Source organism: Perognathus longimembris, chromosome 7 (assembly GCF_023159225.1).
Source record: "Perognathus longimembris pacificus isolate PPM17 chromosome 7, ASM2315922v1, whole genome shotgun sequence".
In the NCBI taxonomy this organism is placed as follows: Eukaryota; Metazoa; Chordata; class Mammalia; order Rodentia; family Heteromyidae; genus Perognathus; species Perognathus longimembris.
In genome coordinates this window covers 28,228,666-28,368,792 of record NC_063167.1, presented here as the reverse complement: position 1 = coordinate 28,368,792, position 140,127 = coordinate 28,228,666, and the positions used below count along the sequence as shown (strand labels likewise).

Genomic DNA, 140,127 nt, shown 5'->3' with positions numbered 1-140,127 from the left:
CCTACACAAGCAAGATCCTAACCTGCCCCTACCTCAAAAACACCTTCCCTGATCAAACTTCCTTCCAGATGGTCCCCATCCAGTGTCTAAGGTGCTGGACTCTATGTAGGTATACTCAAGATGCATCTCTGTCTCACCTAGACCACACCCAACAGGCCTAGCCATGCCTTAGACTACTCAGCTGTGTCTATTTTATGCCTGAGTGATGTGTGTGGGTCAATGCCTCCTGCCCCTTCCCACCCCCACACTCACACATCACTCTTGGTGGTGTAGACACTGTAGTTCAGAGACTCAATGGCCATCCAGCGCACAGGGAGACGGCCCTGGGAGAGAACAGGGCTGGGGTCAGGTGTAGACAAAGGGTCTGACAGGTCTGAGGAAGGGCCAGGCAGGGGCTCCGAGGGGAAAGGTTGAATGAAACTTGCCATAGTCTTCTTCACATACACCTCCTCCCCTCGAGAAAGCCCAAAGTCTGCGATCTTGGAAGCCAGATTCTCTCCAACCAGCACATTGCGGGCAGCCAGGTCTCTGTGGATGAACTGCAGGTAAAGTCCAAAATCAGGGAAGGGAGGAAGAAGGGTACTACTCAAGGCGATCAGTCTGCAGTGGATTTTGTGCAGGGGCAGCTGTGGTGCCTTTAGGAAACTCCTGCCTTTGCTTTCCGTCCACATAGGTCTCCCAGACTGCTTTCTCTTGCCTAGGCCTCTCTCCTGGCCTCTCACCCACAGTTGTCCACTCAACAAAGCAGCTACGCCTTCTCCAGCCTGCCTCTCATGCTCTGTTCCTTCCTCCCCGCACTCACATGGCCCTTCAGTGGTCTAGAACCTGGAGTCATGCCCCTTTCACTGTTCCTCAGCTCTCCTACCCAGTAAAAGCCATTCATTTTGCCTCTTGAGATGGGTCCAGCCCCCCTGCCCCCCTCTCCCGCACTCACACACACCTGCTTCTCACTCAGGTACTGCATGCCATTGGCAGCATCGCTGGCAAAGCGCAGCAGCTGCCTGGAGCTAAGGGTGGAGGCTGTGCCATGCTCTCGGGCAAAAGCTGGGTCTGTCTCCAGGACCCGGCTCTTCCGTAGAAAATCTAGCAGGTTCCCATAGGGGGCATATTCGATAGCAATGTACAAGTAGCCTGGAAAGTGGGGAGACAGGGGTGGTGATTCAGAAAAAGACCATGTGAACAGCACCTGACGGTATGATATGGGGAATGTGAAGCATGCAGGAGAAGAGAGTGATGTGCAGCTGAGCAGCTCTTTTCATGCCACGGATGTAGGAGTAATGGCCGGTGATGGGGCTTTAGAAGAAAGGGGTAGGTGATGGGTGGAGGGTTCACCTCGGTTCTCACAGGCCCCCAAGAGGTTGATGATATTAGGGTGATGCCCCAATTTGCACAGAACTTCCAGTTCTCCTGCAAAGTCCCGATGGTCATTTTCCGAGGCATACTCTGTGTAAAGAGTCCAGTGTCACTCTTGGCACAAATAAGTGCCCTCCACATGGGCTGTGGAGGGGTAAAGGCAATTGCTGGTGGAAGCTAGGTGGGCCTGGGATTGTTGGGGGCACAGAGGGTCAGACTGGCAGTCAGGAATCACTCCCAGGTACCTTTGAGCATTTTGATGGCTGCGTTCATCTTGAGGCCATCCTTCTTGATCATGGCCCGGATGACTTGCCCAAAGTTCCCCTCCCCGATGAGATCCTCAAAGGTAATGTCTTCCCACTCAAGCACAGGGTAACTGAGGGGCTCTGGCTGAGGTTTTGGCCTTCGGGTCAGGGTCAAGGTCCCTGAGCTGAACTGCAGAATGGTCTCCTCTCCCTTCATGGGATGAGACAAATGAGTAGACATAAGAAACACAGGGACAGGAGGAGGCACAGATAGGCATGCACAGACAAATGGACAGAGGGCACCCTGGTGCTCAGTCTGGGACATGGAGACTTAAACTGACACAGAATCAGAGGTGAGAGAACCACAGGTGAGTGGTTGGCTGAGCAGGTATCTAAGAAGAGAAATGCTGAGGCCACAACCTGGAGGCCTAGAGTATGGAGCTCTGGAAGGTAGAACCAGGTCTAACTGCTGCTATGTGAGTCAATAGAAAGAAAGATTTCTTTTTTTTTTTTTTTACATTTAAAACAGAAAAGTACTGGAATGAGTTTTACTAGAAAGTAGTGAACTTCCCAATATTGTGCTAATCCTACAAGCCAGGCCCCCACCCAATTAGAAGAGGTGACAGCTTTGAGTACATTATTTAAGCATCTCCTATCTACTAAGCCCTGAGCTACTCAGAGCCAGTGGAGTTTTCTTCCCCATCACAGTAGAAGCAGAGATTACTTTTGTTCACCCACTTGGTATCTAGCCATAGCTCTAAAGTCAGGACCTGAAGACAGTGGGACTCTAACAAAGAGGAATGTCCAATGCCCTGGATGAAGTTGGAGGTCTGCCCGGGGCCAGGTTGCTGGCAGGACAGAGGCTAGCTGAACAGGACCAAGGAGCTGCAATATGAGAACCAGAAGGAGAATCAACATGAACCTTGTGGTGAGATGAAATCAACTGAAGCCCAGCTTGAGGGGCAAAGCTGGGGACATGAGTCCCGTGGATGTATACAAAACATGGACAGTGGAAGGCATACATCAGAATGCACCAGCACATTCTGTGGCCTCACCATAAATAGGTGCATGCAGACAGAGCTACGTATGTACACTTATGAGGATTCTGAGGATGCACAAAGACACATTTATTATACATGGAGTACCCACCTTGGGATGAACATATGCACTGGCACACACACACACACACACACACACACATACACACTCCTGTCTACACATAGCTGTATGCAGGCACATATACCAGGGATGTATCTTGATATGCATTATGATAGTATGTGCATTAAAGGCTGCTTTCTTACCGCCTTCCCCCAGTGCTTATACCCATTACCCTCCCCCTAGTTCCCCTGTCAGTGGTGGCTTTCTGTGTGTGCTGACCTCAGATGCAGGGCCAACATAGTCTGAACAAAGAAGCCAATTGAAACTCTGGATGGATTTTTAAAGGCATGGCAGAGTCACTAGAGTTGTTGTTTGTTGTTGTTGTCGTTTGTTTGCTTTCTTTTTAATGCCAAAGCTTGGCTCCAAACATCAAGAACTAGACCTATGGGGCCAAGGGTAAAGTTCAGATCCTAAGTGACAACAGTAGGATCTGTTTAAAGGAGACAAGACCTGTATGATGAGCTGATATTGGGAGATGCTAGCCTCCCCCCCCTTCCTTCACCTTACATAAATATCTGACCCAAGAGCTAGAGGATTGAATTATAGGAGGACAGAAAACTCAGGCAAGTTAGCAGGGAATCCTGGACAAGAAAGCACATGCTTTTCTTCTCAGGAGTGAAGGCTGAGGTTTGGCACAATTCTACAGGGGCAACGCCAGCTGTATTTGGGGTCACAGCCCTATGCTGTTGCCCTCTGCAGAGGACAGGCAAGCACAGGGCAGTTTCTAAAGAGGGCTCTGAGATTTGGGGGGACGAAGGCTGGGGTAAGAGCCTGAGTGTCCTGTTGGCAGGAAGCCATATCAGGCACAAATGTGTGCAGGCAAGAGGCTGGCTCCCAAGGGGGGGGGCCTGTGAGATCAGAAGCCAGCGTGGACCCAGTTGCTCCTCTAGGATATTCCACGCGATCTAGGCTGGCAGCACTCCCATGGGAAAATTAAAGAATGGGGAGGAGAATCTCAAATTAACCACATCCAAGCCTGAACTTGGCCGTGGTTGCAATACAGGCAAAACTGAGTTCTTTTGAACTGGAAATATTAAATAATTCACCACTAATGTAAATGGGCTCAAGTTGAGTTCCATTCTAGAGGAAGAAAGAAAATGGTATTTTTTCACTGTTGGGTGCAATCTTACACATGTAACATTAACACCTATGTTAGTGTACTATGTACAAGTACTTGTATATACATGGGCAGACACACACACACACACACACACACACACACACACACACACGCACGAAGGGCAGAGCCTAGGGTACTCACTGATCCTGACTGGTAGGTGAAGGTACGTCTCCGATGTAGGCAAGTTCTACGGATGCACACCAGGGCCAAAAGAGCAGCCAGGATGGTGAGGCAGGTGGCAGAGACAGAGCCTACCACAGCCAGGATTAGCTGCTGATCTAGGCCTTCTTCAGCTGCCCGGCTCTCTTGGACTGGGCCCTCACTCTGCAGTCCTGGACACAATGAGGAACAGTTTGAGGGATGCCTACGTTAAGGAATTCTAAGGCCACTCACAGAGGAAAAGATGAAAGATCTCAGCACTAGAACATGGGGAGGCCACTTGTATGAAGAGGCTAGGGGTGTCATGGGGAGCCATATGATTGTTCCAGCTAGCTCAGAGCTTGTGCCACTTGTTGGTTGGGGCCTGGGATGCCATAGCTCTAAGATAGGGAGTGAGGCAGAACTCGACCCATCCCAGGGCCCAGGAGTCCTTTGAACACTGCCCTCTCACCATTGCCCAGGGTGGACTCTTCTACTGTGTTGCTCCAATCTCCAAGACCCTGCACACTGGCTCGCACACGGAAGAGGTAGCGTGTGCTGGCATTGAGGCCACGGACAATGGTACTTGTCTCCTCTGGCCTGTCCACATCCATCCATAGAGGGTCTCCTGAGCCTCCGGCCACTTGAACTTCCACAATATACTTGGATATTGGCCCAGAGAGGGCCTCTGGTCGCTGCCATGTCAGCTGGATCTCCGAGTCAGAGAGGGCTTGGGCCTGGAGGTGCCGGGGGACTGGAGATCCTAGGGAGAGGGGAGTGAGAAGGCAGGGCTAGACTGGGCCAGCTATGTAGCTGAGAGGTCATTCGCGTTCATTCCACCATGCCAGGGCCACTATGCCCCCTGCCCCTGTGAACCCCAGAATGGAAGCCACACTGGTACCTTCTTCCATCTTTTTTTTTCTTTTTGCCAGTCCTGGGGCTTGGACTCAGGGCCAGAGCCCTGTCCCTGGCTTCTTTTTGTTCAAGGCTAGCACTCTACCACTTGAGTACCACTTCCAGCCTTTTCTGGTTATGTGGTGCTGAGGAATTGAACCCAGGGCTTCATGCATGCTAGGCAAGCACTCTACTGCTAAGCCACATTCCCAGCCCTAAAGAAGATTTTTGTTTTTTGCCAGTTATGGGGCTTGAACTCGGGGCCTGGGTGCTGTTCCTGAGCTTCTTTTTGCTCAAGTCTATTGATCTACCACTTGAGCCATAGCTCCATTTCCTGGATGAAATCTTTATCGCTAGGCTACATTCAACCTCATGATGCTTCTTCCTTGAATTCCTGTATCTCTGTTCTTCCCTATGTCCCCCCAAGCCCTACCACCCATTCATTACTCTTGGGCTCACATAAACCATGACTTTCCCATCTCATATGCTCTGGTGATGGATTCATCCTCCCCATGTTCCATGCCCTCTCTGACCCCTGCATTGTCTCCATGTCCACCTGGTCTGGAACCTCCAGTCTCTCTTGGGTCTCCTGTGTCTTTGTGTTCCCTGTCCTCATCCCCAGCCCATTACCTCACCCGGAGCATACCAGTGGGGGGCAGAAGCACGTGTGCAGGGGGTGAGGCAGGACCCAGGAGGGTGCAGTGGTAGAGTCGCACATCCAGCTGGTAGTGGGTGCCAGGTGTGAGTCCAGTCAGCAGCGCAGTACGGGCTTGGGGGGACGAGACATTCTCCCGCCGCTCCTGCCCCCGTGCTCCATCCCACAGACGCAACAGGAAACCATCGCCCACCAGTGGCCCCGGTACCGAGGGTAAGGACCAGCTCACTCGTAGCCGGTCAGGGCCCTCCACCTGCCAGCCCTCCAGCCATGGCTGCAACGAGGGCTCTGGGGCCAGAGGTCAGGGGTCAGAGCTGTCAAATGCGTTCTTGGGGCTGGATGGGCCAATGATTCCCAGTGGGCAGGGTAGGACAAGCTCTAATAGGGTAAGGAGGGGTCCCCATGATGGATACCATATGACAACTGTAAGTGGACAGGGCAGTCGCCCCTGAGGGAGCTAAGGAGGGATGAATCTTGGCCTCTCACCAGGACAATCTGTGGTCATGAGGGTAGGAGGCCCCCAGGCCCCCTCTCCCCCTTCTCCTGGCCGGCTTAGCTGTACACGGACACTGTATCCTGTCTTCGGCCTCAGATTCATTAATGTGACATTCTCACTGGGGTCCACTGTGGGTAGAGTGTGCCACACATGTTTAGTCCCAGCTGCTTTCTGATGCCACCATTCCCCACCCCCTACTCCATCCTCCCTCCCTTTCCATTCTCACCTTATCCTCCCACTTCCCCCAAGCTCCATACTTCCCCAGCATTCTCCCCACTCACCCACAATGGCAGACCAGGCCATTGTGCTGTCCTGGGGTCGGTAGTGCAGGCGGACAGAGGAGATGGGTCCATCGCCAGAGAATGAGACCAGTGGAGAGACCACGAGCTGGCGGCTCTGCTTGGCCAGGAGCCGAGGTGCTGTCAAGGGCACTGGAGGTACTGCCAGGAGACTCAGGGTAAGACTCACTGTGATTTGGGTTTTGGACAACTCTCTACCTTGGTTTGGATCTGGAGCTCCTCTGGACTAGATGGGAAGAGACCAAGTTCAAGAGATGCTGGGAGTGACTAGGGCTCAAGGACATAGTCCTCATGCCTACACAGCCAGGTGAGCACAGGACACAGCCTTAAGGATGCAGGTAACTCAAAAGATGTTAAGTGAGAGTGTGACACAGTCAGACAGGAGTTATGGAAGAGCACTGTGTCCACACAGTAGGATAGATGGAGGGTCTGGAATGCAAGGCAAGGGTGCTATCTGCTCTTACCCCACCGGCTGTGAAAGGTGCCGGAGTTGAACCATCTGTTTCATTCCTGATGCTCTGTCAGCCTGACCTCTAATTATCACAGATAGCATTTAGCTGGGGCTCACAGCTTCAGTGACGTAAATGGAAAACAGACTCAGAGACACTGAATAACTAAGGGCACACAGGAAGGTCTGAACAAAGTCCACCTGACCTGGACTCCTCAAATCAATTCTACCCCAGAACAGCTTTTGTATTCCTGGTGGGTTTCCTCCTTCCATGGTCACTGCCTCTATTCTGTCCTCAGCTTTTCTCTCCATATTATTGTATGAATGCCTTTGGTGTTCTTGCCTCTTGTAAAAATTTTCCATGCAGGGTATGAAGGAGCAAAGGCAGGCAGGCAGGTAGGCAGCAGGGAAGGAGGCAGGCAGGCCTGCCAAGGAGAACTGGAGATGCAGAGTAGTGAGCTGAAGGAACATCAGGCAATCACAAGTGTGCTGGGAGCAGGTACAGATTTATCTGGGGAAATGAAGTACGGTTTGGATCCCGAGGAGCCCTGTAGTTCATGTTGTTAATGCAGGATCAGATGAATGGAGGTAGCTGGATTTAAGATGGGTCTCTGCATCGTATGCCACTAAACAACCATGCTGACTTTAGAAACAGACTTCCACAGAAAGAAAATACCTAACTTCATGGGGGTCCCACCAAACAGCTCTGGGGTCAGGAGAGGGGTCCTGACTGTAAAACACAAGTGGGCATTCCAAGGGTAGATGCCATTTTTAAATGACAATAACTATCAGTATACACTGAGCACATACCCTGTGTCAGATAGACATTATGTTAATTACTTAAATGTGTTATCTAGTTTAGTCCTAGACCAGGCCCTACCTAATGAGCCCTTTTAACAGTAAGTGAAATTAACTGAAAGTGACAAGGCTAGGAGTTCACGCTCAAACCCACCTCCAGTACTAGAGATTTAGAAACTCAAAGCTTGCTTGGAAAAATACTCTTTTCACTTGAGCCACATGCCCACTTCAGGAGCTAGGAATGTTTACAGAGAGAATCCCAGTCAAATGAAGGTGTGGGTCCAAAGCCTGGGATGACGAGTAGAAGAAAAAGACAAAGGCCCCTGATGGTGGAGCAGGGGGTAGGGTGGGGATGGTGAGATCTAAAAAGCCGAGTATGGGGGTGAGAAAGAAGTCAGTCCTTATAGAGAGGAGGTAGGGGCTGGCCGAGGGCAAGTAGAGGCTGATGGTGGTCAGGGGTGTGAGCTGCCCAGGGATTATGGTACTGAGGTGAAACAATGCATAGGTCTAGGAAGGGGTGCTCTATTCAGAGAGCAACCCTGGGTATTAGCAGTACCTTCCTTATTCATCTGGCTGACTGCACTGCAGGTACTTGCTCTGGAGAGCTAAGCACATGCTTATGTGGGATGATTCAGATAAGGAACAGTACGTTAGAGGCAGAGTTAAAAGTATACTGTGTGTGGTGGTGGGAAAAACATGGCTAGGCAGGAGGCAAGGCAAGTCTAGAGATATCCTCAGCTTCTGAGCCATGAGATATCCTTTCTAGATGGGACCAAGCTGGATTCCAGCCTTGACACTGCCCAGCCCAGATCTCTTGTCTTTGCCTAATGCTGGGTGGTGACCTGGATGCCCTTGACCTTTGGCGAGGATCCCTGATCTGACCAGCATCAAGTAGTGCCTGCTTTGCCCACTTTTCATCCTCCACGACCCTAGGATATCACTGACCTTTGACATTGACCTTGAATCGCCGGCTGTCTTGGCCACCAGATGTAGACACACGGCATTCCCACAACCCGCTGTCCCCAAGAGCCAAGCGGGGTACCTCAAACTCAGCTGTGGTCCTGTCTGGCTCCACAATGGATTTGGTAGGCTAAGAAAGACAAAGGTGTGGGGGGGGGGGGAGAACAGAAAATGTGCACCCATGAGGCAGACCTCAAGTCTTTCTGGACTATTGGTGAGATAGGAGCCCAGACACATCCTCTCACTGACCAGCCAGATCACATTTGAGCCGTGGCCAGGCCAGTAGGTAGAGCCTACAGAAAGTTCTGGAAGATTAGGGGACCGAGGAATCACTTATAAAACTGGTGGGATATGAGGCCGGGGGATGGGGTAGGGGGCATGAGGGCTGACCAGGAACACGGTGCCATCTGGCTTGCGTAGCTCTATGCTGCCCCGCACTGGGAAGGGGTTTCCTGCAGCTGCGCAGTTGATCTGTGGCATTGTCTCTAAGTTGAACTCCAGTTCTGAGGCCATGTTGAGGATCTGGGGGATCCGGTCTGGCATGAGAGAGAGGACACTCACTCTGGTGCTCCCATAAAGCAGACACCTGACTATGGAAGTGTACCTCCTTCTTTGCTCTGCATCTCAGTGAAGGCTGCAGCATCTGCCTAGGCACTTAAGCCTAGAAACCAGCAAGTCCTGTCCAATTGTAGCAGGTCTCAGGCCCAGATTGAATCAACCTCAGGATCCACCTCCCACTCCTCTCCTAACACACATCCTACAATCCCCTAATACTCACACACAGGCCTGCCACCCTGCTCATAGCCAAAGCAGTTCATGACTTGTACCTTTCTGGTCCCTGGCCACAGATTCTTGCTTCTGTACTTGGCCCAGGCATGAAAGGTTCTTTCTAACACAAGTCTGACCACCTTGTGTCCCTTCAACAGTTTTCATTTTCTCTTGTCATATTGAATGTGTAAATTCTTCGGCCACATAGTCAAAGCCAGTTCCTTAGTCTCTACTTCACTGTCCTGGGACCCAAACCTAAGTGTCAATGCCTGGGCTTTCTCTACATTCTTTCCTGGCCGTTTCTCTCTTGTCTTCCGCATCCAATCTCAGCTCTTCTTTCCTCCCAGAAGCCTTCCCTGACGCTTACATTGCTCTGGGTTTCCTTTGGCTCCGTACTCAGGGCTGCTATCTTCTGTGATGTGGGTGGCTGAATGGCTGCCAGACTATTTACTGCCTGAGGGCAAGACTTGGATAAATAACAAGGAAAGGAGGGGGAAGCCAGATCCAGGGAGGTAATTGGTGGAGGCTGCCTAGACTTGAGGGGTCTCAGAGACCCAGATGCTCATACCTGACTTCTCACAGTGAACTCCATGCCACCCGGAGGGGCAAACACAGCCACTGAAACGGTCACAAGTGCCACCATTCTGACACTGGCACTGGAGGCGGCAATCAGCCCCAAAATGACCAGGAGCACAGGCTGGGGAGAGATGAGCTGAGGTTAGAAGGAAGTTGCTGGGGGTGGGGGTGGGGAGGGCTGCGGCCAGGAGAGCACAGATGGGGCCTGGTTTGCATAATAGTCTGAGTGTAGAGAGAAAGTCAGTCAGGTGACTGGTGTGCTTGGTGTGTAAATCAGAGTCACAGTGAAGAGTCTGGGCCAAGCTAGTGGCTGTAGAGGCTAGGAGTGAGTCCATACCTTCCTGGCACTGGCTTCCTCTCCAGCCAGATCCACAAGAACAGCCATAGGGGTCCGGGAGGCAGAAAGTGAGGCCCCGGCAGCCTGCTGTACCTGGACATTGCTCCTGGCAGCTCTGCCCAAAACGGCCCTCTCTGCAGGCTAGAAAGAAGGCATGTGGGTATGCGGAACCCTGTTTAGCATCTAGCAGGCACCTTCACCCTCTAAACACCAATGCCTTGGTGCTAGGGCTCCCCTCAGTTGGGTATCCTTTCTTGCCTAGGTCTTAGCTGCCCTCCTCCTTACCCTGCTCACAGCGGGTACCGGTGAATCCAGGGGGACACACGCACTCGCCATCATGGTCGTGGCAGATACCTCCATGCAGGCAGCCTGGGCATTCTTTGGCACACCCTGGCCCCCAGCGTCTGGCTCCACAGCCTGGAGGATAATGACTTCAGCCACTGACCTTCACCTACTTGCCCACGTATCTGAAGACTGGGATAGCTCTGAGGACCCCAGGGATCCTTGGGAGCCCACAAGAAGTACCCACGGGGTTCATAGCCTCCCCCACCACCCATGACCTCTGCTCCTGACCCCGCACGATGAGCCGAAAGAAGGCGCTGCCTAGGGGACTAGCTTCCAGGTATGTGGCACTGTAGATGCCGCTTGATGGTGGCTGTACATTTTGGAGCTGCAGCAAGAACCTCCCATTCTGGGCTTCATGCCAGTCCAGGGTATGGAAATAGGATCCTGGTGTGTGTGAGGAGGGTGAGGTACAAATGGGTTAGGGGCCTCAGTACAGCAAGGTTAGGGGCCTCCCTCTGCCCATAGTCACATCTATGTGTCCCATGCATACTGATCAGATCTGAGAATAAAGCACCATGGGATGTTCGTAACCAAGCCAGAAAGCTGGGGAGCAGCCTCTTCTTTGTACTTAGGGAACCACACAGTGAATCACCAAGTTTGATTCAGTCTACTTCTTTCCCATGTTGTAAAACAAGCCAACCTCTCCCTATACCTACTGCCCTTGCCTTGACCTTAGCTTCCAGCTGCTTAGTACACAGACTCTGCTTCTATCCTGGATCTTTCTAAACAACATTCACTTTCTCAGCCCACAAGATTCTTGTATAACATTCCTCTGCACCCTCACCTTTCAAACTCACAGAGCTCTCCACTGCCCTCGGGACAAAATCTCAACGCCCTAGCAGTTATTTTTCTCCAGTTTAGTCCCCCACTCCGCCCTCAGCCCTCCAGACCTACACTCCATATTCTCCATACCCTGCCTGACCCCTAATGTTCCTGGAAGCCTGAATTGCTTGTTCCCTGCATGCAGCATCTGGTATTTCCAACCCTCCAGCCTTTGCTCTGGTCACTTAGGCCTCCTGGAATGACTTTCCTTCTTTCTTGCTTGCCTGGTTTGTCTTCCCACTTCTGAGCACTGTGCAGATGCCCTCTATGCTAGTGTTTTTCTCCCCTCAGGACCCACACTAATGAGCCAAGCGTTCAGTTCCTGCCCTGCCCCTTCTTGCATCTGGGTGGTCAGAAAGAAGCATCCACCTGCCCAACCCAATGCCCTTCTCACCGTTGTTCTTCCAGATGACATCCGTCTGCTTCTCCCGGTGCACCTGGGCAGAGAGCACAGCGGTGTCACCTTTGTTCACTGTGTGCGTGACCTTGTCTGGGAGCAGGTGGGCTGTGGATGGAGGGTGAGGTCAGTGTTTGGGGTAGGGCAGGCATCCTTCCTGGGACACTCCCCTCTGCAGGCCACACTCACCCCCAGGGCTGTTGTGCACATAGAGGACCCGCGTACGTCGGGCCCCCTCCCCGCCCAGGCAGGAGAAGACGCCCACCAGGTCGGAGGGCTTGGAGAAGCCCCGCAGTGTAACCTGGTGGGAGCCGTTGCGCACCACGTCCAGGGGCTGCCCCGGTGGGAAGGTGCGGACGATGCGGTCGTCCTTCTCCAGCAGCAGGGGTGAACTCCAGATGTCCGAGCCCCTACCCGCTCCAGCCTCCCCGGACACACAGGTCAGGAAGAAACGCTGTGGGTCAGTGAGGCGCAGGTTGGCCAGTAGTGTCAGGTCCGCTGCTGCACCTGGGCCAGGACAATGGTGACCACATGGTAGCTTGAGCCAATTCTCTAGCCTGAGAGCTTCCATGCCAGTTCTCTGATCTGCTCTAAAGGGGGATCCTCCCTTCTTCTTCCTGACACCTGCCTTCACCCCTTCCCTGCCAGGCTCACTGCCTCAGGTATATCGATCTCCCTTTTCTCCCCTTCTGGTACACTGGGGCCCTTTGCCCTGGAACAAAACCCAAACCATACAAATCTCTGGCTTCTGCATCAACAGGTGGCTTCTCTGGACAGACCAGCTTCCCCAGGGAATGATCTATAATCCCCATCTCTTCTCCTCCCTGTGAGGCCACCTGGCCAGGTTCCTCTTTAAAACTGCTCTGCCACATTTGCCTGAGAGCCATTTCTAGTTATTCCTACCAAGAGATGCAGGCTAGGACAAGCACGGAGACCACAGTGTTTCCTCCCTTGTCATTGTAGAAATGGAGAACTAGTTGATATGCTGCAGTTTCAGGTGGGCATGGAGCAGAAACAAAGCTGGCCCTGTCCCTCCCAGAGATACAGGGATGTCCTGGGGCCCAGATGGGGCAAGGTCTTTGCTTACACAGAACTCACTGCTTAGCTGGAGGGACAGACATGGACAGAGCTGGGAGCTGGGAGCAGAGAGAGAACTTACCCCAGCCCCAGGGAAGAGGAGGGAATGGGGGGTATATATCTTCAGAGATAAAACTTGAGGGTTTTGGAAACCCAGGCAAGATGCCATGGGTAAGGAGAATGAAGAGGAGAGGGGTACAGGTGGGAACAGGGCATTCTAGACATGGGGAGCAGCCTGGGCAAAGGCATAGCATGAAACTCACAGTATGTGGGGAGGGAGCTGTTCAGGTTTGGGTGACTGAAGCACAGCCTGCAGAGACCTTGAAGCTAGAGGCTGGCTAGTCTGTCTTAGCTTCATGACCCCACAGCTTCCAGCCCCCCCTAGCCTGTTAACTGTCTAGTCATTAATTAATTTAAAGGCCATGTAGCTTATTAGTTGCTATCCTTTCCATAAATATTTACTGGCCACCTACCAGATACCAAAAGCCTTTTCCCATTGTATCTTCATGGCCCTCTGTCAAAGGATGAGTCTTTCTATTTACAGGAATAATGATTATAATCCTACAAGCTTCCTTGAGCAAGTTCTTACACTTCTTGGGCTTTAACTGTCTCCTTGGAGTCAGTACCTGAGATAATCTTTCACCTGAATTACATTTCCACAGCATTTTCCAAATCTGCTGTGTTATCTGATGCAGGACCTGAGAGTGTGACTGCTACCTGAGAGTGTGACTAAAGAGTCCTCTCATACTCTCACTGTGAAACAATGGAAGTTTATTGGATGTCAGCTATGCACCTGGGCGCTTTACTGATGTTCTCTCATTTTACCATCTTGACTATCCTGGAAGGTCGGTGTTATTCAACCTGTTCCGTAGCCAGGAAAGGAAGGATCAGAGAAGTTAAGCAACTTGCCCAAGGCCATACAGTCAGTAGCTAGCACAGCCAAGTTGTCTGAATCTAAAGTCCATGTCATTGAATTTTCTGATGACTGAACCAACCAATCACAAATTTCTCCACTTTTGTTCAACCATCACCTGGATCATCCCAGCAAACACCCTCCTTGCTCCCAGCTCATCCTGAAAAATGATCCATCTGACTCAAAACCACTTGGTGAGTCAGGTGTTGGTGGCTGGCACCTGTGATGCTAGGTACCTAGGAGGCCGAGATCTGGGGATCACAGCTCAAAGCCAGTCCAGGCAGGAAAGTTTGTGAGACTTTTATTTCTAATTAACCACCCCAAAGCCAGAAGTGGAGCTGTGGCTCAAGTGGTAGAGTGCTAGCCTTAAGCAAAAAAGCTACAGCCTTGAGTTTAAGCTCCATGATGAACACAAGGAAGCAAACAAAAACCACTTTGTGACTCTTGCCTATAACATCCCATGGCTCCCCATTGGTCTCAGGAGAATGTGCATGCTCCTGAGCCTTGTGTGTTCACACTCTATCTCTCTGGCCACTTTACCTGCAGGAATCTTTTCTCCTATGTGCTTCCAAGCCTCTGACATTGCATTTATTATTTTGGCTTCCACCTTTTTTTTTTTTTAATTGTTGTTATAATGGTGATGTACAGAGGGGTTATAGTTACATAAGTTAGGTAAAGAGTACATTTCTTTTTGAACAATGTCACCCTTTCCCTTGCTCTCTCTCAGTTTTTCCCTCCCATCTTCACCCATAAGTTGTATATAGTTCATTTTCAATGTAGTGTCCAGTCAGTACCATTGCTGTCTTTTTTCACCCTTGTCGCTCCATTTCTGTGCCTTCTATTATACTCCCAGAGACATATAAACAAACAAACAAATAGAACAAAAAGAAAATAACAAAGAAGAAAAAGACTCTTGCTTTCATTTCCTGGAGTCGTTTCGTAAAAAATTACTTTGTATGATCAGATGCACATCAGCATTGTGCCTTTCTGTTCCTCTCCTAAGAGTATCCTCCTTTGGTCTCACCATGCCCCGCCCCCCATCTCCTCTTGTCTATCTTTGTTTAGCCCTCATCCTTTGGCCTGTGTTCCCCACTAGACCGTAAACCACTCAAAGGCAGCATCTGTGTTTTAGTTCTCCAGCCAGCAGACTGAAGAAATGAGCCCACTTATTCAGAAAGCTTTGTCAAGAGCCAGGTGCCAGACTGAGCATACTGCATACATTCTATTGGTTAAACTCTCTAACAGCCATAGGTCAGCATCACTGAAGGTCTAAAGGCTGCTGGCCTCTCAGCTAATGGAATATTGTTGGTGCTCAGGTTATGTTTTTCTAGCGAATAATTGAGCCCAACACACTCTAAGATGCACTGGAAACATCACAGGACTATTGACTACTCCCACTGACTCTGTTGTCCAGGGCTCAGTGGCTGTCCATACCCCTGCCCTAGGACCAGACTGCAGTGATTTCTAGCATTTGCCTCAGTTCTAACATCCTGACCTCACTTTCTGGCTGATTAAAGTCATGACAATGATGATAGAGTATCTTTTTTTTCTGATTTATTTTTATTGTAGTAAAATACACAAGCCTAGAATTTACCACCTTTGCCATTTGTAAATATATTGTTCAGTGTTATTAAATATATTCCTAACATTGTGCAAACCACTGCCCATCTCTTTAATACTTTTCATCTTGTCAAACAAACTACCCATTAAACAATAATTCCCCGTTTCCCCTCCCTAGCTCACGGCAACTGCCATTAGGTTCTGTGTCTCCATGATAAGACAGGGTTTCTCGAGGGGAAAATAAAGGCCTTGGGGTCTGCAAATAAGGTGGAGGGGGTAGGGGGGTGGGAAAACTTACCAACATGAGAGGCCAAGAAGAGAATGGGGAACAGGAAAAAGTAGCCCAGCCAGACCATACTCCAGAAACTGACCCAGGCCAGCCAGGACCACCTAGGCCTGGGCTCAGTTGCTGTGGTCTGAGTGCTTGGCCTGTGCCGATCAGTGTACCCTGGTGGTGGGGAGGAAAAGGAAATGAGGTGGCTTAGGTGGGAGGGGTGGTGGGAAAAGGGTGGAGGAGATTTGTCTTGCCTCCCAGTCTATAGGCCCCCCCTAGTCCAGCTCACACAAGGCTAGGGATGGGTGTGGCCTAGAAGACTCTAAAAGGAGCCTTTCCTCCACCTAAAACTTGGGGGTCGAGAGAAGGTGTGGTAAATACAGACCTAGAGAGGGTGGGGCAGATTTTCCCCATCCTTTTTCTCCCTTTAGCTGGGAGTCTTGCTGGCACACAGGAGGCAGGAAAGGGAGGAAGCCACTGGCTTCCGCCTATTGAGGAGGTTTGGAGGCAGGACATTGTCCTATGATCCCCCCCTCCTCCCACCACAGACACACAATGCAGGCCACGTGACTTTTCATGGCCTCCCAGGACACAGGCAGGGTCCTATAGTGTTAGGCTCTGGCTGTACCTTTAAGGGGGCAGTCCTGAGAGGCCTGCCTCTTCTCCTGCCCTGGGGCTGCTTGGCTGTTAGCCACTCCTACCTCCTTCCTGGTCCAGAACTGGAAGATAGCAAACCAGCCTGGCCTTCTGCCTCAGCCACGTGTGATATGGTAATGGCACCAAGCCCAGCCCAAGAGGGCGGTTCTGTGGGCCGTGATCTCCGCCCATTGAGGAAGTTTTGTGGCATCACTATGATGGGCAGCTTATCAGCCTATTGATAGTATGCAGTTAGTCCCTCCCCTTCCTGCCACCATTACTGTTATATAAACCCCTCCCCTGGGTAAATCCGGTGGGAGTTCCAGAAGCTCACCTCGAGACAGCCCGCTTGTCCTGCCTTCTTATTCTTGGGGGGGGGGGGGGGGGCAGCGTCTCAGGGCCACACACTCCAAGGCTTGCAGGTAGCCCTCACTCCAGCTTTGCCGTCTGTGGGAAGGGCGGCTTACGCTCCAGGGTGAAAGGGGACTACACAGGAGGTAACAAGGCCCAGCACTATAGGATTTTAGAGAGCAGTTCAAATGCAGCCAAAGGATCTTTAATTTTTTTTATTATCTTTAAATAGTTATGCAAAGGAATTGTCACTCAATCAAGCCATTTATGAATACAATGCATCTTCATCAACATCACCCCTTTCATCAGTCTCCCCTCTATCCCTTCCAACCCCACCCCTAACAAGGATCTTTTGGGTCTGAGGATGTATACACTCAAAGGAGCACAGGGCTCACAAAGATCCTTTCAGTCCATTCTGCAAACTTCTCTTGTTTTACATATGGGAAAACTTAGGCCTGAAGTGCAAGAACACATGGAGGGGCTGGGAATGTGGCTTAGTGGTAGAGTGCTTGTCTAGTATACATGAAGTCCTGGGTTTGATTCCTCAGCACCACATATACAGAAAAAACCAGAAGTGGCGCTGTGGCTCAAGTGGTAGAGTGCTAGCCTTGAGCAAAAAGGAGCTCAGAGACAGTGCCCAGGCCCTGAGTTCAAGCCCCAAGACCCCCCCCCCAAAAAAAAAAAGAAAAAAAAAGAACATACTGAGGTCATGTCAAGGCTGGGACTTGAACTCCTGACTTGGGCCTTGGTACATCAGTGCTGGTGTTCCACAAGGATACACATTAAGCAGACTCAGGGGAGCATACAAGCAGTGAGTTGTGATGTTAGCCGAGCCTGCTGACAAGGCTCTAGTCTATTGTCTTTATTTTGCAGCAAATCCATGACTATTCATCTGGATACTAAGGCAGCAGAAGTCTGCCAAGTAGATGTACCCTGTGTGTGTGTGTATGTGTGTGTGTGTGTGTGTGTGTGTGTGTGTGTGTGTGTGTGTAGGGAGGAGAGGGCGATGATCCTGGACTTGAACTCAGGGCCTGGGCACTGTCCCTGAGCTGCTTTTGCTCAAGGCTACCACTCTACTACTTGAGCCACAACACCATTTTGGGCTTTTTTCTAAGATTTTTGGATATGAGTCTCATGGGCTTTCCTGCTCAGGCTGGCTTCTAACCACGGTCCTGAGATATCAGACTCCTGAGGAGCTAGGATTTTAGGAGTGAGCCAATAGCTCCCGCTCACTTGGCTTTTTGTTCAAGGCTGGTGCTCTACTACTTGAACCACAACTCCAGTTAGGCTTTGTTTTTGCTGGTTAATTGGCGATATGATCTCATGGACTTTTCTGCACAGAGTGGCTTCAAACCGCAGTCCTCAGATCTCAGCCTCCTTAGTAGCTGTGATTATATGTGTGAGTCACTAGTACCTAGCTGAGATCCACTCAAAAGGCTGACCATATCTGGGAACAGCCCTGGTCTTTTAACCTCATCTTCAAACCTCATGGCTCTGACCTCTTCTGCGTTTTCCAGACCCGTTTCTCAGCAAACTGATGTCCATACTCATCTCGAGCCTCAAGTGGTAGCTCCCAGAACAGAACAAGATCTGTAGTGTGAATGCTGTACTGAAGAGAGGCGAGGAAGAGGTGCTCAAGGTTACCTCTGTACCCCCTTTTAAATGCAATGAGTGAGGTGGAGCTGAGACCTAGTATCATCTTAGGTGACTTGGAGGTCCAGACCCTTCTTCTGGGGCTGGGACATCGTCCTGGGCTAGAGTCTCCTCTGGATGTAGACTCAAATTTGCTTTAATGGAGAAGCTGGGTTCCTGCATACAGGTTCAGCTGGTTTAGGCAACTCTTCTAAATGTTCCTGGAAGAATCTCAAAGAAAGCCTTTGACTCCTGCTGTACCATGAGAAAAGATCAGAAGGACCTTCCTAGCCCACAGGTATTCCTTTTCTAGGCCAGAGGCTGAGATGAGCTCTTCCTGAGCAGACTGGTGGAAGTGGGAGTTGTTGATGCCTTGACTATAGCTCAGTTGGTGCCAAGATCTTTTGAATCTGGAATGAGAAAGGAGCTGGAAAATGCTGGGGTCAATTGTGTGGCAGGGTTGCAGGTAGAGTACACTTTTGTGGAACTTGTCCTTGGTTCTGGGAAAACCTGGTAGACCTGATGTTATTTTGTAGATATATGAAACTACAGGGCAGTATTTATTCTTGAAAACAACACAGAGATAGGCACAGGTGTTTTCTTTGAATAGGGAAGTTTGAGACACTAACTCTGGCACATACAAAGACTCTAGGCCCATCTGTTTTCCTTGCTTTCAATTGGGAAACAAATCCTGGTAATTATGATTTGTAGATAAATAAAAGGCAACTGTTGCAGTTTATACACAAGAATTTATATCATACAGCAATGTCCTATAAAGTATAAAAGCACTTTTACATATGTTGAGTTTATGTTACAAGTAATTTAAATAGCATCAGTTTACAAACAGCATGTGCTAAATGAAATATCACTGCACAGACAAATGTTGAGTGGGTTGTGAATACATCAGCTGTTACAATGGGAAATACTTAAACCACAATGCATATCTTTAAGACTCAGTGACTGGAAAATTATAGGCCAAAAATAATGCTAGAGAAAATATGCAGTTCTGTTGATTGTAAGGTTAACTCCACAACCCAAACAAACCAAATTAATCATGCCAAAGACAGTTTATAAAAAGCAAAGTTAGCAGCTTGACCAACTCCTCTGCTAACAAAGCTATCTTCCTCCCTAGATTCTAGCTGTGGGCACCAGGGGACATGCAAAGCTTTTGCTGGGCTACCAGGGGGTCTAGAACAGCCAGACTTCTTGGTACAAAACTGAAGTAAAGCTTTGAGTAAGTTTAGCTGTAAGTTTAGTTTCCAAATGCTAAATTTTACTGACCTGGAGTTAGCAGTGGCAAAATAATATAGTCGGGCCTAGAAGGAGAAGCTAAGCTGGAAGTGGTGAGACACACCTGTAATTCTGGCACTTAGTAGGCTGAAGCAGGAGGATCTTAAGTTTGAGACCAGCCTGGGTTACATAATGTGACTATCTGAGGAAAAAAGGAATAGCTAATGGAATTAGCTGCTATTTTCTCAACTCAGTTGAAAAACCAACTTGTGTTTCAGAACCATCCAAGACTCATTGGAGCAGTGGGCTGTGGACTAAGCAGGACTGCGTTTGCTTCCTGGTGCTGAGTGTTCTGAGTGACAGGGAACATTGTTATGCACTTTTCTTAGTCACTTGATAGATTGAGGACTTCTGCATTTGGAGAAATAGCCCTTCTCTGGGACAAGGCCAATGAAAACCAGGTGGAGGCAGACCATGTATTTACCAAGTCCTTCCATGTGTCAGACCCTGTGACATAGGCTAAAGATACAATATTACACCTTGGAACATAAAGCTTAAGAAGTAAAAGAGATCCTTTCATGGCATATGCTTGAAGACTGTAACAAGATATCGAGACTCTTAAATTAACTCAAGATGGAATTCTAGTTTGCCTGTAGAGTGATTCCAAGATTTCCTGAGTAGTGATGAGGAGAATGGACCTCTGAAATGATGGAGGTGTTAGGGTAGTAGTACTGGGTTTTCTTCTTAGGTATGGCCAATGACCAATATATGGTCCCTTTAATTCCAAAGCTCTAAGAAGGCCCCAGGCTATGGTTGACCAGCCCTTTGCTTGCCTATTTAGGGCTGGGACTTCTTTCCTCAGGTGGGACCATCCTTTTGTCTGATCTCCTCCACTCCTATTCCTCCAGGAATAGAGGTGGAAAGGCAGGCTAGGGAAACAGAACAGCAGGCCATGCTTATAATAGGCAGGAGGCTGTATGGAGCTTCCCCTGGAAGGGCGAGGAATATCTGGCGAAGTCTCACTGAGTGTGGGCTTCAGATAATGATGGCCCTGGGGAAATATTCCTTTATCCCAGGTTTAAGTCAAGGGATTGCCCAACTTTTACCCTGATGCTTGTATAGAAGTCAAGGATGGAGCTGATAGTGCCTGGATGGACTTCAAAGTGTCAGGGCAATGGAGATAAGGCAATGGCGTGCACTGCTGATGGCCACAGCCCACAGACTCCTGTGTATCACATCTCATTCTCCTTTGTTTGTTTATTTATTAATGATACTTTAAAGATATGATCTTGCTATACAGCCTAGGCTGGTTTTTAACTCCTTGGGATAGTGCTTTAAAAAATTAAATAGATGGGCTGGGGATATGGTTTAGTGGTAGAGTGCTTGCCTTGTATACATGAAGCCCTGGGTTCAATTCCTCAGCACCACATATATAGAAGAGGTCAGAAGGGACGCTGTGGCTCAAGTGGCAGAGTGCTAGCCTTGAGCAAAAAGAAGTCAGGGACAGCTACTCAGGCCCGAAATTCAAGCCCCAGAAATGGCAAGAAAATAAAATTGAAATTAAATAGAGCTGGGTTGCTGGTGGCTCACGTCTGTAATCCTAGCTACTCAGAAGACTGAGATCAGAGGATCAAGGTTCAAAGCCAGCCCAGGCAGGAAAGCCTGTGAGCCTCTTATCTCCAATTAACCACCAGAAAACTGGAAGTGTCACTGTGGCTCAAGTGGCAGAATGCTAGCCTTGAGCTGAAGCGCTCAGAGACAGTGCCTAGGCCCGGAGTTCAAGGCTCATGACCAGCCAAAAAAAAAATTAAATAGATATTCTATGTTCCCTCTTATCTAGTCCAAGACCCCATTTGCAGACAGAACATGACATTTCATTGTCATATCTCCTTAGGCTCTTCTTGGCTATGTGAGTGTCTCAGGATTTCCTTGCTTTGATGACTTTGACAATTTTAGAGAATACAAGGCTAATATTTTATGGGATGACCCCCACTGGAATTTTCCTGATGTTTTTCTCATGATAAGACTGATGCTATGGGTTTCTGGGAGGAAGACCACAGAGGTCAACTGCCATCTTCATCACATTGTGTCACAGTTTACCACTGCCCATGCTGGTGCCAATAACCTGGCTGATGTTGTGTTTTTCAGATTTCTCTACTGTAAAATTACTATTTTTCTCTTCCCTTTCCATTCCATACTTTGTGGAAGAAGTCACTATAAATAGCCTGTACTTAAGGAGAGGAGATTTATGTCTTCCTTATTTGAAGGTGAAGTATCTCCACAAATTATTTGAAAGTCTTCTAAAGGCACATTGCTCTCTCTTTTCACTCACTTATATACTTAACCTACCTTTTTATCTCACTATCAACCTACAGATACTTCTTTCATACTTTGTATTATAGTCCAAATACTACTTTGTTCATTTTGTTGCTTGAATTATTCCAGCTTTGGCCATTGGGAACTCCTTCAGTTGGTTCCATGTGCCTTTTGACACACTATCACAAATTAAAGTTTGTTCTTAGTCTATTATTCCCTAGCATTTGTTTACTTTTAAGCACAAACAACATGCTCTAGGTTCTTCTTGTATATTTACTACTGTAGTCTTAGAATCATCCATACCTTCAAGAGGCCCTGGTCTCTTTAATTTGAGAATGGGGACCAGGGGGGCAACTTCGATGTAGAGTAGGTACTAAGCCACCATGAGTCCTGAGTTGAATACTCAGCACCAAGCAAAACCTGAGATCACATATGCTCATCACTACTGGGTTGTTATTGCTTCTAGAATCTTTTAGCTGACAAGGAAATACATGTGTTAACTGTTGCAAATGTCTTTCTATATGTAGTTATTTGTAGATGTGTTAAGCTAAATATGATTCCTTAAGGATGTCTCCAGCTATCAACTGTTACCATATGCATCAGAGGAAGTGATTTTGATCTGAGAACCCCCATCCCCACCCCACCCCCATTTAAAACATTCATGCCAACCATTTGATGTAAAAATTTTTTTCAGAAATGAATCATAAGTGGGGGGCTGGGAATGTAGCTTAGTGGCACGTGTGTGCTTATTTAGCCTGCATAGACCCTGGGTTCAATCGTCAAGGGGGAAAAAGACAGTGGAAATTTATCCTTAGTTAAAGTTAAATAGTATGTGAAGATGATAAAAGGTTGGCATGTGATTATAAGTGAATTTAATTTATATAGCAAGTTTTTGTTTTTGTTTTTTTTGCCAGTACTGGGCCTTAGACTCAGGGCCTGAGCACTGTCCTTGGCTTCTTTTTGCTCACGGATGGCACTCTGCCACTTGAGCCACAGCGCCACTTCTGGCCATTTTCTATATATGTGGTGCTGAGAAATCAAACCCAGGGTTTCATGTATACAAGGTGAGCACCCTTGCTACTAGGCCATATTCCCAGCCAGTCCCTATAGCAAGTTTTTAAAAAGGCTAATTGACAGTAAGAATTTTCTCCTGGTAATAATAGCCAAGAGAACAGAGACCTGTGAAAGATGCCTCATCCCAGTAGAAAGTAAGATATGGCAGACAGTATTTCTCATATTGGCCACTCCCATTCTACATGTTCTTTCATTGTAACTTTGACATTTTTCCTATTGAGAAGTGGAGTCATGAGCCAGGCATTGGTGGCTCACGCCTGTAATTCTACCTTCTCAGGAGGCTGACATCTGAGGATCACAGTGAAGCCAGACCTAGCAGGGAAGTCTTTGAGATTCTTATTTCCAATTAACCACCCAAAAGCCAGAAATTGCATTGTGGCTTAAGCTGTAGAGCACTAGTTTTGAGCAGAAAAGCTTAAGAGCAGTGCCCTGACTTCAAGTCTGAGGACTGATATACATGCACGCGCGCACACACACACACACACACACACACACGAATGAATGTAGGCCATCATAGTGCTTTGTGTCTTCCTAGGAAGACTAAGCTAGAAAAGGTAGGACAGCTTCTACTTTTTTCATAAAAACATTTCCCTGTAACCTGGAGTTGCCACACAGATAGCTGACTTCTCTGAATATGCCATGCTGGGAGGAAGCCCAAAATCTCCTATGTAGAAAAACCACATATAAAAGCCTTGAGGCTACAAGTAGAGAGAGAGAGAAAGAGAGAGACAGAGACAGAAAGAAAGACACAGAGAAAGAGACAGAGACAAAGACATACACACACCCACACATACATACACACACACGTATAAACGCACATATACATGCAGATTGATGATTATTTAGCCATGAGCCGCTTTAGCACTTCCCTTGTCCCTTTCCACACTGTTCCACTTCTTGTTACCCACTGACATTAGTAATCAGATAGTATTGGTTATGAATGTGCCAGAACTGAGCCACCATACTGAGACTTTCCAAATTTCTGACTCATAAACACTTGAGAAATAATAAAGTATTGTTGCTTTAAGTAACTAGGTTATGAGGCAATTCATTTCACCTCAATATTTGCTAGAACATAAAACATATCTAAGGTTATAATAATTAAAGGCAGCCTGGTGAGAAAATCTAGAGATGAGCTTAAGTCATGAAGAAAGTTAACTTCTGAAAAATGTAGCACCTCAAATCAGTGGGAAAAGTTGGGCTTTAAAAAAAATTAGCAAACAATGTTACAACTTGATATCTGAAAGATAACATTGACATCATTTTATCAATATAAACACCAAGTGTATTAAATATTTAAACATTAAAAAACAAAATTTACAAAAAGACTAGGAAACATGGCTATTCCTTTATAACTTTGAGTGGGAGAGACCTTTCTAAGTCAAACTCAAAGGTTACAGATGCTAAAAGAAAATATTAACCCAATGTGCTACAAATTAAAACCCTTAAAGGCAAAAATAGGAGAGAAATGTAAAGCATTTTTAACTTGTATGAAAGATTAGAAATCAAAACGACAGGAAATCCAATAGATAAGTGGGCAAAGATTATGAAAAAGGTAAAAGGTTGCGATTATGACAAGTGTAATAAAAAGTAACGAATGACTTTTTGATATACAAAAACATGCTAGAGCTCACCCATGGTAATAATAATACAAAGTAAAACCTGACCACTGTTTATATCTATCATCATGAGTGTGCTCATACATAATTCATCCTGTTCTGCCTCCCATAGACAGCAATTGGGGAACAGCTGTCAAAATCACGGATGCATTTACCCTTTGACTCACATTTTTGGGAATTCATCCGACAGATACACTTACACCATATACAATGTCACAAATACTATGGCCATGTTATACATAGATTGGTATCCAGACCTTCACCAATAGGGGACTACTAACAAAATTTTTATATAGCTCTACAATGGAATATTACACAATTATAAACATGACTGAAGAGACTCTCCAAGTCAATGGACTTGATTTTTTTTAAGTTCCTCAAGATAAACTAATTAGGAAGTAAAAAAAACAAACAAACTGTGTACATAGTGTTACCTTTTAATCTAAGAAAGGAAAAGATAAGAATCTATATTCATATGGCTTGTGTACAATGAAACTTTGGAACAATAATAAACAAAAAGTAATTACTTAGGATGAAAGGAATAGGCAAATGGGAGCAGAGGGCTGGTACTGAGAAATTTAATCATGTATCTTTCATATAAACAGCTGGCTGTTCTCTGGCCTATATTATCTACTTGTGAATAAAATAATAGTAATTTAAAGATAACTGCATTTCTTTTCTTTTTTGCCAATCCTGGGCTTGAACTCAGGCCCTGGGCACTGTCTCTGAGCTTCTTTTGCTCAAGGCTAGTGCTCTACTTGAACCAAAGTGCCACTTCCAGCCTTTTCTGTTTATGTGTTACTGGGGAAATTGAACCCAGGGCTTCATGCATGCTAGGCAAGCATTCTACCACTAAGCCACATCCCCAGCCAACTCTGCTTTTCATATTTATTTCCTTTATTTGAAAATAAAACAATAAAACAAGTGCAGAGCATGGTAGTGCACACTTGTTGTCCTGGAACTCAGGAGGCTGAGGCAGGAGGACCACTTGTTCAAGTGAGGCCAACATGGGCTCCATTGTGAATTCCAGGCCAGCTTGGGTTACCTAAAAGGCAAGGAATGTAGACGTGTCCCACTGCATGGAAATGGCAATTGTAATATTAAGTTCCACTTTGGAGAGAGTGCTCAGCTAGAAATCAGCCAAACCATTGTTTTCTTGTTTTTGTTTTTTTTTTCAAGTAAAAGTTTATAGGCTGGGCCTACTGTTCTCCATGTGACGTTTAGGTTTTAGAGGGGCAGAAAAGCTTGATAACCCACATCCCACCAGTCTCCCCAAACAGTTGGTTCAGACCACAAACTGCCTTACACTTGCCATGGCATTCGTTTGACTTATTTGTGTATCTTCTTAAACTACTCTTATGGCTGTAGACTGCATGTAAACAAATGATTGTTGGACAGACTCCTGAAAATGTGCATGGATTTGATTTCATTAACTATGTAAACAAGGTCCACCATCTTCTCAGAAAGAGCGATGCAATCGAAATTCAGTGGTTGAAATGGCTGTGCAAGTTACGTACCCCAAAGAAAAAAGCTGGTGACATTTTGGGCTCCATCAAGAGGCTATCAGGGGAAAGAAAGAAATTCTGTACTCAGGGGTGGGAGGTAGCTCAGTTTTAGAGTGCATTGTTTAGCATGGGTGAGGCCCTACTTTGACCACCAGCACCACCAAAAACAAATAACATTGACATCAAAGCCATCTGAAGTAGTATCAAACTGGTCATCTTCTGAAGTGATGGAGACTCCTCCCAAGGAAACCTGCCAGATTGGGGTGGATTACCTGAGCATCCAGGCAATTATGTTTTTCAAAGTTAATGGAGTGAGAGTCATATCTTTGCTTCTTGGGAAAGTTATTTATTGTGTACAGACTATGTGAAGTCACTATGTGAAGCTGAATGCCGCTTTGTCCTGCTCAGTGATGGAGAAATGAGCAGTTCCAAGATGCCTTTTATTCCTGCTCCCAGATTCCATTCCTAGCTTCTCCTAAAGCGTGCCCTTGTATCTTGCCTCCAAGAATATTTTGAAAAGTATTTGAGATATTTCATGTGCAAGTCCAAAGCTGGTGTCTTTGTATTTTCCATCTGTGCCTTCACTTTATTGTTTAACACAGTTGCTTTTTGAAGAACCAAGTAAGTGTTGCCCAAACAACATTATCAAGTTTATTTTGGGTTAAAATTAGTAATACGAGAACAGATTCTTAAGTTCTCTCTTTGTCTGAAATAAAATTTACCAATAAAACACTTTTCGATTTTTCATGTTGACTGACAGAGAGAAGAAAAATATCTTTGCTTTGAGAGAGAGAGAGAGAGAGAGAGAGAGATTTTGTAGTAACAATGGTACTTTCACTTCACTTCAGCAGAAACTAAACATATTGTTGATTTAAAAGCCAGTTTTGCTGTTCTTCCAGGAAACAAGTAGTGAGAGGAAGTTTGTCAGTAAATATTTTTGGAACGTCAGGCGGAGGCAGTGTCCTAAAGTTAGCGTGTGAGCGTGTGTGTGTGTGTGTGTGTGTGTGTGTGTTCACGCTAGTCTGAGAAGAGGGGCCAGATGTTTGCGATAAGCTGTGATGAGGACTGTAGATTACTTGGAATCAGTTGTGGTCTTTCCCTGCTTGAAAAATGAAAGCTAGACCAAGCTTTTATTTAAAGGAAGCTCCAGTTAGTTCAACACAGCCTTGAACGAAGTCCCTTTTATACAAAACGCTTGACAAAGGCCATTTGGCTCTGAGGAGTCTTGTGAGGTCAGAAGCTGAAATGAACCCGATGTGACACACAGGAATCCAATAGAAGCTCAGGACTTACTTCAATTGGAACACACTTTTATTGACCTACAATGGGATTTACCCAGTAATGCAAACAGTCTAATATGAGAATAGCTACCAACGGAGGTTATAATGCTAACAGATATTGAGACTTACAAGTATTAAAAAGGCATTGGCGACTCTTCATCGACTCAGCCTTTTGAGATAGGTTACGTGGTTATCCCCATTTTACAGATGAGCAAACCAGTGCTTCCTCAGGTTAGTTACATGGTGGAATTTAGCTTGGGTCTCTGATAATTTGACTCACAGGCAGAGAGCATGCATTGATGACTTAGGAAAACCAATCCTTGTGTACTCAGGAAGCATCAGATTTTACTCTGAAAAAACAATGAGTTGAGTTCTGTTTGGTGTTACAGTGAAATGAGGCTCTTTACAATGCAAAGGGAAAACAAGGAGAGCAGCAGGCCTGAGCTTTAAGGGCATCTTACCTTAAAGTTATACTGGGTCACTCTGAAATCCTAGAACCAATAGCTTGGGACACAAATGATTCATTGTCTGGCCTCAAACAACAGCAAGCCTACTTAGCATACAAAGCACATTTTACAAGAAAAAAAAAAACTGCCACCATGGTTTGAGTCATATATTCCTCCAGGATCTGCTTGTGGGGAGTGCTTTCTGGTTGCTCAACAATCCTTGAAAGGTTGGATGGAGGACAAGAGGTAGTGACAAACCCACTAGTGTTTACCATGGTAGCATGATCTGAAGGTCATGTTCCAACTCTATGCTTTTCTTTAGCACTTTCCCTTGAAGGCACAGTGGTGTTTGCCAGCTGAGCCCTTGCCTTCATTTGGAGGAAGGAACAGTGTTCCAAACGGGAAGAATGCATGGAGTTGCAAATGCACACAGATGTGAGCGTCCTCTCATGGGGAGACAGTCCCCATCACTGCCTAAGAGGTGCCTGCCACCAGAGGACTTCTTTATGGGGCCTGCTCCAACACTGGCGAGACCTCACGTAGGCACCCATGTTCCTCCTTTTCCCTTCTTAACCAAATCTCCACAAGAGCAAAAAAACATGTCAGATAGGACCATTCTACTACTTGTTCTATTGTGGCATGGTGGGCACCACTTGTCCCACTGGTCTAACACCTCCACCCACTTGCATGGCTGAGGTATCCCTTAGGAGAAGATGTGGTTGTCCCTGCCAGGCTTACTGAGCTCTGCTTTCCCTAGGCCTGGCTACCCTAGAGCTAACTAAAACCATGGAGGTCCATAGACAGCTACATCATTACACTTCACCTGTGCCATGTCTATCTTTATATATCAGATACAACAAGGTAGAGCCAGTGGCTCATGAGCCTGGATGTTGGACTCAATGTAGCAACTCTGTGAGGTCATTTTATTGCAGTGTTAGGGTACTGTGGTTGGGGATACCCAAGGCCTCAGGGCCTCCTGGAATACTATGGTGCTGGATAGGCCCATCAACTTTGAGAAGGTGGGAAAACCCTAGAAGCCATGGCCTTGAAATGTTGATCCCAGCATGCTCCACTGGGGAAGGGTCCTTTAAGCTCTTCACACACTGACTTCTCAGTGAAGGGTTCATTTTCACCAAACTCTGTCTTCAGTGGACTTTAGAGATGCTCTAAATGATGGGGGGCCAGGCAAGGGAACATGTCTAGGAAGTTAATAGTGGGAGATCTAGAATGGAGAAAGGCAAGATTCCTGGGAAAGTGAGGATAGAGAGGAGGACAAGTTGTGTGTCCTCTTAAGGCTGAGAACTAAGTCCAAAGAAGCAGGTGAGTTTTTGGTGAGAGGATAGAAGTGACTGGAAGCATGAGAGATGGGCAGCCTCCCTTTAGAGGCTTGCAAAGGTTGCACATCTGTTTATATAACAGAACATAGGTCCCTGCACACAGAATGGAAAGGGTTAATAACCAGTTCTTTACTGGAGCCCGCAAGTCAAACCCCTGAAATCTTAACCATGCCTCAATCCAATTTTTATTGAGCATCCATTAGTGTGACTCTGTTCACCCCTGTGAGCATATTGCTATGTGTACACATATACTTTCCTGTTCCCATCAGCTTCTCCAACAGGCTGTGTAGCTACTCCAAGACCCCCAGATTAGGAGTCTTGCCTGCTCCAGGGAGGTGGGAGTTGGATCTGATGGGAAAGGGACCCAGTGTGAATCGGTTCTGGGGATCCTCACGCTCTTGCTTCCTTCGTATCCATGCCTTGTTTAGGTAGCAGAACCCTGAGCTATCCTTGAGAAATGCAGTTCTATCTCCAAAGGGAAGTGATTGCTATCAGTCGCTCTCAATTGAACGACCAGAATTGAACACTGTGATGGGAAAGTTGAATCATTAGTGCAGAAAGATCAAGCTGGGTAATAACTGAAAAGGCGCTAGACTGAGAGTCAGGAGCCTGGGGTTATTCATTAATAGAGTTTTAAGAATGTTGTCCTTAGGCTTCTGATCCAGCAGGTTAACCACAAGCTTCAGATAAGAGTAAAACCACCATTGCTCTGAAGGCCCCACTTGAGGACTGTGACGTGATTCTTACACTAGTACCTGTCTTTATCAAGAATTGCACTGCCTGGGTGACCTCATTTCCATTTGCCTACCACCTGCCATCCTGTCCACCTACTCTCTCTAGTATACCAGGAACTATTGCCAAAATCACCAGATCACTCTGCTTGTTTTGTTTCCCCCACACCTTCTACTCCCATTTCTCTATTTACTCTTGCCAGATCTTATATCCATCTTCACAGCCACACCTTACCTATAGCTCAGGGCCTTTGCCTCTCTCTGGCTTTATCATATTTGCCTGGAAAACCCCTAATCCTGGTTATATATCTTTCTCACCATCTTCTCCCCACCTGTACTTGGTGTGATCAGAAAATAAAAACACTCAGCCACCCTAATGGACTCATTTACCCCCCCAAAGGAACTTGATGCAGCCCCACAAACTTATTACACAGCTAGGTCTCTTCTCTCACCTCTGCTCTAGAATGAATTTACACCTTCTCTTCTCTTCTCTTCTCCAGCCTCAGTACCCCCTTCCTACTTGTCCCTCCCAACTGAGGACTTTGCTTCCTACTGCCCTGAAAAAAATAATAAATAAAAGGGCATCAGAGGAAATGGTCCTGAGGTTCCCATCGCAGACCTGTATTTTCCCTGTACAGGCCATCTTCCTCCAGTGATTCAGAGGGACTCTGCGGCTCCTGTCAAAGCCCAAGCCTCTGTATCTGACCCCACCCTCTCCACTGATTCCTCAGGGACTGCACCCTTCCTTCTCCCTTCCCTCTTCATCATCAAGTTCCAGTCCCTCCTGGTTTATTCTGAACAGCCCACGCCTAATCTGGCAGCTCTATGTTCTGCTCCTCCCTTGTCTTCCTTCTCTTCATCGGTCTTCCCTTTCTCTAGCAGAATTTCTTGGAAAAGAGGATTCTACTTTCTCTGCTTGCAAATTCACACACATCCCATCAAGCTTTGGAAACTGCTCTTGTCAAAGACATCCAATTTACAGTTCATACCTTAGCTGACTTATTTGTAGCACTCAACAGTGCTAACCAAGCCCTTGTCTTTGAGATGCTTTCTTCTCTGGCCAGAATCCCTCTGCCTTACCACACTGGCTACACCCTCAGTCTCATTTCCTGCTTCTCTTCCCCTCTCTGACCTCTATTCCTGACATATTCCAGACCTCTTCTCTCACCTTGAGGAATCTCACTCAAACACCTGACAAAAGCAAATCATCCACACATTTTGTAGGCTCCTTGTGGTCCCAGGCTAGTTTATGTCTCACAAGCACCTAGTGTGCCCAAAGCCTTGGTCCTGATTCCCTTCCCTATATCCCTACCACAGTGTTCCTGCACTAGTAAATGGCAGCTCCAATCTCCCTGTTGCTCAGGACCAAATTCTTCATAGCTCTCTTTCTCAAATCCCACATCCAGCAACAAATTTTGTTATCTTCCTCTTGAGAACATAGCTGTAATCTGAGTATTTCTCCCTACCTCCTCCTGACTTCCCTGAAGCTGTAGCTCCTCCCCCTGGATGCTCACAGAAGCTTCCGGGCTGGCCTCCCACTCTGCTCTCCTCCTGGCCTCCTTGGCCCAAACCAGCAAAGCTTTGAGCCTTACAGCAGGGGGCGGGGCTGATGAGCCCCAGAAGCATCAGCCTCACCCATCACCCAATCACCTTCCTGCATTCTTGCTGCTGTTTGAACAAGCCAGACATGCTCTTGCCTCTCCTGTATCCTGACTGTTCTCTCTTCCTGAAATGCTCTTCGCTAGATATTGGCATAGCCTGCTCCCCCACCCCTTTCTGTCTCTCCTCTTTAACAAGTCCCCTCTCTTTCTGGCCATCTAAAGTAACAGCCTCCTTTCATGCTCACATGAAGCTATTATATGAAAATATTTTATTTTGTTCCTAACACTTCCCATTATCTGAAATGGTCTTACTTATGTGTGCCTGTTTACCCTGCCAGAATAAAAGTGTGAAGGCAGCATGAACTCTGTTCCCAACGGCTCGCACAGAGCCTACCACGTGGTTGCCAATGCTGTCTGGAAGGTTGTAAAGGCTATTCTGTGCATCAGAGCTGTTGAAACTCCAGCGGATGTTTTGCTTTCCAGCCTACTCTTGGCTCCATGTGCTGTGGGGTGGGTCATCCCAGCAGGTTGTCACCTGTTGTTTTGCAACGCATGCTGTTTGGGTTGGTTGTGGCACTGTGGTGGGAATTTGATGAGTATCCTTTGTATAAAGGATTGACTTGGGATGGATTTTCTTCTCCAGGATTTCATGACAGTTTACCTTCTTATGGCCTCAGCTTTTTAATCTGTTGAGAGGATAAACACTATCTATCTTATGGTATGGTTATGAAGTTCAACTAAAAGAGCTCATAAAAAAAAAACTAGCACAGAGGCTAGGAATGTGGCTTAGTGGTAGTACCTAGCATGCATGAAGTCCTGGGTTCGATTCTTCAGCACCACATATATAGAAGTGGTGCTGTGGCTCAAGAGGTAGAGTGCTAGCCTTGAGCAAAAAGAAGCCAGGGACAGTGCTCAGGCCCTGAGTCCCAAGGCCCAGGACTGGACAAAAACAAAAACAACAACAAAAAATAAACTAGCACAAAACCAAGTGCTGGTAGCTCATGCCTATAATTCTAGCTTTTCAGAAGACTGAGATCTGAGATCAAGGTTTAAAGCCAGCCCTGGCAGGAAAGTCTATGAGACTTTTTAAAAAAAATCTCCAGTGTAGCCAAAAAAAGCCAGAAGTGAAGGTGTACCTGAAGTGGTAGTGCACCAGCCTTGAGTGAAAAAGCCAAACGAGAGTGCAAAGCCCTGAGTTCAAGCCCCCATACTTTCATACACCTGAAATTCCAGGGTCTGTGTGAACTGGCTTCCACTCTCTTCATTGTTCCACCTGCTCCAGAGAGCAAGAGATCCCCAGAAAGAAAAACCACTGATTAAACCATTACAGGTGCTAGCCAGAAAAGGATTTGTCCTAGAATAAGCTTCTGTATCCCCTAAAACAAGAACAGGTAACAGGTGGAGGGGAAAAAATTCAGTGGGATCTAAAAAGCTAGAGTTCATGATAATGAAAATCTAAGAAAGAAGAGCCTAGGCTTTTTACATTGACCCCTTTGAACCTATTTGCCTATATGAGGGATAGATTACACCAAAGGGCAGGAGGTGCTACATTAGTTAGGAAGGTCACTCAAGGTTTTTAATACATTCAATAAGGTAAAAATAAACCTCTTTTTGTTTTCATGCCAGAACTGGGGCTTGAACTCAAGGCTTCATGTTGTCCCTAAGCTTTTTCACTCAAGGCTGGCACTCTACCACTTGAACCACGTCTCCACTTCTGGCCCTTTGCTGGTGAGTTGGAAATAAGAGTATCTTCGATTTGTCTGCTCAGGCTGGCTTTGAATTGAGATCCTCATATCTCAGTCTCCTGAGTAGCTAGGATTACAAGCCTGAGCCACCAGTGCCAGGCTTTTGCTGCTGTTGCTGCTTCTTCTTGTGTTAAGAATTTTCATTGTGTAACTTGTACCTTGTCACTGATGAACTTCTCCCATTCCTCTGGAATGAAATTGAGTCTTTCTGAAGGTGTTCCTGGTCACTATTGTGTATGCCTCTGGGCAGTCCGGGCTCCAGCGGTGGCATAGACTGTGAGTCCTGACTGGTCCCTGTCTCGGTTACCTTGGTTGCCTTGGCATTGGCAATCTTTCTTCCTTGAGATGTCTACTGAGCCTGCTCTGACCGGGCTCTGTGCTGGGTATTGGGAACCCAGAGATCACTCAGACAGGGTCTCCTATTCTGGGTGAGCTCTCAGGCCACTGGGGAAGGAGGCATAGAGAGGAATTAGTACCAGGTATTGAGAAAAACGCAGCAAGGCATACAGAGGGCACCCAGCACTTGAAACAGGCTTGCCAGGGTAAGGAGCTCAGAGAAGGTGACCTTCTCTGTCTCCTTCTTTCTTCTTCCTCTTCCTCCTCCTCCTCTTCCTCTTCTTTCTGGTTCATTTCCATTATCTTTACATAGTTGTACAAAGGAGTTTCAACTAAACAAAGCAGTTTAGTACAGTGCATTTAGATCAATGTCACCTGAGAAGGTGACTCTTGTGTTGTATCTCGAAGGACAGACAAGAGGCACCGGGCCCAGGGATGAAGAGGCAGGTGAAAGGTAAGCAAGCCCAGAGGGGGAGGTTCAGAGCCTTCGGGCAGGCACCCAGGAAGCTTGAGAACGCAGGGCTTCTCACACACCAGGTTCAGGGGAAATGCCGCCTGGCTTTGCCTGGGCAGAATGCCCTCCCCTTCCCCTGCGGTTCCGGCCCACCGCCCGCCCAGGACTGCAGAACTCTCCCTTCCACGCTGAACTTCGTACCCGCCGCCGGAAATTCACTTGTGTGTCAGGGCAAGCCGCCTGCGCCGCGGCAGGCTAAGGCCGGCCCCTTCTAGGTCCCCACCGCACCTCAGGTGTCCCACCTCTCCAGCTTTGGGGGCAGGGCACGCCTTCACCCGTAAGGATCTGGGAAGATGTAATAAGAGTCCTCCCTTCCGGAGGCGCTGTTGGCCACGCGGGTGCCGGGTCCTCCCTGCACCTGCGCTTCCGCCCCGCCCACTGCGTCCCCAGGTGAGTCAACCCGCAGCGGCCCGCCCACCTGTCCGCGTTCTGCCCGCCCAGCCGGAAGCCACCTCCACCGACTGTGCACAGTTCCTGAAGGTGGGGAGCCGAGGGGGAAGACATTGGGGGGCGTGGAGGGGATTCCCAGGGATCCCCAAGGGCGGCTGGAAATAGCAAAGAAACTGCAGATCTGCGTGGGCCGGTATCTGTGAGAGGGGTGTGTGTGTGTGTGTGTGTGTGTGTGTGTGTGTGTGTGTGTAGGGGGGATGGGCAGGCCAGTGTGGTCTGGGAGTTCAGTCGTTTGGGGGATGCATATAATATGTGTGTACATGTGTGTCTTTTGGAAGAATTTGCAGGGAGAAAAGGAGTAGCCACACAGCTTGAAAAATTCTAATTGAATTTGGTTCAAGGTAATGAACTCTCATCTTTGGAGAACTTGGTGCCTTGCAAGTGAATGGATGACCAATGTCTCTCTCCTTTGTAAAGCACTTCTCCTGTGTTCTTTCACTCTCCTTCCTCCATTAATTTCACTCACCTGTGGGGCCTGGCAGAGGCCCAGCTCCGCCTGCAGCACTGATCACACATCACTCAGCCCCAGTCCTGGCTCTCAGAAAAATGGCAATGACCCATTTTGACTTGTAGCTGACTGGGTAGAACAGGTAGAGGTCACCCAGGGGAATCCTTGGGCAACCAAGTGATTGGGATGGTTTGTTTTGATTTTGAGAGATGGAGATTCAAAAACCAGGTGAAGGTGGTTAGGAGCAAGAGACGAATTAGTCTCCTGGAGAGTGGGTTGGGGCCGGAGAGGAAGACAAGGAAAGAAATAAATGAGCCCGGGTGGGGAGTCTTTAGAGTCCAGGAAGAAGTTTGGCTGTATTACAAGGCTCCAAGGATAGGCTAGGAATCCAAAAAACATCGCTGAGGGCCATGGAGAAGTTCTGAAAGAATTTTTTTTTTTTTAAAGCATGTGTTAGGGTCAGAGTTGGCTCTGGGGAATGGACTAGAGGTCAGGAGATAGTGGCTGGAGGGACAAGAGGACAGTGGCTTGTGGGTGGGGAGGAGGGGTGGCTAGCTGGAGGTATTTACCACAGTTAGGGCTTGGAGACTGGTTGAGTGGGAAGCATGGGTGTCGTTCTGAATCTGTATTATAGCATAGAACAGACAGGGCAATCCTGGCACTGGGTGCTTCGGTGTAGGTGCTTTCCTAGCTTGGCTGCTGTGCTCCAGGATCCCTCTCTAAGTACAGCCCAGCCCTAGTTATCCCTTCTCTGGTATGTTGAGGTGTGTCTCCCCCATTCCTTTGACTCAGGTGCCGCTCCTCTAGGGATGCCCAAGCCGACATGAGCTTTCCCAGCGAGTCACCTAATTCAGGTGCTTCCCTCCAGGGTGCCCAGCCTAGGTCATCCTCAGCCCCATCATTTCCTGTTGAAGGCAGTCCTGACTGGGATAATCTCTGGCTTAAGCTGCCCTCTAGGGTGGAATGTAGGCCTGCTGAAGGTTTAACTATTGAAGGAGCTGCTGGAAGGGCTGAGGGTAGAGGTGTGTAGTAGTACCTTCTCCCTTCTGGGCTGCTCTGGTTGTGTCTAAGATTTCTGTCCTCAGAAGGACTTGCATCCTTCTCCCCAGTGTCTCCAAACAATTTTCTAATCTTGGCAGCTAGGATCTGCCTCGGCCAGATCTCCCGTTAACAAGCAGAATGGCAGATGGGGCTCTCATGTCAGAGGCCTCGGTTCAAGTTTGAGGGCTTTGGTTGGGTCTGTTCACCTTTCTGGTCTTGGTGTCCTCATCTATAAGGTGGGGAGTGTTTATATCCACCTAATTGTGTGCGTGCATGTGTGTGTGTGTGTAGATTGAACTCAGGACCTCGTGCTGTCAGTTGATTTTTTGGCTCAAGGCTGGCACTCTACCACTTGAGCCACATCTTTACTACCAACTTTTTGCTGGCTAACCAGAGATAAGAGTCTCTCAGACATGTCTGTCAGGGCTGGCTTTGATCCTTGATCCTCAGATCACAACTTCCTAAAGTACCTAGGATTAGGATTACAGGCCCAAGCCACTGGCATCAAGCAATGTGTGTGTGTGTGTGTGTGTGTGTGTGTGTGTGTGTGTGTGTGTGTGTGCGTGCATTACATGGTGCCTGAGCCTTAAGGAGTTTTCATTAAGGACATCAGTTTATTGGTTTAGAAGCTTCTAGAACGGAGCCCAGCAACAGAGCCAGTTTCTGTGCACTCAGAGTTTTCTTTTCTGTGAATAAATAGGCAGTGGTCCCGTCATCAGTCATCAGCATCTGTGCAGCACCAGATGTGGCTGTGAGTGTGGCCTGGAACGTGGACCCTCTGGCTGCCCCCAACCCCTACGCTTCTGTGTGTTTTCTAGGACTTGTGCTCTACAACTGCCTGGCATCTGGGGTCTCTCTGGAGCCTGGGCTTTTTCTGGTAGAAGCCAAAGCTCCTTGATGTCATCAGGTCCCTCCATGAGTGAGGCAAACCAAAGTGAGTAGCAAGTTGGGTGGCTAACGAGAGGAGGGGGTCCCCTTAGCTACTGTTGGGGTTGGGAAAAGGGTCCTACCTGCATTTGGGTCAGTTTTCCCTGGCAGCATCACCTGGGGACCACCTATAATGCTGTCCTTTCCTCCGCAGCCCAAGTGGGGCCCTCAGCGCTCCCCACAGCCTCAACTATGACCCCTCCACCCAGCAGCGGGGGTCGGGCATGGCCGGTACTAGTAGGGGTTGTCTTGGGGGCTGTGTTCCTCTCTCTCCTCATCGCACTTGCTGCCAAATGCCATGTCTGCCGCCGATACCGTGCCAGCTACCAGCATCGTCCACTGCCCAGGACTGTGGGTGGGGACCGTCCAGTGGTGGGTGAAGATGAGGATGATGATGGCTTCATCGAAGACAATTACATCCAGCCTGGGGCTGGTGAGCTGGAGACAGAAGGAAGCAGGGACCGCTTCGCTCTCTGATCTTCAATCTTTGGACATTCCCCCTACCTTCCATCTTTGATGTTTTAAGGACAGTGGATGCTATCTGGGAGTCTCAGATCTCAGGGACAAAGGTGGCAAGGGCTTAAAGGCTGACCGGGGTGGAATAATCCTCCTTTTCTGGTCACTATCTACCAAAGTGACAATGACCTGCTCTTGCTCAATAACTCTCAATGGCTCCCTGCTTTTCTCAGGATAAAGCCTAACAACAGAAGAGTAGGGAAGGAAGGCTCTATGATCAGGCCTCTGTTGGCCTGTTGGCTTCTTTTTGTGCCTCCCCTACTGTATTCCCTACTTAACTAAATGTTTATTTACCATGTAGTTGTTGTTTACCTTGTTCCCCCTGCCTGGGCAGCTCTACCCTTCCAAGTTCTCTCTGACAGTGATGGCAACCTGGCCTCCTGACCTCCGGGCCCCTGGGCCTGCCTACCTGTCAGCATTTCAAATGTGCCTGGATGATACTTTCAAGCAGGTATAAACCAGTGCCAAGTTGCTTACTGAAAATTTTCTTATCAATGAAGTGGATAATCTGGTTATAGTATTGTGTTTTGCAGAGGAATTAATAAATTGATTTTCATTTTTAATTAAAAACAAGAAGTCACCACTTGCCTTTTTCTTAAACTAGGGTTTATCACTCAGCTGACAGACACTCCCTAGATCTCCTCTCCTCTCCTATATTAGCTTCTCCCTCAGTCACACCCTGTGAGTTTCTCCATATTGCCCTAGCCACATCTTAGTTTATGACCTCTAAGACCTGCCCTTCACCAGACCTGTCCCCAGAGATAGACTGTGTGCTCTCTGAGGCCCCAAGTTGTATATACCAAGACTATTGCACAAGATGGATGCTAACCACAGTCAACCCTTCCTCTCTGTGGGTTCTGCACCCATGCATTCAGCCCACATGGATCAGAAGTATTTAGGGAAAAGTTAAAGAAAGATTCAAAGAGCAAAACTTTCATTTGCCTTGTGCAAAAACGATGCTGAATCTATGCAGATGAAAGTATGTGGGAGTGCTGCATCCCATGTTATAAGTAATCTACTCACCAATGGTCCAATCAGCTAAGGAAGGGTCCTTAGAATACATGTGGCTTGGAATTCTCATCTGTTCATTCCACATCCTTCTCAGATAAGAAGGTAGAAGATAGCCTCAGAAGCTGGGAAGCTACCCTCTCATTTTTCCTTGGGAAGTAGTATCAGTCTTTGAGGCTGGTAGAGAAGGAAATCCAGAGAGTGGCTGAAGGAAGGGCAGGAAGGGCTTAAGAAAGAGGGAGAAGGTTCAGGGGGACTGGAGTGCAGTATCTGACCTCATGGTAGTGAAGACCAAGTAGACTTGGTTGTTAGGACCTTGGAGACAGGTGAAGAGCTCACACTCCAGCCTGAGAGCAAGTATGGACTTGGATTTTTTGTTCCAAGAGAGAAAAAATCATGATAGAAAAATCATGGTGGTCACTGTGTAGAAGAGAACTAAAGGTAGTAAGATCTGACTGAGGCAGGGCACAATGAACAGAGACTGGAGGCAGGATGGACAGAACTTGACTTTGGATTTGGGGAGCTGGGAAGACATCATGCAACTGCCTTGGTTTCTGGATCCGTAGCTGGGTGCAGTAGAGAAGAGCAAGTTGGGGGGATGGTGCTAGATGCAGGATTTTTGAGGGGGAGATGCCCAGAGTTCACAGGGGATGAAGACATGGGTTTGGAGATGCTTGGCAACGTGGTCACTGAACATAGGAGTAGATGAGATTGCCAGGGAGGGGCAGAGTAAGAGCAGGTGCTGAGGATGGAGTAAGGACCTCATCTCAGAGTTTATCATCAGATGAATCAACCAACCATGTGTTATTAATATCTAGGAGGCTACCCATGGTGTTATACATCTATAATCCCAGCTATTTGGGAGGCAGAAGTAGGAAGATTATAGTTTGATATTGACCCTGAACAAATACACAAGACTATGGTTCAAGTGATGGAGCGTTTGCCCTGCAAGCATAAGGACCTGAGTTCAAACCCCAGTACCATTAAAGAAAAAACCGTTTCTTTTTAAGAAATTCTAGAAAAGTCTAAAGAATAGTATTTGCCATGAGCCAAGTACTATGGCTAAGTCTATGCAAATGGAATGATGTAGGCACCATATTAGGCATGATAAGTAATCTAAGGGATGGTTTAAAGTAGGTGGGAGGATGTGTGTAGATTGTATGCAAATACCATGTCATTTTATATATAAGGGTTTGGGTATCCATGAGGGCTCCTGGATCTGATTCTCTTCTGCCATAACTGGATTTCAAAGGATGGGTGTATTTAGAGAATGACTGTGTACCTCCAGACTTCTGGAATGGATCAAATATATTAATTGCACCTTGCCTGCTTTGCCCAACAATACTGCCAATGTCTAATCTCAACATAGGTATAAAACTAACTCATACAAGGAGTTTCCTGAGGGTTGGTCCTGTGTGGAACCTGGCAGGGGTAACTAGAAGCTAGCGAGGAGAGCCCAGCTCTTGTGGACCAACTCAGCAGTTGTTCCTGTGTTCCGGTGTTGGTTTAATTGTTTGTTTTGTTTTTGTTGCCAGTCCTGGGGCTTGGACTCAGGGCCTGAGCACTGTCCCTGGCTTCTTTTTGCTCAAGGCTAGCACTCTACCACTTGAGTCACAGTGCCACTTGTGGCGTTTATCTATATATGTGGTGCTGAGGAATCCAACCAAGAGCTTCATGTATATGAGGCGAGCACTCTACCACTAGGCCATATTCCCAGCCCCAGTTGGTTTGATTGTTGAAGGCCTTGGAAGAATAGAAGCTGCTTTGCAGCCTGAGATCTTGGAGGAGGACTCTGAGTGGTGGACTTAAAGGGATGAAGGCAGATCTTGGTTTCTGAGGAAACAGCTGCTGTAAACACAGTTGGGCATGTCCCCTGTCCTCTACCTCCTCTGACTCCCACCTAGCGGACGGAGCCTTCTTGTGTTCAAACTGTGCAAGAGTGACTTTGCTGTGCCCATTTTCCCTCTGGGAACTGTATTAGACCCAGGAGAAGGGAAAGGCCAGATCCCAAACTAGCAGGTGTCCATACTCTACAAGGGTCTATAAGCAGGAATTCTTCAGAACCTGCTGGGTGCCAAGCCTGACTGAGCAGGGCCCTGGAGTCACAGAACCTTGGACTCTGCCATTCTAGGCTTCATTGATTCATCAGGGGAATCTGTTCTTGCTGTGTTCAGCATGCCTGGTGCCTGGCACAGGAGGGAACTTGACCTGAGTCCATAGACTCAGTGGATTCAAGAGTACTAGGATTTCTGGGAGGTTTGGCATTCAATTCAACCAGCTGTCTGGTCTGGTCTTTTCTAGCTTTAGATCCAGATCCCAGCTTGGCTCTTAGCAGCTGTCATTGCTCTGCTCTGGGGACCCTAACCAAGACTTCAGAGGACAACCTAGCATCCTAGATGGCATGGCCATATCCCCTGTCCTGTGTGAATGGGTGAGGTATCACAAAAGGCACATAGAGGAAGTTTGAGAAGCTCCAGCAGCATCCAAGCAGAGTAGCGAAGATCTATGAGAACACAGGTAACCCAGACTCAAATCTTAGCAAGGTCATTTATATCATGTTGGGCAAGTTACTTAACTTCTCTGTGCTCTGACTTCTCAATGAAACGGAAATCACAGGAATACTTAAACACCACATGATTGTTAGCAGGACTACTTGAGTTCTGTATGTTTACTTCAAGAGCATAAGCACTCTACAAGCACTCAGCAAATCCTTCTTAATCCACGCTTCCAGACAATGGCTCCCCACAGCAGGTAGCCAGCTTTAATCCTGAGGAAGGAACTTGCCAAATCTCAGTCCTCTTTCACATCAAGCTGGAGATTTGAATTTCTTTATTTCCCAGGACTCAGGTTGGAAGATATGGTCAGTACAGCAAAAGATTTGGGAGGGGGGGGGGAACGAAAGCAAAAAAAACTCTGATGGGCAGGGAATATAGCCTAGTGGTAAAAGTGCTTGCCTCATATACATGAAGCCCTGGGTTTGATTCCTCAGCACCACATATACAGAAAAAGCTGGAAGTGGTGCTGTGGTTCAAGTGGTAGAGTGCTAGCCTTAAGCAAAAAGAAGCCAGGGACAGTGCTCAGGCCCTGAGTTCAGGCCCCAGGACTGGTAAAACAAAACAAAACATAAAACCTCTGATGCTGTGGGAGAAAAAAATAACACCAGCAACAAGGATGTGCCAGCATTTTCTCACAACCAACATCTCAGTAGGCAGACAACCTTGCTTTGTAGTTTGAAACACTGAGGCTCAGATATGTGAACTACAACTGCCCTGGCTGTGCCCAGCAGTACCACCAACAGTGCACCTTGAAGTAAGGATAAAATTGACTCAAACAAGGAACCTTCTGGCGCATTGGGCTGGTCCCCACTTTGCCTGTGTGGACTCCTCCACCCAGTGAATGGGAGCCGAAATTTCAGGGTGTAAAATGCAGGCTTGGGAGGGCAGGTAGGGAAGGCAGAACTGACCAGCCACATCCTAGTCAGGCTTGGCCTTCCAATGTCTGTGTTCTTTCAGGCCTGTGGGGGTGATTGCTAAAGCTATGCCCAGGCCGTCTCACAGGTCCAGGAGGACAGCCACACAGGCATCCCTGTCCTTGTAGTGGGCACAACTTGAGGACGATCCCCTGGGGAGGATTCATATGGTGTAAAGACCACTTGGACTGGATGGGATTTGGGGAGCTCCTAGATCTCATCCCAGCATCCATACCTTCAGGTGATATGTCTGAGGACCTGTGACTGGGAGGCCAAGGAGGGATAATTATCTATCTATATCGTTTGTCACCTGATAGGAGCTTATATGGTCAGACTACCCTACATTGCCTTTCTAGATCCTTCTTTTTGTTTCTCTCAATACAAATTATAGATATTTCAAGGTCCATCATTGCAACCTCCCTTGCCAGTACCCTCGGTTTCCCTGCCCCATTGCTTCACTAGTACTTGCTCCTGGAAAAGCTTCGGCCTAAAGCCAACTGCACCCATCCGTGTCCAGGGCCTCTGCTAATGTCTGTTCTCACTTCACAGGGGCTCTCAAAACTTCAAGGATGCTTGCTGCTTTCTGGGTCAGATCCCTCTCTCTCCTCTGTGACAGCTCTGTGGGGTTCTATTCTCTCTGCTTCCACCTTGCAGAGCAAGACCTGTTGGCTAGTGCCTCCCTCTAAGGTCCTGCCTCAAACCCCACAAAGTTACATGCATCCATGGTCTTCCTTCTCTCTATCAAAATAGCGCTGCAAGCCCAGTCTCTCTGCCCTATGTTTTGGGTCCACCCTTTGCCTCCTGCTCAAGGACTTCAAAACTAACATCTTTTTATTTATTTATTTTTTACAGCTTAAAGACATGTGTGCATATATATTCTAATCATGTGTCCTTATCACAAAGAAATGTGGGTTTGTTTTTTCTTTTCTCCTTTTCTGGCTGGTATGAGGATGCAATGGCAGGTGATGGGCTGCCACTTAGGACCAGTGGCATCTTTACCTTGTATCCACAACCCTTCTGTGATCCGTGCTTAGCCAGTCACCTTTCTCCTATCTGTAAAAGCTTTGCCATCAGTCACAGAGACCTAGGGTTCCCATATCTTGAACTCATTGAATCTGTTCATTCAACTCTATTCCAGTAGCCACCCCTAATCTAAGCTCCAATATCTCATATTGGAGCATATATGCTCCCCAATTAATTTATCCACTTTCACTTTTGTGCCTTCCAATTCACTCTTTATTCTGCAGGGAGTATGATCATTTGAAAACATAATTCTGACCAGACCATTACTCTGCCTCTGTACATCACCTTTATGATAACAATAAAAAAAAAAATCCTCCACTGGCTTCCTGTTGACTATAAGAAGTTAGCCCACCTGCTAGGAGGTCTCTGAAGCCCTGGGACCGGCCTGGTGCGCCTCTCTAGCCTGATGTCTTACCTCTTCCCAGCCTCACCGGCCCTCTGTGGTGTCTCCCAGGAGCCACAGTCCTCTTGTCTCTGGGCCCTGCCCCCTGCTATTCTTTCCTTCTTGGCTCTTCGTATCCTCTCATCCCTCCAGAGCCAGCTAAGATAGCAGTTTTGGTGGCTGTTTGGCCATTTTTTCTCTTAAGATCCAATCCCTAGGCCCACATATCTCTGGCCACTGTACAAGCTTGATTAAAATCTCTCCATGTTTTCCATTGTTCTAGAACAAAGCCTGCATTCCTCAGCTGGGCTGACAAAGCCACTTGACACACAGGAGTAACAGAGGAAGGCTCCCACCGCATACTCTCCTTTTCTCTTGAGGTGGGCCAGCCATCAGATTGTTGGGGATAGAAAGTAAACCCAGTGCTGATCTCTTTATTAACTTCTCACTGGAGGGTGGGGTGGGGGTGCTACAGCAAAAGCAGGTAGTGGATTGATCCCTGGGGAGGTTTGTTTTTTGAATGGAAGAGTAGAACCCAAGGTGCTCAGGGGTTAAGTTGGAGTGATAGAATAAAGAAATCTGTCAAAGAATGGGTGAAATGGTGGACCAAGAATCTTAACCAAATGACAAGGGCAGTGAAGACAGTAGTGGGAGGTATGGTCAGGAGGTGGCAGAGAGAGAGAAAGAGAGAGAGAGAGAGAGACTGATGGACATCCAGACAGAGAGATAGAGTGTGAGACACAGAGAGACAGAGAGATAGAGTGAGAGAGACAGAGTGCAGTGGACCATTGGGCTACAATGTATACCTTACAGGGGTTTAGTGACATGACCTTCAAGCCAGCTGCAAGAGAGGGTAACAGGTCTGCTTTAGCAACAGAGGATGCAGAAGCATTTCTGTCATGCCTCGTATGAGCACAGTGCTCTCCATCTGCCTCATGGCTGGTGGGTTTTTTTTTTTTTTTTGCCAGTCCTGGGGCTTGAACTCAGGGCCTGGGCACTGTCCCTGAGCTTCTTTTGCTCAAGGCTAGTACTCTACCACTTGAGCCACAGCACCACTTCCAGCCTTTTCTGTTTGTGTGGTACTGAGGAATCGAACCCATGCATTCCAGGCAAGCACGTGACCGCTAAGCCACATTCCCAGCCCCTGTGTCATGTATTCCTGAGTGGGCAGATTCCAATCCACTATCCTGTGGAGTAGGCCCACCAGCAGCACCTGCCATGTGCTCCATCCTACATCCTTCTGGGAGAAAGCCTGGCACTGTGGGCCTTGCCCACAGTGGCATCCACTAAGTCAGATGCAGCCTCCTGCCATTCTTAGGGAATGGGCAGAAGGCAGGAAATGTAAGGGAGGTGCAGTCTCCAGGTAAAACAGCTGGCAATACCTCCTGCTTGAGTCCTTTATGAACCAGGGAGGGAGCAAATGTGAAGGATGCAGGTTCCCCACCCTTGTCTCTGGGACCAGAAACCCACTGTTTCCCCAAACCTGTGTATCCACAAGGCCATTTGCCCTTCTGCCCTCCTTGCCCCTTGTTACCTGAGAGGAGAAACCTGAGGCCTAGCTGACGAGACCTTCCAGGCAGCATTGATAAGCTAAGATGGAAGCAAAGAGTTATCCATGGACAGGATAGGGCTGGAGTAGAGAGAAAGAAGGTCTCCAAGGTGAGAGGGTGAGGTGAAGATGGCATGATGACATTAGCAGCTATCATTTTATTGCACATCTTTCAGGAGCCCAGTCCCTCCATTCATGATGACAATCCTCATAATCAACGATGAAGCCACGGAGGCTAAGTCACTTGCCTGAGATCCCAGCTGTAGGCTCTGGAGGGGAATTCCAATTTAGGCCTAGCTCCTTCTGGAGCCTATGTTCCTTTAGCTTTGCCTCCAGTCACCAGCCCCAGTGAACCATCCCTGGCACGGTTCTAGGTGGACAACAGCCATTCCAGTGGAAATCTCTGATGGTGGTATGGGTCAAGGCTGAAGTTTAGGGATGTTGGAAATAAGGCTCAGGAATCTTCAGGAATTTATGATAGGCCCCAGACAGGTGGAATGACAGTCCGCAGACACAAGCCCACAGTTCCAAGAAGACACATTAACCTTGGCTGGTGTGATGGTATGGGTACACAGATGGCTTCCTAGCCACACAGCATGCAATGCTGTGTGCCTGTCACACACATGCACGCACATATGCATGTGCCAGGTGTGACCTGGTGTGGTTCTGGAGACACCGAGGCAGGTTATGGGAAGGGGGAGGGCTCTGTCTTCGTCAGATGAGGCTGGCAATGCTAGAGGTGGTCTCATGTCGCTGGCCAGAGGATAGCCGTCCTGAGATGCTGAAGATGCTGCTCTGGCCTCTGTGGCCAGTGTGGGTAGAGGAGTCCTCTGCACAGAGGGAGGGGCAGTGTCCACTCACACTGACCTGGTACAGCAGCAGACCCAGCAGCAAGAGGGAGCCCAGGGCAGCCAGGGCAATGCCCACCGACAACATGGCAGCCAGTGGCCGAGCCGGGGCAGGAGCAGCAGCCAGTCCAGCCAGAGTCAAGCCAGTGACAAGCAGCACGAGGCCACTGAGCAGTACCACAAGAGCATCGGCCCCTCCCCCACTGCGAAGCAGGGCCACATGGTGGGCCTGGCGTATGCAGTTCATGTCCTGTATGGCCGAGCTCATCAGCTGCTTTACCAGAACCAGCAGGGCCAGGAGGCAGAGCACAGTGCCCACTGCTAGGCGCCATTCTCCAGAGCGGCTGCTGGTGGAGGACAGCAGAGCCACCCCGCCAGCCCCACAGCCAGCCACAAGTCCCACGGCCACAGAGAAGCAGAGCAGTGAGCGCCGGGGGTTCTGGGACCACCACAGCTCCACCTGTTCGGCCAGCACATCGGGGGGCAGGCCTTGGCCCATCGGGGCTTGAGCTTGTTCTGACATGCTCGGTCAGGAAGAGGCAGTGTGGGTCGTCAGAGGGTACAGTTCATGGCTGGGTGCCCCCACCGCCTGCTTTGCAGGGACAGGCCCCAGGTCTTGTTCCTTGCTCAGTCCAGGCTGTGGCTACTATCACCTGCAGGGGGGCAGATCATAGTGTTATCTCCACCCACCCCAGCCCTCATGGCCTCACCCAGGTAACATGGGGGAAGAGCCCTGAGAAGCTTCCCCAGTGTCCTGTGCTCTCCCCAAAGTCCCTAGCACCACCCCCAGGGAAAGCCTTTCTAGGGACCCCAGCAGAGTTCAGTCTCACACAGAGCCACCCCTCTCCCCTCCAAGGCATCCCTTTGCCCAGCCCCTGACCTTTCTGGCTCTGGCTTCCTCAGTCGCCTGTCCCATCCCGGCTGGCCCCGCAGGAGCTGGTGCCGCAGTGGATGATGAGATGAACAGCCAGAGATAAAGCCTCATTCAGGATCAGACTCACATGGCCTCAGCTGTCACCACTGGTTCCTGGGGGGGGGGGGTTGTTGTGGGGAAGGAGGGAGACTGATAAGTTAACCCTTCGGGAACCAGCCTGACCCTGAGCTTGCTTTCTTAGAGCTCTGGCTCCTCCTCTGTTGGTTAGCCTCTGACTCCCAACACTCTCCTCCCCCTAATCCCAAGTAGGACTGGCAATAAAAGATGCCAGTTCCAAATCCTTTGCTGTAGCCCAGAGCCAAATGTCATCTTCACCTGAGATAGTCATCTCTGATGCAACAGGTCCCAGCCCAAACTGTGTCATCTTACCCCAAACCTGCTCCTCTTGTGTGTTCCTCATCCGGGATGGGGCCACCGCCCTCCCAGTCTCCTCATCTCCCTCTACCACCCTGAGGCCTGCCTTTAAACAGGTCTCTACAGCACACACACACACACACCCCTGACCTTTCTGTTCCCTCCTCTCCCTGGCTCCCTTCCTGGGTGCCATCCTCCTCCATTGGTACAGCCACAAAGGGAGGGCTGTGGACTTGAACCCCAGCCCAACCCTGCCCATGAAAGGAAGCTAACAGTGGTTACTCATTTAACCTATCTGCTAATCAACAGTCCATATGATTCACACTGCTCCCACATAAAGCAGGTTTGGGCTCTGCCTTCAAGGAGCCAGCTTGCTTCTGCAGTAGACAGAAGTAAGCTGGGCCTTTTGGTTCACTTAAGGTGCCTGTTTGTGGGTTGGTCAGAACAGGGCCCTAGCAGTCCAGGATAGGCTCTTGGAGCAAGACAGGAAGCCCCAGAAGTTTTCTTCTTAGAGCCTCAGTCTCCTTTATCTCAAAAGTGAGGACAATGGCAATGATCTGGACAGATGGGAGCCAGTCAGCAAGGAGGCAGCAAGGGGGTTCAAAGTCTGCTCCCTGAGTAAGTGAATCGGCTGTTACTCCTGCAACAGGATGGGTCAGAGGACAGAGATACTGGATCCAGGATCCAGGATCCAGGAAAAGGACATCGCTGTGGGTGATTTATACCCTACAGAAGTATTCCTCCTCCTCAGTCCCTAAGGAAGGCACAGAAAGTGGGTGGGGCAGGGGCAGGTACTCCCAGGGAAGATGGGGAGGGGCCGTGGGCAGAGTCAGTCCCAGCATTCTCCTGGGCTCTGGTTTGCAGGTCTGAAAGTGCTGGCACAGGTATACTGGGACAGCGGGCCCAGGCTGGGGGCGGGGTGGAGGTTCTCAGAGGAAGAGCCAGTGGGAGAAAGTAGGGGCCAGTGGGGGGAGGGGGTTGTAGGGCACTTACGAAAAGCCTAGAAGTGCTGGATCCGATTTGAGAAGACTGGGCTGGACAGGTGGGGCACTTTAGCTCCGTTTCCGGGGAGACGCTTCACCTACCTACCCAACCTGCACTCAGGTGAGCCTGGAGGGAGGGGGGGGGATTAACAGGTGTTGTGTCTAGGGCAGGGCTTGAGCCGATTGGCTGACGTGGCGCTGCTGCTCCTCGGGCTGGGCCGAGACATTCCTAGGAAGGGAGGGGCTTCTGTCGGCCGCAGTGAGGGCTGGAACTCAATTCTCACAGACCTGGACAGGTGGCGAGAATGTCTGCCCTAGAGCCTGAGCCCCAGCCCAGTTCCCAGCTGCAGAGCTACTTTTTAGCTTCAGCTCCACCATCAAGACCTCCCCCAGACCCAGATGTCGTCCTAACCCCGACCTGGAAGTCCCCACTCGACTTCCTGGCCAGCTCCAATCTCAAGCCCCACCCCTCCCGCATCTGGCTTGAAATCCCAACTCTACCTCCCAACTCCAACAGTCTCTGGTCTTAGGTGAGATCCCAACCACACAGCCCCCGCAATCCTCAACATGGACTTCCTGCTCCCCAGTCTAGTCCCTCAAATCCAATGGCAGCTTCAAAAACCAGCCTCAGCCCCAAAGCTCACCGTCAGATGATCCCAGTACTTTTTTTTTTTTTGCCAGTCCTGGGCCTTGGACTCAGGGCCTGAGCACTGTCCCTGACTTCTTTTTGCTCAAGGCTAGCACTCTGCCACTTGAGCCACAGCGCCACTTCTGATCCCAGTACTTCTAACCTGAGCCTTGTGCAACCAACCGGCCCTATTGTTTGTGTCTCTTTCCAAGTCTCAAATGCCTGGGCCATGGCAGGCCTGTCCCATGTAACTATGGGGGCTAAAAGGAGGGGGATAGGCCTTTACCAGAACACTTGGGAATACATGCCAACAAATAAACACCCTCCTTCATTCACCAGGCTCCCACAGCCCCTTCCCTCCAGACAGGAAGAGTGTCTGTCCTTCAGTACTGTGGGCTCTGCTCTCCACATGCCCTTCTGGTTTTTGTACTCAAGGAGTTCTCTCTACCAGAGCTATTTATTACTCTCCAGCCTTAGTCTGGCCAACTCACGTTCTTTGACTCTTGGACCTGCAAGCTGGTTTGGTTTGCATTCACAGCCTCTTCACTTTCTCCACAACTGCTCAGACTGTATCGTGTTTAATCTTTATTCCGTTGTGTCATCCCTCTTCCCAGATATGTGATCTCTCAGGGCTAACCACCCTGATCTCAGCAGCCCGCACTCAGTAACCTGTACATGGGGAATAATCAATGTTGCAGAATAAATAAAAGCATAAACGGACAGGTGTGGAGATATCTGCAGTGAGCATACATGGGTTTGGTCCAAGCTACAGGGGACGGTGAATGTTTTGCAGATGCATATGGACTGAGCAGAATAAGCATCAGTTCGCAAAGTAATAGTGCCTGACCTCCATGCTTGTTTTTTTTTTCTTCTTCTTTTTTTCCTGTGGAGATGACAGGGTGGTGGTTATTACTCCACATCAGCAGTGTTGATAAATACACATACAAACTACACACATCATTTAAAACTTCTTTTCATTAGAAGAGAAGTTCTATTATTCTAAATAATAGAAATTAATGCATCAAAATAAATATATCTGAATTCCAAAATACACTTTGATATATGTTTTATTAGTGAACTGTTTGACAGTTTCTCTCTCTCTCTTTCTTTCTCTCTCTCTCTCTCTCTCTGTTTGTGCTGGTACTGGTGCTTGAAGTCAGGGCCTCAGACTCTTGTTTAGCTTTTTCCCTCATGGCTGGAGCTCTACCACTTGAGCCACACCTCCACTTCTTTTTTTTTTTTTTTTCTGGATAATTGGAGAGAAGTCTCACAGACTTTCCTGCCCCGGCTGGCTCGGAACTACAATCCTCGGATCTCAGCCTCCTGAGTTACTAGAATTACAGGCATAAGCCACCAGTGTCTGGCCTATTTGGAAGTCTTTTATTGTGTACAGAGTCTTGAAACATGGAGTGTATTTTAGACAAAGCCCATCTCAATTTAAACTGGCTACATTTCTTTTTTTTCCAGTCCTGGGGCTTGGACTCAGGGCCTGAGCACTGTCCCTGGCTTCTTTTTGCTCAAGGCTAGCACTCTACCACTTGAGCCACAGCGCCACTTCTGGCCATTTTCTATATATATGGTGCTGGGGAATTGAACCCAGGGCTCATGTATATGAAGAGAGCACTCTTGCCACTAGGCCATATCCCCAGCCCATAAACTGTCTACATTTCAAATGTTCCTTCACTACAATTGGCCATGGTTGTGTCTGGGTTCATCTCCTATAGGAAAGGATAAGGAGGGCTGACTGCCGTGGTGCGGCCTTGCTGCGGTGCAGCCTGGATATGGGTGATGGTGGTGTGCTATGTGCAGGCATTCATTTGGCCAGTCTGCAAGGCATTATAAGGGTGTCTCTTTTATAATGAAGAGGCGCAGGTCCGGGCAAGGCTTGTCAGCTGTGGTTTCCTCCTGTGCACGTTAGATATTTATTTATCCTTCTGATCCCAAAGAGGGTTGGATTCCAGGCAGACTTGCTTTCCAGCTGTTCTGGAGATCCACGAACTTTCCCCTCCTTTTCTCCTTCCCATGGGAGTTGAAGTATGTGGTGGTAGTGGGGGAACAATGCCTAAAGAATTCTCAGTTTAAACATTGTCTGGGTAAGTCTTTGTTTTAGCTCTGGGTCCTATCAAGTGACTCCTGAGTGAGCAGGGAGGCTCTGCACACAGCTGTTGGACTCTGTCCCCAAAGCACAGGTTGCAGACCTCTGAGAAGGGTGGTAAAAAGAGGCCTGAAGGAGGAGGAAGGGGGAGGGGAGGAGGAGGAGGAGGAAGGGGGATGGGAGACAGGAGGCTCTAGGCACACAGGGAAAGGTGTGAGTCCAACTTGTCCTCAGGTGCATTGGAAGGCTGTGGATGGGTTGAGGGTGGGGAGAAGCTGGAGGGCTACCTGCCTGCTTCTGCCATGTTCCCATCTTATGCTATGCCCACTCAGGAAGCTGAAGTGATCCCATTATAATGTAAAACAGATGACCCCCCTGCACTTCTTGAGTCCCTCCAGTAACCACATTTATCCTACTATCCTTTTCTTCTCTCTCTCTCTCTCTCTCTCTCTCTCTCTCCTCCTCTCTCCTCTCTCTCTCTCTCTCTCTCTCTCTTTGTTGGTCATAGGGCTTGAACTCAGGGCCTGGGTGCTGTCCTTGAGCTTTTTCACTTATGGCTAGTGCTCTAGCACTCTGAGCTCAGCACTACTTCCCATTTTCTAGTGGTTAATTGGAGGTAAGAGTCTCACTGACTTCCCTGCTTAGGCTGACTCTGAACCATGATCCTCAGATCTCAGCCTCCTGAGTAGCTAGGATTACAGGTGTGAGCCACTGGTGTCTGGCTCCTTTTACCATCTTTAAGGCATTCTCTGACCTCGTGTGCACCACCTCAGAGCTTCTGTGCTGGCTGTTCCCTCTGCCTGGAACACTTTCCTCTCATGTAGCTCCATCTTCTCTTTCCTTCAGAAGTGACTCAAATGTTACCTTCTCAGCGAGGCTTTCCTGGCCACCCTGTCTAAAATTAGTCTGCCCCAATGCTTCCCATCCCCAAGCCTTTATTTATTTCATTTCCTCTATTCCTGTATGATTTCCTCTAGCACACAGTCCTCTGTAATATGATATACAGTTTTATTATCTACCTAGATTACTGTCTATCTCCCTCTTGCAATGGAGAGTTTGTGAAGGAAAAGATTTGGCTCTGTTTGTTCACTGTTTTGGTCCTAGCTCCTAGAATAGGCCTGACATTCAGTGTCAAAACGTGCAATAAATGTTTGTTGAATGAGTAAGCAAACTGTAGAAACAATTGGTGGTTGCTCATGTCTGTAATCCTAGCTACTCAGGAGGCTGAGATCTGAGTATCACAGTTCAAAGCCAACCTAGGGAGGTAAGTCTGTGAGACTATTATCCCCAATTAACCAGCAAAAAGCTGGAAGTGGAAGTGTGGCTTGAGTGGTAGAGCACTAGCCTTGAGTGAAAAAGATTTTAAGGGACAGTGCCTAGGCTCTGAGTTCAAGTCCCTGTACTGGCCACATGTGCTAGCGCACACGCATGCACGCACACACACACATACACACACATACACACTACACATAATAGTAGAAATGACACTGGTTTTGGAGTTAAAGGAAGCTAGAGGGATTTTCAGGTTTTAATTTTCAGCTCTATTTGTATAACTTTGGAAACACTGTATATCCTCTGTGGGCCTCATTCTTTTTGTTTGTAAAACTGGAATGTCAGTATTTAGTCTGTGTGTTTAGTTGTGAGAGAGGTTATGCACTCATTCAGCAAACATTTCCTCTGTTACTTCTCTGGGCCAGGTATTGCTCAGGCGTGGGAGATGTAGGGGCACATAGAACAGGGCAGCTGCAGACCTTCAGTGTTCCAAGCAGCTCCCTACCCTCCCTGCTTGGTGGAGCATTGGTCCCACTCACAATGACCATCCTTTGTGCCAGGATTACATTTGGGACTCACCTCTATGGCAACAGTTGGTTGGATTGAAGGGAGCTCCAGACTGAGACTCTGTTTTGGCCATTTAAGATTAAGTTGGATGTTTCATTTCAGCTTCAGAGATTCTACTAAGGGGAGGTGCTCAGGTAGCCTCTGCCAGCTGGGCTGGCAACGACAGACTGGTCTCTACAGAGCGGCAAGGACAAGAGGGGGCAGGCCTCCAGCAATGTTTCAGGCTACTCTGCCAAAGACAGTACATGAGACTGTCCACCTGAGCCATCTGGAATCCAGCCTAAGAAGAGCACCCATAGCTTCTGTGATCAGAACTAGAATGTGTCAATTCTAATACATGGAATACATGAAGTGTATCTTTAATAAGTTCTAGTCCACTGTCACTGCCCCTTCCAAGCCCTGTCATATGACACATAGTAGATCTGCAAGAAAAGGAAAAATTCAGTACACTGCTGACTACAATAAGTGTTGGGAATGCTGTAGAAAGGCTTTGCTCCTGTTTGGCACACAGCTGGGTTTATGTAATCATAAATCCGGTGCTTAGTTGAGCTCAGCTCAGAGGAGCCTGGCTGTATCCCAGACATGCTGAAAGCTTGTGCAGGTCCCTGGACTTCCAACGGACTTGGGGAGCTCTGGGGTAAAAAAAAACAAAACAAAACAACTCACTCCTGGTCTTAGATGCCTTCTCCCTCACTTCCTACTCCAAATTCACAGCAATGGCTTGCAGGTAGATTTGCCTAGGTGCAACCTAGGTGCACAGATAAATATCCCAGATACACCATACCCCTCTGGCACCTCATGGGAACAGCTGGTTGAGCATCTAGGTGGGTAATGGCTGGTGATGCTTTGCATAAGAAACTGAGGAAAAGGAGACACAATGTCAGACCCTGAGTGTAAGGCAGGATCTCTGGTGCTGAGAGAATAGCATGGCAGAGGAGGCTTAATGGATGTCTGAGGCCCAGAGAGAAAGGATTCTGGAGGCTCCTCAGAACGGCACAGCAGCCTCCAGAGGTAGCAGCTCTCATACCAGAATTGTACGAATCTCCAGCGCTCACTGATGGAGGCAACCAGAGGGTTAAGAGTGGGATCCAGGGGCTGGGGATATGGCCTAGTGGCAAGAGTGCTTGCCTCATATACATGAAGCCCTGGGTTCAATTCCCCAGCACCACGTATACAGAAAACAGCCAGAAGTGGCCCTGTGGCTCGAGTGGCAGAGTGCTAGCCTTGAGCAGGAAAAAAAAAGCTAGGAACAGTGCTCAGGCCCTGAGTCCAAGCCCCAGGAGTGGCAAAAAACAAACAAACAAAAAAAAGAGTGGGATCCATGAACTAGTGTCTAGTCACCCGGGGAGCAGGGGGCACCCATCAGCTGCTGTGGGCCTACTCCATTAACAAATGGTTAACCAACCAGAAACCCTTTGTAGGAGGAAGTGGCTCTAGTGGGTGCTTCCAACCTGCCCATGGAGTCCAGTTAGGCAAAGTGAAGGGAGGTCTGAGATGCAGTCGCTAGAAAACCAGGTAGATGGAGAAGTACTCAAACCAGAATGTAGAGAGCTAAACAAGATTGTGCTCCTGGCTCCAGTTCCCTAAGAAGAAGTTATATTGACACCCATGTAGCCAAGAACACACAGTGCTGAGCTGCTGGTCAAAGTACCAAGTTCTGCAGGGGGAGGCTGTCCCTTGGCCTGGATTTACTCCCTCCTCATTCTCCCCACCAGCTGTATAGCAGCCAGTCAGGTGTAATTAATGCTCAGGTTAGCTCAGCTTGGGAGTCCTCTGCTCCTTTTCCTTCTGGGAGTCACATTCATGTAACTCTCACCATCTGGCCTATAGTGTTGCATGGCACCTCTCCAGTACAGTGTATAGGAGCATGGACTTTGGAGTCCATTGGACAATGAGGCTGCAACTCTGGTCCTTTCTGTGTGGCCATGGACCTTTTACTCCTCATGGTTTTATTTTCCTCATCTGTAAACTGAGGTCCACCTGGAATCAAAGACATTTTTTTTTTCAGTTGAAACACCCATTATCTGACTATTGAGGTATCCTAGCCACTGTGAATTTCTGAATTCCCAGAGCTTTATTTTCCTTTATATTTGTCTTCTTTCCAGGTTGTACTCCCTCTCCTTTGGCTTGGACAACTCCTACTAGTCTGCACTCAGAGGAGTTCACGCCTCTTCCTCTCCTCTGCTTTCATCTTAGTCTAAACTACAGCCTTCAACACCAGGACATCCATAACTTCTTCCTAACTGGTTCCCTGTCTCTGATATTGGATCTCCTCAATCACTGCCATGCTCAGACACTCAACTGAGCTTGAGACTCAGCTTGCCCACATGGAGCTCTTCTAGTAGGAGAAGCAGATATTAAACTAAACAAGCATAGTATGGTGAGGGCTACTGAGGAAAACAATATGTGATGTAGATGGGGTGCTGACAAGCGTTGACTTTCTGAGGAAGTGACATTTAGGCTAAGATTTGAGGGAGGTGCAGGGTAAGAGCACTCTATGTAGAGGAAGCAGGATGTGGAAAGACACATGGGCAGGGAGTCTGTGGCCTATCATGGGAGCTGAAAGGAGGCCAGTGTGGCAAAGGAGAGGAAAGCAGGTACAGTGACTCATAGCCACTTAGGACTGGCCTCTGGAGTCTCACCTATAACTTCCAGGTGTCTTCAGGGCTCTGCACAATCTGGGCCCTCTGACTCCTATTCTCCCACTGCACCCACAGTCTCATTTCAAGCCAGTTTTATCTGCAAAGGTAAAGTCCGGATGCTAGTTAGGAATGGAAATGTTTGATGCCCACTAGAGATCAACTACCCAGCATGATAATGGATTGGGTAATCATTTTTGTGGATGAACCTCTCAAGGTTGTTTGAGTTGTTTCCTACTCCTGGAACATGCTAAGGTGCACGCTGGTGTGGAGAGGGTGAGCTGGCTGCTGATAGGGTGCAGGCTGGGTGGCGTGGTCCTTAATGAGGAACCCATGCAACCGCTGGCAGGCATTCTGCTTGATGGTCTCTGCCTTGTATTTTCAGGAGAGCCTTGCTGAACAAGACAGCTGAAACCCAGTTCTTCTGTGAATACTAATCCAAGAGCAGTGCTCAGAGCTGGTAAAGCAGCAGGAAAAGGTAGGAAGCCAGAGATGCCAGCTGGAGAGGACTAGCAGAGACAAGGAGGGACTGGAGGCATACGTAGGGAACTCTAAAGGTAGAAGCCAGAGACATTTGGCTTGTACTTTTTTGCTCTTTAGTGCATAAGAGTGTCTCTTTTCTGGTACTTACATGTGGTCAGGTCTCCTAGAGTGGGGCTCAGAGGAGAAAAAGTGGCACCCAGAAGTGAAGCAGTTGGGGAGAGTATGCAGAACAAAGACAAGTCCAGAAAGAAGAGCAGAAGTCTGCCTGTATTCCTGAGAGCAAAGTGTGCAGGTAGTGTAAGCCCTTGGGAAAAATCATTTAACTTTGACGTGCCTATCATTTTACTTTATTGTCTTTTCCATCACTCTTACTTACACATTTCCTTAGAAACAGGACTAGGGAAGTAGCTCAGCAGTAGAGTACTTGCCTAGCATTTCAAAGACCCTAGGTTTGGTTCCTAGCAACACACATGCACAGCAGGTACACAGGCATGAGTGTACACACGCTCACCTGCTCCTCAGTCTTATTGCATTTCATACAGGAAAAGAAACCGTAGGAGGCTTTGTTGGGTTTTGATTTGGCTCGGAGAGGAGAAAGCCAAGAAGGAGGCAGCAGGTGGGCCTACCTAAGATGTCAGCAGGCAGCCTGGTCCTCCAGCCCAGACATGAGGCAGCAGGCAGAAATGCAGCCTCAACTCCTATATGATCTCTGCAGTCCAGGCAGCCAAATTCCCACACAGGACAGCCCAGAGTAGCTTTGGGTGAGCAGCTGGCCCCCCAGTCCTCAGGCTCCCCTCTTTCCCTTTCCTGCCCAGAGCCATTTAGTTAAGCAGAAGTTGGACAAGGTTGTATGCAAAAACCTTTATTCTGACCCTGACTCCAGATCCCCAGGACAAGAGAAAGAGGTCAGTGGGGGTCAGTGGGGGCAGGCTGCAGGGACCAGTCTGGGCTAGTGACATATCCTTGGGCCCAGGTACTTCTGGCTGTGGCTGGAATCAGGTTACCAGAGGAGTCACTTGGTATGCACTTCAAAATCGACCTCTGAATCGATGAGGGAAGGGAGCCGGATCCCACCAATGGTGTGGAACCCTGGGATCTGCTCTTGTTCTTGTATCTGATCTCTGAGACGTCGGATTTCTAGGCGTTGCATTTCGATGATTCTCTCGGTTTCTTCTTGCTCATTCAATCTCATAGTGGGAGAGACAGGGGCCTTGTCTGTGGTGGGCACTGTAAGGGTCACAAGGAGGAGAGATTTGCCCTGGTTACTGCATTGCTGCACTAACACCCCTCTTAGCATTCATTGGGCATCTACTGCAGGAAGAGACTAGATTTCAGGTGCTGGGGGTGCAGAGATAAAGCAGGCAACTTCACTGGCTCACGGAGAGACAGAGAAATGACAGGACACCCTTTGGAGTGACAAGGGAAAAGCTGAGCGTGACCCCAACCCAGCCCTTTCTTGATCTCCAGATGCCTGTGCTGAGGACCCGTCCAGGGGGTGCTGCTCTTCCTCCCATTCCCCAACTTTGGCAAGGTGTCACATCCCTGGTACACTACACACAGCCTTCCAAGGCACCAGTTTCCTCCTCCTCTTAACATCCTATTTCCCAGGTTTCTGGGGCTGGACTTCCAGCATTAATGACATTGGCCTCTGTGTCGCGTCAGCACTCACTCTTGTGAATTCCCCTCACACTGCACCACCAGGGTCCTTCATCACAAACACTGCTCACACACCAGTCCGCCATTTCCGACACAACCTTTTACTGCTTGGGCTCAAGCCCTCTGGTTGAGACCTTGTCTTTTTGGACTATTCCATTTCTTACTCATCAAATGGCTCCCAAGTTTATTCCCTTTCTGACCAGTTAGACCCACAGTGAGCTTCTTCCTCCATTTCTCTGATGGCACCCTCAGTCTTCTACTCACCTAGTCCAAACCACACGTGCCGTATCCAAACCAAATCTGAGATAACCCAACCCTTTGGCCCGTGTGTACTCCCAAAACATGTAGCATAGAAGACTCAAATTCTGGATCTCAAACCAACAATAGTTATATGCTTTTTCCCAGGTCCATGTTCCTTCTATTAAAGCCTCTCCAGTTGTAGCTGGAGATTTAAAGACATGAGCCACCAGCCCTGGCCCATCTTGCCTTCACTCTTTTATTTTCTTTTTGGCCAGTCCTGGGCCTTGGACTCAGGGCCTGAGCACTGTCCCTGGCTTCTTCTTTTTTTTTTTTTTTTGCTCAAGGCTAGCACTCTGCCACTTGAGCCACAGCGCCACTTCTGGCCGTTTTCTATAGATGTGGTGATTGGGAATCAAACCCAGGGCTTCATGTATAAGAGGCAAGTCTTGCCACTAGGCCATATTCCCAGCCCCCTTGCCTTCACTCTTAACAAATGATGTTACCACCAGACTGTAGCTCCTAGAGCCAGCCATCAATGACTCTCAGTGGAAAAGGGAGTCTAGCCTTCCCACTGCCAATACTTCCATGCAGATCTGGGGGGAAAGCTACAGAGGAACAGATATTGGAGGCCAAGAGAGAGATAGTTTCGAAGAGAAAGTGGTCACCAGTGACTACTATTGCCTTGGGCCTTTAACTGGTCTAACAAGGGCATTTGACTTGTCTCATCCTTCTTCCCAGGAGAAGAACCCTGAACCCTTCTCTTTCTGTTCCTTGGCGCTTCTCCTTTTTGGCCATCGATAGACTCTTGATCATTTTTATATGTCTTCCTTAGGCTTTGACCACCTCCTCCCTGCCCTCCCTCCCCTGTCCCAATCCCCTTTCACAAGCTGTACCTTAAACCTGGGGGTCCTGGGAGAGCAGTATATCTGCAGAGGGCAGAGCACACCCAGGCCTCCCTACCCCAGCTACCTGTTGGAGCTTGCATTGCTCACCCGTGCCTTGTTTTTGCTTACCTCTTCACCTGCTCCTTCAGCTGCCTCCTCTCTTTCATGGTCACTAGCATCGGCTCTGAGAGGCAGAGACCTCTCTCATCATAGCCTTTAGATGCAGCTACTTGTTCAGTCACCATCTGGCTTCCCAGGGGATCTCACCTGTGTGTGAAGCTGTGGCCCTAGAGGTACTCAATGGCATGTAGCCCAATTGGCCACACCAGTCTCTTTTTACCCTTAACTGTGCTCCTCCAAGAATGTTACAAGAATCTTGATGCAGATTTTGACTCTAAGGCCCCCAGGCTGTGCATTGATTTGGTGAGATCAGTGAACCTCAGCAAGCTCTTCCCTTGCACATTAGGGGGAAGGATCAGATACTGCAGAGCCACAGGGCAGCTCAGGGGTTTCCAAGGACTGGTACTTGTCTTCTGGAACATGCCTGATCCTGGCCACAAATATTGCCCCACAAATATTCCTGGAGTATAGCTTTGCCTCCTTGAAGGCCAGCTCATGGAAGATGAGCTGCCCAGGGCACATAGGTCTTCTTTCTCTTCACCGTGTCTCTTATTTCTTTGGCACGTAGGAATGTGGGCGGGGAGACCTGGTGTTCAGAACTCCTGGAGGTTAGGCATAGGGTCTTAAACTTGAGTTTCAGCTGTATAACTCTGGTGGGAACATTTTGTACCCTTTGCCACTTTGAAGGTATTAAGTCACCATTTCTGGCTTTCATTGTTGTTATTGAGAAATGAGATGCCAATGGGATTTTTATTCCTTTGTATGCAAGCTATCTCTTTTTTGTGGTGCTTTTAATATGGTTGCTTTGGTAGTTTCCAGTTCAGAAGTATATTTCCTTTTAATTATCTTTCTTGGGAGCCATTGGGGTTCCTGAATCTGATGCCTGGCATCTCTCATACACTGGATTATTCTATTCTACCCTCTGCCTTTGGTATATCTTTGTCTCTTTGGGCTGCAATCAAGCTACTTTCCCCATTCTTTTAGTTCACAAATTCTCCCTTCAGTTGTCTAATACATTGTTCAGTTCATCGACTTAGTTTCTAATTAAGACTTCCACATGCTCCCTGCCACTTGCCTGCCCTGGGTGATACTATATTATACACCCATAGTACGTGAGACCGCTGGCATCGAGAGATGCAACCAGGACTGTGGCTTTTTGAGCTTTACTCCTGAATAGAAACCACCCAAAAGAAGAAGTACTGGCTTACTGGCTTACTTTCCATAAAAGTGGTTTTCATTGGTTGCCCAGATAAAAAACAGATATGAGGGAATGTTTCTCTAGTGTCTGAAAGCCCAAAGAGATTGTCCATTACTCTTCAAAATCCCCTCCAGATAGGCCCACATGGTAAATTTCTTATAGAATTTGTTGCCAGGAGAAAGTTTATTTCTCTAGAAGATAATGTGAACTATCCCATTTCTTCTCTCTCTCTCTCTCTCTCTCTCTCTCTCTCTCTCTCTCTCTCTCTCCCTCTCTCCCTCTCTTTCTCTTTCTCTCCTTCATTCCCTTCCCTTCCCTCCTTTTCTCCCTCCCTGCCCCCCCTTTCCTTCCTTTCTTCCTTCCTTCCTTCCTTCCTTCCTTCCTTCCTTCCTTCCTTCCTTCCTTCCTTCCTTCCTTCCTTTCCTTTCCTTTCCTTTCCTTTTTCTTTGCCAGTCATGGAACTTGAACTCAGGGCCTGGGCCCTGTCCCTGAGCTTCTTTTGCTCAAGGCTAGCACTCTAACACTTGAGCCACAGTGCCATTTCTGCCCTTTTCTGTTTATGTGGTACTGAGGAATCAAACCCAGGGCTTCATGCATACTAAGCAAGCACGCTACCACTAACATTCTGCCAGCCTATCCCATTTCTTTATTTCTCCTTTTACTGTAGCTATCAGAAATCCAAGGGCATTGCCTATTTCTTTTTGTTTTTCTTTTCTTTTTGTGCTAGTCCTGAGGCTTGAATTCAAGGCCTGGGCACTGTCCCTGAGCTATTTTGCTCAAGGCTAGAGTTCTACCATGTAAACCACAGCTCCACTTTTGGCTTTTGTTGTTGTAATTGTTTTAGTTAATTGGAGAGAAGAGTCTCACGGATTTTACTGCCCAGGTGTATTTCCAAACACAACCCTCAAATTTCAGCCTCCTACCTAGCTAGGATTATAGGCATGAGCCAGTGGTGCCTGGCAACTCATGGCCTATTTCATGGGAAATTAGTTCCCTTCTTCCCTTTTGATATTTCCCTATCTTTTAGTCTTTATTTTAATTGCACAGGTCCACAATCCCTTTACCTCAAAATTCTAAAATGCAAAATAGAGATTTAAAAATGGAATGCTTTTTAAAAAGAAAAAACTCATGAGGCTCATTGTGCATATTCACATGTCACTATAGAATACTGATGTGTCTGATTTCAAGGCACTGCCCCCAGGCCCCACTTGGGATGTTACATAATGTATAACAGACTCTTTCTCAAATTGGAAAGATTTTGAATCCTGAATTGTAGCTAACCCTGGGGGATTTCAGACAGGGGTCTGTGGACTGGTGTTTGAAGAGGGAAGGGGTTCACAAATCCTTTGTAGGGTAGACAGGCTCCCAGAAGGCCAAGGGTGCTTGTGTCCTGACATGCGAGGAAGCCAAGAGGGCCCTGCTCATGGCTATCCATTGGTCCCTCAGCCACACTGCCCAGCACCCTGGTGACTAGTGATATTACCTGTCTCAAGGGTTTCTTGTGGTCTCATTTTCTTGGTCAGTTTCAGGGCTGCTTCAAGGTCATAGACTTGAGAGCGTGTTATCTTCAGCTCTCTGCGGAGCTCATTAATTTCTTTGATCAGAGAGACATTTTCCTTAAAAATAAAAAGAGTGAGTGTGGATGGATGAGTGATTGGCAGATGCAGGGCAGGTCCTCTAGGTTGAGGGGGTGGGATGGGCAGGTTGGTCTGGACTGAGGTTAACACTCTGAGGGCTCAAGTCTTTATCCTGCACATTGCTTAGCCTCTGGAGGTACTGGCCAACTTGCTTTGAGGTAGACTCAGTACTGCTCCTTTTCCTTGTTTTGTTTTCTTTTCTTGGATTGAATCCAAGGCTTCGGATTTGCTACACAAGCTTTCTACCGTGTGTGTGTGTGTGTGTGTGTGTGTGTGTGTGTGTGTGTGTGTGTTTAATGTTTTTGACTGGACAGACCTTTGCACTTTTGATCATCCTGCTTTAAATCCCAAGTAGCTGGAATGACAAGAATTTACCACCCCATGTAGCTTTTTCAAACATCATCCATAGATTTTCAAATATTAACAACATTTCCCTAAGCACTTTTAATGTTTAAGTATCATAGTAACCTATGGCTAGATTCTATTCTAATCACATTTTTTTGGTGTGTGTGTGTGTGTGTGTGTGTGTGTGTGTGTGTGTCTGTGTGTGTGTGTGTTGGAGATTGAACGCAGTGCTTTGTTCATGCTGTACCACTGAACTGTGCCCCACCAGAGCCTACTATCAGTCAGGGTCTTAAGTACTGTTGCCCATCTTCATTTTTCCATTCTTTTGTTGTTGTTGCTGCTGGTGGTGGTGGTAGTCATGGGGCTTGAACTCAGGGATTGGGTGCTGTCCCTGAGCTCTTTTTGCTCAAGGCTAGTGTTCTACTCCTTGAGCTACAGCACCACTTCCAGTTTTCTGGTGGTTAATTGGAGATGGGTCTCATGGACTTTCCTGCAGGCTGGCTTTGAACCATGATCCTCAAATCTCAGTTTCCTAAGTAGTTAGGTTTACAGGTATGAGCCAAAAGTGCCTGGCTCCATTCATTTCTTGAACCTACATTTCTAGGGCACCTACCTAGTCCTTGGGATACAGACAGAAATAAGACATGGGTCTTTCTTCTTCTTCTTTTTTTTTTTTTGGCCAGTCCTGGGCCTTGGACTCAGGGCCTGAGCACTGTCCCTGGCTTCTTTTTTGCTCAAGGCTAGCACTCTACCTCTTGAGCCACAGTGCTACTTCTGGCCATTTTCTATGTATGTGGTGCTGAGGAATCGAACCCAGGGCTTCAGGTATAGGAGGAAAGCACTCTTGCCACTAGGCCATATTCCCAGCAAAACATGGGTCTTGAACTTGGCACTGTGCTCTCTGGTGAGCAACATGGAAGAGTAAAGGAATCATTAATAACTGCTGCATGCAGGGAAATCCATCCCTTGTTGGTGTGTAACAAGTATCCCTCCATCCTATAATATGTGTCGGCCTCTGTGCCAATCCTAGGATAGACAGAAAGTGGGGAGTTTACAGTTTAGGCCACATTTTATCGTGGAACTGCCTTGCTGAGATAGAGGATTCCTAGGAACTGATACCAGGGGTGAAGCTTATAGGAATTAGCAAGGAGAGGGGCAAAGAGAGCCCTGAGCAATTGGAACAACAGGAGGCATGGTACAGAAATGAGTGTATGTGTGTATGTGGGTGGGGAGGGTGAGGTTCTGTATCACTGGAGTGTGAGCTGAGAAGAGGAGAGAAAAGAGAGGGGTCTAGGCATCAGTGGCGCATACCTATAATCCTAGCTACTCAGGAGGCTGAGATCTGAGGATAGTGTTTGGAAGTCAGCCCGGGCAGGGAAGTCAATGAGACTCTTGAGAGAGAGAGAGAGAGAGAGAGAGAGAGAGAGAGAGAGAGAGAGAGAGAGAGAGAGAGAGAGAGGCTTGCCAGAGGCCAGGTGCTGCACAATAGGACTAAACAGTCTGCCTTCTCCTTTTCCCATGCCTCAAATCTCTGCTCTACCACTTTATACTCAGCAGCATCAGGGAGGACGCCCCATGCCATGGGCCCCAGAATGATGGGCTGCTTTGCCCTTAGAGAGTTCACAGTCTTAGTATTCAGCTTGCCTACCATGGAGTCTTGCATATAACTATACAAATAAATCACCCAAGCATCTTATTAAATGGAGCTGTTGACTCAGTGGGTCTGCTTATTTTTAATGCATAACATTAAGAAAAAATTACTGTTATTTATTAAAAAGGTAATGTAAGGGGGTGGGGGTCTAGTTAGGTTCTACATTTCTAACCAGCTCTCATGGATGAGGCTGCAGGCTAAAACTATATAAGATGGACCCAACTCCAGGAACCAACTGTACCTCCACTTGGGTGTTATCCCATGAGTGGTGGGTGGGTGTGATCAGAGCCTGGATGAATGGGAGCACTTCTTTTGCTGAGCTGTGGCAAGCCCTCTTGTGGGAGGATGTACCGTGGGGCCCAGGCAGCTGGAGATTTTTTTTTTTTTTCCCTCCACAGACCCTTCATCTAAGAGCAGATCTAGAGCTTCTGGGTTCTGGTGTATCAATTTCATATTTGTCATTTGAAAAAATTACTTTTGTCTTGGACAAAATGACCAGTGCTCATTACTAACTGCTTCTCCCCATTCTCCAGGCCGGGCTTTGTGCCTGCTTTTTTATAAGCAGCAGGATTCTTTTTTTTTTTTTTTTTTTTTTTAATTTAGGTATTTGGTGCTGGTACTGAGCCTCGAGATCAGGGCCTCATTCTTTCACTTCTTTTTTGGCCCAAAGCTGATACTCTACCACTTGTGCCATGTCTCCACTTCTGGCATTTTCCTGGTTAATTGGGGGTAAGGATCTCACAGACTTTTCCTGCCTGGGCTGGTGTGGAAGCATGATCCTCAGATCTCAGCCTCCTGAGTATCTAGGATGACACACACCAGCCACTAGCACCCAACAATAGGCTTTGAATGCTTTATCCTTTTAACCTAAGATTTGGAGATGAGTTGCCCACTTTTCCTTTCTAGATGACATCCAGTAACATTCTGGGGGAACTTCCTCATACCAGCTTTACATGATGTTCAAGACACCACTAATCCAAAAGGTATTTATTGGGTGCTAAGACCTTGGACTCTGCCTGGCTCAATAATGATTGCTGAGATGGATAAGCCAATGAGTAAATAACAGTGGATACCAGCTTACAATAGGATGAGGACATCACAAACCAAGGGGTATGTGGTGGCAAAGGAGACCAGAACAGAGGGGAGGGTGTTGCAAACCGCCGCAAGTGCCTTGTCCCGCTGCAGCCAGGAGCAAAGGAGAACAGACTATGGAATTGGTTTCAGGGTACCAGGGGACTTGCTGCCTCAATCCAGCAACAGATCCACAGGGTCCCAAGAACAGGGCTTTTATTCATTTTCAAACAGGAGAGTATGTGCAGAAAACAAGGTAGCCAACTTTAAGAGATAAGGGCACCACAGTGGGGAGGGGGAGAGAACAATCCTAGGAGTAGTGACTTCCTGAAAACAGGATGTGAAGATGAGCAATAAACAGCCAATTTGATTTGGCTCTGCATATATGGGTTTCCACAGGAGGGAATATGAGAGAACCACAAGGAAGTCAGACATGCTCTGGTTTGAGGGCTTCCTATGCCTCCTCTTAGTTGGCTTTGTTTAGTTCACGTCCATTTCATTCAATAAACTAAGAAAGATAATCAGAATGAAGACTTGAGATGGCCAGTACCCTTTTCAAGTCTTCTCTGCTTACATCTCCAGTTACTTCCTCTTCTTAGTCACCTCCAAACATTGGATTAGTGAATGATATCTTGAGCTCATCCTGCTATCTATGGTCAGCAGCTCGCAATATCTCTGCCTTCTATGTTATAACCATCTTAGACACTCCCCTCCCCCCCCTGTCTACCAGCTATGATTTGTGATTGGAATTTCCAGTTCCTGGTACCTTCTGGTGAGTGTGAATGTCCATTTCTGACTCACCCTTTGACACATCCATGATGCCCAGATACCCAAAATGGGTCTCCAAGGCACAACTAGATCCTCATTTGAGTGTGGAAGCCCCTGGCTTAATGCAGCCCAATTCTTTTTTTTTTTTTTCTTCTGTTTATTTTTTCATTCCCCCTCCCAAACCACCTATGACTCAGTTTCCTGCTCCCTCCTCCCCCCAACAAATCATCTGTGACCCACTGGTCATTGTGCTGCACATGGTCTTTAAGTGGGCTTTAAGGAGAAGTATGCCATGGGAATCAGAAACAGGGGATCAATTGAGTATGAAGCAGGCACCCAGAGGATGGAGAAGAGTGGTCTAGGCCTGAAGTCAAGAGAGAGCAAATAGAAAGCACTGGAAGCTTGATAAGAACCATCAGAACTGCAAGGCTTAGCTAGATCCCAGCAACGTATCAAACATTTTGAATGTATTGCCTCATTTCATCCTTACAACATCCTTATAGGGCAAGCATTATCAGACTGATTTTGTAGGAGGGAACAAGGCCATGTATAAATGGCAGAGCTGGCATCTGTACTTGGCTGTGTCTGTCTTCAGCATGCTCTGTTTCTGCATGACCACTCCATCTCACACTCAACTTTCTCCCTTCCCATTTATGTTACTTCTGTCCCAATCCCACATATAATATTATGGCTAGGGAACCCCCTCCCCCCCACCCCTCCCCCCAATAAGTCATAGTTGAGCTCCTTAAAAATGTTTTCCAGAGCGGCCTGTGTCTAGAGGTTACACTGAAGCCAACTGTATGTGCTTTTGTGTATTTAAAAATGTAAGCTTAAAAAAGAAAAGAAAAGCTTGTGGAGCCTTTTGTTCCTGTTAACCCCTTGATCTGGATGGCCTACAAAAATCCCTCCAATCCTCCAGACCCCCACTCGGCCACTCAGTGGCTGGGAAATCTGAGGGGGAGGGGTTCTCTTAAGTGCCCAGTTTGGGGAATCTGAGGCAGATTGAGGGATGCTAATGTCTCTCTATATAGAGATTTCTAAACAAAGGGAGCAGAACTGCCTGAGGCATTCAGAACTGACACCCAGTTTGAAGTTAGAGACACCTATGTTGGGGAAGGAAAGGAAGGGTAATGTCTGTAGTGCCACCTACTGGCTGCACTGGGTCAATGCCTCTACTCATAGGCAAGGCCTTACAGCATGGAAAAAACAGGCCACAGGTGCATTTCCTGAACTTGAAAACCTTGCACGCTTAATCAGATCATCATCTATCTCACTACACAGCCAAGCCACCCTGGAATCTTCCTTTAATCCTTTCCTGCTTCCACCTGTGTCTTAACTGGCATTTCAGTTGGTCATTTCTATTCTGAAATGCCTTTGACATCAGAATTCCCCCTTTCTAGGCCCTTCTCATTTACCCTTAACATGATAGGTATCTCCTAATAGGTTTTCCTGAGTCTTTCTCTACCAGCTGGTGCCAGTGGAGTTCTTTTTTTTTTTTTTTTTTGGTCATAGGGCCTGAACTCTGGGCCTGGATGCTGTCCCTAAGCTCTTTTGCTCAAGGCTAGCACTTTACCATGGAGCCATGGTGCCACTTCCAATTTTCTAGTGATTAATTGGAAATAAGAGTCTTATAGACTTTCCTACCTGGGCTGGCTTTGAACTGTGATCCTCAGATCTCAGGTAGCTAGTATTATAGGCACGAGCCACTGGACATTGCTGAGTCCCTCTTTTTGAGACAAAGATGACATCCCTGTGTACCTGAGCAGAGGTGAGACTCTGCACTTTATGCCTCTTGGCACGGGGTGGAAGGCCCTTTTCCACTGTGACCTCATCTATGTACCATTCCTGCCCCAGCTCTGTGATAAACTAAGGCCTAGAGATCCACCAGTCTGTAACCCTGCCCAGGCCCTCCCATCCCAAATAAGCAATAAGAAAAAATTAAAAAAACAACAACACACCTTTCTTTTGCTTTTCCTCAGGTAGTTCTCTCTGCCTGGAAGGCTTTCTCTCCAGCTGGTCCCTAACCATCCTCTAGTCAGATGTCATTTTCCTTCCATTAGTCCCCAAAACATGCTTCTCCCACGAGCCCACAGCCCCACCGGAGGCACTTATGCCTGCTTCAAGTCCCACCCCCCCCCACCCCCCGGCTTTGGTGATTACTAGGGCTTGAACTTAGGGGTTTCTGTTTGCTGGGGGAGGTGTTCTACCACTTGAGCTGAACCTTCAGCTTTTTTTGTTCTCAGTATTTTTCAAATAAGGTCTCGTTGTTTGCCGAAACTAGTATGAACCTTGATCTTCTTATTTATACTTCCTGTGTAACTGAGATGACAGGCCTGTGCCACGGTGCCCAGCTTTGTACTGGTTAATATAGGGTCTTGGCTCTGGAAGGCCTTGAACTTCAACCCTACTGATCTCAGACTCTTGAGTAACTGGGATTATAGGTGTGAATCACTGTGCCTGGACCAAGTTTCTTTTAAAGAACACCCTAAGGGTAGGAGGATTCTCACACTTGCCTTGGAATCCTCCACGGCTTGTTGTGTAAGAGCCCTCAAAAAATGTGAACCAAATGAATACAACGTGTGTCCTAGATGTTTGCACTTCACAGCAACTCTTAGTTCTTAATCTGCAGGGCTGCTGAGGAATGGAATGGAGAAGCCTCCAGCTCCTACCTGCTTATACAGATGAGACAGTGACCTCGTTTTTAAAAATTATTTCCTAATGTGTCGCTCTCAGATACCATGCGTGTCTCAGCCTTCCTTAGTCATTTTGGGCCCTGGTAGCTGCATCTACAGCCTGAGCATGGGCGGAGGCTGCCAGCCAGGGGTCTGAAGCAAGGCATGCTGTCTCCCCCTCCCCCATCTCTAGGCCACAGGTACCCCTGGCTCATGATGTGGTGGGCTTTCAGTTTCTCTCACTGGATTTCCACCATCGTTCTAGAATAAGTTCTTTGCCGAGGGAGGGGAAAGGGAAATGGCATTTTTTAGTTAGTTCTTAATGTTTGATAGTTAGGCACCTTGTGTGATTCTTATGGTGACCACTGAGGTGGATACCTTTCTTCCCCATTTCCAGATGCACAGGGGCCTCCCGGAGAGGGTAAGGAATTCACCCATGGATGCCTGGATAAAGAGCCGTGGAAGCGGTGTACTCTAGGTCTATACAACAACAGTGTTCACTTATCTTCCACATCTGGTCACTACACAGTTCCAAACATAGTGTGTGTGTGTGTGTGTGTGTGTGTGTGTGTGTGTGTGTGTGTGTCCTGGGGCTTGAACTAGGGGCCTGGAGACTGTACCTGAGCCTTCTCGTGCTCAAGTGCTAGTGTTCCACCACTTGAACCACAGCACCACTTCCATCTTTTTCTGAGTAGTTTATTATAAGAGTCTCATGGACTTTCCTGCCTGGGCTGGCTTTGAACCAGAATCCTCAGATCCCAGCCTCCTGAGTAGCTAGGATTATAGGCGTGTGCCACTGGTGCCTGGCTTATACCTGAGCCTTTGTGCTCAAGACTGGTGATGATCTACAACTTGAGACACAGCTCCACTTTCCAACTTTTTGGTGGTTAATTTAAGATAAGAGTCCCATGGATGTCCTGCCTGGGTAGACTTTGAATCATGATCCTCACATCTCAGCCTCCTGAGTAGCTAGGATTACAGGCGTGAGCCACCAACTTCTGGCCCAAGCCCATGTTTGTCTTGGCTTTGGCCCAACAACACCTTTTCTTCCAATTTCAAGATCTAAAAAGGAAACAATATTTGACATCCAGAACAGCAGTTTGAAATTTTCCTTTACAAAAGCTTCCTAAGCTGGGCACTAATCTTGATTGTAAAACCAGGAAGAATAGGGAGTCCCTGAGTTCAATCCCCAGTACTGGCAGGCATACCACACAGACACACAGTCTCTCTCTCTCTCTCTCTCTCTCTCTCTCTCTCTCTCTCTCTCTCTCTCTCTCTCTCTCTCTCTCTCTCTCTCTCTGTCTGTCTCTGTCTCTCCCTCTCCCTCTCCCTCTCTCTCTCTCTTCTTAAGTTGTTTGAAAGCCAAATCTTTTCCACAGGGCTCTACTGCAATTAGTAGTAAGCATCTTTTTGGCTGGGATGCAGTGGGGCCTCACAGCCCTGCCTCGGGTACCCTTCTTGCTCTCTGCAGTTGTCTGAGTTGCTTCTCTGGATCCACAGAAATGAACAGCACATGGCTTTACAATGCTGCTCTGCTAGGGTTCCTCTGCAGCTACCTCCCTCTGCCCACCTCAGGGAGTGGCAGGGTTGGGCACAAGTCCTGCTTGGTCCTCCTCTGCTACCTGTCCCCACCCTGGCCTGGCACCTCCTTGGGCAGTGGGAGTGGCAGAGATGGCACACAATGCTCATCCCATATGGATGCTTAGGCCTCTTCACTTCTTTGCATTCCCTGCGTAGGAAACTGACAATTGCTTTGGGCATCGGTTTGCCGTGGAGAAAGCCTGTGGAGGATTCCCAGGCCTGTGTGCTGCTGGCAGGGTATAGAGGAAAGCTCAGCCGTGTCACCAGTTGATAACTGCACCTGTTGTCACCCAGGTCTTATTTCCTATCTTACTGCGCTTGGGGGTGGAGGGGGCTCTCTTTGCTCTGGGCACTTGAGGCATTTTGTGATGGCTGTGTTAGTGCCATAAAGGGTCTTACTCACTGTGCGCATGCCTCTTTTGGGGCCTCCGCTTGCTTTTGTGGCTCAAAGTAAGGTAATATTTTAAAGGGAGGTAGGGCAATTCTTAGGATGGCATGAGGCCAGCTGTGCCTGTGTCTGGCCTGAATTGCAGTGTGCTCTGCCGGGCTGTATGTGGACTGGCCAGCCGAGGACATGGTATTTAATCTAACTGCAACCTGTCCCCATTCCAGTATTTTAATTGGGGCATCCAAGGAATGTCAATATAAAAAGCTACGTACTTCACAAATGAAATTCTGATGCTCCCCTTTGATATTAATTCGCATTAATTGCCTCAGACGATACTGAGATACAGGCAGAATCCTGCTGGGTAATCCTGATACTATGCTTAGGTGGGAGTGGTGATAATGGGGCCAGGCTTCTGGAAGGGCCCAGTGAAGGAGACTGGGAGGTGGGCGTGGTGAGCTCCTGAAATCGGGTGGAGGTCAAATCAGGTGGGTGTGGTGAGCTCAGGACCAAGAGATAAGGGTAGGACCTGGGGCACCAGAAAAGTGAGATGAGGCAAGTGTGTCCTGGCAGGTGTGAAGTGCAGAATAAGAAGCAGCAAAATCAAAGACAGGTGGAACAGGAGTTGGAACCGGGGGAGAGAGGAGAGAGGATGACTCAGGAAAGCTGACCTGGACCAAAGGACAGGGGTCAATGGGAGGAGTGAGGCAGGGACACAAGGGGAGGTCAGAGGGAGGAGTCGAGGGTCCTCCCTTGGTCCCCCAGGGTCTCCGAGAGACCCCCGGATCTCGCAGGTGGGATGCAGGAGGATGCCCATACCTGCATGATGCGGACATAGTCGCTGCGGTGCAGCTCGCTCTCCTTCACCACCTTCTTCTTGAGGGTGGCCAGGTTCCTCTCAAGGTGCTCCCGCTGGCGGGCGTACTCCTGCTGCAAGTCTGAGTTCAGCCCAGCAATCTCCACCTGATGGGGCGGAGTGGATCTCAGTGAGGGAGGGGAGATATGGGGCGCAGGGCAGGACAGGGCAGGGCAGGGAGGGACTTCTGAGCTCACCATGTCTGCCCGCTGCACATACTTCTCAAAGAGACCCCGGATCTTCTCCTTCAGCAAGCGGGGCTCCTGGATATACGCCACGCAGTTGTGAAGGTCTGTCTTAAACCGCCTGACCAGTGCTTCTAAGTCCCGCTCCTGCAGGCAGAGATACTTAGTCTGGCCACCGCAAGGTGTGCTCCAAGCGGGAGGAGCAGGGGCTAAGGGCACAGAAGGGGACAAGAGTCCCCTCATTCAGGACTTACAACTGCTCATCAGGGGCACACTGAGCATGGAGACTGAGGCGAGCACACAGTTAACAGAAGGTAGTGCTGAGGTTCTGGGGCACCTACCTGGGCTGGGTCCCCCCCGCCCCCCGTCTGAATAAACTAAGTGGCCCGGAGACCACACATGGCTTCCTTTATTGCTCTGGATTCCTTTGAGGGCTACAGGCCTTGGACGAAAGGAAGCTCATATAACCACTTGCACTACTTCAGAGCCAACACAGAAAATATGGATCTTTTTTGCAGGGCCCTGGCCAGAACTCCCTGTCTTCCTCCTGACACTCAGGAGCGCTGTGTGAATACGGGGGAGGATCCTGGAGAATCAGGCAGATCTGTGATCCCTGACCTAGAGAGGATCCCTTCTTTTTCTTTGCTTCCCTAGCCTTTTATCCACATCCCACAATTTTCTGTGTCACGCTCTACCATGCACATGCCACTGATCACCTATCAGCTTCACCAGCATGTGAAGGGATGAGACTCTGTTCCCATTTGTAACCCTGCAACTTCTAGTATTATCTGGTATGCAGTAAATGTTTGATGTGGAGGATGGAAAAATGTGTTCTGATTCAACAAACACTTTGGCAGCTATGTACTGGCCTAGGACCGGTAGACTCAATTGGCTCCACTTGTGCTAGCTAGCTATGCATGTAGGTACACTTTTCTTCTCCTTCCCTCCCTCCCTCTCTTTCTTCTGGTATTTGGCTTGAACTCAGGGCCTGGGCGTTGTCCCTTAGCTCTTTTTACTCAATCTATCACTTTAGCCACAGCTCTACTTCCAGCTTTTTGGAGGCTAATTAGAGATTAGAGTCTCAAGGACTCTCCTGCTTGGGCTGTCCTTGAGCCGTGACCATCAGATCTCAGCCTCCGGAGTAGCTAGGATTACAAGAGTGAGTCCTGTAATTGGTAAAAGGTTCTTTCTTTCTTTTTTTCCCCCAGCCGTGGGGCTTGAACTCTGGGCCTGGGCACTATCTCTGAGCTCTTCCGCTCAGGGCTAGTGCTCTACCACTTGAGCCACAACTTCACTTCCGGTTACCTAGTGGTTAAGTGGCGATAAGAGTCTCATGGACTTTCCTGCCTGGGTTGGCTCTGAACTTCGATCCTCAGCCTCCTCAGTAGCTAGGATTACAGGTGTGAGGCACCGGCACCGGCACCAGAAGTTTCTCTATATTTTTCTGCCCATACTTTTCTGCCCATTCTTTCCTTATAACATAGAGATAGGATTTGATGATGTTTGAGGCTCTTCTAGTCTTCATAGTTTTGTTTGGTTTTGGTGGTCAAAGATTTTAATCACTGAGTACCAATGACTTCTCTGGTCCTATTTTTCCTTAGACTAAAGAAACCAAAGACTCAAAATGTTCTCAGGAAACCAGTGCCGCTCCTCCTGGTCACTGCACCCAAGTCATCTTATAGTCTTCCATGAATTCTGTCTGGAAATCTACATGGGCTTAAAACCAGGCAGGGCCGTGGCGAAGTAGAGTGTGAGTTAAAATGGGAAGTATATCTTAGCTGTGAGCTGGCTCTGTCTCCAAGAAGCCAGCTGCCCACTGCAGGCAGGTGCCAGATTCTGCATCCAAGCACTGCCAGACTTGGCGAATCCTCCCACCTTCTGCTGCTCCTTGCGCATCTCTTGGTCGGTGGCTCTCAGTTTCTGCCACAGTTCTGTGATGTTCAGCTCCAGTTGTGTGTTCTGTTTATGGAAACGCTCCAGCTCAGCTTCCATCTTCAGGGAACCAGAGACAAAGAGGTGGAAAATCAGAAAGTAAGAAAATGAAAATTACATTTGAGAACTGAAGTCTTTTGGTGGGAATATTCCCTAATACCAAGTACCAAGGCCTATCTTTTCTCATTCCCATTTGTACCCTCTGGTTGAGGAATCCTTTCTTCATACCCTTTGCCATCCTAAAAGCCCCTTGGCCCCTTCACTGATTTGTATCAACTCGGGACCATGTGTGTCTATGGCCACTCACCTTTTCTTTCCTTTACCATGAAGATTTCCTCCCTCCCTCCCTCCCTCCCTCCCTCCCTCCCTCCCTCCCTCCCTCCCTCCCTCCCTCCCTCCCTCCCTCCCTCCCTCCCTCCCTCCCTTCCTTCCTTCCTATGCCAGTCTTGGGGCTTGAACTTGAGACCTGGACACTGCCTCTGAGCTTTTTCATCCCAAGGCTAGCACTCTACCACTTGGGCAACAGCTCTACTTCCTTCTTTTTGCTGGTTAACTGGAGATAAGAATCTCCCCAATTTGTCTGCCCAGGGCTGGCTTCCAACTGTGATCCTCAGATCTCAGGAGGTGTCAAGGTCCAGCTTCCTTTCTTTTGTTGAATTCCTTCTAATTGTTTAACTCTCAAGAACTGGAGTTTCAAGTTCAACATGAAGCAGGGCTCTCAGGAGGAAGTACCTCCCCCTCTTTGCTTTGTGAGGTTCCATGACTGAAGCTTGACCATAGAACAGACCTCAGTAATCCTAAACAGAAAGCTTAGGGCTGATTCTAAAGCACACAATTTGAAGGTGGAAAACAGGAAAAAGCTGAGTAGGCTACTTGTTCTCTTGAAAAGTTCTTCAAAGGTATAACAGAGAGGTGTTCTGTCTTTAAGAAGGGGGAGAAAAACAAAGAAACCACCAGTGAGCTGAAAGATTTTCTCTTTATCGTTGAATTTGTATTAACCAAAAATGTCTGTGTGATAGTTGGACCTTTTGAACAGGCTCAAGCTAGACGTGTGTATACTTTCAGGAGACCTGATTCCTGCCCAAAGCAAAGGGTGATATTTGATTTATACACACACTCTATTAGCCACCAATATTCCTTTTAATAGGGAGGCTCATGACTACTTTGAAGGAATGGGGCAACGTGTGTGTGTGTGTGTGTGTGTGTGTGTGTGTGTGTGTGTGTCTGGGTAGAGTAGCCCTTGAGTTTTCCCCTGGCCCTTTGATGGGTTTCAAGGCTCTTGGGAAACTGTCTGGGGAAGACCAGGAGACCCTAATGAGTCACCCCCATGTTCTGGACATGAAGGGGAGCTAGAGGAAGTCTGCTTATGGCATTTTACTGGACAGAATGAGATGTGTGGCAGAAAGATGGTGCTCAATGAATATTTGGTGAGGAATGGCAAATGTTGGGGGCAAAGAGGAGCACTGGTGAGGACTTGAGGAGGACTGCAATGCTTTGGCTCTGGGAAGGTAAACACAAAGTGCTTTGCAGTGCTGCCTCATAGAGGACACACAGCCACGGCAGGTCCCGACACAGCTAAAGGAAGAACTTGCTGCTCAGAGAAGCAGGTGCAAGGTACAAAGCAGATTGAGAGGTCACTGCTGACTGTAAGAGGCCTCGGGTGCAGAGGGACAGGAGAAATGAGAAGCTGAGGTTGAGATAGAAGGCACCCCGTTGAGCACACCGGAGGTGGCCTTTGGAAAGTCTTTAACTGGCTTTTTTGGAGGAAGAGTAAGAAGGGGGAGGGGGGAGGAACCAGAAATGGAGGCAGAGGCAGCTCCAAGCATTTTTGCAGGCCATGCAGATTCCAGGTGACTGCAGGAGGAGGGCAGGAAGGAGGGAGAAGGGTGGGCGGGAGAGGGCTGCTGAGCTGGGTCATTCAGTACCCAGGGGCTCAAATGGTGAGCAATCCGACCTTCACCCTGAAAGCCCCGGGAGCTGCACAAGAGCTTTTTACCAGAAGCAGCCGGAGCCAGCTGGTGTCTCAGAGGGCCTGACCCAGAGGTTTCCACGAGAGAGGATAAAGCTAGGTCCAGGCAGAGAAGCCGGGAGGCTGTCCCTGGGCTTAAGGAAAGGGATGATAGTATTCTAGTCCAGGGAAACGTCAGCTAGAAGAAAAGGGTTTCTCCAGCTCACGCGGTTCCCAAAGGCCGAGCCTGAGTGTAGCTGATCAGCATTTTCCTCTGCCATCCTAAGTCAGCAGGGACAGACTGGGTTGGAAGGGAAGAGACACCCGGATTACAGTTTTACCTTTGTTCTTCCCTTTGCCCCAGGGCAAAGCCCCAGAGTACTTGGAGACTATAAATAATATGTTTACAGAAAAATGGTGAAATATGTGAAATGTGAGTAGATGACTGAAAGTCAGAAGATGAGCCTAGAATATGGGAACACATGCCCCCTTCCCAGCGAGGAAATTCCATCAACTTTTCCTTGTGCTGTTTGGGGAGTCTCAGTGGGGCAGGGGCAGTGGAAAAAGCATTTTACCCTCTGGAAATGCATTTGGCCATCTCTGGGGACATTTCTGATTGTTAACACCCCCCAGCAACCCTGAGCAAACAAGGGGCGCTACTGGCCTCTAGTGGGCAAAGACCAGGGATGCTGCTGAACACCCTGCAACACACAGAATAGCCACCCCACCCCCAACAGTTGTCCACCTCCAAATAGGAACAGTTTTGAGAAGCCTTGTGCAATGTGAACAAATAGACAAGTAGAAACTAAAATGATAAGGTTTTGGGGTTCTGGAAATTTGGATACTTCTCCCCTGGCAGAAGGTTGTTTTTTTTTTTCCTTCCTTCCTTCCTCCCTCCCTCCCTCCCTCCCTCCCTCCCTCCCTCCCTCCCTCCCTCCCTCCCTCCCTCCCTCCCCCCTCTTCCCTCCTCCTCCCCCTCCCCCTCCCCTCCCCCTTCCCCTCCTCCTCTTCCTCCTTCCTCACCATTACTGGGGCTTAAACTCTGGGTTTTGTGTTTTCCCTTTCTAGCTTTTTTTGCTAGAGGCTGGTGCTCTACCACTTGAGTCACACCCTTCACTTCTGTGGACTTAATCTTAAATCCAGCTGACAAAAATGAGGAAAGAGACAAAGTCAGAGATTTCAAGGGGCTGGCAGCACCTTGACCCTCCAGGAGTCTTCTTGAGATGCTGTTAGAATTGGTCTATGGAGTTATGAGAAGGGAAGAGTCAAGAAAGATCTCTATCTTAACCAACTGGGGGAACCATGGTCCCATTTATTTAAAAAAAAAAAAAAAGAAAAGAAAAGAAAAAGAAAGAAATTGGAGAAGGAAAAAAAAAACTGGAGGGGAATATGGGGGGGGGGGGGAATCAAGAATTCAATTTTCCATCAACCAAGGCCCCTGCCATCAGCTGTTTCCTGCCCAGTGAACACACAGCATAAGGAAATGCAGTTTGTGGGGGAGCCAGGGACAAGCCGGAATGGGTCTCAGAAACCCTGGCTCACTCTTATCTTGCTTCTAAGCTCTCTTCTCTACCTTCATCCTGTTTGTTTCCCAGAATATATTCTGAATTGTTCCACTTCTGGGCTTAAGAGGCTTTGAAGATTTCCGATTCCTTATCAGATGAAGTCTAAACACCATGCTCAGGGCCTAGAGCCCCACACCAACACTCTCAGTTTAAGAAATATGAGTGAACCACCCAAGTGCTTGGTGAGTCTGTTGGCTGAGTACACACTGCCCTCTGGTGGCCCAAAAATCAACTACTGTGTCTCTCCCCAAGGAGCAAGCTAAATCCCAAAGCACTTTGCTTTGAGGGGAGCTCAGCCCTCAGCTGGACCTTCTTGGTAATAGTCTGTGGGGTAGAGGCCACACCCCGCCTTTTGAAGCCCAGAGGAGAGTTTTCATTCATTCCCCTGGTGGGGGAGGGGAAGGGAAGGCCTGAGCGACCAGGTATGGAAGATAGCTCTCACCTCCTGAATCTGTTCCTTCATCACCTTGATCTCATTTTCCCGAGGTTCGATTTGTTTCTTAAGTTCCTTTATTTTGTAGTCGAGCACAAACTTGAATTTCTCTAGTTCTTGGTTTTTCTTTTTCAGGTCATAAATTCTCTTTTCCTAGGGGGTTGAGATTGAGAAAGAAATGAGAGCTATCACAAAGCCCGGGTACATGGAATCCCCTTAAAGGGATTCTCCTCAAGTTCCGAGGAGACTCCTGATGGAAGAGACCATGGACTTCCCTCCACTGGGGAAACAAAGCCGGCACTGTCTCCTCCAGGCAGCAGCATGACTTCTATCTACCCTTCTGGGCTGCCCATTCTCTCACACTTTCCTACACAGGTTATGGGCGTTCCCATCCCACACTGCAGCTCTCCCATTGGGACCTTCCTGCTTCTCCAGCGGCTGGCTGAAAGCAGTTCCCTCCCTTTGTATCTAGCTGTACTTGAGACCTGCTTGTGACCCAAGCAAAGGATGCTGGGTGGCTTCCAGGCTGTATCAGGAAGGTCAAGGAGCTTCATGGAATACTGGCTCTGAGGGAGGCTATCAGCTCTGCAAGAAGTCTATACTGAACCCTCCAGGCTGAAGTACACATCTAGGGCTCTGGTGGGGACACGTGGTTGTACCCAGTGTCCCCACCATCTTTGCCATGGTGCCAGACATGAGAGAAGCCACTTTGGATGTTGATATTCCCGCTGCTAGCTGTTTGAGTCAACCCCCAGTCTTCCTGGTTGAGGCCCCAGACATCAGGAATAGGACAAGCCATTTCACTGTAGCGCTGTTCAAATGCCAGATGCACCGAATCTGTTGGCATAATAAGACAGCTGGTGCTTTTCATCCGAAAACTACGTTTCTAGGTATTTTGTTGTACACCAATAGCAACCAGGCTATGGATCAGTCTACCCATCAATCATCCATCTGTCCATCTGTCCATCCACCCATCCATCCATCCATTTGTGCTTTACTGAATGAAGATCTTTTGCCATGTATTAGAATTCCAAATGTAAGTATGAAGAATTCCTGTTCTTAAGGAGAAAACACTAGTGGGAAGTAGCTAGGTACATAAATATAACCTTGAGACATGAAGGAGGGAGCTACAGAGGCTGGCTATGTGTTAAGGATGCTAAGAATAATTTGCCTGAATGTCAAGGGGAAGTGGGAAGTGAGGCTGAGGAGGGGGTGGAAGGCAATGGTCTCACATGTTGGTCTAAAGAGGTCAGAATTGATCCCATAGGCCAGGAGTTAACACACGCAGCCCTTGGGCCACATTTGGTCTGCTGCTTATTTTTTTTTTTTAAATGAGTTTTGATCGGAACATAGCCAAGTTCACTCATTTACGGTTGTTTGCTCATGGGTGTTTTCACAGATGGTACCCAGAGTTCATGAGCTGAGAAAGAGACCATATGGCCAGGAAAAGCCCAAAATGTTTACCATCTAGCCGGTTACAGAAAAAGTTTGTTGACTCCCCACTGTGGGCCCTGGGGAAAGCACTGAAGAACTGTAAGAGGGAGAATGACGTGGTTACCTCTGTACTCTGGCTCCTGCGATGGTGGGGACAGGGGACATGAAAGAAGAAGGAAGGACATTAGGACACTTTGTTGTCTAGGTCAGGAGGCCTTGGTCTCTTCCTTGTCAATTCTCACTCGGAGAAACTGAAGAGCGCTTCAGATTGACGCACACTCCTTTCTATGTGGAAATGGCACGTGGCTACTAGCCAGCTAACCCTTACAAGTTCTTCTCCAGAGCTATCATCCTCATTTTAAGGTGAGAATGGAAGGCTTGGAGAAGTTGCCCAATGAGCAAGCCTTGGTAAGTGGAGGGGTGGGGACCTATTTACCTAACTAGCCCACATTGGACCTACAGGGGAATCCTTGCTGATGCAGAGGTCATGACGAGGAGGCATGGAGTTAGGATTAGCTCAGTACATTCTGGAGGGTGATGGGGTATGCTTCAGAATGTGTGTCTGTCTTGTAAGTGTTTTGTGGAAAGGCATCCCCCAAGGTGCTATTAGCTTCCTGCGGTACCCAGTAGTTCCAGGGCCAACTACTGCCAACTATAGCAGATTGTCTCTGGCCAAGAGGCCCATGTTAGCCATATGGCAAGTAAGCTCCTCCTTGCCCATGGAGATGGGTCACGTTAGGGTACCTGGACTAGGGCAACACAAAGGCCCTTGGAGTCAGCTGACTCAATGGGACCCCAGCTCTTACAAATGGTGTGATTTGGGGCCAAATAGTCAACCTCTTGGAGATCAGTTTCCTGAGCCATAACACTGAGTTGCTCATTCTCCACAGCTGTTAGCAGAATTGAGTATGATGCATTGCAGTAATCACTCCAGTGCCAAGCACACAGTAGGCCCTTTATGTTTCCTTTATCAAGTCAAGTAAATGGGCTCCAAGAAACTGGAGGCCTTCTCGCCCAGTCCTGAAGACAGAGCTGTGGTTTAAAGAGGATGCGGGACAAACCCTCACCTTGTCTTGTATTGTCTCATCCCTTTCCTGGATCTCTCGTTTGAGGCCTAGCATGTCCTTCTCCAGAGACTTGATGACTCCTTGCAGCTTCACCTGTTCTGCCTTGAGCATCTCAATGTCATTGGTTCGCTCTTCAATCTCCTTCTGCAGGCTACTGAACTGAAGATAGAAACAACGACATGAAAGACTATGGGGGTCTTTGAGCTTATCCCCACTCCTCCCAAAGAGCTCCTCACCACTGACCAGCTGGGGGCTTCTCCCCTGAAGAACTGAGAATGCCATGCACTCAACATCTTTGTTTTTTGGGGGGGGGGGTACATTTTGTTGTTGTTTTTAAGACGGGGTCTCAAGATACAGCTTAAGCTGGCCTCTGCCTCAGGCTCCCAGGTGTGAGGATGGCAGGGATGTGCCACCACGCCTGACTCTTTTGGGTTTTTTTCTTTGCTTGTTTGTGGGAGTGAACTTCTTGAGAATCTGTTTCAGCATTTCCCCGGCCAAATGGATGATGGAGTATTTGCCTGATAATTTCCAAGCCCCATTCCCTGGGAATGAACATAGCTTGTTCTGATAAGAAGCTTCTGAGATTAGTTCCCTGAGTCGACTCAGGGTCTTCCACAATCACACAGACCTCGAAAGGTGGCCATCAGTGGCCTACAAAGGTCACAGAGATTGAACCTTACTCAAGGAGCCACCTTAGCCATGTTTGAGAAGGGAAGGCATAATTCTCCGCTAGACTCAACGGGGAGTGTGATTTCTTGGCTTCTCTGGGGATAAATCATTTGAAGGAAAGGAACGCAAATCTGTAAGTCACTCAGCCATCATCGGTGAATAAAAAATACCTGACTTACCTTGTTAAAAAAAAAAAAAGCCTCTCTATTCAGGCTTATTCTCCCACCCTCAGGAATTCAGACAGGATCCACCATGCCTGCAGTTTAGTTCCAGGCCAAGAGTTGTCTATCTCAACCTCAGCAGACCTCATTCCCACTTCCGTCATTTTCTACTTCCCCAGAAGTGAAAGCTCAGAGCAGCTAGCCATGTGTGGGGAAGCTGGATAGATAGCCCAGCAGAAAAGGATGCTGGGAAAATGGATGTGGCCCCTTCAAAGGACAGGGCCAGGATGTCTGCCTAAAGGCATACCTGGGACTGTTCCTGTCCTCAACTGCTCGATGGAGGTGAGGATATTCAGGTGAGGACTCTTGTTTGGCCACCCACCGCTCTCTGTCCCCAGCTTGCTCTGCCATATTTCCTGGGCTGGCCCCTGGGTCTCTCTGGGAGAATAGCCCCCATACCTTCTTCCTCATGATGCCTGTTTCTCCCTTGAGCCTCAAGTTGGATTCCTTTTCATCCCGAAGCTTTTTCTCATACTTGGTTTTGATATCTTGGATTTCCCGGTCTTCATCTTCTTCAATCTGTTTCTTGGTCTCCTCAAACTCCCGCAACTGCTGCCTGACGTCTTCTTGTGCCTGCCAAGGGGGGGTGGGGGTAGGGATGGGGTGAATACCATGGGAAAAGGGGCTCATGATGCTTCTGTGCTGAGAGGACCCGGGGCCAGAGGAGCAGAATGGGAGAGGAGCCTGATGACAGAGGTGCAGCCTGAAGCTCCATCCTGTCAGGCCTTGGGCTCGACCACTACGACCACCCTCTTACCACCACCAACACTCAGGCTTCTTGCAATTTTCCTTCACAGAACTTGTGACAGCTATAAATAAATATATATATATAATTTTATTTTATGTGATTACATATTTTATGCTTTATAAAATTATATTTTGTACTTATATATTCTTTAAAATTATATGTAAATATAAAAATATACTCATACTATATATATGCATATATTTGTAGTTGTGTGTGTGTGTGTGTGTGTGTGTGTGTGTGTGTGTGTGAGATTCATGCCAGTCCTGTAGCCTAGGTGTGTCCTTCAGCTTTTTTTTTTCTTTTTGGCCAGTCCTGGGCCTTGGACTCAGGGCCTGAGCACTGTCCCTGGCTTCTTTTTGCACAAGGCTAGCACTCTGCCACTTGACCCACTTCTGGCCTTTTCTATATATGTGGGGCTGAGGAATCGAACCCAGGGCTTCATGCATATGAGGTGAGCACTCTTGCCACTAGGCCATATTCCAAGCCCTCCTTTAGCTTTTTTATTCAAGGCTAGAGCCCTACCACTTGGACTACAGCTCTACTTATAGCTTTTTTGGGTACTGGTCCTGGGGCTTAACTTCAGGGTCTGGGCACTGTCCAGTGCTAGCTCAAGGCTAGCACTCTATACTGGAGCTACTCAGTGTTATGGCTCAGGAAGCTGATCTGAAAGAGTTTGACTATTTGGCTGGCTTTCAATCATGTGTGATCCTTAGATCTCAGTCTCCTGAATAGCTAGGATTACTGTCGTTAGCCACAAGCACTGGCCACTTCCAGTTTTGTTTTTTTTGGGGGGCCAGGAAATTGAAGATAAGAATCTCAGGGACTTTCCTGACTGAGAAGATTTCAAACAGCATCCTCAGAGCTCAGCCTCCTGAGTAGTTAAAATTACAGGCATGAGTTGCCAGTTCTCAGTTCTAATTCTATATTTGCAAAGTTACTGGTTGTCTCTCCCATTCCATGTAAGTTTCTGGAGGGTAGAAAAGTATCCTTCCATACCCCCATTGAGTCCCCAGTGGATAGTGCATGCTGGCAGACAGCAGCTGCTTGATAAAGCATTGAATGGACGAATGAGTAGCTCTTTAACTCTGCCCTCCCTCTTCTTCCCTATGGAAAGGAAGACACAGAGTCTCGCTCCCCAGAAGGACCTCTTCCAGAAGGTTGGTTTTCTCCTGCAGTTTGGCCTCGTAGAACTCGGTCAGCTCCTCCAGGGCTTGGCTCTTGGTCTCATCATTATCTCGGAGTTGTTTTTCATATTCCTCCTGCATCCTCTGGGACTTGAGCTGCAGTTCCTGGTACTTCTCATATTCTAGGAGCAACTTCTGGTTGTTGCAACATTCTGAAGGAAAGAAAGGAGGCAGGTTATTACAGTGGCTGAGCCACACCAGCCTGAGGGGCCCGTGGCTGGCCCAGCCACCTCCAGAGCCAAGGTCAAGGCCTGCCTGTCTTCTGTCCCTGCCAAATCTCTGCACCTGCCCCACCTCTACACCTTCCCCACCTCTACACCTGCTCCCACTCCACATCTCTCCAGGCAGCCAAACTAACTCCATGCTGCTCTGGGCAGAAAGGCCAAGGCCAAGAAGAATGTCCTAAGAACACAAAATAGGTATTAGTATTCCCATTTTAGGGAAGAACAAAGTGAGCCCTGGTAAGGTTAGGTGACTCCGTAGAGCACCTAGCCAGTAAGTGCTGAGTCTAGGACTAAGGCAGTTCCCCAACCTGAGCTCTAAACCTAAGCTTTCCGTTATCTCCTATAGACATGAAGTAGGTGTTTAATATGTCCTTAAGGAATGAGTAAGCAGGCAGGAGTGAAAACCAGGGTGACTGGCTGGGGATAAATGTGCACTGTTGGTGGAGCCACATTTCCTGGGACTTCTGTTGTCTGGAGGGCTTGTACTTGTCTGTCTCTAGCCTGTCCCCTTCTGGGTCTCACCAGCCTCCCTTGGCCCAGGTGGCTTTCCGTAGACTCACCCAGGTCTTGCAGTTCCCGGCTCTGTTTGTCTAGGAGTTCCTCCATATACTCTCGGTGAGCTATATCCTGTCTTTCTTTTTCTGTTTTTAAAACCTAAAACAGAGTCACATTTTTTTTCATTTCTATAGATCTGCTCAAGGCACCCATGGAATGAGATGCAATTTCACAAGTCACACTTTGTAAATTTCACTCACAAAGATGTTTTTTCCAGGCCTTTATTTTGTACTAAACATTGTTCTATGGAGCAACAACATGATCACTTTTACACACATTATATTTCATCCTAAATGTTCTTACACTTCCTGTTTTTGCCCTTGCTATTAAACAGCTTTGTCAGTGATGAGTAGTTCTGGTATATCAAGTAGATTTGGGGGTGAAAATGTAAGAATTCATTTGTATTCTTGTGGATACGATGTGATTTACACATTGCTTCTAACTCTTTAGGTATGTCAAAGCATAAACTAAGATCTTTTTTTTGAATGACCAGGACAGCTGCTGGCCAACTGTGGAATTCCAGCCTGGCACCTAATTTTGTACATATAAATGACCTCAGATAAATTCTTGAACTAAACGAATGAATTAATAACATTGTGAGACAGATATTTTGCAGCCAAAGTCACTGATCCATAGAGGTAACAAAATAGAAGAAACATCTCTTGAATAAAAATTGGTGGTGGTGGGGGGCTGGGAATATGGCCACAGTGCTTGCTTTGTATACATGAAGCCCTGGGTTTGATTCCTCAGCACCACATAAACAGAAAAGGCCAGAAGTGGAGTTGTGGCTCAAGTGGTAGAGTGCTAGCCTTGAGCAAAAAGAAGCTAACTGGAATCAAACCCAGGGCATTTTTTTTTTTTTTTGGCCAGTCCTGGTGCTTGGACTTAGGGCCTGAGCACTGTCCCTGGCTTCTTCTTGCTCAAGGCTAGCACTCTGCCACTTGAGCCACAGCGCCACTTCTGGCGATTTTCTGTATATGTGGTGCTGGGGAATCGAACCTAGGGCCTCATGTATACGAGGCAAGCAGTCTAGCCACTAGGCCATATCCCCAGCCCCAAACCCAGGGCATTCTATCACCAAGTTATTTTAAAACAAGTTTTTCCTGATCACAAATGTAATAAATACCCATTGTAGGGGATTTGGAAAATTTGATAAAAAATATAAAGAACCAAGTTTAAATTATTCATAACCCCAGCTTTCCAGAGATAACTACATTGTTATCTACTTTCTGTATTTACTTATTGTACCTAATTAATGCCACTCAAGAGGGAAAATTTTATCCTCTGCTCTTTTCTACTTAGCATTTACTGTATACATTTCTGCCTATGCTTTACAACCAACTTTGCTTCATGTCTGAACATTATGCTACACTTCTCAATGTATCAGAGCCAGCCTCATCTTCAGCAACAGAGCAATCTGTTTACGACTTGTGGTTATTCATTCAGTGTTCTCAGACAGACCTGGTTTTTCGTTTTTAAGGACTCCATTTCCTGAATGAACTTGTCAGTGAGCTCCTTAATCTTCTCTGAATAGTTCAGGTCTTTTAGTCGAAGTTGATACTCGTTCTCCATTTTTAACTCTTCCACACGGGTCTTTAGCTCCAACATAACCTGAGCCTGTGGGAGAAGGATCCAGAATTAGGAGTGTTCACAGCAGATGGATGAGAATATGTAAACCCGTGGCTTTAACCAGGGACCTGCTGACTTTTTTTTTTTGTCCCAGGATCTTTCTTGTGGCATTGTGCATCATGGCCTACAACGGATGTGGACTGTTCAGGTGATGAGTTGGGGAATGACTACATAGTCCAGGTGAGAGGTAGTAGGCACTTGAGTTGAGGTAGGGGTGGAGGGAGGCAGAAGAGTAGAATGACCAAAGAGTGCTAGTTTAGCAAAAGTGGGGCTAGATTGGGCGTGGGGTGGGGTAGAGCTGAGAGGATTATGGATGAAGGTGCTACCCAGGCCATTCACCTGAGAGTTGGGCATGGCTTGAACTCAGGACCTTGAATACTCAACTGGTGTTTGTTTTTTGTTGGTTGTGGTGCTTGAACTCTGGGCCTGGGTGCTGTCCCTGAGCTCTTCAGCTCAAGGCTAGAGCTCTACCACTTGGGCCTCAGTACCACTTCTGGTTTTCTGGTGGTTAATTTGAGCTAAGAGTCTCATAGACTTTCCTGCCTGGGCTGGTTTTGAACCGTGATCTTTATATATCAGCCTGCTGAGTAGCTAGGATTACTGGTAAGCCACCAGGGCTGGGAAAGTATGACTTTTAGAGTATAGGTGGAGGGAGAGCCAAGGAAGGAGCTAGGATCTGGAAGGAAGAATTAGAGAGGCTTGTAGGGGATGCTTAGGGTGGGGTCTTGTGGATTCTGAGAGAGGAGGGAGGGTCAGGAAGTAAGCAGCCTGTAGGCCCCAGACATTTCCAGCTTGGTAGCAGAGCCTTCATGCCTAGCTGGGCACTGTGGTCAGGCCTTTGGATCAACCTTGTAGCTCCTATTTGGCTTCTTATCCTAGAAGAGAAGCCAGCCATATTTGCCTGCCACAGGGACACAGGAAGCGCTCTCTCTCTCTCTCCTCACTCAGCTGTGAGCATCTGTGTCTGTCTTTTCACCTGCGGATACCTAGTGCCTAGCTAATGATCTTTAATAAACACACTTAGGTTCTTGCTGAGAGGCAGTGAGTGCAGAGCTCTGGGATTCTCTGTGAGTCAGACATGTAGCTTCTCTCCCATAGGGAACTCTGCCCAGAGGTGTATACTCAAGTCTCTGCAAAACACTTTTTGGAACATTTACTACATCAACAGGGAGGAAGTCTCCTTGGTACAGTGTCTATGAGAATGGGCTTTGGACTAAATCTGGATTTGAATTCTGGACCTACCATTTACCAGTATGGTGACTTGAAACCTGTTCCTCAAAGTGGGAGGGGTTTGGAGAATAGTAACTTCTTTATAAGGTGCTTGCTTCATGGCAAATGCTGGTTTTGTCATTCAAAGCCATAGGTATAACTTTCAGGAATGTTTCCTAAATACTTTTTTACATTTTTCTTCTATATTTGAATTTGAACCCAGAGCCTCATGATCACTAGGCAGGTGCCCCAACCCAGCCCAGCATTTTGCATTTATTTATTTATTATTTTTTATTTGAAAATACTGAAAACAGAGGGGGGTTACAGCTACACAAGCCAGGCAAAGTGCATACCTCCCCCCAGACAGCATGACCCATTCCCTTCTGTTTTTCAGATACAACTGGGGTACCTGGCTTGTCAGTTCGATTTTGTAAATATTGATTGTCTTCTAATGTGTGTAGTGAGTGCTAGAAACTAGGTGTCACACAGGATAACTGTATACATGGTTCCTGCTCTGGCACAGAGCTCAAGGCTAGTGCTCTACCACTTGAGTCTCAGCTCCACTTCCTGCTTTTTTGTACTAATTGGAGACAAGAGTCTCACGGACTTTCCTTGCTCTGATTGGCTTTGAACCATGATCCCCAGATCTCAGGCTCCACAGTAACTAGGATTGCAGGTGTGAACCACCAACACCCTGTACCTGTTTCATTCTTGCTTGGGACCACGCCTTTCTCATTGTGAGCCCCCCCCCCCCCCAGCCTTCAATCTCATGGTATTAGTAAACACACCTGAAAATGGAGCGTTTTAAAGGCCTAGGCCAGCTTTCAAGGGTCTCGTTGAGATGTTAATGAGGGAAAAAGACAGGCTGTAGGCAGGTGGAAGGGAGTGGAGGGCAGCTTGATGGCATGGATGGAGTGTGTGGGTAGTCGTGGTGGCCTATGCCAGGGCAGGGCAACAGCCAGGCGTGCAGAAGCCCTGAGGTGCTGGGCTGAGGAGTTGGATGCAGTCTGGTAAGGAATTCTCAAGTCCCTCTTCCCTAGGGCTGGTTCTTACCTTCTCTTCCATGTCTGTTTTAGTCACGAGCACCTCTTCAGCAAAGCCCACCTCCCTTTCTCGCTTGATGCCCCGGCCATCCTTATCATAGACCTTCCAGGTGAACAGGCAGCCATCTTCTGCAACCGTCAGCAGGAACTGGTCATCGAAGGTCAGCGACATCTGTTAGAAAAAAGAGCACGGAGAAGACACTTTCTGGGGCCATGGATGACTGGGGCTGAGCTGACCGTGGGGCAAGGCCTCTGCCCATGCGATCCTGTGCATGTCACTGCTTCTGTGGGTTCTTATCTTTCTAGCAGAGAACCTGACAAGCACCTTGGTACAGAAATGACTTTCTTTTTTTGGGGGGGCTTGGTCTCAGGGCCTGAGCACTGTCCCTGGCTTCTTTTTGCTCAAGGCTAGCACTCTACCACTTGAGCCACAGTGCCACTTCTGGCCATTTTCTATATATGTGGTGCTGGGGAATTGAACCCAGGGCCTCATGTATACGGGGCAAGCACTCTTGCCACTAGGCCATATCCCCAGCCCCCTTGGTACAGAAATGAGTCTTTACTCTTACTCATGAGTTTAAGGGAGCCAGTGTGTGGGGAGAAAACAATGCCAGGCTGGCTCTAAGCAGGAGTTAGTCAGGAACTTGGCTTCTTTTCCTTCCTTCCTTCCTTCCTTCCTTCCTTCCTTCCTTCCTTCCTTCCTTCCTTCCTTCCTTCCTTCCTTTCTTCCTTCCTTCCTTTATTTCTTTCGTTCGTTCGTTCTGGCAGTACTGGGGATTGAACTCAGGGCCTGTGCTTGCTAGGCCAAGTGCTGAGTCATACCATCAGTCCTTTGTTTTTTCAGATAGTATCTCATGCTTTTGCCCATGGCCAGCCTTGGACTGCAGTCTTCCTACTTCTACATCCTGAGTGTCTGATATTCACAGACAGTGCTCCATCATGCTTGGCTTGTTTGTTGAGATGGAGGTCTTGCTCACTTTTGCCAGGGCTGACTTTGAACCATGATCTTCCTATTTCTACCTCACAAGTAGTTGGGATTACATGCTTCTTGATGTCATCACATATATAGAGTTTTAGCTAAGGCATGTCTCTTTACTATCTTAAGTCTTTGCCTTGAGGTGTAATCTTTACAAATAAAGGTAAGGATAGGTTATTTAGTGACCATTTTATATATGCATTTGCCTTTTGCCACCTGGATGTTACTAGGTTTTGGGGCAGAGAAGATCATTCCTCTGCCTTTGTAGGTTTGATTTTAATAGTCTTGTATTCTTAGCTCTGGTTTTTTGGTATCTCTGTAGACCACATCCATAGTCTTGGAAGGCAGAGCTAGCTCTTTGACTTCCTGTCCTAACTCCTAGTGTGCTTTCTTCATAACCTTAAAGACAGTTCACTTTTTTTTTTTTTTTTTTTTTTTTTGGCCAGTCCTGGGGCTTGGACTCAGGGCCTGAGCACTGTCCCTGGCTTCTTTTTGCTCAAGGCTAGCACTCTGCCACTTGAGCTACAGCGCCCCCTCTGGCCATTTTCTGTATATGTGGTGCTGGGGAATTGAACCCAGGGCCTCATGTATAGGAGGCAAGCACTCTTGCCACTAGGCCATATCCCCAGCCCAACAGTTCACTTCTTTAAACTCCTGATTTTCTGGTGTGTGTGCAAGCCCCACAAGACTGAGGACCAGCCTAGCTGTCTCATCTTCACAGGGAGGGGTTACTTGGTCTCTTGAAATAATTCTTTGTCTCATTCTTGAAAGAATGAGACAAAAGCCCTCACAGGCTTCCTTCTGAGAATAAGTGAGGCTATGTCTACATTCCCGGTGGACTTGGAATTCCAAGATTCTATGGGCTGGGAGTTGTGGTGCACTCCTATAATTCCAGTACTCAGGATGCTGAGGCAGGAGGATCTTGAGTTTAAAGCCACCCTGGGCTACATAGGGAAATCGTGTGTGTGTGTGTGTGTGTGTGTGTGTGTGTGTGTGTGTGTGTGTGACAGAGAGAGTGCATATATGTATGTGATTGAGAGAGACACAGAGAGAGGCAGAGAGGGAGCCAACTGTGACTTAGAATATATAAATAACTCTCCAAACTCAACAGTGAATGGACTACTAACAGTTTAGAGTAGGCAAGAGATACGAAGACATGTCACTGATGAAGGACATAGAGACGGCCACTGTGCATGCAAAAAAAGATGCCCAACATTCTTAGTGAACAAAGATGTCCAACATTCTTAGCGAACAAAGATGTCCAACGTTCTTAGCCATTAAGGAAATTCAAAGACCATGATGAGAAACAGCTGCACATCTATTAGATCAGTTTAACATACAAAACAGTGGTAACACCAGGTGCTGGTGATGATGCAGAGAAACTGGGTCTCTCCTGTGGAGCTGGTGGGAATGTACCATAGCACAGACACTGGAGAAGTTTAATTGGCCAGTTTCTTAGAAAACTGAGTATCCACTTATCATATATGATTGAGCAATTACACTCACTCCTGGCACTTGCTCCAGAGAATTGCCAACTTGCATTGAAATGGAAACGTACACATGTTTGTTTATAACAGCTTTATTTGTAGTAGCCAAAAAGCTAGGAAAAAATTATTCTACAAAGATTAGGTGATTTGTTTAGCATGGACTGCTGTGGAATACTACTCATCAATGACAAGAATAAACTTAATAAACAAAGTAAGGAGTAGATGAAAGAGAATTATTCCCGGTGAGAATACTGTGTAGTTCCATTAATATAAGGGCCTTTAACTAACAACATTAAAGAAATGGAGACAGTGAGAATACTGTGTAGCTCCATTAAAGAAAGGGCCTTTAAGTGACAACACTAAAGAAACGGAGACTGAATGAACGGTTGCCAGGGTTAGGGATGGTGGGGAGAAGTGGGCGTGGCTATAGTAGTCTAGCACAATGGGCACATTGATGGGATGAGTCCTTTCTGTATCTTGATGGTAGTGGAGGTCAGTGAACTACACATGTGATAAAATGACACAGGTTTACACACATGAGGTGTACCAGCATCACTTTTCTCATTTGATATTGTACTCAAGTTGAACCTGATGTAATTGTCTCGAATCCTGTGTAATTCATGAGTCTGATGGAATTCTTGGGTGAAGAGTCCACAGGAAGCTTGTGCTGATGTTAAAATTCCCTGTGACTCTTAATTACCTCAAAATAAAAAGTGAAGGCATAAGAGCGAAAATGTCTTTATGCAAATCAGTACTCTGAGTCATACACATTAAAAATGGTAGTAGAGTACTCCTTCATTCAGGACTTCTGTCTCTGTCTGGGAACTGTTTCTGTCTCTTGTCTCAGGAAATAATCAGAGATGCATAAGAACATCTGCATATTCATTCTGGTTCATAAGCTAACTTAAGTGCCAGTTGGGAGAGAAGGCTTAATAAGGTATGTTCCATCATATGACAGAACATTCATGCTTTTGAGGATGATCTAATTACATGAAAAAATTCTCACAATAGAGTTAATTAAAAAAAAAAGAACAGGTCACAAAAGCGTGGGGATGTAGTATGTAGTATGAACTTAATTTTATTTCAAACACATACATGGTATATACGAAAAGGAAAGTGGAAATATGTATATATGTATATATATATATGTGTGTGTGCATATATATGTCAGTCTCGTCCTGGGGCTTGAATTCAGGGCCTGGACTGTCCCTGAGCTTCTTGTGCTCAAGGCTAGCACTGTGCCACAGCTCCACTTCTGGCTTTTTCTGTTTATGTGCTACCAAGGAATTGAACCCAGGGCTTTATGCATGCTAGGCAAGTACTCTACTGCTAAGCCATCTTCTCAGCCCACATCAAAATATTAATGATGATGCTACTAATATAATTTTTACTTTGGAAACATGCATGTGTTGCTTCTCTAGTAAAAATGATCTTATTCATGAGACTTAGGAGATCTGAAGGGAACATGGAAAATATACTGTAGCAATTTCCTTTAGACCCAAGGCCCAGGCTTCACACAGAAATATTTCATTTTATAATGAAAACTCTTATCTCAATAAGGAGAATGCCTATGGGCAAGCCAATAAAGGAGTTTGAACTGAATAAAAAACCTCGTGTGTTTGTGTCACTCAGCCTGAAGTAAGAGTGAGGAAAGAGGAGAGGGGACACTCAATGGCTGTGTTTCAGGGGTTCTTTAAACATAGATGGCAGATTTTTATTTATGATAAGTAATCTTTAATCTATTATTGGCTATAAGTTTTGTGTGAGTGCTAGTACTGAACTCAGGGCCTGGACACTCAAGGCTGGTGCTCCACCACTTCCAGCTTTTTGCTGGTTAATTGTAGATAAGAGTATCATGGGCTTTCATGCCCAGGCTGTCTCTGAACTGTGACCCTCAGATCTCAGGCTCCTGAGCTACTAGGTACCTGGTTTGGCTATGATTTCTTGGAAACCATTTCTCACCTTTTTGTTATAGTAAAATACACATACTATAGGATGGACCATCTTAACCACTTTAGGTATACAGTTCAGTGCTACTAACTACATCTGGCATATGTAGCCATTGTTAGCACCTATCTCTATGTTTTTCTTTTCTTTTTTTTATTAATTAAATTTTGTTCACAAGGTGTTGTGCAAAAGGGATAGAGTTACATAATAAGGCAGTGAGTACATTTCTTGTGATATCTTACACCCTCATTTTTCTTTCCATTCCCTAGATCAGGTAGGCATATATACAATACCCAGTGTACCAAAATCATATACAGTAACCATGTAGCATACGCCAAACTTTTTTTTTGTCTTGTAAAGCCAAAAGTCTATATCCATTTCACAATCGTTCCCATCATTCCTTCTGCCTCTCGCCCATGACAACCAGCATCCTACTTTGTCTCTATGATTTTGAGTACTCCTAAGCTCTTGTAAATGTGGAATCACACCTTATTTGCCTTTCTGTGATATGCTTCTTTCATTGAATATGATGTCCTCAAGGTTCAAGTTGTAGTATATTTCAGAATCACTTTCCTAAGACTGAATACTATTCCATTACATATCTTGCTTATCCATTCATCTGTCTATTGTTACTGGGGTTGCTTTTCACATTTCACTATTGAACATAGACATTTCTTCATGAGAAGAGGAAATACAAGGATAAACCACAAGTGTGTACTCATTTTCCCCAGGAATGGCCTTCTATATCCTTAGGGAGGGGGAGGGGATAATCTCTTGGCCAGACTGGTGGCATGCTAGTGACCTAGGTGGGTCCCCTATAGTATCCATCAAATATCATTACTGTATATAATAACACTGTGGCCAACCACCCTGACCATAAACCCTTAGGTATATCTTTATTTCCTAGGATCAAATCTAAAAGCAGTTTAGATAAAGAATACTAATGTGTAGGAAATGGTTGGTAGAGGAATAAATAAGGTGAGTAGACACTGGGGCTGAGATTGAGGTGGAAGAGTGAGAAGGTATGTCAGGCAGGGCCTGGCACTGGGACATCAAAGGGAGGGCCCCCTCACCTTGGTGATAGGGCCTGCATGAGCCTGGTACTCGTTGAATTCTTTCTGCAGAGGCAGAGGATACTTCATGGTACGAATGGTTCCCACTGAGGTACCCACAAACATCATGCGCCCGGAATGTGAGATGATAATAGCTGTGTAGATGACATCAAATGCTGACATTTCTCGAAGGACCTGGAATACATATAGCTCTGTTTAGAGTAAGGGTCCAAGCTATGATTCTAGATTCCTGGCATCATTTGCTTCTTCTTCTCCAATAGCATCCTTAGGGTGTGTGTGTGTGTGTGTGTGTGTGTGTGTGTGTGTGTGTGTGCATGTGTGCATGTGTGCATGTGTGCTGATACTAGGGCTTGGACTTAGGGCCTCACACTCTTGCTTGGCTTTTGGATTCAAGGTTGGTGCTCTACCACTTGAGCCTTAGCTCCAGCTCTACTTCCAGATTTTTGGTGATTAGTTGGAGATTAGGAGTCTCACAGACTTTTCTGCGCCAGCTGACTTGAAACTACAGTCCTCAGATCTCAGCCTTCTGAGTAGCTATGATTACAGCATGGGGCACAAGTGCTTGGCTTCAAGGGTTTTCTTTTTTAAAAAAATTCTTCTATTCTTATAGTATTTGATGTACTGCCTAACACACATAGACAGCTAAATACTTCTTGGTTTCTTGATTGGCAAGGAGTCAAGGAAAATACTAGTGACTGGAAGACTTTAGCACTGTGTGCCAATCACAGCTCTCAAATCATTTACATGTGGCAACTCATCAGTCCTCACGACCTCCCTCTCAGGGAACCACAGTTCTGTGTGTTTTAAAGATGATGCAACAGGCTGGGGATGTGGCTTAGTGGTAGAGTGCTCGCCTAGCATGTATGAAGACCTGGGTTCGAGTCCTCAGTCCCACATAAACAGAAAAATCCAGAAGTGGTACTGTGGCTCAGGTGGTAGAGTGCTAGCCTTGAGCAAAAGAAGCTCAGGGACAGTGCCCAGGCTCTGAGTTCAAGCCCCAGGAGAACTGGCAAAAAAAAAAGAAATGATGCAACAAATGAGTCACAGAGATGGAAAGTCACTTGCCTAACCCCATATACCTGAGGGGCAGTCTGACTTCAGGTTTGGTTGTTGACAACTATGTTGTCATGCTTCTCAAAGTGAGAATTGATATGGATCCTAAATTTATTCAGGGAACATTGATTTCTGCCCATTATATAAACAGCAGAATACTCAGTACACTGAGGAAACTCATTCATTCCTTCACTCCCGAAAGCACTTATTCACACCCCCTCCCCAGACCACATGTTTAATGGAAGAAAGTTTGCTGTGGGCCATGTAATATACCAGCTAGAAGCCATGTCAAGGGGACTGGAACATAGCCCTGTGCCAAGGAAGCATTAATCTGGTCCAGCTCTGTAAAAGCTACCACAGACTCAGGACCAGGCTTCCTAGGCATGTAAAGGAGAATCGCAAGGTTCTAAGTGGGTTCCAATCATGTCTCAGGTTGGTCTGTGGCTGTGGTCTCCATGACAAGGGCTGAGGAGACCCGGAGAGTGACACAAGCCACGTTTGTCTGAATTGTTTTCGCTGTGCTCTTCTCTGCTTTTCATTACATGGGGCCAGAGCATAGAAATTCTCAAATTTTAGAGAAATTCTCAAATTCTAGTTGTGTTTTTACTCCTGCTCAGTGCAGACCAAAGGCAAGGGTGCAGTGTAGAGGTGCAGCTCATCTCCATGCCTGGAGGACAGAAGTGGAGCTCCAGCCAACAAGCAAAATGGAAAGAACTGGATCCAGTCAGAAGGGCACTGGGAAGGAAGCTCAGGAAGTGACCAGAATTGAGTGGACTTCACGGGAAGAATAGCCATGTGCTCTCTCATGAGGAAGGAGTCTTCCTTTCTCATATACTTTCTCTAATTTCCTTTTTTTAAAAAAAGAACAAGACCAGGACTTGAACACGGTACCTGCTGCTTTCGCTCATTGGCTAGTACTCTACCAACTAAGCCACGCTACCAACCCCCACATTATACTTTCTTGTGTAAGCCTAAGAGGCTGCCTCATGCAGAACTCCAGAGGTGGGAGAGGTAGAGACTCACCGAAGAATCTGCAATCTCCTTGAGGGTCTGGTCTGATCCAACAGCAAAGATAATTTTGCCATCAGGGGAGATGGTCACAGAGTTGTAGCTGCAGGACTTGAGCACACACTCTGTCTCTCTCTTTCCTGTAGACAGATTCCATTCATACACAGCACCGTCTGTGCCGGCAGAAATCAGCTTGCTGTCATCTGCATTCCACACAACAGACCGGATCTATAGGGCATAAAGACAGATCCAGATAAGAGTGTGCATGCGTGTGCAGACACACACACACATGTGCATACACACAGATGTGCCCCAAAGTGGGGAAAAATGCACGCTCAGGGGCTCTATTAGACTAGGGCTGAATGTCCCTCCCAGACAGAGACTCATCTGTAAGCACAAAACATGGCACCTTGGAACTGCTAACATTCTGTTTTCTAAGATGCTTGCACATACTGAAAACAAATCACTCTCAACCTTTTCACTTTATAAATATGAGACTGAATATGAGTTCAAAGGTTGTGATCAATTATTGTTATGTTACCATGACCAGGATCCAAAATACTCTTTTATATGTAGACATACATAAGTACTTCCTTGGTGTCTCCATCTTTGACCCCTTCACTATGTCCTTCAGTCTGCAACCAAGGTTATCTTTTAAATATGGTCATGCCATTCCCTTTCCTGGAACTCCTCAATGAATTTGAAGGACAAGGGAGATGAGGCATAGAATCCTTACAAGGCTTACAAGAGTCCAAGTACTTGGGCTCCTATAAACCTCCCAGTCCCAACTCATCCCATGCTTTATCCCAACAGCTACATTGCAACCCCATACTCTTCAGTTCCTTTGACATTTCCTGAAGTCCCTTAGCTCTGTTTTTGTTGTTTTGTGCATGCATGTGTGCACACTCACACATGTGTGTGTGTGTGTGTGCCAGTCCTGGGGCTTGAACCAGGGCCAGAGGACTGTCCCTGAGCTTTTATGTTCAAGGCTAGTGCTCTACCACTTGAGCCACAGCTCTTCATTGGTAAATTGGAGATAAGAATTTCATGGACTTTCCTGCATGGTTTGGCTTGAGCCATGATCCTCAGATCCCAGCCTATTGAGTAGCTAGGATTACATGTCAGGTTTTTATTTTTGTTTTAAATTCTTATCTACAGTGACTATCACCACCAGCTCTAGGTGAATTCCTAGTCTGTCTTCTAGGATCAAGCCTTTGCAAACAACCCAGCCTCAAGTGTGCCTGCCTCCTCCTCCTCACTTCCTTTCAAAATGAGTGCACTGGTTTTATTTATTGTTCCCCCTCCCATTGATAGTGAACCTTATGAAGAAAGGAATTCCTTCTTTGGTCTCTTGTATTGCATGCGCTAGCACAGTGACTGCATCTAAGCCCTTTATTTCCCTGGATGCCAGTCACTCACTTACCTTCCCTGTGTGTCCTTTCAAGTTTGTGATGTTCTCTAGGCTGGTGGTGGTAAAAATGTGAATGACATTTCCACTGACTGCAGCAAACAGGTGACCTCCATTGCTAAAGGCACACTACAGGGAAACACAACAGGAGCAAGCAAGAAGAGGTGACCAATCGAACTGGAGACTGGAGTCAACAGGGGCTATTCTGGATAAATTCAGGTGGGAACTCCATGTGAAGACAGGAATAGGGGAAAAGGTATAATAAGGCTGAGACTTGGCTGCATTTTCAAACACGGCTGGTATTCTGTAGCTCATAACAGCCAAGATGCTGACCAACCCTGCCCTGCCCTGTAATATTTATACAGCTTGGACTCTTGTGTGGTAGGCACCCTGTTTCAGATGGGGAAGGTGATTCCAGAAGTCAGTGTCTTATTTATTCAAGTTATTTGCTGGGGAGGGGGAACTGGAATGATTATTTACTGTCTCTGTTGATGCTTAGCTGTCCTGGTTCTTCTTATTTTCAGTCTCATTTTCCCCATCTGGGACTCTTTGAAGTTTACTCTGTGTGTGTGTGTGTGTGTGTGTGTGTGTGTGTGTGTGTGTGCATGTGTGTGTGCGTGTGTGCGTGCACACGCATATGCATGTGTGTGCATGTGCTTGCTGGTACTGAGTCTTGAACTTAGGGCCTTGTGCTCTTGCTTGGATTTTTTTGCTCAAGACTGGTGCTCTGCCATTTGAGCCATACCTCTACTTCTAGCATTTTGCTGGTTAATGGAAGAGAAGAGTCTCAAAGATCTGAGCTGGCTTTGAGCTGTGATCCACAGATCTCAGCTTCCTAAGTAGCTAGGATTACAGGCATGAGCCATTGATGCCTGGCCCAGAGATTACTTTTGTTTTTCAATATTTGTTAAGACTCCATGATCACGGAGTTGACCTGTCTCTCCGGTGAGGTTTAACAAGGTTTTAGGTCTAGTGAAATAGTTTGGCTGGCATAAGATAACAGGGATAAAGCCATATACTCTATGAGTTCAGAGGGATCTGTATTTGACTTTTTTTTAAGCCACTGAAGTTCTGCAAGTCAGACTTTGGTCCCACTACCCCAGTTTGTGTTAGTTTTTGATATTCCAGCCTTGAATTTCCAAGACACTGGACCTTTATCTGTATTGGTTTTTACCTCTTTGCATCCTCTCACAGAGTATTCCTTGAAAGAGCGTATATCATCAATGAGTAGGTTCATAAGGCGAAGTTTGTCGGCAAACCCTACTACAATGTAGTGCCCAGAAGGGTGAAGGCTGATTGTATAGGCCTCTTCTTGGTATTCCTTAAATAGTTCCAGAGTGCTATAAAAAAAATTAGTTATTGAATTATAAGTCAAAATCCTTTCAATATCTCAAGCCCTCAACTGTATTTGATATATATGTGTGTATGTATATATATATATATATATATTTAACACAGCATTTGACATACTTTATTTTTTTATTTTTTTATTTTTTGGCCAGTCCTGGGGCTTGGACTCAGGGCCTGAGCACTGTCCCTGGCTTCTTTTTGCTCAAGGCTAGCACTCTGCCACTTGAGCCACAGCGCCACTTCTGGCCATTTTCTGTATATGTGGTGCTGGGGAATCGAACCCAGGGCCTCATGTATACGAGGCAGGCACTCTTGCCACTAGGCCATATCCCCAGCCCTCCATACTTTATTTCTTGCAATTATCTATTCCTCTTTTCTAGATTCTGGTTACTTGAAGATTCTTGTTTAGCACTTGAAGATAATGTTCAGCCAATAAAGAAACTGGTCAAACCAAGTGCTGGTGGCTTACACCTGTAATCCTAGCTGTTCAGGAGGCTGAGATCTGAGGATCATGGTTCAAAAGCAGCCTGAACAAGAAAGTCTGTGAGACTCTTAACTCCAGAAAGCTGGAAGTGGTGCTGTGGCTGAAAGTGGTACTGCTAGCCTTGAGCATAAGAGCCCAGGGACAGTGCCCAGGCCCCAAGTTCAAGCCTCACCCCTGCAAAAGCAACAAAAGAAAGATAGAAAGGAAGGAAAGAAGGAAGGACGGAGGAAGGAATGAAGAAAGGAAGGAAGGAAGGAAGTAGCTGGTCAAGTGTTGTGTAATGACTTTGAAGATACTGCTTTGATGAGGTTTCAATACTCGAGTGTTGTTCCCCTCCCCCCATCAGCCTTAGCAGTTGAATGTAAGAGTAAAGAAATAGTGTAAGTTATGCCAGAAGAATACAATCACTAGAGTGTTTGGGGGTATTTGGAGCAAGAGAAAGAGGAGAAGGAATAAAAGGAGTTGGAAAGTTCCATGAAGTAAAAATAAGATCTGGGGTAAATGAGCAAAGAGAAGATGTGGAGCAACAGTGGAATGTATGTAAGAAGGTAAAATATTAAGGTATTACTCTTATGTCCCTAGTGTCTAGCATAATGTCTGATGTGTAGTAAGCATTTAATAAACTGGAGTAGTTCCCTAGCTCATGCAAGAGTGAGAAACAGGTAAGGCAACTAACGTGATTTAAAAAAACAAAAAAGAATTTTCCAACTGAAAGCTTCAAAGCAATTAAATTGTAAAACTCTCTAATTAAATCAATTTGCATAAACAAATTTACCAACTGAAATTCTTCATACTATAGCAGCAAAGCCTTTGAGTCCTTACTTTGATTCATAGTTCCAGATGCGAACGGATCGATCCAGGGAACAGGTGGCAATGAGGGGTTTGCGAATGCAGGTAGACAGACTCATGATGGATGCTGAGTGTAATGGGTACATTAGGTACTCGAAGTGAGCAGGCTCCCCCTGGAGAAATCATACAGAATGAAGACCCAGCAGGGTGAGCAAAAGCTGGCTGTGTACTTCAGCTCTAATTAGTACCTGGGAGCATTAATTAGCCTGTATGTATGGAAATTAGGCCATGGCAAATTGTCTTAAATGGTATGCAGATTTTCCTAGGGTGCTATTATTTTAAAGGCAATAAAATATTTTGTTCTATGAATAATTCTAGAATGAATTTAACCATTCTTGTGCTATGGGAACTATTTCAGTGGCTCCCAATCTTTGTTATTAAAGAATAATACAAAACTAGATATCCTATATAGGCATGTATCTCTCTGATCACTTCCTTGGAATGCATTTCTAAAAGTTGAATGCTGGGTAAAATTGTATGAATAATTTTAAGTATGTCAATAAGTAATGCCAAATTTGTCTCTGAAGAGAAAGAACTAATTATTTTACCACCAGCAGCAAACAAGAATAGGTGAATGATTTTAAATGTAAACAAATCCTGTTGTGGTGGCACGTAGGTATTCCAGGCATTTGTCATCAGAGGCAGAATCCCTGGGACATCTAAATGAGGTGTGAAGGTTGCAAAATTTAATAATAAAGTATATACATGTTAGAAGTGCTCACAAGCCAAGACAAAGGCTGGTATAGGAATTTCTTCAAATTCTGGCCCTCTTCCCTATAAACTTACATACACCCACTCCTCTTCTGGCATTATTGTAAAGAGAGGCAGGTACAGATTACTACATTCTTCTCCATCCTTGCCTCTACTAGCATATCACTTTCTTTCTTGGGTTTGGAGGATTAGAACCTAGGCCTTATACTTGCTAGGCAAGCACTCTACCACTTGAACTGCATACCCCACTGTCTTGTTAGTTTTTAAGTATACAGAAGTCTTTCTTGTCTTAAAAAATAAAGCAATTAGGGCTGGGAATGTGACTTAGTGGTAGAGTGCTTGCCTAGCATGCATGAAGCCCTGGGTTCAATTCCTCAGCACCACATAAACAGAAAAGGCTGGAAGTGGTGCTGTGGCTCAAGAGGTAGAGTGCTAGCCTTGGGCAAAAAGAAGCTCAGGGACAGTGCCCAGGCCCTGACTTCAAGCCCCAGGACTGGCAAAAACAAAAAAGCACTTTTTCTTCCCACTCTTCTCTGCACAATATGCTTCCTCCAGATCTTGGCCTCGAGTATCTACCTAGTTTTTTATATCTGAGAAGTGCTTGTCATCAAAAGCAGTGGTCTATTCTATTCGCCACCCGTAAATAGATATCATGATCCAAATGCTGAAAGGCTTTATTTTCTCAAGGAGAAAATCTTGACAGCATCAAAAGAAAAATGAATGGTCACTTATAAGAGAACCCTGATTAATTAGAAGGAAATTCCAGTAAAGTTAACGGCAGACTTCTCAGCAAAGACCATGGGACGAGAAGGGGATGGAATTATTTGTTGAAACTATTCAAAGCGGGGAGGGGAGGAACATTAACTTAAAACACTATATATCTAGAAAAACTATCAAAATTAAGATAAAATTAAAAATTCCTGACAAAGGCTGAAAAAAAATTGTTGTTAGTTGTATCGGTCACAATAAAAAAGTTCCTGAGAAAATCAACTTCCAGAGTTACATAGACAATGATCTAAGTTTGTGTGAGGCAGCCCATTACAATGGGAGCATGTGTTGGTGCAAAAGCAACATGGATGTACTTGAGGGACACATTGGTGACCTGAAGACATCCTATTAGGCTCAATCTCCTAAAATTTTGCAATCTTCCAACAGTGCCACAGTCTGGAGACCAAGTCTTTAACACCTGGACCTTGGGGTGACATTGTGGATCCGAACAATAAATAGCACTGGCAGACAGACAGAAAGCACTAGAGAAAATCCTTCAAGGTTGGAAGCAAGTGACCACAGACAGTAATTGAAATCCACACAAAAAATAAGGAGCACCAGGAAAGGTGATTGGCTAATTATAAGGACACTATAACTTCATGTTTCTTGTTTTGTTTTTTCTATTTCAACTGGCCTAAGATTAGTTATATATGTATATTGTTGGACCCATAACATGTAGAAAGGCAATGTATTTGCCAATGAAAGCACACAGATGGGTGTATCAGACTAACAAAATATCTCTAATGGTAACTCAAACCCATAGAAACAAATGAAGAGAACAAAAAATGATAAATAAGTTTAGTGTTAAAAAACTATAAATATATTTGTTCCTCAGTCTTCCCTTGACTTTCTTTTAACAATACAAGTTACATATGGTAGTAATTTGAACAATATACTGTTGCAGGTTTATAACATTTATAGATATAATACAAATAAGCAGTAATACCATAAAAGGATAAAAAAGTAATGGAGGGCTGGGGATATGGCCTAGTGGCTAGAGTGCCTGCCTTGTATTCATGAGGCCCTGGGTTCAATTCCCCAGCACCACATATACAGAAAATGGCCAGAAGTGGTGCTGTGGCTCAAGTGGCAGAGTGTTAGCCTTGAGTAAAAAGAAGCCAGGGACAGTGCTCAGGCCCTGAGTCCAAGCCCCAGGACTGGCCAAAAAAAAAAAAAAAGTAATGGAGTTGGATAGAAATTAATATTCTGTCTCTTACTAGTGTCAAATTGTTATAAGTCTAAATCTGATTATGATAAGTCAAAACATATATATATATATATAAAGAGTCCCATGAAACAACTAAAATATATAGTGAAAAATAATCACAAGTTAAAATGCTACATTAAAATTTTACTTAGCTAGGCACCAGTGGCTTATGCTTCTAGTCCTAGCTACTCAGGAGACTGAGATCTGAGGATCGTGGTTTGATGCCAGCCCAGGCAGGAAAGTCCATGAGACTGTAACTAGTCACAGAAAAAGCTGAAAGTGGCACTGTGGCTCAAGTGGTGGAGTGCTAGCCTTGAGCAAAAGAAGCTCAATGAGAGTGCCCAGGCCTAGAGTTCAAGAACCAGGACAGGAAAAAAGAATTGCTTAGTGTGAAAGATGACAGTTAAAGGGAAAGAAACAACAGCAACAAACCCATGACACAAAACAAAAGGTAAATTACAAGGCAGATAGATAGGAATGCAAAAAAAAAAAAAGGCAGACACAAATTCAGCTATATGAAACAGTAACATTAAAGCTCATACTCTACCACTGAGCTATCCTGCAGTCCTAAGTCTTGCTTATACACCATCCATACTTAATGTAGGTAAGTGATTGCTTAGGATTGGGGAGGGGAGGCAAGAAGGTAGAGATACAGTAATAAATAATATAGGCCTTTTCTAAGGTGGAATATGTACCAGAAAGAACTCAATAAGGCAGTTGTAAAAACACTTTTAAGAAATGTTAAAATCTCCTGTAATGATGGTAGATGATCTATTTTCCTTGTTATTCCATCAGATGTTTTATATACATATTGTAAGGTACCTGTGGATTTAACATAGTATCTTGCTGATAAAGTAAACAATGTAGAATATTAGCTCCACCTTTTGTAGTACTTTTTTGTTGTAATGTCTGCAGTGTATTTATGCCAACATTTTTTGTTACTGTAAAACAACACAAAAACCAACACTAAACTTTTTTTTTTTGCCAGTCCTAGGGCTTGAACTCAGGGCCTGGGCACTGTCCCTGGCTTCTTTTTGCTCAAGGGTAGCACTCTACCTCTTGAACCACAGCGCCACTTCTGGCTCTTTCTTTATATGTGGTGCTAGGGAATTGAACCCAGGACTTTATGCATGCTAGGCAAGCATACTACCACTAAGCCACATTCTCAGCCCCCACTAAACATTTTTATATAGACATTTTTGTGCCAATGAGCAAATATTGCAGTAGATTAAATTCCCTGAAGTGCAATTTATGGGAAAAGGATAGGTAAATTAAATAGACAGCATCAATGTGTCCTCCAAAGGCAGCAGCAATTGCAGATACTCTAACTGTTCCTACAGGAACAGGTTAAAATTAGAGCTTCTTTGCCAGTTATGAAGTGAGGCTGAATGAACCCATACTCTATTTATCTGGAGGAAAATCTACCCACATAGTGAGCAGACCTTCTGCGAGGTAGCAGGTCTGGTCTGGAAGAGGGGGTGGGTGGAGAAGGCTCACCTTGCTGATTTCTGTCAGAGACATGGTGATGCTGTAGAGCTGGTTCTTGTTGGTGCTGGCAATCAGCGTTTCTTCCGAGGGGCTGAAGCACATGCATAGAATGTCCTGCTTGTCTGACTGACTTGGGTCATTGCTCTGTGGGTCTATAGGAATCTGTCCAAGACACAAAAAAATAGGCATCAGTAATGGCGATCAGCATGTACTTGATCAGCAGATCAGCATGTACTTGTGCTTTGAGAGTTCTTGCCTATAGAATCCAGGCCTATATGAATCCCAGACCAGGATGCTTCTTGGGATCATCCTCAAATAGAGAAGGAAAGAGAGGGGAGGGCCAGAATGCTTCTGTGTCTGTTCTTTTTCGTTTGTTATTTTTATTACATTGAGATTAAACTCAGTCTTGTGCTTGCTTGGCTTGATTGCTCAGCTGGTATTCTACCACTTGAGCCATGCTTCCATCTTGGCTTTTTGCTGGCTGTTTTGGAGGTGGAGTCTCTCAGACTTTTCTGCCTGGGCTGGCTTCAAGCTGTGATCCTCTGGATCTCAACCTCTTCATAAATTGCTAATATTACAGGTGTGAGCCACCAGTGCTGGGCTTTGTAGGTTTTAAACACCACCACACACTTAAAGTAACTAGTATCTGAATAATAGGATAGTTGTATGTGGGGAAATTATCAACCAATAACTTCAAATTGAGATCCTCTGAAACCACCTTCACCTAAATCCCACTCCTGCCCCCATGGTGGGAACCAATGCTTGTGGTCATCTGGCAGTAAGCATAGCAGTATGTTCACAGCAGAGAGCAGTGGCAGCCCTTCCACTGTGCGGGATGGGCCTTGGGCAGAGAAAAGGAAAGTCACACAGCTTCTGCCAGTATTCTCTGAGCAGTTCAACAGTCCCCAAACAGAACGAAGTTAAACTTTCTTTTTCCTCCTTATGCTCTATCAATAACCAAAGCCTTTTTTTTTTTGTAGCACTGGGTTTGAACTCAGGGTTTGTACTTTCTAGGCAGGTGCTCTACCACTTGAGCCATATCCCAGGCTTTTGTGCTTTTGCTGTTTTTCTAGTAGGGTCTTGTGAGCTTTATACAGAAGCTGCTTAGAAATGTGATCTTCCTAATTTCAGCCTTCAGAGTAGCTAGAATTCAGGTTTAAGCTGCCACCCCCAGCATCATCCAAAGTTTCTGAAGGCAGGCCTGCATGTATTGTTTCTGCTTCCTGACCATTCACTCAGTACTTAATTCCTTAGAATTTGGTTCCCTCGGCATCCTTCCCTGAAACTGTCTTCAGGATGATCAAGAAATCTCCTTAGCATCAGTGCCAGAGATCTCTGCTCAGTCTCATTGTCTTGGCTTTCCTAGAGCCTGTAGAGAACTTCAGGCAGCACCCCCCCCCCCCCGGGGTCTAGACCACAAGGCTTTGTACTTGGCCCCCTATGCTTAGAGTTCAGTCTTCCTATGTAGCCAAGCCCTCTTTGTTTAGCCACCCCCCCCCCCAACTTTGCCAGGTACAGTGTAGGGTCTAGAAGCCTTTCCTGACCATCCTGGGTTGAGCGGATGCTGATAATCTCTAATAGTGTCCATAGCTCCTAGAAGTGCTGATATTCTCTATTCCTGCCCATAGCTCCCAGGGGCTTCCTCTTGTCACAATGATCACACTGTGAAAAAATAGAATGAAGACCTTCAGACCAGAGACCTTTTCCATTTTTGTCTCTTGCTGTCTCTTCTCCATGCTTATAGCACTGCCTGGCATGCAGTAGGAGCTCAGTAAGGAAATGGGTATTGCCTGATTGTTCTCCAGGAACACAGTTCCTGGATGGAAGGAGTCACTGGTCCCAGTCACCAAGCACAGACTCTGTCCCAGGGTAGGTACACAATAGATTATTTGTTGAATTATGGACTAAATGAGTAAATGGCGGCTACTGCTGCTGGCTATGCTGGGTTTCTATCTTGGCTGTCTAAATTAAGGAGGACAAAACTTTGTCCTTAGTCCTCTTGTTTTCTATGTATTCTATCTCTGTGATTTTGCCTAATATGAGGGGTCCAGTGAAAATAATTGTAGTAAATATAATTATAATTCTAAATACTCAAGAGTAGTAGAAATGGGGCATCAACCATGTACCAGGCACATATTAATAGTGTGTGTGTGTGTGTGTGTGTGTGTGTGTCTGTGTGTGTCTGTTGACTTTACCACTGGATTCCCATCACCACCACGGAGCCTAGAACACAGTAATCACCCAGTATCTGTTAAATAGACCAAGCAATACACAAAAAAGTAAACTGCTTTATGGCAAAAGTAAACTCATACTGCTTCTGCCGTCCCAATCTCAGTCCCACCTTCCTTGCTGTTTCTACCAACTTTCCCATTTTGGGGTACCTTTTCCAAGGCATCTAACTTCAAAGCTTGAGCCTCAACTCTGCTCCTGTGTCTGACCTCCTACATCTACTCAAACATGGCATTCACAAAGACATTCTCCCTTTCCTTTTCCCCATTACCCACGGCTTCCACCTTAGGCCTCACTACCTTTTGCTGCAAAAAGACTTCTTAACTGATTCCTAAAAATAGCAGGGTGACTACTGCAGTTCTCTGGGTACCAGGCACCACACACAGTGACTTACATCGACAGTCATCTCATTCTTTCCATCTCCCCGTTGTGGCAGTTATCACATTATGTTCTTAGCAAAGAAAACGGTAGGTTTTGGAAGATCCAAATTTCATCTCAAGTCATTCTGTCAGTACATGCAGAACCAAGTCTAACTCATCCAGTGTGTTTTGAACCACTTTTGGAGTCCAGCGCCTCAAGAATTACCACCACTGTGCATCATAGGCAGTTTGCTTTCCTTAATCATAACCCTATTCTATTCAAAAGCTTCACAGGATGCCTTCCACATTAAATCTTCCACCCTCAGGCTGACATTAGACCTCTTGATCAGATCTTAGCTATCTCTTTTCCCTTCAGGTGCTTTTAGTCCCTCTTTACTAGAGAAAGAATATCTCCCAAACACACCCTTGCATCCTCCAATGGTGCTTCTGCTTAAGTGTTCCCACCATCTAGAGTTCCCATTTCTTTCTATCAAGTATTACCCATCTTCTAAAACCCTTCTTCCAAGAATATAGTATATACTTGATAGTATGAAGTACTAAGAAGTCTTCCTTGCTCTTCCCCAAGCAGTCATACCCTACCTCTCTCCATAATACTGGGTAATAATTATCCCACAATCATCTCTGAAAGCTTATTGTGTACCAGGTCATTGGCTTGGCATTAAATATCAACACACACTCATAATAGATGTGTTAAAAAAAAACAACAGAAGCCCTATAGTTCAAAGAAGAAATACAATTTGCCACAATTCTCTCCCAGGATTTAAATCCAGAACGTCCTACTCTAAACCTCTAGTCTTGTTCCCCTTATCCTAAATGCTTCCTCGGGTAAGGTAGCTCGGTTACAATTTCTGGCTAGCTACAGCCCCCTCCCTCCCTTTCAAGTGCCTTGTCAGAGTGCTACTGCTGCTGGGGACAGCAGTGCCAGGAAGTTCCCAGCTCTGCTTCTTCCTTCCTCCCCTCCTTACCCGGATTTCCCTGCTCTCCCGGTAAGAGTCCTTCTCTTCCACCTTCTCAAACAGCAGAACTCTTCCTGGCCCAGCAGAGCATGCGAATCCCTTAGAATAGGTTGCGATGGCAAACACCTGGGGCATGGGCAGTTGATTGTGGCTACTGGTTGTGGTGACCTGTTCATAGGAAGGGACTGGGGAGCTGGCCGGCGGAAATTCAATCAGGCTGGAAGAAGAAAAGAGCAAATAAAAATGTCAGAGACAATCCTAAAGAGTTGAGTTTTTCTTGGAAGGAGAAAGAGGGATATCCTTAGATGTGGTCCCCTTCCATAGGCAAAAGCTGCCCTACAGCCTGGGTGCACACTACAAATTCCAAAGAGAGAGGACTGTGACACATTTATTTGGCAATTCCTCAACCTGGTGTGGGTATGATGATGATGATGACTTCCTTTTTGTTTGGAAAAAAGCGGTTCAGCCAGGTGCCAAAGGCTCACATCTGTAATCCCAGCTTCTCAGTAGGCTGAGATCTAAGGATTGCAGTTCAAAGTCAGCCCAGGCAGGAAAGGCTGTGAGACTCTTATCTCTAATTAACCACCAGAAAACCAGAAGTGGAGCTCTGACTCAAAGTGGTAGAGTGCTAACCTTGAGCAAGAAAGCTCAGGGACAGTGCCCAGGCCAGCCCTGAGTTCAAACTCCATGACTGACCAAAAAAAAATAATAATAAAGAAAGAAAGAAAAGAAGAAGCTAAGCAAAAAAGAAAGAAAGAAACCACACAAGAGATATGTAGTAGAGCAGGTCTTCATTTTTATTAATTTATTCATTCATTTATATAACAAGTATTTATATTTGCTTACACATACTTATTTGGAGTTACACTGTGCCTATTCCTCTGGGAATCAATAAGATCAATGTAGTCCTTGCTCTCGGAAGCTTTTTGTCTAGAGAGACAAGAGCTAAGGACTCTTAGGGGACTGCTATGTATGCCAGGAAGAGATGGCCAGTAAATCAGAAGAGATGGGGCAAAGGTGAGAGAGGATGCAGCCAAGATGAGCAGGATGAACAGGAGCATGTTAGTATGTGTAGGTGTCTGGGGGAGCCAGAGGGTGGGAGGACAGAGGAAGCTGCACATGATAAAGCCCACAAGCAAGACAGTGCACAGGGCATGTAAGGAAGACTGAGGTGAGAGCTGACATTTCACTTCAGGAAAGGTGAGAATGGCAAGGGCCTGTGGGCTGAGTTAAGAAGTCTTTAGGGCTGGGGATATAGCCTAGTGGCAAGAGTGCCTGCCTCGGATACACGAGGCCCTAGGTTCGATTCCCCAGCACCACATATACAGAAAACGGCCAGAAGCGGCGCTGTGGTTCAAGTGGCAGAGTGCTAGCCTTGAGCAAAAGGAAGCCAGGGACAGTGCTCAGGCCCTGAGTCCAAGGCCCAGGACTGGCCAAAAAAAAAAAAAAAAAAGAAGTCTTTATGTGGAAGTCCTGGATCTACAGAAAGAATAAACCCACATCTTGTAGACATTTTATGACCTGCCACTTTTTGTGCCCACCCCCAATTTCACCTTTCAGTATGTTGGCATGGAACTCTGATCAGATCTGACATTTCAGAACTCAGGCCCTGATTTCAAGCCCCAAGATGGGTAAAAAAAAAAAAAAAAGTATATATATATACAGAAGAGAGAGAGAGAGAGAGAGAGAGAGAGAGAGAGAGAGAGAGAGAGAGAGAGAGAGAGAGAGAGAGAGAGAGAAAGCGCCAAGGGCTGGTGGCTGATGCCTGTAATCCTAGCAACTCAAGAGGAGATTTCAGGATTGCAGTTCGAAGCCAGCCAGGGCAGGAAAGGTCCATGAAACTCTTATCTGTTGGGGTTCAGCCTTGGCCTTGAGGGGGAAGGGCAACGGAGAACGCGCCCGAGACGCCACCCTTCCCCCAGCCCTGGGGGAATGCGGAAGCAGGCCATAATTCTCTGGGTCCAGAACCAGAAGAACTGGCTTTGCAACCAGCCCCCAAACTTTCTCGCCAGCCCATGTGCCCCCCAGTCTCGCGGGCTTTCGCCCCCGGGGTGGCGCTATCCAGGTGATGTTAGCTCATGAGGGGGTCCTATGACAAGCTCGCCGGCCTATCGCCAGCTCTCTGGTCAATGACCCCTTCTCTCGTCATCTTCTCCTATATCAGCTCTAGCCCCTCCCTTATTAAATCAGATTTGCTCTTGAAGCGTCTCCGAGGTCCATGTACGCCTGGCTTTCTTCACGGGTAAGGAGGGGGGTAAAGCGATCTCGTATGGCCCCGTGCACCTGAGGTCTTTCCTGAGCCCCCCACTCCACTCTGGCCTTACCTGCGGGTTGGGTGATCAGGGGAGAGGGTGAGAAAGGGAGCTGTTAGAGCAGAGCAGAGCCTGGATCCCCACGCCAGGGGAGGCGACCCGAGCCTGGCACTTAGGCGCCCAACTCAGGCCCTGATTTCAAGCCCCAAGATGGGTAAAAAAAAAAGTATATATATACACAGAGAGAGAGAGAGAGAGAGAGAGAGAGAGAGAGAGAGAGAGAGAGAGAGAGAGAGAGAGAGAGCACGCCAAGGGCTGGTGGCTGATGCCTGTAATACTAGCAACTCAAGAGGAGATTTCAGGATTGCAGTTCGAAGTCAGCCAGGGCAGGAAAGGTCCATGAAACTCTTATCCTTAAAAATAACCACCAGAAAACTGGAAGTGGTGCTGTGGCTCAAAATGGTAGCGCACTAGCCTTGGGCAAAAAAAACCTCAGGGATAGTGCCCAGGGCCTGATTTCAAGCCCTATGACTGAAATCCCCCTCCCCCTCAAAAAACCCAACCCAAACCAAAAGGCAAATTATTGAAGAAGAATCTATGTCATGTGGTGAATGGCTTGGACTCTGTATCAGAGAGATCTGGGTTTGAATATTGATTCTGATCACTGGTGTGATCTTGGGTGCATTACTTAACTTCTTTGAGCCACCATTTCCTGGTCTATAAAATTGGTATGATAGTACTATGTACTACAGAGGGCTAAGACTCAAATGGAAATACAGGGGAAATACCTAGAGCAATGCCAGGTATATCCAAAGACACATAGCTGTATGTGTGAGAGAAGACTGTTCTATAAAATGATCATGTTGTGTCTGAAGTATAGCTGACTGCTCCTTCCTGGGTCCCCTTCCTACCTCATATCTTTCTATCAGATTTACCAGTTACACTTCTTGCACTTTGTTTTTGATCTGCTGCCTCTTACCAACTTGTATGTTCCTTGAGGACCTGCATTCTCAGTACCTAGCAATATGCCTGGCACCCTGTGAGGGTTGAGTTTAGCAAATAAGATGGCCTTCCACTAGGATATTTATTGGAAAAAAAAAGAAACCTATAATTTTGGAGACAAATCATGTTGAAACGAAGTCATGTATAAAGACAAAAAGAACTGCACCTAGACAATAGCTATAACTATTAAATTTATGCTCAAATACAGGTGAACACTAAAAGGAAGAGAGAAATGAACACAGTTTTTAAGGTGGAGGAGTTTTGGAAGAGGGCTCTTGTTGGATCACACCAGCAGCACAAGGGCACGAGCACCAGCCTCAAGGGGCATTGTTACCTCTCTGATTCATGGATGATCTCCAGGCTCTTTGAACCATCGGCAAGATCCTTGACCATTATGCTTGTTTCCCAGCGTGGATCTCCAGACTCAAAGAGGAACAGCTTGCCTGTATCAGTGCCAACAATGATCTTTTCTTCAGTTATCCAGGCATGGGCTAGATAGTTTTGGGGTTCTCCTCTCTGAAAATTGGTTTGCCTCAGTGTCCCTTCAGTAAAACGGAGAAGCTTAAACATCCCATTTCCAGTGACACAAACCTGAGTGTTATCCTGAGGATTGATGCTCACCTATAAAATATGAGTGAATAAAAGAAAAAAATCATGCTGGGAATATAGCCTAGTGGCAAGAGTGCTTGCCTACATGAAGTCCTGGGTTTGATTCCTCAGCACCACATATATAGAAAATGGCCAGAAGTGGCACTGTGGCTCAAGAGGTAGAGTGCTAGCCTTGAGCAAAAAGAAGCCAGGGACAGTGCTCAGGTCCTGACTTGAAGGCCCAGGACTGGCAAAAAATAAAATCATAAAATTAATCTTGATAGCATTACTTTCTACTTTAATAATTAGTACATTTCAGTTGATGGAGACTATTCCTTCCAGACATTGAACTATGCAATCTTATTCCACATTTGGTAAGGCCATATATCTTTATCTATTGCATATGTAAAGGCTTATAATCTTTTTTTTAAAACACATTTTTATTGTTATCATCAAAGTGATGTACAAAGGAGTTACAGTTAGATAAACTGGGTAAAGAGTATGTTTCTTTTTATTTGGCCAGTCCTGGGACTTGGACTCAGGGCCTGAGCACTGTCCCTGGCTTCTTTTTGCTCAAGGCTAGCATTCTGCCACTTGAGCCACAGCGCCACTTCTGGCCATTTTCTGTATATGTGGTGCTGGGGAATTGAACCCAGGGCCTCATGTATATGAGGCAAGCACTCTTGCCACTAGGCCATATCCCCAGCCCAAGGCTTATAATCTTAAACTAAGAAATCTTTGACGGTCAAAGGCAGGATAAGCTGGCACCAGTGGCTCACTCCTTAATTGTAGCTACACAGGAGGCTGTGATCTGAGGATCAAAGTTTGAAGCCAGTCTGGGCAAGAAAGCCCATGAGATTCTTATCTCCAATTAATTGCCAAAAAGCCAGAAGTAGAGCCGGAGCTCAAATGGCAGAGTGCCAGCCTTGAGTAAAAAAGCTAAGGGATACTGCCCAGGCCCTGCGTTCTAGCCCAAGTTCCAAGTTCTCTCTCTCTCTGTCTCTCTCATACACACACACACACACACACACACACACACAGCAGAATGAGCATGCTTTCACAGTAGAAAAATTGTGTTGACAAAATGGATTTAAACTCAGCTGGTAACACAGAGAGATGAAGGTGTTTGCAGCCCTTTCCCGCGGGGAAGAAGTCATGTGTTGGGGCTTGCCATGTGATCCCAACCCAACTTCAACTTGGTCACTTACTAATGGACACTCAACCTGCTGATCTCTCTAGATAAGGAGCAACTTAGGGACTATGGCTTCTTCAACTCTGTATTCCTAGTTCTATGTTCATAGTGGGCATCTAATTAATGTTCATTGGGTCACTGGATCTACTTCAGAGAAGGTACTTCCTCCTCTGATTAGAACTGCTCTAAATAAGACTGCTATTCAGGAATAACTTTGTGTTTTTACCTGCTTTTGGTCTGATTCTTTGATTAACAAACCAACTTTTGATTACTACTTTCACTTCTCACCTTCAATTAGGAATGAAATACACTGGAAAAATCAGTGTTCTGGTTGTGGGGTGCTCATTTATATACCTTTTGAAAGATGAATGGCTGAGCCAATGCTTGCGATATTGATTAGCTAGTACCTCAGAACATAAACTAAGTTACTGAACTTTCCCTCAAACCACAGTAGAAAATTCTGTTTCTCACATAATCACAACTTCATTGGCAGATTCCTAAAGAGCTACCATTTTATGTTACATGTCTGAAGTCTTCCTACTGCCCAGCAACCTTTCTGAAAAGAGACCTGGTCAAAGAGAACAAGTTCAATGAATTCACCTCTAGGTCAGAGAAAAGATGACAGGAGCTGGAGTCAAGGGTGGCTGGCTCTGCCACTCCCCACCTCTATAATCTTGGTGAGTTACTTAATATCCTGCAACTTCAGTTCCCTCTATCTATAAAGTAGGGAATCATACGCATTTTTTTTTTTTTTTTTTGGTGCTGGTCCTGACGCTTGAACTCAGGGTCTGGTTGCTGCTTTGAGCTTTTTTGCTTAAGGTTAGCACTCTACTACTTGAGCCACAGCTCACTTCTGGCTTTTTGATAGTTAATGGAAAGTATCACAGGCTTTCCTGGCTGGGCTGACTTCAAACTGTGATCCTCAGATTTCAGCCTCTTGAGTAGCTAGGATTACAGTTATAAGCCAGGCACCAATGGTGCTTGGCTAAATATATATTCTTTATATGGTTGTGAGACTAAAATTTTAAATGCATGTACAAACACTGTGGTACAAAGAAAGCATTTGCTAAAGAGCAGCTCTTACTATTTTACAGTCTGCACAATACTTGATATGCTAGCAGGTACCTGGTAGATAGAATTGTTCTGAATGTCACTTCTAACTATGGCCATTACTTTCTGCTTTTCCCATAGCCAATAGACCAGATTTGACTCTGGAGGTGATGACTGAGTCAGTAGGTATTTGGAGTCTGGAGAAAAAGACATGCTGATGAATTTCTGAGCTGGGAAGTCAAAATTACTCAGGACTTTGCGCTTCCGGCAAGGAATGGATGACAGTTCATAAATGGTGATTATGGGTTTATCTTGCACAGTCTCGGAGATCGCGAGGTATCGGCGATTGGGACTGATGGACAAGGCCAGCATGCCCTGACTCTTGTCTGAACCTGCAAATAGAAGTAAACAAGGATAATGAGGGCAGCCTAGGTGTTCATTGAGGTAGTGAGTACTGAAGTGCCAGACTTTGAAGTCAGGCCCCACTTTACCACGCGAACCCCACTTTACGTGAACCTGAGATAAGCAGGTCCTGTGAGCAAACTCAGGACAAGCTTATTAGGGCCCAGCCGGTCTACAACTCTAACTCTGACTGCCCCCAGAATGCCTCGAGCCCTGAGCCAATCAGATTTGTACCTGTGTCCTAATCTTGCTTGCTTGATCACCTGATTGTTGTAACTTTGTTTTTTGCCTTTATAAGCCCTGTGTAATCGCAGCTCGAGGCTCCCTCCTAAACTCCGCTGTGTCGGTGGGTAGGACAAGGCCCTAGTTGCAGCTCGCTTGAATAAAGCTTTGCCTTGCTTTTGCATTTTGGAACGTCTGAGTTTCGGTGGCCTTCTTGGTGGTTGTTTCGTGATTTGGCACAACATTTGGGGTTTCATCCGGGATCACCCGAGACCCCCGAGACCCCAGACTCTGAAGGTAAGGAAACAGTGCTGTTCATTTGTCTTGTCCTATAATTTGTCTGTTTTGCTTTTGCTTATTTCTTAGAGGGGTTCTTGAAGGGGTTGTTGAAGTGGATGCGCTTACTCGGCAATCCCGAGGAGACTGGGGGACGCCCCAGACTCTCCACCCTTGATACTTGGGTCCACTTGGGTCCACTCCTCCTGCACCTTTGCAGGAGGTTGTGGGCCAACTTAGGTCTGCTCCTGCTGCTTAGCTTGCAGGAGGAGGCTTGTGGGCCAACCTAGGAGATCTCCAACTATTGGGTCCACCTGGGTCCACTCCTCTTGCACCCTTGCGGGAGGTTGTGGGCCAACTTAGGTCTGCTCCTGCTGCTTCTAGTTTGCAGGAGGAGGCTTGTGGGCCAACCTAGGAGATCTCCAACTCATAGCTTTTCTTATTCTCAGACCTGTGTGTTGTATTGTTTGTTTGTTTGTTTTTTGTAGCCTTTTGAACTAAACATCTGATCAGAGCTATGGGTAACGTTCTATCTTGGGGACCTCCATCTAGCCCCCTAGATTTGACCCTAGCTCACTGGAGGGAGGTCAAGGAGATAGCTCAGAACCGAGGTGTGGCCTGTAAGGAGGAAAATCACCCTGTGCAAGTCAGAATGGCCCATCCATGAGGCTAATTGGCCACCTGAGGGGAGCTTTGAATCGACGCCCCTCATTTAGGCTATCTAGACCTTATATAGACACCTGGAGGGAACTAGTTGACAGGGACACTCCAGCTTGGGTTCGGCCCTTCTTAAAATGTTTCAGCTGTGCCCTCCGCTCTGGAGGATCCCCACCAGTCCTGGCGCCGGCAGCCCAGGGCATGGAGGCATCGGCCCCGAGTCCTGACCCGCAGCCACTGCCGACAGGGGCAGACACTGGGCCAGCCCAAGCCACCCGCAGGTGGTGGGGAGTGACCCGTCTCTGTGTTTATAAGTCTGAGAGCCTCTTCTGTGTCAAGCCTGCATAAGATGTACAGGCGACGGTTCAGAGTGTGAATGTACACAAAAAGAACTCTGGGGGGACCCCCACCCAGCCTTCTTAAGCAGAAAATTATTTGGTGTGCTAAAATGTTTTACTAAGACTAAAACTGTTTTACTAAGACTATCAAGCCCTGGAAAATGAGGCTGAAGAATGCTAGAATCATTTGTTAAAGGTTTTGTCTTAAAATATTGGGTGTTGCAGAAGTAAGATTGACAAAATACCTCTTGCCACTGGAAAATGTATGGTCGATGCTTATTTTGCGTGCTTTAAGATCTTTTGAATATGTATGTGTGCGTGCATGTGTAAGTGTGAACATGTTCAAGACTGTTAGTATGATGTAAAATTGAGTGAGTTTAAGTTTAAATTCAAATGGTCATCAAGTTTGGGCATTACCAAATGCTTTAAAGGATTATTGCATTGTTTTAAAGAGGAACTATAGTTAAAAATGTTTAATTAAAAAATCAGAGCTAAGTGTCAGAAATTTGGATGTAAAAGGATATATATTAAACTAATGGGGATAGAAATAAACTCTCATTAACTCTATGTATGTAGGAAGAAATGGCAAAATGGGCCAATGTTTCTCACTAATATATTGGAAAGCTGAATGGATAAGTATTTCTAATTGTAATTCTTGCATTAAGGAAAAATTGTCATTTGAGTTCAAAGGTCTTCATGCCATGCAGTAACTGGGACTGAAGAAAAAAAAAAAAAAGAGGCTCTTTTGAAACAAGCAGTCCCTAGGCAAAGGGCGGCACCTGGTTTCAGAATGCCTGTGAGCTTGTTTTTCCAATGCAGATAAAAGCTAAAGTGTTGGGTTAGTAAAAAGTCTTTGGAAATCAAGAATATATTTCTAGATAAGAAATTTGGAAGTAAAATTGTCCTAAATAATTATTGCAAAGTGAGAAAAGGAGAATTATGGCTACCAAAATGTTTAATTGCCATTCCAGCTTCTTTGTAGGTTTTTGTAACAGTTTCCAGCAGGCCCACAGAGAAGCACAGGTGATTCCTACAAGTTTGTCAAGATCTAATACTGGCCCTTAATAAGCTCCAGGTAAGAGCATGCTTAAAAACTACTTCTGTGTGGACCACCTTGTTGCTTTTAATTGGAGTAAAGTGGCCTCTTGTAAGACTCACTGATCTGAAATCTGTGGTTCGAAGCCAGCCTGGGCAGAGAAAGGTCCCTATGAGAGACTTGTCTCTAATCAGCCAGCAGAGTGCTGGGACCGGAGTTGTGTGGAGCTCAAAGTGGTAGGGTGCTAGTCTTGAGCTGGAGAGCTGGGGAACAACGCTCAGGCCCTGAGTCCAAGTCCAGTGGAAAGTCACTCCTCCTGGGACAAAAGTGACAGAGCATCCAGAGGCAGTAAGCCACTGCTTGGATGGCAGAGATGGTGTCAGATCCTAGAGTCACTCCTGTTTAGCCTTTCAAACGTTAATCAAAGCCAGGAAGTCCTAGAAGAATAGTTCGTAAGCATGCCTTTCTAATGCCCATGTCTGTCTACTGGGCAGGAACTTGCCAGTCATCTGTGATAGTGGTTAGTAAGGGTAAGTTTGTCAAATGAGAGGATAGTTTAAAATCCCAACCCCCACATCTACTCAAAGCTCTGACTGGCAGTGAGAATTTTAAGCTGATACATCTGTTCAGGAAAGAAAGCTTGTAGACCTGAGATTGTGTCCTTATTGAGATCTGTTAAAGGCCTACAAAGGTAATTTTTTTTAGGTCATCAGAGATCAGTTCCCCAGCTAGTCAGGAAAAAGCTTTTACAAACTAGAATGTTAAAAGACACAAATTTGTAAACTTGAAGTCACCTATCTGGGCTTCATATTAAAAGAGGGCAAGTGTTGGCTGTCAGATGCACGTAAAGAGACTATGCTGAAAATCCCTGTGCCTAAGTCAGCCAGACAAGTCAGAGTTCCTGGGAACAGCAGGCTTTTGCTGGCTGTGGATACCTGGGTTCGCTGAGATGGCCAAGCCTCTATATGAAACCACCAAAAACCTCCCAGAATTTCATTGGACTGAGCAGATGCAAAAAGCCTTTGAGGCAATCTAGAAAAGCCTTCTGGAAGCCCCTGCCTTAGGCCTTCTTTTTTTTTTCTTTTGGCCAGTCCTGGGGCTTGGACTCAGGGCCTGAGTACTGTCCCTAGCTTCTTTTTTTTTTTTTTCTCTCAAGGCTAGCACTCTGCCACTTGAGCCACAGCGCCACTTCTGGCCATTTTCTGTATATGTGGTGCTGGGGAATTGAACCCAGAGCCTCATGTATACAGGGCAAGCACTCTTGCCACTAGGCCATATCCCCAGCCCCAACCTTAGGCCTTCTTGACATGAATACCAAGAGAGGGGGCTACTGACAGCCGAAGGAAAGGCCATTAGAAACAAGCAGGAGATTTTAAGCCTCATCCGGGCCCTATGGGAACCAGCAAAGATTGCCATTATGCACTGTCCAGGTCATCAAAAGGGAGTTGATTCGGTGACTAGAGGGAATAATCTGGCCAACCAGGCAGCTAAGGAAGCAGCCCTTCAGCCCAGAGAAGTATTGACTCTAGTAGACCCAGAGCCACGAGCTTTGCCTCCTGTGCCCCATTATTCCCAAGAAGACTTGGAGTGGATAAAGAAAATTCCCATGGCCCACAAACCCCTGGACAGAGAAGGAAACAATGACTGGTGGAAAACTTGTGAAGGGAAACTTATCTTGCCACAAGGGCTGGGTAAGGGGATCCTTAAGAGAATCCACTGAGCTTCTCACATGGGAACCCGAAGAATGCAGGACTTGCTCCGACACTCCAAAGTGAAAATTAGAAAGGAGATCAACTTATTGAAAATATTGTTAAAAATTGTAAGGCCTGTCAGCTCACCAATGCCCCCAATCAACCAGTTACTAAAGGAGCTCGCCTCCATGGGGATAGGCCAGGTGTGTATTGGGAAGTAGATTTCACAGAAATTAAACCTGGAAAATTTGGATACAAATATTTGCTAGCTTTTGTAGACACCTTTTCAGGATGGGTTGAAGCCTATCCAACAAAGCATGAGACTGCGAATGTAGTGGCTAAGAAGATCCTGGAAGAAATCCTACCCAGGTATGGCTTCCCATCCACCACTGGGTCAGACAACAGACCGGCCTTCGTCTCAAAAGTAAGTCAGGGAATAGCCGCTGCACTGGGGATGGATTGGAAATTGCATTGTATGCTTATAGACCCCAGAGTTCAGGACAGGTAGAGAGAATGAATCGGACTTAACTAAATTGGCCTTAGAGACTGGTGCAGACTGGGTGTCACTCCTTCCTTTTTCTCTGCTTAGAGTAAGAAAATTTCCCTATCAGCTTGGCTTTACTCCTTTTGAAATAATGTACAGGTACCCCCTGCCCATTATCCCTAGCCTTCAGACTGAATTGCTTGCTGATTTGGATGATGCTGAATTTTTGTGTAAACTTGATTATTTGTAGCTCGTGCACAAGAATATGTGGCCCCAACTTAAGGCATTATATGATTCTGCTTCTGTCCCTACCCCCCATTTATTCAGACCAGGGGACTGGGTGTTCGTCCGGAGATATAACCCCAAATCCTTAGAACCACGGTGGAAGGGACCCTACGTAGTGCTACTGACTACTCCCATTGCCCTCAAGGTAGATGGCATCGCCACTTGGGTCCATTGCTCCCACGCCAGGCTAGCTGACCCTTTTGCCCTGGATGACGACTACCGTGGTGGAACATGGGAGGTCTCCAAGCACCCGACTCAGCCGCTTTGCCTTCGCCTCAAAAAAAGAAAGTTAGACTGAATATTGTTATAATTTTCTTTTTGCCTTCTTTCCTTGCTACCCTGGCTAATGTTGATGTTATTTTGGCAGCTCACTCCAAAGTAGGGTGACCCCCTTATTTTAGCAACTAGCAGGAGTCCTGTAAAGTCCCATGCAAGCAAGAAGGCATTAGTAGTTTTGGGCTTGCTCAGGAATATGGGTATAATTTCCAGTTTGGAGTAAAGCTCCTAATGGACATCTGATCCTGCAGTCCCTTGGTAAAGTATAGGTTCCTGGCTAGGTAAGGTCAACGTCCCTCAGTCAGCCTGAAGAAGCTACAGAAGATGGATGATCCTCACCAATCAGCCCCCCTTTAAAACCAAGGGACCAGAGTTGTTTTAGGTTACTACTTTGGGCCCTATTGGCCCATGCCTTATCTCTATATCATCCCCTAGACAGGCAAGCCATTGAAATGGACAGAATGGAGCCATGATTGGCTCCCAAGGTACCAAAGAAAAAAAGGGGGAAATGAAGTGCCAGACTTTGAAGTCAGGCCCCACTTTACCACGCGAACCCCACTTTACGTGACCCTGAGATAAGCAGGTCCTGTGAGCAAACTCAGGACAAGCTTATTAGGGCCCAGCTGGTCTAGAACTCTAACCGCTGGGAATGCTTAACTCTGACTGCCCCCAGAATGCCTCGAGCCCTGAGCCAATCAGATTTGTACCTGTGTCCTAATTTTGCTTGCTTGAACACTTGATGTTGTAACTTTGATTTTTGACTTTATAAGCCCTGTGTAATCGCAGCTCAAGGCTCCCTCCTAACCTCCACTGTGTCGGTGGGTAGGATAAGGCCCGAGTTGCAGTTCGCTTGAATAAAGCCTTGCCTTGCTTTTGCATTTTGGAACGTCTGAGTCTCGGTGGCCTTCTTGGTGGTTGTTTCGTGACTTGGAACAACAAGTACCACTTGCCCAAAGAGGGATGGTGCATGAACACCAGTCATCAGTTCTTGGCCATCTCTGGGTTCTACTGTGTCTAGGGTATTATGAAAATGACTAGGATAGGAACCTCACTGAGGATAAGGTTTGAAGACCAGAAGCTTCTCTTGAAAACTATGATGGGGCGTAGGGTGAATATGGGGACATGGGCAGGAGGAGCTTGAGCTATAGGTATGGATATGAGTAAGGGTATAACATAGTGGGAGACTTGCAGCAGTAGTCATAGCTGAAACATTACATAGGTCTCACAGGGTGGAATAAGGGTGTAATTATAGAGGCTTTCATGTCCTAAGTACCATCACTCAATACTCTCCTCCTACTCCAAAGGTTAAGGTGGCCACACATTAATCCTTCAGCCTCAGGCCATCTAAGTGCCATTCTGACCATGAAATGAATGCACAAGTCTGCTGGAGTAGCTTTATAATAAAACTTTTCTTGGAAGCACATAGATTCTATTTCCCCTCCTCCTGGAATACAGAGGTGGATGTCTAGAGATATAGCAGGCATCTTGAAACCTGAAGTAATAAGCATGAAATGAAAGCTGTGTGCCTCTAGAAAACAAAGCCCAAGGCAAAGATTAAAGTGCCAACACTATTTGAGCAATAAAATATAGAGTGGATTACAATTTTCATGGCCCTAGGTGTATTTGCCCTCATGGGATCCTTCCTCTGTTAAAAGTATTTCTTTAAACAGTATTTTAAACTATATGCAATCATATATTTGATGACTACATTGATATAAAGAGAAATGTAACTCAGGCTGGATTTGCCATTATCTAGTCATTATTGTTATATTCAATTATTTTCTGAGTTTAACAAAAAAGTAAAACCTTTTTATAGGGGCTGGGGATATAGACTAGTGGCAAGAATGCCTGCCTCGGATACGCGAGGCCCTAGGTTCGATTCCCCAGCACCACATATACAGGAAACGGCCAGAAGCGGCGCTGTGGCTCAAGTGGCAGAGTGCTAGCCTTGAGCGGGAAGAAGCCAGGGACAGTGCTCAGGCCCTGAGTCCAAGGCCCAGGACTGGCCAAAAAAACAAACAAACAAAACCTTTTTATAAAGTATGGTGGGACCTAGGCATTGTGCACAGTAGATAAAGGAGGGTGAATGAGACAGGAGAAGATGTGCTACTCCCTTTGTGATGGGCTCCATGCTGCTTCTTAACAGCAAGCCAAGGAGAAAGATCAAGTCACCCGGCAACATTCTTATCTAACACATGGGACTCCACTGAAAGGGCTGTGGGAAGAACTGCACCCAAGAAGTGGGATCTGGGGCACTGAGAGCCTTGCACAGTTTTGACTTTATGCAGGAGTCAGTGAAGAACAATTTTAGGAAGGGTTAGATGTATGTTGTAAGAAGCTCTCTCCAGCAACTATATGAAAGACAGTCCTGGGAGGGGTCTGGGGAGGAATTGAGGGAAAATGCCCAATGCTATTTGAAGAAGCAGACATGATGGTGGCAATAAGGTATATGAAGGCAGTTGGAGTGATAGGAATGGCGAGGATGGGAGACGAGAACCAGTAGGACTTAGTGATTGCCTGGGTGAAGGGTTGAGGGAGAGAAAGGCATCAGTGGTGCCTAAGAGGAATGGGACATCTGGAGTGGGTGGAAATTAGACTATAAAGAAGATTGCATCTGTTGACTTATGAGCAGACTTAGAACCATCTGAGCATGGAATTCCAGTGTGGGTGTGTGTGTGTGTGTGTGTGTGTGTGTGTGTGTGTGTGTGTGTGTGTGTGTGTGTGTGTGTGATTTTTGTGTCTAGCACACAGGAGGTGCTTTATAAACTTTTGTTGAATGAACAGATGAGAATGTTTGAGGCACCCATCATGGTTCTGTGAGGAGAGCAAGCTAGGCATCATCTCCATTTTACAGATGAGGAAGATAAGGCTCTATGAGCTTATGAAATGAAGAGCCAGATCAAAGTCAGATAGATCTCTCAAGTTCATGATCTGATGTCATAATTTTACCAGAAAACTGGCCAGCATGGGTTCTTTGGGGGCCCATATTTTAGAGTCACTATCCTCTGGCTATATCCTTTACCAGAATATGGAACCGAAGGCCACCTGGAGTTTTCATTGCCTATTCTAGGTTATGTTCTAGGTCCTCAGCACCCTGGAATTCCATGCTCAAATGGTTCTAAGTCTGCTCATAAGACCATCATTGGTGTCTCTACCCGTGGCTTAGGCCTAAAGAATGATCAAAAGATGGCTGTTTATAGGTTATGTGGACACACCTGAACCTGTAGCTGGGAGAACCCACAGGCATATAAATGAGGCCCCTGGTGATGTAAGAAGGAGTTTGGAGAAGAAAAAGAGTGGTGCATGTAAGAAATGTAAGCATGTGAGCAGAATAACAGAAATTAAATCCCAATGAGTACCTTAAGTGATATGTTAGATATAGTTGAAAAAAGAATCAATGAAACCAAGACCAAAAAAAAATCTAAAGAAATTGTCTGGTATATAACACAGGGAGTGGATGAGAGGAGTCTAGATGGTCTAGAGTTCCAGAGAAGATAACAGAATGAAAAAGATACTTTGACAGGCACCTGTGGCTCAGGTCTGTAATGCTAGACACTCAGGAGATCTGAGATCTGAGCATCACAGTTCAAAGCCAGCCCAGGCAAGAAGGCTGATGAGACCATCATCTCTAATTAACCACCAAAAAGGCAGAAGTGGAGCTGTGGCCCAAGTGGTAGAATGATAGCCTTGAGCAATAAAGCTCAGGGACTATGCTCAGGCCATGAGTTCAAACCCCATGACTGGCATAGAAAAAAAAAAAGATACTTTATCTGAAGCTTGTCACCTGTGGTTCATACTAGCTACTCAGAGGAGGCTGAGATCTGAGGATCCAGGTTCAAAGCCAGCCTGGACAGAAAAGTCCATGAAACTCTTATCTCCAAAAAACTCTTATCTCTTACCACCAAAAGCCAAAAATGGGCCTGTGGCTCAAGTGGTAGAGTAGTATCCTTGAGTGCAAAAGAAGTGAGACCATAAGGCCCTGAGCTCAATCCCAGTGCCAGCACAGACACACACAAAATACCTTAACTGAAGTGATAACTGTTAAAAATTCTCTAGAATAACTACACTATGCCTTAGGTCCAGGGACCCCAGGGAACCCCTATGAGAATGAAAAATAAAAGTGAAACATTATATATATATATATATATATGATAGATAAGACCTTAAAGGAAGATAGAAGACTGATAATCTAAAAAAAAAAGATTTAATGGATAATTTCTTAGCCACCACCACAAAATAGAAGACAAAAATAACCCAATGAAACAGATATGTAGACAAAAGTCTTATATCTCTCAAAAATGAGAATGAAAAAAGGCACTCTTTAAACAAAAATGGTAAGAACTTAGTACTACATTAAAGTCTAATGGTGGCAACACCTGGTACATATGAGAACAAATATAAATAAATGTCTGAATGAAAGTATGAAAAGTTTAAAGTATTATGAAAAAATGTAGAAAATGTATGCAACAAAATTCAGTTATTTGTTCACTGAGGGCAAAGCAGCAAATGAGAAAAGTTTTTTTTTTTTTTTTTCTGCCAGTCCTGGGGCTTGAACTCAGGGCCTGGGCACTGTTCTTGAATTTTTGTATTCAAGGCTAGCACTCTACCACATGAACCACAGCTCCATTTCTAGCTTTTTGGTGGTTAATTGGAGAAAAGATTCTCACATGTTTTTCTTCTCTGGGCTGGTATCAAACTGAGAACCTCAGATAGCCTTCTCCTTAGTAGCTAGGATTACAGGCACGTGCCACCAGTGCTCAGCTTAGAAAAATTCTTTAGCCTGATAAAGGATGTTAATAACTTTATATATTAAGCATTCTTCTTTTAGTAAGACATGTTAAAAGAATTCCCTTTAGAATCAAAGACATGACAGGATTTCCATTTTTATACTTCATTTCACTCTCTCTGGAGGTGCTTTCCGGTCAGAAACATAAGAAAAAGAAAGAAATAAAACCATTGTTATATATAGACAATATGATTGACTCTGTAGAAAAATCTAAAGACAGTCTACAGATAATTCATTAGAATGAATCATAGTTTAGCAAATATTCTGGACATAAAAATCAGTAAATAAAAGTCAACTATGTTTAATATAATTTATTCCAACAGCATATTACATGGTGTTTAATAACTCATGTCACTAAAACTAATAATTTCTGCCTATCATCAAAAGGAGGTAGAAAACACAAGTCTCGGATTGGAATTAGTTAGATGTATCATTAATGAACAGAATGTATGGTTAATATACAGAACATGCAGCATACCCATAAATCAGTAAGAAAATTACCTCAAGGCCCCAAACCCATAAAAATGATGAAAAAATTGGTAAAAACTGTGAACAAGATGTTTAACATAAAACTAGGTAGTAATATTCCATTCACACATGAAAAGATATTCATCTTTATTAGTAATAAGAAATAATGCCTTGGCTCGCGCCTGTAATCCTAGCTACTCAGGAGGCTGAGATCCCAGGCCAGCCAGGGCAGAAAAGTCTGTGAGACTCTTATCTCATTAACCACCAGAAAACCAGAAGTGGCTCAAGTGGTAGAGTGCTAGGCTTGAGCTGAAGAGCTCAGGGACAGTGCCCAGGCCCAGAGTTCAAGGAGAGAGAGAGAGAGAGAGAGAGAGAGAGAGAGAGAGAGAGAGAGAGAGAGAGAGAGAGAGAGAGAGAGAGAGAGAGAGAGAGAGAGAGAGAGAGAGAGAGAAACAATAAGATACCTTTTCTCAACCACCAGATTCACAAAAAAAGTTGAATATCAAGAACTGATGAAGGGGGCTGGGGATATGGCCTAGTGGCAAGAGTGCTTGCCCTGTATACATGAGGCCCTGGGTTCGATTCCCCAGCACCACATATACAGAAAACGGCCAGAAGTGGCGCTGTGGCTCAAGTGGCAGAGTGCTAGCCTTGAGCAAAAAGGAAGCCAGGGACAGTGCTCAGGCCCTGAGTCCAAGGCCCAGGACTGGCCCAAAAAAAAAAAAAAAAAAAAGAACTGATGAAGTTGTAGGGGAATAAGGACCCTTATGCACTACAAGTGGGAATGTAAATTGATACTATGTTAGTAATTTTAGTCTTGGTTGTGTGCTCTGAAGAATCTTTGAACAAGTGATTGCAAAAGATATGAATAGAAAAATGAATAGCAAATTATTAGAATTTGCCAAGTTACTTCCCAAATACTTCTCAAACTTCCAACGGTTGTGTATATTTGAGACATTATAGTCACAGGTTGTAACACTCTGTTGCAATAAAATGAGATTAGTTATAGGTATGAAGATGCATGAATCACAAAAGCATAATGATGAACAAAAGAATTGAGTCATACCAGGCTTTGGTGGCTCATGCTTGTACATCCTAGCTACTCAGGAGTCGGCTGCTAAATGTGTGGGGATGGAAAGGGATTTTACCTGGGATGAATTTTTGCCATTTCTGATCCACATTGTACTTCACACAGTGATTTCCTGAAGGGAATATAATGATCTGCTCATCGAAGAAAAAGACATTGTTGGCCACGTGAGACCGGAAGCCAAAAACATGCAGCGACTGCGCTACTACGGTCGACATAGTCCTTTGCCAGAGGTGTGCTGCAGGTGGAACGCCACAGGTGAGGGCGAAGCCCCGCCCCTTCCAGAGTCACGCCCCCGCCCCGCCCCCGACTCCTCCCCACACACCGCGCACCCCTGCCGCTCCCAGCGCCCCCCTTTCCTTAGCTCCCCAGTGCCCCCCAGCATCTTCCAAGACTGCCGGGGACCCCCTTCTACCTCTCGCTTCTTCGCTCTGGGTCCACCGGACCACGCACGTATCCGGAGTTGCAACTCCTATGGGGCCCAAGCCACCTCAGCACTTCCGGACGCCGGAGCGGTTCCCATAGCGATGAGAAACCGGAAGTGTGCTCCGGAGGCCGGAAGCGGAAGTTCCTCCCGAAAGCGGAGCCGGGGCTGGTGGTTGTCAGTGCTGGTGTGGCGCGGTCTCACGTGGGGCTGCGGCGGGCGGACGCGGGGCTCCCAGGGCTGCACCGGCGAGGAGGATCATCCCCAGCGAGCGAGCAGCGCGGACCTCCGCCACCCCGCGCCTTCCGGCGGGCCATGATGGACACTCCCCCGCTCTCGGGATCCGGCTCGGACTCTGAGGACTCGGTGGTCACCGACCGAGAGGTGGGTGTCCGGCGCTAGGCGCTGGAGCGGGGTGGGGGCAAGGGGCGTCTTTATTCCTCCGGTGTTGACCGCGACCGTGTCCTGCAGTTGCAGAATGCGTTTGCCCGCGGACTTCTGAAGCCAGGCCTCAATGTCGTGCTAGAGGGGCCGAAGAAGGCCGTGAACAACGTGGTGAGCTAGCCGGGGGCCGGGCAGGGAGTATTCGGAGATGGGGTGAACACCAGGCACTGGCTGTGCAAGAAGCCGGGTCTTGTTCCCGGAAAGACCCATCCAGCTCTTTTCCCCGGGTGGATGACGCTGTGGGTATTTGGAATGAGGGCTTTGATTTGTTGGCTTATCAGCACCCCCGGTTCTGGTCTTGTGAGCACAGTGTCTGACTCTCCTAGAACGGCCTGAAGCAGTGTTTAGATGAATTCAAGCGGAATCTAGATTGGGTTGAAAGGTTGGATGTGACCCTGGGTCCGGTGCCCGAAATCAATGAACCTCAGCCAACACCTCAGCAGAATAAGGACCAGAAGAAAGCTGTGAACCCAGAAGATGACTTCCAAAGGGAAATGAGTTTGTATGTTTGTTTTCCAACGGGGAGAAGTTGGGGATCCTTGTGCTAGAATTTTGAGGAGAGGGGAATGTAGTGAGCCTTCCCCCTGACCTCCCAAGCACCCGGGAATTTGCAATAAGCCTGGAAAGAGGCTGGAAGAGCTAGATTTTCCCCTGGTTCCAGATAAGAGCTCCTTGATCCACCAGGCACAAGTCAATTTCAGTTTGAGGATTGTTTTTTTAAATAACTCAGTTTCCAATTTTTGTGTATGTATGTGGGCATTCTGTTACTTGAACAAACTTTATGCTAGGTTCCTGAGTGGACTTTTTTTTTTTTTAGTGATTACTTAGGAATTTATGATTGGCATTGGTTTGTGTTAATTGTACCTTAGTGTGCTCTTTTTTTGTTGTTTTTTTTTTTTGGTGCTATCCTGGGGCTTGAACTCAGGGCTAGCACACTGTCCCTGAGCTTTTTTTTCTTATTCAAGCCTTGTGCTTTACCACTTGAGCCACAGCTCCCATAGCTCCACTTCCAGCTTTTTGGTGGTTAATTGGAGATTAGAATCTCAAGACTTTTCTGCCTGTGCTGGCTTCAAATCACAATCCTCAAATCTCAGCCTGAGTATGTAGGATTACTACACTGGTGAGATCCAGGTGCTCTGCTTTTAAGCTACTAATTTACTTTCACTTAAAAAAACAAAAAACAAGTAATGAAATTTTTATTGTATACTGGATTAGTGAGGTTTTATTACCATTTTGTTTGCTTGTTATTTATAATTGCTAAGGACAGTCAGAGGTTGATAGATGTTCTGAGTTTGGATAACTCATAAGATGAGGTAAGAAGGAATGAATGCCATTCTCCTCACTGCATTTCACACTTTTATCTTACAATCTCAGCTACCGCCAGGCACAGGCTGCTGTGCTTGCAGTATTACCCCGGCTCCATCAGCTCCAGATCCCTACCAAGCGTCCTGATGATTATTTTGCAGAAATGGCCAAGACTGATCAGCAGATGCAAAAGGTAAAAAACAAGGATTCCCCTTCCTCTGGAAAACTAAGGCATTATACTGAAGTGTTCTCAGCTGGCTTATCTCCTGAATGTTTGAAAAAGATATGTAAAACTCAGAAATGGGGGTATGGTTGTCAGAGCCAATTATGTCTACTTCAGAGTTATGCCAATCATACTAAATAACATGACACTTCCCTAATTTTAACAATTAAGGAGTGAAGAAGCACTATAAGAAATGTAAGTAAAGATGGCTTTTGCATTTCCTTGCTGACATGGTTGTAGCATGGTGCTACATCCAAGATGTATTTAAGTAGTTCCCTTGAGTCTTAAGTTGAATTTTAGGGAGATCTTGGTGGTACCCAGAGAAACGAATCCAGCCTAGCTAACCATCCCAGATACATGTCTGTACATTGAGCTTCTTATGTCTTCCCTGCAAAAACATAAGACATTAAACATACATGTTAATAGGAGAGGGTGTTAGGGATCTACAGAGACTTTTTTTTTTTTTGGCCAGTCCTGGGCTTTGGACTCCGGGCCTGAGCACTGTCCCTGGCTTCTTCCCGCTCAAGGCTAGCACTCCGCCACTTGAGCCACAGTGCCGCTTCTGGCCATTTTCTGTATACGTGGTGCTGGGGAATCGAACCTAGGTCCTCGTGTATCCGAGGCAGGCACTCTTGCCACTAGGCTATATCCCCAGCCCCTCTACAGAGACTTTTAATGTGTGATTTGGCCTGTTAAGAGAAAGGCACTGAGGCCGTGTGCTTGCTTAACCAGAGTATACACGCAAGTAGGTATTCTTTCTCAGACTACAAGTAGGTCAATGTGTGCACTGGAACAGACAGCACACTGAGTGGGAAGGTTACTTTTTTGTTGTTGATGGTCATGGGGATTGAACTTAGTGCCTAGGCATTGGCCCTGAGCTTTTCTGCTCAAGGCTAGCACTACCAGTTTAAGCGATGGTTCCACTTCCAGTTTTCTGGTGGTTAATTGGAGGTAAGAGTCTCACCCACTTGCCTGCCCAGGTTGGCTTCAAACTGGGATCCTCAGATCTCAGCCTCCTGAGTAGCTAAGGGAAGGTTACTTTTAAGCTCCACCACTGACATTTGTGATACCTTAGTTAGGCAGAGTGCTCAGCCTTTGAACTTCACTGTCCTTATATTGGTGATTTACAAGTTCCACAACTGGCAGAATTGGGAAGATATGATCCCCGTTCTAGTGCTTTCTAAGTAAAAGCAATGTCTGCAAAACCTTGTATTTTAGATTCGATTGAAGCTGCAAGCTAAACAGGCTGCCATGGAGAAGTCTGAAAAGGCTAAGCAACTGAGAGCACTTAGGAAATATGGAAAGAAGGTAAGAAAGAAAATATACAGGGACTAGAGAGGCCAGGAATGTCTGTCATGTTAGATTGCCGTGATCTGATTTGGTTCTGTACTACATGGATGTTAGATTGTGTTCTGTTCTCACTGTGCAGTGTTGCTGCTGGATTTCCTGAGCACACTCTTCACCTGACCCTATGCTGCACCAGTAGTGTGATAGCAGCAAACGAACTGAAAGCTCACTGGGCTTTAGTTCTTCACATCTATATTGTGAAGAGCTGGGTCCAGATCAGTGGTTTCCAAATCTGACCCCTCACTCAGCAGGACCACAACTGGAAAATTGCAAAGGATTTTTAGGCTTCAGAGTCTCTGGAAATGTCTACATGTCTTCCCCTTTTCCCCCAGAAGTCATGATAACCTTCCTGGGTGGGATGCATTGCTTTAGATGATCCTCAGGTCTTCAAGATGATCATATTATCGATTACTGTGAAATCTGAAAGAAACTATACCCATGTGTATTTGACTATGAATATCTGAGTTCTAGTATAAAACCAAATCAGGTATATGATGAAACTGCTTGGTTTTCCTGTCTTATTGATGGTCTTCTAAAGAGAAGGGGGCAGGAATTAGAATTTGTGTGTGGGAGAGAATGGGACTAAGAAGGCTCTGTCTAGGTTTCTTAAGCATTTCTGACATAACACTTGTGATCTGGGGTGTGGGGCTGTTCTCATTTGGGGTCATTTCACTGACAAGTCCTGCTGTCCTGTCCTCTGCACAAGGCTCACTGATCTTGATCCTCTAATCTGGAGGTGGATTTCGCATAATTTCAGAGACCCCAACCATGAGTTGTACCTAATAGTATAACCTAACTTGTCAGAATCAAAGAAAAAGACAGTAAGGCTGCTTAGCACAGTGTATAATTTGAGGAAACTTATTGGGTAGTGGTTCTCAATTTGGGGTGATTTTTGTCCTCCACAGAACATCTGTCACTGTCTGGAGACATTTTTCAGTTGTCACATCTTGGCGTGGGGGGATTCTGCTTGCATCAAGTGGGTAGGAAATGTTACTACACACTACAGTGTGTGGGACAGGCCTGATCCCAATGAATAAATTATTGTTCAGAAACTCCACCTCGAAGTATATATAGGGTTTTTTGGTTTTGTTTCATTTTTTTGCCAGTCCTGGGGCTTGAACTCAGGGCCTGAGCACTGTCCCTGGCTTCTTTTTGCTCAAGGCTAGTACTCTACCACTTGAGCCACAGAGCCACTTCTGGCTTTTTCTGTATATGTGGTGTTGAGGAATCGAACCCTGGGCTTCATGTATACAAGGCGAGCACATTACCACTAGGCCATATTCCCAGCCAAGTATAGGGTTTTTGTTTTTTTTTGCCCCTATAGCTTTTTTTCTGTCTGGAATGGTTGTTTTTCTCTTTTGATATTTTCATACTTAGTAACAGAGGAATGGATATTTAATGTGCCCAGATATAATTAATAGGAAAACTTGAACATAGACTTAAATGTGATTTGCTACAGTTTTCTAGGCAGGATTGTGTGGCTTTGGGGTCAGGCTGCTTGCAATGCATTTGATACAGTTTAAAAGATATTAAGAATTTGAACTGCACTGGATTATTGTGAAGATATACATGTCTGTACATGTTAAATTGTTATGGTATTGATCTGTGTATGTGTGTTTTAACTAGTTATTGTCGTGGTGGTTTGGAATGGATGTAACTTCTCTGTTCGTATCACAGGTGCAAACACAGGTTCTTCAGAAGAGGCAGCAGGAGAAATCACATATGATGAATGCCATCAAGAAGTACCAGAAAGGTCAGGATATTTCTCTGCTACAGATGTAGGAAAACAGGGATACCTGGGAGCCTTAGAATTAATCTGAACTATTAGACTTATATTTTGGGAATGGTGCGATTTTAGAAGTTATACTTCTCAAAATCACTTATAACAGTTATATTTTAAAGCTTAATTTTTTTTTAATAGTATAGCGGTGCTGATCAGAATATTTCTTCCCTCACAGGCTTCTCTGATAAACTGGATTTCCTTGAAGGAGATGAGAAACCTGCTGCACAGGCCACAAAGGCCACCAAGGCAGGAGCGAAAGGCCAGAATGTGAAGAAGGGGTAACAAGTGTTTTGGTTTGCCTTGGTTCTGGGATGTGTACTGGGCTGACAGTCCATGAGTGGGGTGGAGGGCCCTCAGGAACCACTGCTGGCCGGGGATAGACTTTTAAGACCAACAGCCTTTGAAGATGAACATGAGCTTATTTGAATGAATATCAGAACACTATGTGATACTCCATTAGTGTGATGGTTAAAGAGTGCAGGACCAAGGATTGAGATCCAGCTTCTGCCATTCAGTGGGAGGGTATTGGGCAAGTCCTTTGTTAAGTGCCTCATCTACCAGGTCAAGGAAGTGGTTTGTGCCTCTTCGTATCATGAAGATGGAAAAGGAAGTATGATGCTCTGGTTTTAGGAAAAATATGAATGAACAGGCTCAGAGTCATGAAGTGGCAGGTTGTGTGTGAAGGAAAGCCAACATCAGCTCTAACTGGATATGCAATGCGAGGCTAGGAGTAAGGAGCTGCGTTAGGTTCCCGGATTGTTCATTTGCCTGTTTCAGAGCTCTGGCTTCATCCAGCAAGCAATGTGGAGACATGGGCTTTACCATAACAAGCAAGGGTCATGTTTTAAAAAGGTTATGGATGGACTTGAGGGGAGATATTTGATTGGATGACTGTTACAGAAGGCCAAGTGACCAGTGATGATGCTCTGAAAGAGTAGTGGAATGTGGAGGAAAATTGGTTGAAGAATACTCAGAAGGTGCAGTTAGCAGAACTCAGTAGTTGGATTAGGTGTGGAGAATGAAACAGGCAGCCTGGGTGGCTGAGAAATTGGTGGGAGAATCAGCCCCAAGTTAAGCCTAGGAAGGGAGATGGACTGGTGATTTTGGACATGTTGATTCTAGCAAGTTTTTAAATTTGTTACATTTGAATGTTACTTACATGCTTATATCCTTGAAAGAGGAACAGCAGTAGTTTGGGGGTGAGTAAGCAAGGTTGATTTGAAATAGAAAGCACTTTTTTGTATACCTGTGTGTGTCAGTCCTGAGGCTCAGGGCTTGGGTGCTGTCCTTGAGCTTTGTGCTAGCACTCTAGCACTTAAGCCACAGCTCCACTTCTAGCTTTTTGGTGGTTAATTGGAGATAAGAGTCTCATGGACTTTCCTGCCCAGGCCTCCTGAGTAGCTAGGATTATAAGCATGAGCCACTAGCTCCTGGCTAAAAAGCTTTTTGAGAATAGGAAAAAGCCATATAGTTTATTTAGATTCCTTCCTGCTTTTCTTTCCTTTTCTGGAGGTTAAAACTATGGGGGTCTGGTAACAGTATTGTCTCTGGAGCTTGGAAGAAACTAGAGGATATTATTGCATCATTAAAGTTCTTCAGAATTTAGGGTGCTAATCTGCAGGACCACTTTTTCCAGGCCCAGTGCTAAACGACGCTATAAAAACCAAAAGTTTGGTTTTGGTGGAAAGAAGAAAGGTGGCAAGTGGAATACTCGAGAAAGCTATGATGATGTATCCAGCTTCCGGGCCAAGGTAGCTCATGGCAAGGGCCTCAAGAGGCCTGGGAAGAAAGGATCAAATGTAAGTGAGCCAGGGTTCCAGGCTGGGCAGGGTCAGCCTTCCTAACCCCCACACCCCCTCCTCCCTTCTTTGTCCTTCTCTCCCTGGGGCAGAAGGCCAAATGCTAAGTAAGTGACCAAATTTGGTTTTGTTCATTTGTTTTTGTGTAGAAGAGACCTGGAAAACGAACAAGAGAGAAAATGAAGAGCAGAACCCGCTAATTAGCATCTTCTTACACAAAGAATGAAGAAAAAGGGACAGTATGGAATTTTACAGTATACTTAGATCCTTTTTCTTATTTTCTTTTTGTACAAAATTCTTTTTAATAAACAGTTTGAAAGAAACACTCATGGATTAAAACCTCAGGATTAAAAGACTTTAAAATCTTCACCTTAAGTCAATTGATGGTAACTCTGACTTTGAGTCCAGAATGCTTTCCTTTTATAATACTGAAGATTTAAGTTCAGACACCACCTCACTTTGTCTTCCCCAGTCTTTTAAACTATCTTATCACTGACAGTCCCTGTACAGCTGGCACAATGGGATCTAATTTTCTCTGAGTACAGCTGTTGCTTTGCTCCTGAGTTAATCATAACCTTGTTTTTTTTCTGCCTGCCTAATTTTCCTTATGTATCCTTAGCTTTTCCAAGACCCTTGGTTACTTTATCTGCATATTTTCCTGCTCTAGCCTAAGTCTGCCATATAGCTGTTGCCTTGTCTCTTTTCTAGATGGTCTACGTTGGCTCCATTGTTGGATCCTGTATTTTTCTCTCTTACCTTGTGCCTTTTTGGTGCATATTATTTTCTAGTATCCCTGCATTTTTGAAATTGCCTTTACCTTGACTAGTGTGAATTTTCCATTAAAATGTTGAAAGCCTTGCCTCCCTGTCCTGTGATCCTATTTTGCCATTGAGGAGGCCAATTCCCTCTTTCTTCCTCTAGAAGCTTTTCTTCCTGTCTGAAAGTTTTAAGGTGACATACTTGGTGTGGGCCTGTGTGCATTCTCTGATGAGGGCATTTCAAAAGCCTCAACTTTTCCATCTGGAAAGTGGACATAATCACTTCTCCCTACCATCTCCTTTTGCTCTGACTCAAAATTTCTGTTAGTCAGCTATTTAGTCTCTTCTACTGATGATGTCTAGATTTGCATTTTGGGTCTATGTTGGGAGAAAGATGGCTTCTTTTTCCTAAACATTTGAATGTTTTAATTCTCATTTATCCTCTAAGAGTTCTTTGTTTTCTATTTGGTCCTTTACATGATTCTTCTATAGTTATAGAATCTTCATATAACTGAATATTTGGATTACACTTTTAATTTTTTGAAAAAAGTCTTCTGTTTCTTTCTGTTTCCTTAGTTGCCTCTTTCCCTGTGCATATTTTCTTTTCTCTTTTTCTTTTTTAGAAATTGGTTATTTTAGGCAGCCAATCATGACTCATGTCTGTAATCCTAGCTACTCAAGAGGCTGAGATCTAAGGATTATGGTTTGAAGCCAGCATGGGCAGGAAAATCTCAGATTTTTATTTTCAATAAATTACTTAGAAAAGGCTGGAAGTGGTGGTGTGGCTCAAGTGGTAGAGCACTAGCCTTGAGCAAAAGAAGCTCAGGGACAGTGCCCATACCCTAAGTTCAAGCTCTAGACCAGCACCAAATTTTAAAAAAATTAAAAGATTAGTCATTTACATATTTATAAATATAGTGTGATTATTGATACTATATGCAATGTATTGATCAAGGTAATTAACATTGCTGTTTCTGTTTCCTTGCTAGGTTGAGTAGAATGTACTATAGAAGTTGGAAGGTTAGAATTGAGTCTTGGCTTTGTAGCTTTAGTACTCTGTGCCTTTTTTTTTTTTTTTTTTTGGTTGGTTATTGGCTTCAATTCTGGGCCTGGGTACTGTCCCTCAGTTCCTCAAGCTCCAAGGCTAGCACTCTACCACTTGAGCCACAGTGCCACCTCCAGTTTTCTGGTGGTTAATTGGGGATAAGAGTCTCACGACTTTCCTGCCTGGACTGGCTTTAAACAGTGATCCTTAGGTATCAGCCTCCTGATTACAAGCATGAGCCACTTGGTGCTGGGCCTCTGTAACTTGACAAGTGAGGCTTTCTGTTTTATCACTATATGACAAAATCTAGACAGTGTTTATCACCTGTATGACAAAATGTAGACATAGTGTTTACTTTTTTTCTATTTGCATTGAGTTAATTAATATATGAAAAACATTGCCTGCCACAGAATTAATCCTAATGTAATCCAATCGTTCTATACTCAGTAATCCTTTCATAGTCCCTTGTTTAGGTTTACTTTGCTGGAGAGTAACATATATACATATATATATATATTTTTTTACTTTTTCTATTTATTTGTAACTCACATCATTCTGAAAAGCATCTGAAGCCTTAATTCCAAACAGAATTAGAAGCAAGCACAGTACTAGTTGAAACTTATGATCCATTTATAAAGTTTTAATTTTGGCCACAGACTAGATCTGAACTATTACAGAGAATTCTTAATGTATTTGGATACATGATCATTTTCATATTTTCTTTTTCTGTAGCATTGGTTCTTAAACAGAAATGTCAATGTTTGTTAGAGAAGAAATTAAATTTCTTTGGTTACAGTTAGGCCTCTACTATTGAAAAGGGTGCAGCATGTTCCCATAACTCACACAGTTGTCAATTATTTTATTACTACCCCAACTTGTCACACTGTTCGTAGGGGAGCTTAGGAAGTATTTGAGCAAATGAGAAGAAACGTGATAAAAAGATGAGAATTACCCATTGTGCCAGAAAACATAAAATGACTTATAGGTAGGTAGGGATTAACATTCTGCCACACACCACACAGCCCAAATCCACCAGTAGTATATTTTTGTTGTTTTAAAATTTGCAATGGCAAAATATCCAAATCTGGGTACTTTAGAAGGAAAAGAGGTATTATTTAACTCATGGTTTGGAAGCTGATAGTCCAGGGTTAGGTGACAACATTTTCATTCAACCTCTAATAAGAGCATCATGACTAGAGAGGAAGCCAGACAGATTCAGGAGTCAGTCACGTTAGGTGAGGACTCTGAACTCTGTGGGACCTAATTACCTGGCACTAGGTCCTACCTCTTAAAGTTCTTGATGACTTTTTTTTAAATTTCACCACCTCAATACTATCACATGGGGCTTTAAGCCTGCAGCACATGAACTTCCAGGGGACAAACTCCGAAGGCCCAGGCCAGCCTGGGCCTGAGACTCTCTTAAAATACAACAACAAAAAGAGTTAAGTAGCACTTTCAGTTGCCAAGTAGAACTAATCACTATGTAAATAGCAGATGCACAATGATGTGTCAAGCATCACTTCTTCCAAAGTCTGGCCTTTCAGCAACAGATTCATGGACAGCAGTGTATAGTTACATTGCCTCCTGTTTCTAGTGATAAACCCACACACATTTTAAATAAGCAGATACTCGAAGGAACTGACCAGCAGAAATAAATGTGCAGCACAAAAATGAAAATGATAAGGTTGGACATATGGATGAACTGCAAAGTAGCCGGAGCTATAGAAGAAATAGCTGATGTGAGAGTGCTATTATTGCTACCATTGTAGAAGCTAGACATGGTTAGTGAAGGCCAACTTAGTAACATTAGTAGGGAGAGGTGCAAGAGGTGAAAATGTCCCCAATGCAGTGACACTACTAAAAGTAATATTAAAGGGATTTTTGTAGGTGTTTCATAACATTTGCAGCACCAAGTGATAAAACATTGGAAGTGAATCAAGACTTCTTGTATGCATGAAGCCCTGGGTTCGATTCCTCAGCACCACATATATAGGAAACGGCCAGAAGTGGCGCTGTGGCTCAAGTGGTAGAGTGCTAGCCTTGAGCAAAAAGAAACCAGGGAGAGTGCTAAGGCCCTGAGTTCAAGCCCCAGGACTGGCAAAAAGCAAAACAAATTGCCTCTGAGGCATTTGTTTTGTTTTTATTTCTTACACATTTGACAGTTTTTAATGTCTTGACTTTTTTAAAGCTGTGTTATGGTTAGGAACATGTTTGTTTTATGCCCCAGTACTTATGGTCCTCTTGATTCCTTACATAGCTGGGATTATAGATGCGTATCATCATTTGTAATTTTGTTTAATATTTGTTCAGATGGGTCTAATTCTGCCTAGGCCTTGAGTTGAAATTGTCCCCCAGTTTCTCCCTCCCAAGTAGAATTACAAGCTTGAGCCATTGCTCTTAACTTGGCAGACTTTTAGGCTTCAGAGTAACTGATTTTCCCTCCCAGTGATTAGTGAGCTCATTTTACATGGTTTCAGCAAATGAGCCTTTTTTTATTTTTTAATATAAAGAATGAATTGAGAATTGTGTTCGCAGCCGCCGTGCCATCGCCGCTCTCTGACGCCAGCGCGGCCTCTCGTTCGCCGAGCTCCAGCCGAAGGAGAAGGGGGGTGAGTAAGGCCTCTCCATGGCTCGTACCAAGCAGACTGCCCGCAAGTCCACCGGTGGTAAAGCACCCAGGAAACAACTGGCAACAAAAGCCGCTCGCAAGAGTGCGCCCTCCACTGGAGGGGTGAAGAAACCCCATCGTTACAGGCCTGGTACTGTGGCGCTTCGTGAAATTAGACGCTACCAGAAGTCCACTGAACTTCTGATTCGCAAGCTCCCTTTCCAGCGTCTGGTGCGAGAAATTGCTCAGGACTTCAAAACAGATCTGCGCTTCCACAGCGCAGCTATTGGTGCTTTGCAGGAGGCAAGTGAGGCCTATCTGGTTGGCCTTTTTGAAGATACCAATCTGTGTGCTATCCATGCCAAACGTGTAACAATTATGCCAAAAGATATCCAACTAGCACGCCGCATACGTGGAGAACGTGCTTAAGAATCCATTTAAGATGGGAAGCATTTCATTCTCAAAGTTTTCCCCCCTCCCCCTTTTCTTGTTATCAGTAGTTCTGAATGTTAGCTTTTTTTTTTTTTCCCCATGGGGTCAAAAGGTACCTAAGTATATGATTGCCAGTGGAAAAATAGGGGACAGAAATCAGGTTATTGGCAGTTTTTTCCATTTTCATTTGTGTGTGAATTTTTAATATAATTGCGGGGATATAAAGCATTAATGCAAGTCAAAAAGTTTCAGTGAACAAGTTTCAGCAGTTCAACTTTATAACAATTATAAATAAACCTGTTAAATTTTTCTGGACAAAAAAAAAAGAATGAATTGAGTTTGTAAAGTGATTGCTTTCCCATTTTGTGAAGGAGTTGGGAAAAGTGAAAACAAATGGTGGTGTTGCTTTATTTAAAAAACAAACCTATAGCTATCATCTACTTTTTGACAAAAAGGAGTTAGGGCTTAATCTGGTTTTTTTTTTTTTTTTTTTTTTTTTTTTGGCCAGTCCTGGGGCTTGGACTCAGGGCCTGAGCACTGTCCCTGGCTTCTTTTTGCTCAAGGCACTTAACACTCTGCCACTTGAGCCACAGCGCCACCTCTGGCTGTTTTCTGTATATGTGGTGCTGGGGAATTGAACCCAGGGCCTCATGTATAAGAGGCAAGCACTCTTGCCACTAGGCCATATCCCCAGCCCCCTTGATCTGTTTTATAAACAGATTCCTTCCTTCCTTCCTTCCTTCCTTCCTTCCTTCCTTCCTTCCTTCCTTCCTTCCTTCCTTCCTTCCTTCCTTCCTTCCTTCCTTCCTTCCTTGCCAATCCTGGGCTTGAACTCCACCTGGGCGCTGTCCCTGAGCTTCTTTTACTCAAGGCTAGCACTCTTACCACTTGAGCCACAGTGCCACTTCCAACTTTTTTCTGTGTATGTGGTACTGAGGAATTGAATCCAGGGCTTCATGCATGCTAGGCAAGCACTCTACCAGTAAGCCACATTCCCAGCCCCCAGATTACTTTTTGATGTTGTCAAATAGCAAATATTCATGGTGAAGATTTCAAGTATAGCAGGTACTTTTTCAAAATTGAAATCTAAATGACAAAACATCTCCCAGGAGCAGTATAAAATGTATTCAGTATATTTATATGAAAGTCATTGGACCACACTGCATACATGTCAACAACCTCCTTGCCTAATCAGAAATGTTACGTGGTCTTTTCCCTTCCTCATCCAACCATCTTGCCAGCTGAACTGATCCTGTGCTTATATGATGTTGATATGGGTGATGATAGCTCTGATGATTCCAGAAAGGAAAAAAAAAAAACTTAGCCGGACGAAAATACCAAAACAAACACATAGAAAACAAGTAGAGTGGATGCCTCAGGATTGTGCATCTGCCGCTTGGAAAGTAATTCCAAAGCCACTACTGTAGGGAAAATGAGCTCCTTCCTGGAGATGATGCTCACAGAAGCAGTTATATGTAGGGTTCACAAACCACTTTGCACACAGTGCAGGATTTCATCGCTTACAATTTGTCTCTGATATGAAATGGGATAAAACTGCTGGAACTTACCCTAGGAATTTCTATCCTTCACCAAGCCTTTTGAAGCAAAAACCAGGACCCAAAGACAAAATGTACTGACCTCTATTTAAATAACAGGCAGAGGGCTGGGAATATGGCCTAGTGGCAAGAGTGCTTGCCTCATATACATGAAGCCCTGGGTTCGATTCCCCAGCACCACATATATAGAAAATGGCCAGAAGGGGCGCTGTGGCTCAAGTGGTTGAGTGCTAGCCTTGAGCAAAAAGAAGCCAGGGACAGTGCTCAGGCCCTGAGTCCAAGCCCCAGGACTGGCAAGATAAATAAATAAATTAGATAACAGGTAGTGTTCTCCTTTGGTTAAATGCATTTCTCCTCTAGAATAAGAGATCTTTGACAGTTCTGTTTTGTCCAACCAAGTAGGGAAAAGCCACAGGGTGAGTACAGTTCAAAACTGGAGAAATTAAGTTGTTTTTCTCTAAGCTTTTCATACTTTCTATAAAATGCTATTTTATAGTTGACATTTATGATACCACGCAATTTGGAAGACACTTGAAAACAGTAATGTGTGTTATTCTGAAAGTTCTGGATGGTTGGCACATTCATCCTATATCCTTTCCACTTTTCTTGGTACTCACAAGTCCACCTACTTGTCTCTCGCTACTCTGTGAGATTCGCCCCCCCCCCCTCCAGCCTCATCGGTGACTTGCACATAGTTATTAGAGAAAATATTAGCTAGCACTCGCTGAGCTGCTAGACCCTCCCATTCTTCAGCCGGATACTATTTCTGGTTCTTTGCTTGGTAGCCACATTTTAAGCATTTTTGGTCCCCCTTTTTCTCCTAAATTCTTTTTTTTTAATTTATTTTTTATTTTTATTGTTGAGGTGATGTGCAGAAGAGTTACAGTTACCATATGTAAGGTAGTACGTACATTTCTTGCCAAACTGGTTACCTCCTCCCTCATTTTTCTCCGACCTTCCATCCTCCCCAATTCCCCCCACCCTGAGTTGTACAGTTATTCTACAAGATATTGTCTTGTAAATATTGCTGTTTCATTGGTTCGACTTTTACCCTTTGTCTCACCATTTTGATGTTCCCCTTTCCTTCCCTAATTCAGACAAACATATATACAATACAAGCTTGTCTCCTTAACTCTTATCACTATAGTTTTCAGTTTTCCTCCTTTACTTGACAAAATGTTTGGTTTATGCCTAGGTATATGATTCCCTATTTCTTGGCTTTGTTGTTGACTTTTCAATCTCCTGGCTTTAGCTACACAGCCTAGTTTTCTCTCGAAACCAACACTGAAGTACTAGTGTTGGGGGCTCAGGACCCCCTTCCCCCCGTTTCTCCCGGGGGGATGCCTGATCCCAAATTGTGAAAGACACTCAGTCCTACCCCTCCCGCCGGCAGAAGGAGTAAAGTGTATCTTTGTGGACAGCGCTGAGCTGAGGAGAGATACCGAAATCCCCTTCCCCGTCCGTCCCCCTCATGTGTCAGGAGCCAACGCAGGAACGAAATTCCGGAGAGTTGGTCTGGATGGTTCAACGGTCTCAAAAGAATTTACTCAGGGAGGGGGCTTACATAACAGTAATGTCAGGAACGAAGAGGAGGGACTTGGATTGACTAGCTGATTGGCTGAGCTGGGCTGCCCATCAGGTGATGTCATGAAACTTCCTCTATGGGCGGAGACCACAGCCCTCCAAGAGCTGGGTCTCCAGGGGCTCTGCCGCCATTACCCACGTGGCCTAGCCGAGTGGCGGGGCTGCTCTGCTTCTCTTCCGGCAGAACCCGGAAGATGGGAGTGGCTAGCTTTTACACTGCCCCAGGGCTGGGGGAAAGGCAGCGTGAATCCCCAACAACTAGAAATTCAGTTCCCTGGACTCAATGCCAATTCACACATAATGAAAGTAAATATTTACTCCAAGCAATTATACATTCATGATAATGTATAGTTCCCGAGTTCTCTTAGGGCCTCCCAGATCATAGGTAGGGCCTCTCAAATAATATTTCATAGACATTAAATTGGCACTTGCTCCCAGGGGACACCCATTATCCAACAGAGGGAAATATTAGATGTCTGGTCAATTCATTAGCAGAAGCCTACTTTTACATACTTGTTGTTTTTGTTGCTTTGTTTTGTCCCCCTGGTACTGGGAGTTGAATACTAGCCTTTGTATTAGCTAGGCAAGCACTCTGTCATTTGAGCCATGACCTCAATCCTGAATCCAGTTCTTTTTATTTG

At 46.2% G+C, this 140,127-nt stretch overlaps 6 protein-coding genes across 17 annotated transcripts in view; 3 read left to right on the top strand and 3 right to left on the bottom strand.

Annotated features, from left to right (window-relative positions):
* The window catches only part of Tie1 (tyrosine kinase with immunoglobulin like and EGF like domains 1), an 18,448-nt gene extending 2,636 nt beyond the window's left edge, over window positions 1-15,812 (bottom strand). The window contains exons 1-19 of the mRNA XM_048351071.1: window positions 15,658-15,812; window positions 11,999-12,316; window positions 11,807-11,917; window positions 10,819-10,974; window positions 10,531-10,662; window positions 10,246-10,386; window positions 9,901-10,029; window positions 8,955-9,100; window positions 8,550-8,694; window positions 6,341-6,499; window positions 6,050-6,187; window positions 5,555-5,851; window positions 4,487-4,777; window positions 4,018-4,208; window positions 1,599-1,809; window positions 1,333-1,443; window positions 941-1,131; window positions 426-539; window positions 253-323 (exon numbers count right to left, since the gene is read on the bottom strand). Coding sequence (XP_048207028.1) covers window positions 253-323; window positions 426-539; window positions 941-1,131; window positions 1,333-1,443; window positions 1,599-1,809; window positions 4,018-4,208; window positions 4,487-4,777; window positions 5,555-5,851; window positions 6,050-6,187; window positions 6,341-6,499; window positions 8,550-8,694; window positions 8,955-9,100; window positions 9,901-10,029; window positions 10,246-10,386; window positions 10,531-10,662; window positions 10,819-10,974; window positions 11,807-11,917; window positions 11,999-12,316; window positions 15,658-15,715 — 3,110 coding nt within the window. The 5' untranslated portion in view covers window positions 15,716-15,812. The remainder of the gene's footprint in view (window positions 1-252; window positions 324-425; window positions 540-940; window positions 1,132-1,332; window positions 1,444-1,598; window positions 1,810-4,017; window positions 4,209-4,486; window positions 4,778-5,554; window positions 5,852-6,049; window positions 6,188-6,340; window positions 6,500-8,549; window positions 8,695-8,954; window positions 9,101-9,900; window positions 10,030-10,245; window positions 10,387-10,530; window positions 10,663-10,818; window positions 10,975-11,806; window positions 11,918-11,998; window positions 12,317-15,657) is intronic.
* An 18,422-nt stretch (window positions 15,813-34,234) lies between these two features.
* Window positions 34,235-37,666, top strand: C7H1orf210 (chromosome 7 C1orf210 homolog). 7 transcript variants are annotated; one of them, XM_048351098.1, is made up of 4 exons: window positions 34,235-34,466; window positions 34,715-34,777; window positions 36,744-36,859; window positions 37,007-37,666. In XM_048351098.1, exons 3-4 carry the CDS (start codon window positions 36,823-36,825, stop codon window positions 37,327-37,329), a joined length of 360 nt encoding a protein of 119 aa, XP_048207055.1. In that variant the 5' UTR covers window positions 34,235-34,466; window positions 34,715-34,777; window positions 36,744-36,822; the 3' UTR covers window positions 37,330-37,666. The 7 variants fall into 7 exon arrangements, with proteins under 7 accessions (XP_048207055.1, XP_048207056.1, XP_048207054.1 ...); XM_048351100.1 differs by having other exon boundaries at window positions 34,236-34,376; XM_048351099.1 differs by lacking the exon at window positions 34,715-34,777 and having other exon boundaries at window positions 34,235-34,376.
* Window positions 37,667-44,942: 7,276 nt separating this feature from the next.
* On the bottom strand, window positions 44,943-48,804 carry Tmem125 (transmembrane protein 125). 4 transcript variants are annotated; one of them, XM_048351091.1, is made up of 4 exons: window positions 48,710-48,804; window positions 47,929-48,045; window positions 46,528-46,674; window positions 44,943-46,300 (listed from the first exon to the last, which is right to left on the bottom strand). In XM_048351091.1, exon 4 carries the CDS (start codon window positions 46,168-46,170, stop codon window positions 45,514-45,516), a length of 657 nt encoding a protein of 218 aa, XP_048207048.1. In that variant the 5' UTR covers window positions 46,171-46,300; window positions 46,528-46,674; window positions 47,929-48,045; window positions 48,710-48,804; the 3' UTR covers window positions 44,943-45,513. The 4 variants fall into 4 exon arrangements, with proteins under 4 accessions (XP_048207048.1, XP_048207050.1, XP_048207052.1 ...); XM_048351093.1 differs by lacking the exon at window positions 48,710-48,804 and adding an exon at window positions 47,259-47,407 and having other exon boundaries at window positions 47,929-48,410; XM_048351095.1 differs by lacking the exons at window positions 47,929-48,045; window positions 48,710-48,804 and adding an exon at window positions 47,086-47,240.
* A 6,673-nt stretch (window positions 48,805-55,477) lies between these two features.
* Cfap57 (cilia and flagella associated protein 57) lies at window positions 55,478-124,683 on the bottom strand. Of its 3 annotated transcripts, none has more exons than XM_048351068.1 (23): window positions 124,594-124,683; window positions 124,240-124,416; window positions 112,246-112,562; window positions 109,675-109,961; window positions 106,096-106,303; window positions 102,531-102,683; window positions 98,321-98,460; window positions 96,839-97,004; window positions 95,680-95,793; window positions 94,272-94,484; window positions 92,196-92,369; window positions 86,723-86,884; window positions 84,293-84,448; window positions 82,837-82,930; window positions 82,014-82,204; window positions 80,520-80,693; window positions 79,231-79,389; window positions 76,739-76,882; window positions 72,727-72,843; window positions 70,864-70,998; window positions 70,630-70,773; window positions 61,184-61,316; window positions 55,478-56,829 (listed from the first exon to the last, which is right to left on the bottom strand). In XM_048351068.1, the coding sequence occupies exons 2-23, from the start codon at window positions 124,394-124,396 to the stop codon at window positions 56,615-56,617; spliced, it is 3,753 nt and encodes a 1,250-aa protein (XP_048207025.1). In that variant the 5' UTR covers window positions 124,397-124,416; window positions 124,594-124,683; the 3' UTR covers window positions 55,478-56,614. The 3 variants fall into 3 exon arrangements, with proteins under 3 accessions (XP_048207025.1, XP_048207026.1, XP_048207027.1); XM_048351069.1 differs by having other exon boundaries at window positions 124,240-124,312; window positions 124,594-124,635; XM_048351070.1 differs by lacking the exons at window positions 96,839-97,004; window positions 98,321-98,460.
* Window positions 124,684-124,777: 94 nt separating this feature from the next.
* Window positions 124,778-131,830, top strand: Ebna1bp2 (EBNA1 binding protein 2). The gene is made up of 9 exons (XM_048351084.1): window positions 124,778-124,986; window positions 125,074-125,157; window positions 125,373-125,548; window positions 126,421-126,544; window positions 127,793-127,882; window positions 129,599-129,674; window positions 129,880-129,982; window positions 131,341-131,503; window positions 131,653-131,830. Exons 1-9 carry the CDS (start codon window positions 124,918-124,920, stop codon window positions 131,701-131,703), a joined length of 936 nt encoding a protein of 311 aa, XP_048207041.1. The 5' UTR covers window positions 124,778-124,917; the 3' UTR covers window positions 131,704-131,830.
* A 4,002-nt stretch (window positions 131,831-135,832) lies between these two features.
* Window positions 135,833-136,659, top strand: LOC125355037 (histone H3.3A-like). The gene has a single exon (XM_048351104.1). The coding sequence runs from the start codon at window positions 135,933-135,935 to the stop codon at window positions 136,341-136,343; it is 411 nt and encodes a 136-aa protein (XP_048207061.1). The 5' UTR covers window positions 135,833-135,932; the 3' UTR covers window positions 136,344-136,659.
* The last annotated feature ends 3,468 nt before the right edge of the window (window positions 136,660-140,127 follow it).

Coding starts and splice junctions, on each gene's coding strand:
- C7H1orf210 (XM_048351096.1), top strand. CDS start 34,826: ATGACCAATGTCTCTCTCCTTTGTAAAGCACTTCTCCT. Junction 34,864..36,743: donor CTTTGTAAAGCACTTCTCCT/GTGTTCTTTCAC, acceptor TGTGTTTTCTAG/GACTTGTGCTCTACAACTGC. Junction 36,860..37,006: donor CATGAGTGAGGCAAACCAAA/GTGAGTAGCAAG, acceptor TTTCCTCCGCAG/CCCAAGTGGGGCCCTCAGCG.
- Tmem125 (XM_048351091.1), bottom strand. CDS start 46,170: ATGTCAGAACAAGCTCAAGCCCCGATGGGCCAAGGCCTGCCCCCCGAT.
- Cfap57 (XM_048351068.1), bottom strand. CDS start 124,396: ATGTCGACCGTAGTAGCGCAGTCGCTGCATGTTTTTGGCTTCCGGTCT. Junction 94,485..95,679: donor TGAAAGGACACACAGGGAAG/GTAAGTGAGTGA, acceptor TATGCCCTATAG/ATCCGGTCTGTTGTGTGGAA. Junction 80,694..82,013: donor AAACCAACCTTCTGGAAGAG/GTCCTTCTGGGG, acceptor CCCCCTTGGCAG/GCACAAGAAGACGTCAGGCA.
- Ebna1bp2 (XM_048351084.1), top strand. CDS start 124,918: ATGATGGACACTCCCCCGCTCTCGGGATCCGGCTCGGACTCTGAGGAC. Junction 125,158..125,372: donor AGAAGGCCGTGAACAACGTG/GTGAGCTAGCCG, acceptor TGACTCTCCTAG/AACGGCCTGAAGCAGTGTTT. Junction 126,545..127,792: donor CTGATCAGCAGATGCAAAAG/GTAAAAAACAAG, acceptor CTTGTATTTTAG/ATTCGATTGAAGCTGCAAGC.
- LOC125355037 (XM_048351104.1), top strand. CDS start 135,933: ATGGCTCGTACCAAGCAGACTGCCCGCAAGTCCACCGGTGGTAAAGCA.